At 44.2% G+C, this 123,189-nt stretch overlaps 7 protein-coding genes and 1 long non-coding RNA gene across 11 annotated transcripts in view; 7 read left to right on the top strand and 1 right to left on the bottom strand.

The window, feature by feature from the left end:
• The window catches only part of LOC135260397 (procathepsin L-like), a 22,515-nt gene extending 17,347 nt beyond the window's left edge, over nucleotides 1-5,168 (top strand). Inside the window, exons 6-9 of the mRNA XM_064345610.1 lie at nucleotides 1,194-1,418; nucleotides 1,933-2,095; nucleotides 3,623-3,728; nucleotides 4,521-5,168. Of these exons, the coding sequence (XP_064201680.1) occupies nucleotides 1,194-1,418; nucleotides 1,933-2,095; nucleotides 3,623-3,728; nucleotides 4,521-4,620 (594 nt within the window). The 3' untranslated portion in view covers nucleotides 4,621-5,168. The remainder of the gene's footprint in view (nucleotides 1-1,193; nucleotides 1,419-1,932; nucleotides 2,096-3,622; nucleotides 3,729-4,520) is intronic.
• A 6,258-nt stretch (nucleotides 5,169-11,426) lies between these two features.
• On the top strand, nucleotides 11,427-22,811 carry LOC135260396 (cathepsin K-like). The gene is made up of 7 exons (XM_064345609.1): nucleotides 11,427-11,456; nucleotides 12,776-12,898; nucleotides 19,388-19,540; nucleotides 20,564-20,779; nucleotides 21,469-21,634; nucleotides 22,073-22,181; nucleotides 22,622-22,811. Exons 1-7 carry the CDS (start codon nucleotides 11,427-11,429, stop codon nucleotides 22,740-22,742), a joined length of 918 nt encoding a protein of 305 aa, XP_064201679.1. The 3' UTR covers nucleotides 22,743-22,811.
• An 8,088-nt stretch (nucleotides 22,812-30,899) lies between these two features.
• On the top strand, nucleotides 30,900-32,051 carry LOC135260219 (uncharacterized). The gene is made up of 2 exons (XR_010331507.1): nucleotides 30,900-31,328; nucleotides 31,885-32,051. It is a non-coding gene; the product is annotated as an uncharacterized LOC135260219 (long non-coding RNA).
• A 4,248-nt stretch (nucleotides 32,052-36,299) lies between these two features.
• LOC135260203 (cathepsin K-like) lies at nucleotides 36,300-49,072 on the top strand. The gene is made up of 8 exons (XM_064345409.1): nucleotides 36,300-36,700; nucleotides 38,193-38,338; nucleotides 41,694-41,816; nucleotides 43,295-43,447; nucleotides 46,001-46,216; nucleotides 46,845-47,010; nucleotides 47,449-47,557; nucleotides 48,004-49,072. Exons 2-8 carry the CDS (start codon nucleotides 38,207-38,209, stop codon nucleotides 48,101-48,103), a joined length of 999 nt encoding a protein of 332 aa, XP_064201479.1. The 5' UTR covers nucleotides 36,300-36,700; nucleotides 38,193-38,206; the 3' UTR covers nucleotides 48,104-49,072.
• A 697-nt stretch (nucleotides 49,073-49,769) lies between these two features.
• Nucleotides 49,770-62,862, top strand: LOC135260204 (cathepsin K-like). Of its 4 annotated transcripts, none has more exons than XM_064345413.1 (8): nucleotides 49,770-50,374; nucleotides 53,521-53,659; nucleotides 56,927-57,049; nucleotides 58,496-58,648; nucleotides 59,747-59,962; nucleotides 60,600-60,765; nucleotides 61,204-61,312; nucleotides 61,781-62,862. In XM_064345413.1, the coding sequence occupies exons 2-8, from the start codon at nucleotides 53,528-53,530 to the stop codon at nucleotides 61,878-61,880; spliced, it is 999 nt and encodes a 332-aa protein (XP_064201483.1). In that variant the 5' UTR covers nucleotides 49,770-50,374; nucleotides 53,521-53,527; the 3' UTR covers nucleotides 61,881-62,862. The 4 variants fall into 4 exon arrangements, with proteins under 4 accessions (XP_064201483.1, XP_064201482.1, XP_064201480.1 ...); XM_064345412.1 differs by having other exon boundaries at nucleotides 49,771-50,374; nucleotides 53,518-53,659; XM_064345410.1 differs by having other exon boundaries at nucleotides 49,776-50,374; nucleotides 53,514-53,659.
• A 946-nt stretch (nucleotides 62,863-63,808) lies between these two features.
• Nucleotides 63,809-78,776, top strand: LOC135260394 (procathepsin L-like). The gene is made up of 8 exons (XM_064345608.1): nucleotides 63,809-64,108; nucleotides 69,423-69,568; nucleotides 71,807-71,929; nucleotides 73,599-73,772; nucleotides 74,411-74,764; nucleotides 75,222-75,360; nucleotides 77,185-77,290; nucleotides 78,096-78,776. The coding sequence occupies exons 2-8, from the start codon at nucleotides 69,437-69,439 to the stop codon at nucleotides 78,193-78,195; spliced, it is 1,128 nt and encodes a 375-aa protein (XP_064201678.1). The 5' UTR covers nucleotides 63,809-64,108; nucleotides 69,423-69,436; the 3' UTR covers nucleotides 78,196-78,776.
• A 4,636-nt stretch (nucleotides 78,777-83,412) lies between these two features.
• LOC135260202 (cathepsin S-like) lies at nucleotides 83,413-89,607 on the top strand. Its single transcript, XM_064345408.1, has 8 exons — nucleotides 83,413-83,572; nucleotides 84,652-84,798; nucleotides 85,298-85,420; nucleotides 86,174-86,326; nucleotides 87,219-87,443; nucleotides 87,980-88,145; nucleotides 88,394-88,496; nucleotides 89,287-89,607. Exons 2-8 carry the CDS (start codon nucleotides 84,667-84,669, stop codon nucleotides 89,384-89,386), a joined length of 1,002 nt encoding a protein of 333 aa, XP_064201478.1. The 5' UTR covers nucleotides 83,413-83,572; nucleotides 84,652-84,666; the 3' UTR covers nucleotides 89,387-89,607.
• A 5,062-nt stretch (nucleotides 89,608-94,669) lies between these two features.
• LOC135260198 (hepatocyte nuclear factor 6-like) lies at nucleotides 94,670-107,094 on the bottom strand. Its single transcript, XM_064345401.1, has 2 exons — nucleotides 104,458-107,094; nucleotides 94,670-95,693 (listed from the first exon to the last, which is right to left on the bottom strand). The coding sequence occupies exons 1-2, from the start codon at nucleotides 105,509-105,511 to the stop codon at nucleotides 95,392-95,394; spliced, it is 1,356 nt and encodes a 451-aa protein (XP_064201471.1). The 5' UTR covers nucleotides 105,512-107,094; the 3' UTR covers nucleotides 94,670-95,391.
• Nucleotides 107,095-123,189: the final 16,095 nt, after the last annotated feature.

The following is a 123,189-nucleotide window of genomic DNA, read 5'->3' as shown; positions in this document are numbered from 1 at the left end:
TCATGGCAACCTGACGTTCACCTTGCCAGCGACGGCAAGGTCCCCCTGCCCCGGTCGGTGGACTGGAGGAGCAAAGGCATGGTCAGCCCAGTCCGAGACCAGGTGAGCTCTTCTATTGGTTACAGAGGGTGGGGGAAAGGAGAGGCACAAAGCAATTAAATACTGATGGGAGAGACTGAACGTGCATGAACATAGGCTTCTATTACCCTCCCCCCCAGGCCCGATCCGAGGATTTAGGTGGCCCTAAGCAAATCTGTCCAAGCGGGGGGGATTGTGGTTTGCTGGATTCTGTCGGGGGGGGGTTGGGTGCTTCTGCTGCTGGATTCTGTGAAGCGGGGGGGGGGGGGCTAGCTTGGTAAAATCCTTATTACATTACGTTGTTATGAAATGTTCTGTTATCATTCCATTTTTAATTTATATCGCAAGTTCCGCAATAGGGAATGAATAACGTTATTACAAAAATATTAACATTGGATTGTGTGGCTCCCGCTTGTGGTTCGTGTGGCCCACCCTAGCGGTTGTGGCCCTAAACAACCCCATAGAGCGTTTATGCCACGGGCCGCCCCTGCTCCCTCCCTCTTTTTTTTTGGAGAGGCCACTTTTGGAGAAGGGACTTGTAACCCAGTGCGTATCATACTGTACACAAACAGCTTACCCACTCTCACCTAACATTGAATTTTTTATCCAGAGAAATAGGCAAAGGAAAATACATTCTGTGAACTTAAAGAATCTGATCATATCTGTATACAGTAACAACCTTGCACAACTGTAAACAAATTACACCATAACATTAGCCTAACATTGGTCTAGCATTAGCTAAGTATTCGCCTGGCAGTAATATACCATCAGCTTAACATTGTCTTGGCATTCGGCGGTAACATAGCATTACCATAGCATTTGCCTGGAATTTGCTTAGCAGTAGCCTAACATTAGCCTGGTGGTAAAATAGCAGTAACCTAGCATTTTCTTAGCATTAGCCTAGTAGAAAAATATCAGTAATCTAGAATTTGCTTAGCATTAACCTAGCATTAGCCTGGTGGTAACACAGCATTAGCCTAGAATTTGCTTAACAGTGGCCTTGCCTTATCCTGGTGGTAACATAGCATTAGCCCAGAATTCACTTAGCCTGGCAGTTACATAGCGTTAGCGTAGCCTGGTAGGCAGTCTCACAGCCAATCGTGCGTCTCCCTCAGGGACGCTGCGGGTCTTGCTGGGCATTCAGTGTTTCGGGGGCCATGGAGGGACTGATGAAGAGGCAGACGGGCAAGCTGGTCCCCCTCAGCCCCCAGAATCTGCTGGACTGCAGCAGCAGCTATGGCAACCTGGGCTGCAACGGTGGCTACCTCTCCAAGACCTTCCGTTACATCATCGAGAACAAGGGCATCGACTCTGACAGCTCCTACCCCTACGAGTCCAGGGTAAGGACAGGGAGAAGGGGAGGAGAGGAAGAACTGCCTCAAAGCATCATGGGAGCGGGTGGAAGAGGAGACTTGGGGCTCTTTCCTGATTGCATATTTTTATCCGTTCTTGTCTCCTCGAAGCAGTCTGGCTTCCTAATCATTCTTTGAAACATGAATTATTTTGAAATATTTATGGCAGTGAGAGGGTAAACCATCCCTCATTAAATTAATATAAGTATTACTTTATAAACTATTTATATAACAGTGAATAGCCTCTTTGTACTTCAGACATGGCAGTTAAGGATGGAACAAAGGCCAGTGTGTGTGAGTGCCCCAGAACTGAGGTAGAGAAGCACTACATCGGTGAATGAGTAATGGCGGTAATGATGTGGAGAAGCATTACATCAGCGAATGAGTAATGGCGGTAATGATGTGGAGAAGCGCTACATCGGCGAATGAGTAATGGCGGTAATGATGTGGAGAAGCGCGTAATGAATGCGTAATGGTGGTAACGGCTCTCTCTTCATCCCAGGAGGGGAAGTGCCGTTACTCGGTACGAGGCAGAGCTGGGTACTGCTGGGGGTTCCAGATCCTCCGGCGGGGCGACGAGAGGGCACTGCAGGTGGCGGTTGCCAACGTGGGACCCGTTTCTGTGAGCATCAATGCCCTGCCATCCTTCCAAAGCTACAGAGGAGGTGAAAGGCCCCCCCCGCATTACATTTGCTCTCCACTCTACTGCACTCACATAGGAAAATAACATGTTTGATGCAGAAAAAACACCACAAAACCAAGATATGATGAATTACTATTTGTGTGTGTGTGTGTGTGTGAGTTGGGGGAGGGCGGGGGTATTTGGGGCTGAGGCAGATTTTTGGCAGAATTTTCAGGCAGTACCTTAAATGAGCAATGCTCTTACTCATAATTGAATATAATCAAATGGGATAGAATACCATGGAATTAGAAGTAGAATAGAATTGAAGAATAGACTATTCTGTTCTTGTCATACTGGCACTAACACTGTATAGAGTAACTCTGTATACAGTAACACTGTATAGAGTAACCCTGTATAGAGTAACTCTGTATAGAGTAACACTGTATAGAGTATCTTTGTATAGAGTAACTCTGTATAGAGTAACACTGTATCGAGTAACTCTATATAGAGTAATACTGTATAGAGTAACTCTGTATAGAGTAACACTGTATCGAGTAACTCTGTATAGAGTAACACTGTATAGAGTATCTCTGTATAGAGTAACACTGTATAGAGTAACTCTGTATGGAGTAATCAAGGAAAATTACACATGCATACGAAAGGAACAGCAGGTTCTGCTGCTGTTTTTGCAGCATTTTTTAATCCGTAATGTGAAAAGAAGTTCTAAATAAATCTCTTGACGAAAGCCAAATCATTTTAGACTTCGGACAAAACCTCGCCTTCACCTTATTTTGACCAGGTAGCCATGTAGAATCAACGTTGGAGTGTTCCGCACCACACCGGAGTGTTGTATCCCTGTCAGAATGGTCGGAGGATCGTAGGTAGGTAACACGATTAATAAATCGCATCAAAATTAATCAGATCAAAACTCATTAGAAACACGTACAAAATCTAAATATCAAATTAAATAATATTAGTTTCACAAGTAGATATTGAGCGATACTGACTAGCCCCAATGCCAGTAGCTGGAACAGTAGAAACAGTTTACCTGGTAACTTGTTCCCACAAGCGGGTAACTTTGTGTTAACTATTTAAACAGCTGAGGTTACATTTTTCTGGAAAATGCATTGAAAGATCCATGAATGCAAGAGTCCTGGACTTGGCTTCAGCACCCTCTGGTGTAAAGGTCCATCGCTCTGACCACTGCACCACACCCTCTGGTGTGAAGGTCCATCGCTCTGACCGCTGCACCACACCCTCTGGTGTAAAGGTCCGTCGCTCTGACCACTGCACCACACACTCTGGTGTAAAGGTCCATCGCTCTGACCACTGCACCACACCCTCTGGTGTAAAGGTCCCTCGCTCTGACCACTGCACCACACCCTCTGGTGTGAAGGTCCATCGCTCTGACCGCTGCACCACACCCTCTGGTGTAAAGGTCTGTCGCTCTGACCACTGCACCACACCCTCTGGTGTAAAGGGCCATCGCTCTGACCGCTGCACTACACCTTCTGGTGTAAAGGTCCGTCACTCTGACCGCTGCACCACACCCCACTGTGTCTCTCGGCAGGCGTGTACGATGACCCCTCGTGCAGCTCAGCGGAGACCAATCACGCAGTGCTTGTGGTTGGGTATGGGACGGACAGGGGGAAGGACTTCTGGCTGGTGAAGAACAGGTAAACATCTCATCCCGTTCCTCTTTATAATGCATCCGGGTGAGTCTCCTACAGGATCATGCTCAAAGTTGAAAATATAGAATGAACTGGGCTTTGGTAATTGTTGCATTGAAATATTTTGTCACAGGCTCTTATTAATAAATAAGTCATATGCAATGTATAGACGCATGGAAAATTCCATGTAAGATGTAATACTACATATATAAAAAAACAAAACCAGTGACATAGAGGCACACAGCATTTGGAAAGGAATCCCATGATTTTGGAACAAAAGGAGGAGAGGTGTGGAGAAGGGAGGGGAGGGGGATTACTGGTTCTCAGCTGAAAATCAGTCACAAGAAGCACGTGTCAGTTAGAGAAGAAAAAAGAATCCTCACAACAGGATGAACGGATGCAGCGCCTTCCTCACTATAAATGTTGTCATCTAGTGTCCATTTACTGACATTACATCATCCATGGCTTTTTTTTGCCAACAGCTGTTAAATGCTAGTCCAATTGTCTGATTTCATTAGCCTGAAAATCACAGAAAAATTACATTATTGCTAGATTTCCTCTTTGTCTTTGTTTTATAAAATGCTTAAGCACTGAACAATGAAAATTGTTATTTGTGCGGTTTAGTTTTGTTCAGATTCTCCGGGTATTGAATTGTACTGGGGTCTATTCCTGCCTCTCACTCAATGCATGCTGGGATAGGCTACAACACCCCCCTACGACCCTGACCAGGAGTAAGCGGGTTAGATAATGGATGGATGTATTGAATAATGACTTCTCACGTGTTTGCTTGTTTTCTAGCTGGGGAACAGATTGGGGTGAAAGCGGATTCGTCCGAATGGCCAGGAACAGGAATAACCAGTGTGGAATTGCTAATAGGCCCATGTATCCCACCATGTGAAACCATCAGTGTACCAGACTACGCTAAAGCTAATCTCAGGCTGTTAATCACCTCTTAATCTTAATTTAGACAACAGAAAGCAAACTGCATGAAATATGCATATATCTACATCAGATGGGGGCAATTCTGGTTATGGAGGGCCGGTGTGTCTGTGCAGGTCTTTGTTTCCACCAGTTACCCTGCTTAAATGAGCCAACTGGCTGTATGCGCCAACACTGGTTTCATGTGTAGATTAGATCACAGCGAAAAGTTTTGTGCAGGGACACAAGAACAGACTTAGGTTGTCATTCGTGCATGTATCAAGAAGCGCAGCTAAAATGTTAAATTGGGGTAAATATTAGAGCTGATTAAGTCATTAAGGCCAGAAGCACAGAAACCGATACGGCCCTCATTGCCCACCTCTGATCTGCATGCTAATCGCGATCTTTATTGAAATGTATTCATATCTGCACTTTTTGGAATTGTTTTAAAGAACTCCGTACTTACAGGTCAAGGTTTTTTAAATGCATACAAATAAACATTGCTTTTGCAAAATGTTCATTGTAAAATGCTGTAGGTGTTACTTTGTGTACTTTGTTGTGTGTGCGTGTGTGTGTGTATATGTGTGTTTGTGTGTGTGAGAGCATGTGTGTGTGTGCGCGTGTATGTGTACATGCGTGCGCACGCGTGTGTGAGAGAGTGTGTGTGTATGCGTGTGTGCGCGTATGCGTGTGTGTGCGTGTGCATTTGTGTGTGTGTGTGGGTGAGAGAGTGTGTGTGTGCGTATGGGTGTGTGTGTGTGCGTGTGTGTGCGGGCGTGATGCAATTGTAAGATGGTACTTTGGACAGTATCTGACGGGGAAACATTACACATTGAGGATTATGTAGACAACAGAATCGCTTAAAGTTGCTTAAAGGTTTAATTCCCAACAGGACACTAAAGTTGTGCTGTTGAACAAGGTGGTCATAAATGATATATTGGGATGCCAAGTTACGCCTTGGCGGGGGCATGCCCCATACCTATACAGCAACGAGAGTTTGGCACTTTTCAGGGTTCCCCACAGAAATAACCACAACAGCCACAGACACTCAGCTTAAACATTAATCTGTACATTTTGACCCCATTTCAACAGGAAGATTTCATACAACTTCACATGTCCACACAATAAAGCCCAAACTAGGTTTCTAGTTTTCTCCTTCTCTATTTCCTGCGCACTAACCAAGTCACAGACATGTTCGACACCTAGTCCAAATTATCCCTACCGACCCAATCAAAACCCCTACACCAAAATATCCACCTTTTTACTCTGAATTTCATTAAAACAGCTACCTGCCTGTGGCTAGTGGGCAAGGTTATTCTTGGGTAAATAAGTTGAGGTTCACCACTGGACATGTATCTTAACCTCTTTACTCTTGGGTAATAATTATCACTACTTTCTCAATGTATTGCTTTTGCCCTATCTACCCACACATTCACCAAACGTATTGAACTGCATTATGACATTACATCTGCCATTCAGTTATTAACTGGCTAAATTGCAAAGCCATATGGATTCAACGGGAGCTCTTCTGTGCTTACTGGCCTGTGTTCTTCTTTAAAACCACGGACAGGTTTACTAATGATATTTCACGCATTGCATAGCTATGTCACGGTGCTGCACTAACAAAGTCACAGACTGGTAAACCTCTGGTTGAAGGACTGAATCCTGCCTCGCCCTCAGGCAGACAGTTTCCTCTTTTACACTAATGTTTTCTTACGCTTATATTTGCTTTACCAAAACTCACTCGCGGCCACCCATATGCATTTCATGCGGCAAATGTATTCCTTTTATTAAAAAGTTACACCAGTTCACCACTGTGCCATTTATACTAACTATATTTCTTCACTTGGCTACCGAACAAAACCTTCTTATCAGCAAACGCCACGTTTCTACATCCATGTTACCTCGCCCTGTTCTCTATCTAGCCACATACAAACAATTACTACGTATGTACGTTCTGCAACTCCGCATTAAAACATTACATTTAAAATCATGACTCACTCATAATTACAACTACTACTGAACATGACAAAAGCACATTAGCGCAATAGATTACACGTTACTTAACCCTCCGCTTCAACGACTGACATTTCATACAGACTGTTACATATACCGTTCGATAAGGAAACGAAGCTCGCTCATGGCCACTTCATTTACTTCGCACTATAGTCTGTGATCATGTCAACCTTCACCTACATTCCCATTCTGCTAAAAACATATTGTTTCAACTACGCAATTTCATCATTTCTCCTAATTTATCTCACATTGTTGTTATTTTCTCATATGCAAAGCCTGCTGTGACATATGCGTCTGCTCCTATTCTCCACTATCAAGTTTTTGGGTTCTAGCTTAGCAAAACAGTGAAGAGGATTCCTACCTGCAGATAAGCCTATCAAAATGCCTTATGAACCTTACAAACACTAAAAGTGCATCTCCACGAAATAACAGACAACGGAGCAGGACAGAAGGCTACACAAGTTGCGACCTAGGGAGCTATAATTTTATGGGCTTGCTGATTCTTTTGTCAATCAAGGCTCGTTGGATGGCTGTCAAATTCGAGAGTAGCCTACATACGCTGGCCATATTTCACCTGCGTTTCTCATGCATTTACGCTTACGCCACCGCACCCTTTGTCACAGCCACTGTTTTACATATATAGCAAACCGAAACTGCTAAACGGTACACGCTCATCAGACTGTACAACTTCACACAAGGATAGCCATAATCCACAACCGTTTCTTACAGGGTCACTTCACATTTCTCACTCTCATAATAAAATGTTTTTCAAAAAGAAATTATATCTCATAAAAAAAACGTTTTCAACGTACAAAAATGCCAAGTGACTCACACATACAAGACATACACCGTCTCACTCATTCAGACTGCCAAAATCCAGGCCTGCGATTAAAAGTATTGATATCCAAATGACGCCAAGTTATGGTACTACAAACAATATAGGCTATCTTGCGTCACCAAAATTAAATAAGATGTATTCCAAAGCAATGCAACCCAATATTTCCTCAATTCATTCAAGTCACTTGGCCCTGTGTTTTGTAATCTTACCATTTTACAATGTCATGCACACTTTGTGTCAGACCAAAGTGTCGAATATTTCGAATTGCCTCATGGAACACATTGAAATTCATGTAGAAAACTGCTGGTCAGTAACTACAGGAAGCATATTTCTCCGGAAAACGTATGTTTACACTTGCTTCTGAACTGAACTTCAGTAAATGTACAAGTGATTGTATATTTGCTACGTACAATACATACTGCATGTAAAATACATATTGTACATACATACATAGAGAACTTCTTTATCCCCATGGGGACATTTCCCTCGCAGCATGTTACATTCTGTCACGGTTTCTGTGCAGGGTAGATAATTTTTCCGTGCCTGCACCGGCTCAGTGGTTAGCATTCAGATTAGCCACTCAGCTAATCGTTATTTTGGTGTTTGGGGACGATTAGTTTCGAGCTTGCAGATTAGCCACTCGGCTAATCGTTATTTTTGGTTCCTGTGGGATGATTGTTCCCGCTCTAACATTCCTTGCATTCCTGCAGGATTACCACTGATCTGTTTCATCTGTTGGTTGCTCACCTCTTCCGCTGATTACCAGCCACACCTGTGGCTGGGTATTTAAAGCTTCAGTAGGCAGTGGAACGGTGCTTGAGTATAACGTGTTTCACTCTAGCCAGTTCCCTGTCGCTTTTTTGAGCAAGGTATAAGTATTTTAGGAACCAAGGAATTACAGCGAATTCAAACTTCAGTTTGTTTTTTGGGAAAAAGGTATTAGGACGGTATTTGTCCAGATTCTGAGGTTGGCGGTTTTTAGGGGTTATTGTGTCACCTTCGGGGCACAAATCTTTCCGCCCCTTACTAACCAGTTTTCCCCCTGGTTTTAGTTGGTCTCAGAACGTCTTCTGTTTGTTTGTGAAAAGACATTTTCTTTTTCTCAGCTTCGGTTTGAAGCAGAGACTGTAAAAAATATGGACAAAGCTACTGTGATGTCACCCATTGACTCTCCGTGGGTCTCTAAAACACGTTTTGAAGCTCAATGGCGGGTGCGGCCATGTTGTCGATTTGGAGCCAAAACCATAGAGTTACGCGGTTCTGTGATTTTTACAATGTGATTGACAGTCCGGTGCGGAAAAGCCCATCAACCTGAACGAACAATTGCAGAACGAACTTGAGGCTAGCTGACTGTCTGCCATTATGTTTTAAAATATATTATCAAATGTTTACGGAGTTTAATTTCCATCCGTGACTGTACTGTGTCATGTAATCACGTTATATGTATGACATTAATAATACAATTATGTTCAGTTATCTTCAATTTATGTTTCTCAGCAAAATGAATATGCTTAGCTAGCATATCAGCTTGCCAGTGAGCTAGGTAGGCTATCCGTGGTTAGCTCACGCATTAGCAATATGACTCACAGGGGAAGAACATTGACTACACTGGTCAATCAATCAGAGATGTGTAGGCTACTGGTGATTTGACTAGGCTAATTTTCGTATAACTGTCTGGTAGACCTGCTGTTAACCGAGCAAGTTATCGTCGTAGGTTTTCGCCACAGTCAGTTAATGAGCCAGTAACTGCTAGCTACTCCATCGCCGTTTGTGGTGTTCACTTGCTGGGTGACGCTAGCTGACCGATCGTTCGCAAGTCACTTTCTACCGAATAAAAATTAACAGTCAGCGGTGATTAACAAATCTACCAAGTATTTTAATAACTGATCTGCAGGCGTGTAAATATGACAACGCACTTTGTACAGCAAGTTTTCCACCTGGGGCATGAAGACAAAAATAATGTACATTGAATTTCTAATTATTATTAGGCAACTATTTTTTTCTTGTAAATCATCAAAACCAATAGAGAAAAGCCAATATATGCAAGGGGCCCCCAGGACCGATTCTGAGAACCACTGTCTTAAATGCCCTTGTCGGTCTCTTAAATGCTAAAAACGTTCCTTTCTAAATGCCAGTCTTACAAAGATGGTTAATTTCGTTAAATTCCGTGTGTGATTTCATTGTGTGTTGTATGTTATCCAGCAAATAAACCTTAAGACTCTTAATTCGCACTGAAAATTTTGCAGTGTTTATCCTAAAATCGGGATTATATTAGCTTTGTCACATGCGTGAAGCATGGCCCAGGTAGACATTTATGGAATGTACACGACTGACAAGCCGTCAAACACGTCTGACAGATCGAATATTTGCCGGTTAGGGTTAGCCAGCTAGTCAAATGGCTTGGTAGCCGAAGTTGCGAACTGTTTTAGCATGGGCTACTGGACTACCAAATATAGCAAGCTGATTACGCTTTCTGCCGATTAATTATTTGGTTAAGTAGGCTAAAGGAAATAGTGAAAATGACTCGGCTACCGAAAATCTTCAGAGGATGATTATTTTATGGTCGTCTAGTGCAGCTGTAAATAGCACACGCCATAATGAAATCACTACGAAATGGGATGCCTGCATTTTATGACTTCGCACAGGTGGACCGTGGTCGGAGCCGCAATGTCAAGGCCAAGAGGCGCCACCTCCCATCCCAGTGACCATAGACTGTAGCCCCTACTGTAGCTTAGTCCTCCGCAGTAATCAGGAAGTGACGCAAACTGTACCTCATTGGTCCACAACAAATATTATAACAGTGCCCAAATGACACAATAAATCATGAAATCGACCCATGGACGATCATAAGACAAATAAAATACACATGTTGTGACTATTTGTTCTCATGAGAAAAAATTATTGACTTTGTATTTTGACCTTATTTGTAACGGATACGAAAACACCTATACTGGAGCCAACCGTAGTGGCGCTAGTGAGCAACCAGGAACAACAAGACCAGGAAATGAGCTTCAAAAACGAAGTCTGGTTTTGGCCGCTTGGTTTGAAGTTGTTTATTGTTCTTTATTTCTCGTTTCCCTGTTCCTTTATTTTTTTTATATACTCCTTCTTCCTCAGTTAACCGTTTAGGGGTTTATTATTCTTTATTTGGGATACGTCCCTTAGGAGTATAGCACCCCCTTCTTATTTCGTCTCTCACGAGACTTAGTGGTTACTAGATCCCCTGTTTGGTCGCGTCTGGTCTTCACACTTCCCCTCCCTCACACATTCACATTTACGAACAGACATTTATAGCAAGAAACATTCACGCAACAGAAAGGCTGGCCATCGAAATACATACATACCAACACAAATTGGACATATAGATGCCTATTCAATCAATCTTGACTTTGAGAAAGCCATCCACACATGTTTGGATTGTCCATGTACTGCATGCTTATACACACAGGGCCAAGTGACTTTAAAGAATTGAGGAAATATTGGGTAGCATTGCTTTGGAATACATCTTATTTAATTTCGGTGAGGCAAGATAGCCTATATTGTTTGTAGTACCGTAACTTGGCGTCATTTGGATATCAATACTTTTAATGACAGGCCTGGATTTTGGCAGTCTGAATGAATGAGACAGTGTATGTCTTGTATGTGTGAGTAACTTGGCATTTTTGTACGTTGAAAACGTGTTTTTTTATGAGATATGTATATACAGTGAGATACATATATTATTCTTTGATTTGGCTCTGTACTCTGCATTTTAGATTTGTAATCTGACAATTCACATGTGGTTAAAGCACATATTCTCTGTTTTTTTCAAGGGTATTGTTAAACATCTTGGTTTCGCCATGTAGAAATTCCAGAACTTTTTTTTAATTTATATTTTTACATAACCCTCCCCCCCACCCCCCTGAGTTAGGGCACCACAATGTTTGGGACAAATGGTTTCACGGGTGTTTCTGACGAGTCTGGTGTGCTCAATAACTTCCTTAGTGCAGGTATAAGATAAGTTTCAGTATCTAGTCTTGCTTCTAGGTTTTCAATTGCCTTTGGAGTCATCGTTATTGGTGACAGCACTGTGGTACGCCTATTATATCTAGCATCGGGTTGAATGGCCTAAATTCCTATTGACTCGGATTCGACCAGTTGCTGGAAACATTCCTTTGGGATTTTGGTGGAGGCTGACTCGATAGCATCACACAGTTCCTGCAGATTTCGTGCTGAGAACCTCTCATTCCACCTCATCCCAGAGGTGCTCTATTGGATTGAGATCTGGGGACTGTGCAGGCCATTGGAGTGAACAGCATTTAGTTTTGATTCTAGGCTTTTGATTGCTATGGGTTCTGTTATTGGTGTATTCAGCATAAGGACCAGAGCTGTGCCAAGAAACCCATTATGAGCCTGAGAATTATGAAGAAGAAAACAACAGTCAGAGACATAGGCTAAACCTTAGGCTTACCAAAATGAACTGTTTGGAACATTGTTGAGAAGAAAGAGAGCACTGGTAAGCTAAGTAATCCCAAATGGTCGAGTAGGCCAAGGAAGTGGTGGGTGTGGGAGTGCTGTGGTTTGGGTATGCATGGCTGCCACAGGCACTGGCTCACCAGGGGTCCAATCAAAAAGTGCCAGAGTGGCCACAGATTTTGCTTTAGCCCAGTACTAAATCACCTGATTCTACTTTAGGTCTTGATTGAAGACCATGATTTGTTGAGTTGCATCAGGTGTCGTAAAGCTGGGCTAAAACAAAAACCTGCGTCCGCATTGGCCCTTTTCAGATGAGACTGGACAGCCGTGCTATAGACTGACCAGATTTTCAACTCTGCAATCTAAACACTGAAAGCGACGTCTCCATTGACGGCTAATATTACAATTTGATATAACTTATGAAAACGTACCATGCAGATTCAAAGTGTATGTTAGAATCCTCAGACACTTCTGTTACTTAACTACAAAGCATTCTGTAGTTAAGGAAAAGTAAGACCAAAAGAACGTGAAATCCGGTTAGTGGTTTGTCTGTGATAGCATCAGTTATATCTCGTCAGGGTGTAGCACAGGGGACTGTAACCTGGGCCCTAGAGATGCACAGGCTCTGCTGGTTTTCATTGTTGCTCTTCACTTAATTAATTAGAGCATTTAAATATGCAGTTATCTCATGCTCTTGGGTCTGAACTGAGTGCTGATTTTAAGTTGAAAACAAAAACCAGCACATCTTGTGGCTCTCCAGGACCAGGGTCGCAGATCCCTGGCGTAGAGTATCATTAACAGAACACAGTCACCTTTGAACCTGTAGGAGGAGGAGGAGCAGCGCAGGTCAATCTGGGAGAAGAACACACTGCTGATCGAGGCCCACAACCTGGAGTATGAGCAGGGCATGCACTCCTATCAGCCGGGCATGAACCACCTGGGAGACATGGCGAGTACCCAACCTGCACCGCCCAACCTGCACCCCACAACCTGCACCCCATAACCTGCACCCTACAACCTGCACAACCAACCTGCACCCCACAACCTGCACCATCCAACCTACACCCCATAACCTGCACCACCCAACCTGCACCCCACAACCCACACCATCCAACCTGCACCATCCAACCTTACACCTCCTAATATGCACCACCCAACCTGCACCCCACAACCCACACCATCCAACATGCACCATCCAACCTACACCTCCCAATATGCACCTCCCAACATGCACCACACAACCTGCACCCCACAACCCACACCACCCAAACTGCATCCCACAACCTGCACCACCCAACCTGCACCATCCAACCTACACCTCCCAATATGCACCTCCCAACATGCACCACACAACCTGCACCCCACAACCCACACCACCCAAACTGCATCCCACAACCCACACCACCCAACCTGCATCCCACAACCTGCACCACCCAACCTACACCTCCCAACATGCACCGCTCAACATGCCCACCCAACCTGCACCCCGGAACTCACAGCATTCAACATGCACCACCGAAACCGCACCGCCCAACCAGCATCATCCAACCTGCACCGCCCAACCTGCACCACCCAACCTGCACCCCAGTACTCACACCATTCAACTTAAACCCCACAACTCACACCATCCAACCTGAACCGCCCAACCTGCATCGGCCAACCTGCACCTCCAAACCCCATAACCTGCGCCTCCCCACCTGCACCCCACAACCCACACCATCCAACCTGCACCACCAAACCGGCACCCCACAGCTCACACCATCCAACCTGCACCGCCCAACCTGCACCCCACAACCCACCCCACCCAACCTGCACCCCACAACTCACACCATCCAACCTACACCGCCAAACCTGCACCTCCCAACATGCACCACGCAACATGCACTGCCCGACGTGCCCACCCAACCTGCACCCTGGAACTCACACCATTCAACCTGCACCACTCAAACATAACCGCCCAACCTGCACCATCCAACCTGCACCGCCCAACCTGCACCTCACAACCCACACCATCCAACCTACACCCCACAACCTACATCACCCAACATGCACTACCAAACCTGCACCCCACAACTCACACCATCTAACCTGCACCCCAGCCTGCATCCCAGTACCCACACCATCCAATCTGCACCATCCAAAGCCGCGTTTCCACCAAAAGTACCCTTTTAGTCCCAGGAACTACTTTTCAAGGAACTAAAAGGTTCCTTCAGCCCACGGTTGTCTGCGTTTCCACCGCGGTCTAAAGTCCTGCGAAGATTAGGCAAATTAGCCCACTGACGTATGAAAAAGCGACGTTGTCGTCGGTCCATCTGTCCTATGATTTCTTCTGTAACCCCATACTACCACCGAAGTAGCCTACATTATTTTCTAATAACCGGGACAGCCGGAGGGGTTTATTCCACTTATATAGACGGTTTCAACGGTAACAACATAAACAAACGTTACTGCGCATGTGCGTTGTTCTGGCCCTAACTTGACTTCCGGCAGACTTCCGCAAACAATCAATAACAACAGAGTCCCTCTAGACTATTTCTGTTAACAAGCAAAGTAAATAACAAGTAAATTACGTTAGCTAGCTAGTTAAAACTATGTCTAGCCCGTATTATTTGGGGTTACCAGTCGAAGAAAAGAACCGTTACTTGGCCAAACTGAAATGCGATAATGTTACATTACCAGAAAATCAAGTGACAGATAACTGTTCACAGTATTGCACCTTGCTGAGCATCATACATTCCTTACATAATCCATAACTGTTCTGGGTTACATGCACATTCATTCCTGTATAAAAAGTGCACTCTTTCTATGATGTTGCTTAAAAATGATGATTAGAAGCACAAACTGGGGCTAGTGGGCAGCATGTGTAGCCAATGCAATTACTGTAGGTTATTTATTTAACCTAGATGTTTTATGGGAAAACATCGTGGCTCTTATAGTTTGGGTCATCTTGCTAGGTTACCACAACAAAAATGATCAGGCAATGTAACGCTGTCAAGTCATTGGAAACAGGTATCATAACGTTAGTAAAAAACGTAGCTAAAGCGTATGAACTACTAGCATTGAGCTAACGTTACTGTGCATAATTTATAAAATGGTAGCTACGTTTAGCTAGCTAGCTAGTTGGCTAGCTAACTAGAATGAATTAATTAAGCTACAATCAATTTAGTTAGCTAATTCATAACTATTTCAGGCGTGTTACTGGTCAGCTTAGTTATCGCTTATTATGAGTTTGTTACCTGAAACAAAGTGCTAGAGTGAGAGCACCTATTCGACCACCTTCGTTCGACAGACAGGAAAGTGTAAACTGATTCGCAACTATATATGAAATAGGCGAAATATCGGTAACAACCTGTACCTAGTTATGTAGGAAAAATATCCTTGTTATCCTCCTGTGGTTATTTTTTCAGTACTTTCACGTTTTTTGTGTGCCAGCAAATAAGTCAGACGTGGTCCAGCGCTAGCATTTGGTTGCTAAGGGGACGTGTATCGACCACCCCATATAAATGAATGGAAATTTGCTAGTATCCTGTCTTGCATATTGGAGGTTAATATGAGAAAGGGTGGTCTCTCATCAGCACGTCTAGGAATCCGTACATATTCACTGTTGTAACCTAAGTCGCAGGACGCAAAATAGCCGTTAGGAAAGCAGTTTGAAATTATGAAGCAAAGTCTTGTCTTAAGTTGATATAGTAAATAAGGCTGTATTAGTATTACTAAATGTGTACGTATGAAGTTGATTTTTTAAAATACAGTTTATTATGTGTATTTTTACAGGACTTACATTTTAATAGGTAACGATGTCCAGTTATTTCTCAAAAATACGAAGTAACAACGGGCAAGCACCAGCTATGATAATCGCAGGGATTCATCAATTCGTTTCACAATTTCCTAGTGAGGTTACAAAGTTAAATTATGTATTTTTACTAATTTTCGAAATATAGTTTGTTCCTGAGGCCAGGTTGCACCCCACAGCACAACAACCTGAGCCCAACATCAGTCTGTTCATCAGTTTAACTTTCACTCCATTTGTAATCGGTGCCATATTAGCCAGTAAACACAAACCCAATAATAAACAAACACAGACCGGAAGTTAACTTAGGGCCAGGCGCACAACCTTGGCAACGCGCGTGCCACTGATGAAAGCGTCTATACAATGGGTTACCAATGATTATATATGGTTACTTTTGTATTTATTTTTTTAATCGATTTAATCACCTGGAATTGAAATATTCTTCTACAGCCGTTTGGGCATATTTTACCGTTGTCAAGCAAAACTGTCGTTGGTAGTTGATCTTGGACCGTTGTTATGCAACAAATAGGATATAACAGGCTAATAGTCAGATTGTAACTGTTTTATATATCCTCTCAAACACATTCATTATGTTTTTATGCGAACATTCGCTTTCATGTCTTGACATCCAAAGCGACAGAATGCATTCACATTTATATGTATAACTGGCAACAACAGCAGAAAACATGCACACGTTGTAAACAATTTGCTGTTTGATTACTTTCTCATCGTCAATTCCATATAGGCTAATCGCAAAATGACAAGAATAGAACGAAAACTCGGACTTGCGTGAAAATTTAAATTAGTAGTGGTAGCCTACAGCCACCGTTTGCTTTCCTTCAAAGTTACTGCTAGCCGAGCAGCGAAGTGTGCCCTCTAGATGCGAACCATGCACCATAAATTAGTCCATAGTCTTCCAGGTCTTTTTGTGGAATTTAAGAATGGCAGAGTAAAATTACGGCAGTCTGAAAAAGCTAAAAGGACGATTACTAGAATTAACCTGTTATTTTACCCTGACAAAAAGTGCGGAAGGTGATTTCTTGTTTGCTTTTACTGTATCATCAATGTGAATTACGCAGAACTACGGCATACCTCACATAACTGTATCAAACGTTTTGAGTCAATTACAACGGGCTAACAAAGAAAATCCGGAAGAAATTATTCAGCAACCGAATTAATCCGTTTGAATGTTTTGGTACGTAACAGGCTATGCTGTCCCAGCACGAATGCTTTTTATAAAAAAAAATATAAAACGAATACTAAAGCAAGAAAAGAACAGAAGAGCACACGTTATAATTCCAAGACGTTGGCAGGCTATAACCAAAACTAGGCTACTGCGCCGCATACCATCAAGTTTGATTTGAAGTTATTATGAAAATAAACTGGTTTGCGGCTGCATATTTTTAAACATGGCGGCTGAAAATAAACACAAAAAAATGCTGCGAGTACTCGACCAATCAGAAATGTTCAGGGCTGCAAGCTCCACCCAAAAGGTTCCTGTACTTTCGGAAAGTACTACCCCTCTTAACTTTTTGGGGGGTAAAATAAAGCCCCCAGAACTAAATTTAGACCCTAGTTCCTGCAGTGGAAACGCGGCTGAACACACACCGCCAAACCTGCACCCCACAACCCACACCATCAACCTGCACCCCACAACCCACACCACCCAACCTGCACCACCAAATCTGCACCAACACAACCCACACCATCCAACCTGCACCGCCCAACCTGCACCCCACAACTCACACCATCCAAACTGCACCACCCAACCCTGCACCCCACTACCCACACCATCCAACCTGCGCCGCCCAACCTGCACCCCACAACCCACACCATCCAACCTGCACCACCCAACCCTGCACCCCACTACCCACACCATCCAACCTGCGCCGCCCAACCTGCACCCCACAACCCACACCATCCAACCTGCACCACCCAACCCTGCACCCCACTACCCACACCATCGAACCTGCGCCGCCCAACCTGCACCCCACAACCCACACCATCCAACCAGCACCACCCAACCCACACCACCCAAAATGCACCACCCAACCTGCACCCGACAACTCACACCATCCAACCTCCACCATCCAAATTGCACCATCCAACTTGCTCGGCCCAACCTTCACCATCCAACCTGCACCGCCCTACCCACACCACCCAACCCATACCATCCAAACTGCACCGCCCAACCCCCACCAACTGACCCACACCACCCAAAATGCACCACCCAACCTGCACACAACAACTCACACCATCCAACCTCCACCATCCAATCTACACCTCTCAACTCACACAATACAAATTGCACCATCCAACCTGCATCGCCCAACCAGGCAATCCAACCTGCACCCCACAACTCATATCATCCAACCTTGCACCATCCAACTTGCACCGCCCAACCTGCACCATCCAACCTGCACCGCCCTACCCACACCACGCAACCCCCACCATCCAAACTTCACTGCCCAACCCACAACACACCATCCAACCTGCACCACCCAACCCGTACCACTTGACCTGCACCCCACAACTCACACCACCCAAACTGCACTGCCCAATCCACACCATCCAACCTGTACTGCAAAACCTGTACCATCTAATCTGCACTGCCCGACCTGCACCACACAATTCACACCACCCAACCTGCATCGCCCAATCCACACCATCCAACCTGCACCGCCCGTCCCACGCCACCCAACCCATACCACTGATCCTGCACCACCCAACCTGTACCCCACAACTCACACCATCCAACCTGCACTGCCCAATCCACACCATCCAACCTGTACCGCCAAACCTGCACCATCCATCCTGCACCATCTGACCTGCACCCCACAATTCACACCACACAACCTGCACGGCTTAATCCAGACCACCTAACCCACACCACCCAACCTGCACTGCCCAACCTGCACCCCACAACTCACACCATGCAAGCTGAATTGCCTAAACTGCAGCACCTAACCCACATCACTCAACCTACACCACATAACTTGCACCGCCCAATCTGCACCCCACAACTCACACACCGTCCGACCTGCACCAGCCAGCCCACACCACCCAACACACACCACTTATTCTGCACCCCCCAACCTGCACCCACAACTCACACCCTCCGACCTGCACCACCCAACCCACACCATCAAAGTGGAGGCTTTTGTACAACAACACCCACAAATCACTTACTAAAAAAAGATCAATGCAATGCAATGTAGTGGCTTGGCTCTATAACTGGGCTTATGTAACTCAAAGCTTATGGGTCCTTCAGCACAATCCTTTCCTTGAACTGCCTCAGTAAACTTCCAGTGGTAGAAAACAGTTTGCAATGAGGACGTACGCTGTGTTAGTTACTCTGGATAAGGAATAGTTAACTTCACATGAATGAAAACATCTCAACAAACGGATTTGATAGTGACAGCTTTCTGCTGGACCACACTTGGCACAGTAGAGAGCTAGTTACCTGGGAGACGAGTTCCTCCGGGGCCAGTACTGAGAACTCTGCACTGCTATTTCACATGGTGGGGGTGGAGGGGAATCACAGACAGAACAGCTCGCACTACCAAGTCAAACTTACAGAGGAATAGATACCCTGCACCTCATCTTCTCCTCCTGAACCATGTCTTCTCTCCCCCCCCCCCACCCCAGACCGCTGAGGAAGTGGCTGAGAAGATGACCGGTCTGGTGGTTTCTCAGGCCAGAGAGACTAACAACACCTTCGCTCTCGATGACATTGCCACAAAACTGCCCAATGCCATCGATTACCGCCTACTCGGCTACGTCACGCCGGTCATAAATCAGGTCAGTGTGTTAATAAAGAGACGAGGAACCAGGAACCGAGATCCAGGAACCAAGAACCGGGCCATTTTTAAACATTTCTAACGGAGGCCACGATTGGAAGTGAACTTATCTCCATGCTTCATGACCAGAGAGACAGGGATTAGTGGTACATTTAAATGATTTATCTAAATTAACATTAGGTCAAATTAGATTAGTGTTCAGTCTGTTAAACCACCGAAAGCATAGGGCAGCAAGTTCAGGCGGTTCCTGGGATCATGCATTGAGGCACAAGGAGCAATACCTGCCCTCTGGTGGCAGCAGGGGAAAACTACTAGCTCTGTCACTTTTGGGGACATCTTTTCCTGGATGGAAAGTAGTAGCTGACGCTGTACATTACTCTCTAAACAAAATCTGTTTAATAATCTGAGTACCCAAAAAAATGTTATGTTTGGTTTCCTCCTTTCAGTCTGAACAATCATGGCAGACTTGTCAATAGATAGCTCTTAGTGACGTTCTGTACACCTGTGTCAGATAACTTGGATTATTTAGTGTATTTAGAGACAGAACGCTCTGAGTGTGCTGAAACTAGCGATGGGAGAGTGACACTTCACGAACCCCGTAATTGGCGAAGCAACAATAAGTTGTCAATCGTTGCTTTGTTCAAACCACTGAAAATTTGTAAGGCTAAGGGTGAAGCCACACATCCTCCGATAAGGAGCTACTCTAATCGTCTCAGTCCATTTCAATGGGAGGTGATTTTTCACGTCCGCGAAGGATCAACCCATCAGATTAAAGATCCGTCATGTTCACATGATCTGATGTGAAAAGTCAATGTAGGATAAAAATACATTTGACGAACGCTGTTTAAAAAACAGGAAACGCCCACATGCTCCAAAGATATTTGGAGAGGCGAGAGTGAAGCCAGCTGATCACGTCAGAGGATGTGTGGCTTTACCCTCGCTCTCCCACCAAAAACCGCGATGAGGAGTAACGCTCCCCTCTGGTGGACACGGGTAGAATGACAGTGCCACGGTTCCTCCCCAGGGCTCCTGCCGGTCCTGTTGGCCCATCAGCGCCGCGGGGGCTCTGGAGGGTCAGCTAATGAAGAGCCGGAGGAAGCTGGTGCCCCTCAGCCCCCAGAACCTGGTGGACTGTGTCAGGAGCGACTACGGCTGCACGGGCGGCTACATGACCAACGCCTACAAGTACGCAGTGAAGAAAGGCATCAGCTCTGAGAGGAAATATCCCTACATGGGCGTGGTACATAAACCCCCACTTCCTCATAAAACATACTCACAGGGCACTGTACCCAAACAGCTTCTTTTTTGTAATTTTTTTTTTTTTTTTTAAGAAATACGAACCTCAGCCGTACTGCCCTGTACCCTTATTGAGTTAAACTGCTGTAGCTAAGTGGGTATTGGCTTGTTTTGTACTTGGATGGGAGATCTCTAGTAGAAAATACCTTAAAACCTTGGGGCTGAGTTTAGTGCTGGGTGGGCAGTTCTGGGCCTGGAGAGCCGGTCTATATGTAGGTTTCTGTTTCCACTCTGGCTAAATTAGATAAATGGCTGCATACACCAACACTGGTTCTCTTGTAAATTAGATCACAGCAAATGTTTCACTTAGTGACACAAAAACAGTAATTTACACGCCACATTTCAACAAATGTAGCTAATGTCAGGGCTGATTGAATAATTTAGGCCAGAACCTGCAAGAAAACCAGAAACAGATACGGCTCCCATTGCAGACCTGTGGTCTTATGTGTGTGTGTGTGTGTGTGTGTGTGCGTGTGCCTGTTTATGTGTGTGTGTATGTGTGTATGTATGTGAGTGTGTGTGTGCCTGTGTGTGTACGTGTGTTTGCATATGTGCCTGTTTATGGGTGTGTGTGGGTGTATGTGCCTGTGTGTGTTTGTGTGTTTATGTGTGTGTTTGTGTATGCCTCCTCAGGACCAGAAGTTTGCCTTTGACAGATCAGACAGGGTGGCCCAGATCTGGGACTCTAAGGAGCTCCCTGAGGCGAACGAGCGGGTCTTGCGGGCAGTCGTGGCCGTGCATGGGCCCGTTTCCGTGGGGATCAACTCCAGATCCAGAAGCTTTGTCTTCTACAAGAGCGGTAAGGCCAGAGCCTTCTGATGGGAGGGAACCATGGGGACGCACTGACCCGTTGACCTGGAAGTATATTGTCTCCCTGCAAGTGATTGGCTGAACTGTAGAGCCAGTCGGGCAGTTGAAGGTTTCACTGGCACAGTGTGAGATCTCGGCGGTTCTTATTGGCTGACCTCTTTCTGACCCCCCGCACAATTGGATGAAATCTTTCAATCTCTGAAACTAAAACAAACTCTCTGGTGTAATGCAGAGGTGGAAAGTCCATGGGTCAGAAAGTAAAAGTGACATTGTGGGTAATGACAGAAAAGTGGCATTGTGGATAATGACAGAAAAGTGCCATTGTGGGTAATGATGCAAAAGTGGCGTTGTGGGTAAGGACACAACAGTGTAGTGGCAGTTTACCACAGGTAAGAGCAGCTCACCTGTCCCGCCGTCTCCTCTGCAGGCGTTTACCACGACCCCAAGTTTAGCCGGGACGACCTGAACCATGCGGTGCTGGTGGTCGGCTATGGCGTCACTCCCACCTGCAAGAAGTTCTGGATCGTTAAGAACAGGTGACCCCTTGACACGCCCTGGTCCGGAAAGAGTACGCAGCTGACAGACAATGTGTTTTACAAGGAGCTCGACACTCGGAGCGTATCTCCAAGCGCTCTGCCGCGGAGCTGGGAGGCAGTTACGCTTCAAATCAGTCAGCTCAGCCAATGAAACGCAGCCGTGAATCAACCCCACCCACATAACACTGCGACGCTGCTTTTAGATCAGGTGACGCGCAGGCCTACAGTTCAGCAAGGGCTAACCTGAAAAGGGGCATCAAGAGGGCCAAGCACAGCCACAAGCTAAGGAGTGAGGAGCACTTCACTTGCATCTCCAACCCCCGACGCATGTGGCAGGGCATCCAGGCCATCACGGACTACAAACCCACCTACACCTCCCCCCCAACCAGCGACACCTCCCTCCCTGATGAGCTTAATAACTTCTACGCTTGCTTTAACAGGGACATCCAGGAGGCGACCATCAAGGCTGTACTCCCTACAGACCACCAGCCCCTTACACTCGCCCCCATCAACGTGTGCTGCACTGAGCAGGATCAATGCACGCAAGCCTGCTGGCCCTGATGGCATCCCCGGACGCGTGCTCAGGGCCTGCGCTGGGCAGCTGACTGAGGTCCTGACTGACATCTTCAAAAAGATTCTGTACAATTTGCTGGAGTCAATATGTTGGCAATGCCTTGGAAATTTTGTGACTTCTTTTTGTACTGGATGTATGTCTGTTTTTTTAAATCTTTTGTTTGCCTTGAACTCACTTCCCCCCTCCCCCACCAACCTACTCCCTTCTTCAGAAAGTAGCGTTAGGATGCATGTCCTGAAGAACTTCTTTCTATTGGTCCTCGGGATCATTAGCCACGCCTCCTCCCATCTCAACCTGACTCTGAATGGTCAGTGGAAGGACTGGAAGGACCTGAGGAGTTTTCCTGCGGACACAGTGTTCACATGTCTTTATTTTTTCATCTACGTCTGCAGACATTCTTGGCCAATAAAATCCGGATCTTGTAAGGTCGAGAGTTCGTTCCACACCTAAGTGGCCCAAGTCATCATGTAAACTTTTCAGCACAGTAGCTCTTAGATCTGTGGGGAGCGCCAGTTGATATGTTAGGTCCCCTCTGTCTTGTCTTCTTCTATATAGTACTCCATCTCTCAACCAACCGGTTCCATTCTCGCAACCACAAGCCTATGTCAGGGAGTTCTTTTCTTAGGGTATGTTATGTCCCTCTATTTTGTATTAGCACTGCTTCCTTTTTCCTTTTGGTTTTGCATGCTGCCGTGCCTCTTTGTGTGTCCCCTTTAAGTGGAGATGACGTCACGGCCCTGCTGGAGCGAGACACGTGGTTTCCAGGGGAACCCTGCTGTCTACGTGACGCGATGAGGACATCGCTAGGCAACGTCACTGGGGAGACACATGTTTACAGATTCTGACTACCGTCGCCGAGGAGAAGCTTTTAGGAGATGCCGGACTATATATAGCTGTTGCCATCTGAATGCCATCAGTTCTCTTTACGACATTGTTAATTACAGCTTTGTTAATGCGCTACTTTGTTTGACCGCCTAGTTGTTAATGAACTATTATAATTAATTATTATTATTACTAATCGTAATTAATTTGGGAACTCCGAGGAGAAGACCTCCCCTGTCATCTTCGAGGGTCTGGAACTGCTAGCTGGCTGCCCGGTGAGACCTCGCAGCCTACTACTGTCTTTTAAAGGACTTTAGTTATAGATAGAGAGAACTAATCATTAAATGTGTACATATTAATAAATATACACTTAATCATTTCTATAATACTGCTTCACTGGTACTCCTTTCGGGTTGTGGTTGTTGATTAAGTGGCTTAGTGTTACGTCTGATATTGTACGCCTGGTTATCGCACAGCAGGTATATTTCATTCCGTAACAGATGGGGGCTCGTCCTATTTGAACCATAGATCGCAGATTTCGCTCTGTTTTCATTCATGCTGTTAGGCTACTTTGGGAATTAGCAGTGTTACTTTGCTTGGTACGATTTTTCGTCCCGCGGGGATTACAGTAGTACCAGTTTTGGATTTTAGTAACAGTGTTATTTTGCTTTTTGCAACATTGTGTCCCGGCTGTAGTAAATAGTTTTGATATATCTTTTGATTACACTATTTTCTTGGTAGCGTTTGTATTGCCATTTACCACATACCCGTACCAGTTTATTTTCGGTATTTTGTTGCCGCTACATGAAAGCTGACCTTCTGTTGATTGCGGAGCATTTTAAAATCGAAGTGCTCCACTCTGATACCAAACTGGCCCTCAGAGCTAAGATTACGACCGGTTTACTTGAGAGTAAGGTACTGTCTGAGGAGGACGCTGTCCCTGGAGTATCCAGCGTTAAGGTCGAGAGCCCTGACATTACTAAAAACCAGCAATACGCTCTGGAGGTGAAACGGCTAGAGCTGAGGGTGAAAGAACTAGAGTCGAGAGGTAGAGAGTTGGAGGCTCAGGTGCGTTTGAAGGAGTTAGAGGTGGAAGCTATTCGGGTTGGTAGCAGGGCACAACCAGCTGAGTTTAGTTTCAGCAGGAACGCTAGCTTGGTTCCTCCCTTTCGTGAGGCTGACGTGGATAGTTATTTCCCCATGTTTGAACGCGCTGCCATCTTGTTGAATTGGCCCAGGGAAGCCTGGCCACTGATGCTACAGGGCGTGCTGGTGGGTAAGGCTCAGGCTGCTTTGTCGTCGTTGTCGTTGGAGCAGTCTCTCGATTACGACACGGTGAAAGCTGCAGTCTTCAGGGCTTACGAGTTGGTTCCGGAAGCTTATTGTCAAAAGTTTAGGCAGTATCGTAAAACCGACCGTCAGACTTCTGTTGAGTTCGCCCGTGAGAAGGAGAACTTATTTGATCGCTGGTGTACTGCACAGGGAGTTGAGACGTTTGGGCAAATGCGTGATTTGATTATCATGGAGGAGTTTAGGGATTGTGTGCCTGAACGTGTTGCCCTCTATCTGAGCGAACAAAGAGTTACTCAGATCGCTCAGGGTGCGATACTGGCGGATGAGTTTACCATTACACGTAGGGGCGTGTTTTCGGAGAAATCTCCACCGCGTAATAATTACGTCACTTCTCGGAGGGATTCCTCAAATGGCTTTGCCGGTCCGTCTAAACCCCGTTCTCCCGTTTCTGGAAAGCTGGAGGATTCGGAGGCGGAACCGAAGCTTGTGTGCAATTTTTGCAAGAAGCCAGGTCACATCGTGGCTGATTGTTATGCCCTGAGGAGGAAGAACGAATCTTCGAAAGGGGTTGCTCTTGTCAATACGTCTTTGCCTAAGTTTGAACTTAGCGGTATGTTACCCCATAAAAGGGATAGTGCTCTTAAGGATTTTGCACCGTTCATTATGGACGGTTTTGTGTCATTAGCTGATGAGCCTGGGGTTTCTAAACCAGTTAGGATACTGAGAGACACAGGTGCGGCAGTCTTTTATTTTGGAGGATATTTTGCCCCTGTATGAGAGGTCCTCCATTGGCACGAGTGTCCTTGTACAGGGTCTTGAAATGGGCTACCTTAACGTGCCGTTACATGGTATTCTGTTAGAATCGGATCTCGTGACTGGTCGCGTTGCGGTGGGTGTGAGACCCAGTCTTCCTGTGGAAGGAGTGTCCTTCATTTTGGGGAATGATTTAGCAGGAGGCAGAGTTTTGGCTAGTCCTGAGGTAACACCCGTTCCTCTTGTCAATGATCCTGACGAACTTGCGCAGAAATTTCCTGACGTTTTCCCCTCTTGTGCTGTCACCCGTGCTATGACTAAGCGATCTGAGAATGACGATGACAAGTCTAGTGATGTTCCTGTGTTAGAGGACGTTTATGACTTAAGTGACTCGTTCTTTGGGAAGCTGGAGCATGGAGTGCAGTCACCCCCTACTGGGGTAGACGGGGATGACAAAGCATTTGCAGTTGTGTACACAAAGGTTGATTGTGTCGACGCGCTCGAGAAGCTGTCTCTGGTGCAAGATCAGTTGATCGTAGAGCAGAAGAGAGACACAGATATATCTGCTCTCTTTGAGACAGCAATTTCCGAGGTGGAAATTGAATCAGTGGCCTCTGGTTACTTTGTCAGGGGCGGAGTACTGATGCGTAAATGGACACCAGTTGACGCTTCAGTTCTGGACGACTGGCGCACTGTCCATCAGATTGTGGTTCCGTCTGCTTATCGCAAGGAGATACTTGGCCTTGCTCACGATAGCTGCCTTGCTGGACATTTAGGCGTGAATAAGACATATGACCGTGTGCTGAAGCACTTCTTTTGGCCTGGGTTGAAGAAGGACGTTGCCAGATATTGTCAGACCTGTCCGGTGTGCCAGGTTACGGGGAAACCGAATCAGAAAATTCCCCCAGCCCCGTTGTACCCCATTCCGGCAATCGGAGAACCGTTTGAAAGGGTACTTATCGATTGCGTTGGTCCATTACCACGGACTAAGACGGGTAACCAATATCTCCTCACTGTAATGTGCGCGTCTACCCGTTTACCCGAGGCGATTTCATTGCGGAAAATAACGGCGCCAGTTGTCGTTAAAGCACTCGTTAAGTTCTTTTCATTGTTTGGCCTTCCTAAGACTATTCAGTCTGATCAGGGATCAAACTTCATGTCTAAGGTCTTTGCTCAAGTTCTTGAGCAGCTTGCGATTAAGCATTGTACTTCGAGTGCTTATCATCCCGAGTCACAGGGTGCACTTGAGCGTTTTCACCAGACACTCAAGAACATGTTGCGTACGTACTGCCTGGAGTTTGAAAAGGACTGGGACGAAGGCGTTCATTTAATGCTTTTTGCAGTGCGGGAGGTTGTTCAGGAATCCCTTGGCTTCAGCCCTGCTGAATTAGTTTTCGGACACACGGTACGCGGTCTTTTGAAGCTACTTAAGGAAAAGTGGTTAGCTGACGGAAGTGCCACGATTCTGCTAGATTATGTGTGCAATTTCCGTTTTAAACTGCATCGGGCGGGTGAGCTTGCTAGGGCAAATCTCGAGTCCTCACAAAGGAAGATGAAATTATGGTTTGATCGGCGCGCCACACTGCGTACTTTCTCGCCAGGTGATAAAGTGTTGGTGTTATTGCCCGTCCCGGGGTCCGCGTTACAGGCTCGCTATACGAGACCATACATAATAGAACGCCGGGTGGGTGACCGTGACTACCTCATTACCACTCCTGATCGCAGGAAGAGGAACCGTCTTTGTCACGTTAACATGCTTAAGTTTTACTGGGACCGTCAGGTCGATGAAACGCATGAGGTGAGGGGCGTGGTGTTGTCTTGCGTTCCTGCATCTCCCTCCGATGAACATGAGGGAGACGGGGATGTGGTTATGCCCCCAAAGAGTTTAACAGAAGGGAGGCTGCGGAATTCGGAGTTTCTGGAAAATTTGGAGGTGCATTTGTCTCATTTGTCGGAATCTGAAAGAGCCGACATTACTAAACTTATTCTTGCGCACATGTCCCTGTTCTCTGATGTGCCCAGTCGCACTCACCTGATAGAACACGACATTGACGTGGGTGTTTATCTTCCAATTAAGCAACACCCTTATCGCGTGAACCCAGAGAAACGTGCACAGTTGAAGAAGGAGGTAGCTTACATGTTGCAGAATAACATTGCTGAACCCAGTTCGAGCGATTGGAGTTCTCCCTGTCTGTTAGTTAACAAACCTGAAGGAACTTTTCGTTTTTGCACGAACTATAGGAAGGTTAACACAGTCACAAAGCCTGACTGTTATCCTCTCCCGAGAATGGACGACTGTGTGGATCGTGTGGGTTCTGCTGCCTTTGTTAGCAAATTCGACCTGCTTAAGGGTTATTGGCAAGTTCCCCTATCTGAGCGTGCTAAGGAAATCTCTGCGTTTGTGACACCGGATGACTTCCTGCAGTACATCGTTATGCCATTCGGGATGAGAAACGCCCCTGCCACTTTCCAGAGGTTGTTAAATCCCGTGGTGTCTGGGTTGCCAGGTTGTGAGGCTTACCTAGATGATCTTGTGATTTACAGTGAGTTTCAGGACTGTTGACTGTAACTTTCTGAGGAGCCGCCTTCATAACAGCAACTTGGGCTTGGATCTCTGTGACCTGTCTCTTCAGTGCATTGATCTCAGTCGCATCGTGGTGTTTGGTCTTAGTCTTTGGTTAAAGCGGTGTTTGCATTGCGGTAACTTGAGCTTGCAGTTCTGCGACTTGCCCCTCTAGGGTGTCAGTTTCAGCATCTGCGGCATCGGAAGCATCACAGGAGTGGGCTGTTTGGCGGTGTGCTGCAGTTCGTAGCTTGGGAGCAATGGGAACTTGCTTGTATAGGCCATCCTGATGAGGAACACCAATTCAGCAAAGGAAGGTAGTTGTGTTTTTTTCCGTTCCAGTTGTAGGTCTGTGATCAGCTCATGGTTCCAACAGCCTCGGCAGCGACTTCGCTCAGAAACAGCGACTTCGCTCCTCCTCTGCAATGCCACCTCTTCTGATGGCTGTACTCAGGATAACTTGCAATCTGTGCAGGTAGCTTTAGGGCTTCTCACCCTCATTCTGCAAGGTGCCCATGAACTTGGCAACCAAATCATCTCCATCTTCTACTGAGCCATAGACTGAATCTAGGAGCTCAAGATACACTATGGGTAAGGCTCGAGGACTCACCTGCTTGATAACGTCTGTGGCAGGAGGCAGTAAACTGTCTATGATTTTCTGTGTTCTATGCAGGTCAGAAATGGATGGATCAGTCATCAGGAATTCAACACTCGCACGCCAGGTGTCGTAGTCTGGTTCGCCATTAGGGCGGGGGCTCTTCCCAGAGTAGACTCGAAGACGAAACGAGACCTGGTGGGAGACGGCAGCTTCGTTCTTCACAATGTGTTCTATTACCATCTTTTGTACACTAGGAGGGTTAACTGTGTTCATGGGGAGGGCTGGGTGGATTATCACGGGGGCGTCGACACCATCTGTTCCTGTTGGGAACGTGGCTTCAGGGTCACGGGGGCTCTTGTAAACCAGGGGCAGTCGGGGCCTTAATGTCTGCATGGCAGAGCTGCCATCAAACTCAATAATTACATAACGGTGGTATTCTGAGTTTGGGTCATCAATTAGCAAGTGGCGATTAATAGGGCCATGGATCACTAAACTTTCCTCAAGCTCTGTGTCTAGGCTAGTTTGGGTAATGCCACTAACAATTACAGAGTTAGGGATGTCTACTTTTTCCAATTTTCAGCATATCCATTGTGAAAGTCTTTTAAATGGCTTTTATCTACTTTTGGCATTTTTTTGGTGGGATCACTCTTGGTGCAAACACAATTGCTGTGTCCCAAACGGCATACTTCCATGCTCCGAGTGCGCATAGCGAGCATGCCTCCATCTTGGAGTGCGAGTCCAAACCGAAGTTCGGTAGTGCGGAGCACGGATAAAGTACCCGGATGCGCACTCCATTTGATCAAAATTTGAAGTGTGCATCCGTGCATGCTCCGACTGGGAAAAATACCATAATTCCTTTCGCGAAAACGGTCAAAAACAACGGTAATGGCGGATGACATTCTAGTGTAGGCTACTCTCTCGGATTGGAAACTGAAATCATGTCATAGGGAAATGGTACACAGGAGTTGGTATATAAAGTGGTACAGTGTTAATGAATAACGCAATATGTAAAGTATCAGTTGTTTTTTTAGTTTAAAGATATGTACTTTTAACGAGTGTAACGAGCTATATTGAATACATCGGTGCTAATCGTCGGGTCCCGTTTTGAATTATAAACTGCCGTTTTATCCTTGCCACTGCCCATCTTTTCATTTAATTTGAAATACACCCCTTGCCTATGGAGTAGCCACCACAAACATGACCGGCTCCATAAATGTTGCCTAACTGAGTACCCAGCGCGAAAGTATACAGCGCGAAAATAATGAAAAAACAGACAAGACTGTTTACAATGAAATGGCAACTTTATTATGGGGTTGACAGTACACTGAAAGCTATCCAAACTGCAATTAATATTTTCCAAGCTATCGTTGCCTTCCACTGCTCTTCTGACAGCAAAAAGAAGAATTCAATTGAAGTGGCTAGCTCGCAAAAAGTTGCTGATATTAGCCTACTGGTTAGTCTAGATCATAATATTTCAGTAGCCTACTACTTTAGTGTGAGCATCTATCGACCGGGTTCGTTAGGTAGACAGAAAAACATCAGATTTTCAACTGTAGTCTATATAAAATAGGCAAAATATAACTAACAACCTGTACCTAGTTATGTAGAAAAAAACGTCCTTGTTATCCTCCGGAGGTAATTTTTTCAGTACTTTCGCAATTTTTTTCTGTGCCGGGAAATATGTCAGAGGTCGCCCAGTGCTAGCTTTAGTTGCTACGGGGACGTGTATCTGCCACTGCATAGAGATTAATGGAACTTGTCTTTACTTGAGATCATATTGTAGAAGTGTCCCGTCTTGTGTATTTCAGGTTAATATGAAAAAGGCTGGTCCCTACTAGCATTTCTAGCAATCCGTTACATATTCAGTTGTAACCCAAGTAGCAGGAAGCAAAATAGCCATTAAGAAGAAGCGACATTTGCACTACTTAATGTTCGCGATTATGGAATTAATTAGTATATCAATATAACTAAAATGTATATGTATTAAGTTGGATTTTTTCCCATTTAGACAGTTATGTGTAATTTTTACAAGACTTGCATTTAAATAGGTAACGGAGTCCGGTCCGCTTGATTAAATATGAAATAAATGCGGTACCATTTCACATGGTCGATAATATGTCCTCTCACTCTCACGTTATTCCCCTCAGGTTTATTACCGGAATTTTACCGATAGTTACGGCAAAGGTTAAAGGTTATGGGTCAGATGTCGTCACGAAGTGCATCCCACTCATTTAACTGTTTCTCCATGCTACTGCACTTCCATGGTTTGGAGTGCGTAGTCCCAAGCATTGCCTGGAGTGCGTATTCCGGAGCACGGTAGTGTGGAGCATGGAAGTTTGCGGTTTGGGACACAGCCAATCGCTCTCCTGGCTGGCTCGCCAAATGATTTCCTCTGTAACAAGTGTTTCAATGCTAACACCGTTACTAGAATGGATAAAATCAGGTAAGTATGGACCAGATCAGAAGACAACAGATTCGACTCGAGAGAGAGGCGGTTTGCACATCAAGAATGAAGCACGCGGAAGCAGGATCTATATGTCAAAGGTAAGAAAATTATTTTTTAAAATTAAATTTTCCCTATTTGGTTCTCTGTACCTTGTTTTTGTTACAAAGTAGAAAGCATTAAACAACAACAGTACAAAATGGGAAAAGAAAAAAAAATACAAGTTGGTCCCAAGACCTTTTACTTTGTGTCTGTATTTATATTTTCTCTGGTTCCACTAATTTTTGACTATTTTTCCCATTTTTATACCTTAACCATACTTTTAGTATTTCTTTGATGTGTTTCGGTCTAACCCATATTTTTAGTTATTTGGTTCTAGTATAATTTGTCACTAATTTGACTTTAGGACTTTTATTTGGGAACCAGGACTTTTATTTTGAAACCAAAACCCTTATGTAGTACTATTGAAAGTACCTATGTAAAGGAAACTTATCACACTATAACACCAAAACACTTTTCTAAAATACTAACTGCAAATCAGTCCGTGTGGTTGTTGGACCACTTTTTGTTGAGTTACAGTTTGTAAAATTTAAACACTTGTCCTACCACCGGTGTAGAAGGCACAATTGAACTCTTTCCTTCTCTTTAAAATTGCAGGTCAATCACATGGGTGGCTCGTCAGTCCGCACGCCGCTGTAGCTCTCCAGGGAAGGCAAGCAGGGGCAGAGGAATCCAGGATCCAGCACAGCAGTTCAAATCGAACAACAAAAAACCAACACACACAAAAAAAAACCCGGCCTTGCAACACAAAGGCAGAAGACTCATCAGTAGTCTGTACATTCAGATATTAAGACATAGTATCACTGTGAACATCTAAATGTACACTTGCACTTCCCATTTACTCTGTTAAATAAACTTGGTGAAAGCCCATATCAATGTCAATCTGTTCTCATTCTGTCAGCATATCTGATCCGATTACACGGAAGTAGAATTAGCCCACCATTAGCTCACTCAATCACTACTCATATCTTGCAGTGCTTTCCAAGCTCACCCACTGACGTTCCTCGCAGCACTAGCTAGCTAGCTAGTTAGTTACGTTAGCTTTCTAACAACGGTACCACGACATACACTCGTTTTAAGTAACGTTAAACAAGAGTCACGCGATGTGGCTAGATATGCGATTACACAGGAGATACACTTTCAGAACACAACCGGAGAATTCTCAGATGCCCTATTCTAGCTACGTTAGCTAGATAGCCTGCAGATTAGCGTTATATCACATTGTCCCCGCTCAATATATTTTCAGCTTGCTATGTGGCGAACTGCCTGGTCGTCTCCACCACCGTACCAAAGCAGAAACAGCACCTCGCTGTTAGCCCGGCCCCACCCCCCACACTCACACATCATACACATTGCTGTTAGCCGCGAGTTGCTATAGCTACCCAATTAGCTAGCTACTACTACCAGAGTTTAAATCACATGAAGCTAGCTACTAGCGACCTTCCCATTTCGGTTTTTGTATTACGACTACTTTAACGTTATCGTTTCTGAACACACCCAACTAACTGATACTACGGCAGTGAAAAAGATAGATAGTCTTAGAATGGGACTCACCAAGGAATATGTCCAAAGTTGTTCAAGTCAGTTTCAACGTCTTATGGCGAAGCAGAAATTCTCTTTCACGCGATGTTGCCCAGGGCGATAGAAAACGTTGCAAACCTTCGTTATTTTTTATAAATCTCTGTTCTTTCAAGTTACTGTCACTCTCAAAAAATATCTGCAATTGTATCATAAATTCACTTGTAATTCACTCGAATTAGCTTAATCTGTTCAGAGAAATTTTGCAGTCCTGTCACTCAGCCATCTTGACCACAGGAGTTAGGCGGGCTTGTCATTGACTGACCAATCACACAAACTTACAACAATCGTTATCCCATTGGTTGCTAATCTTCTACAACTTATCTTCTGCACTAAGAAAATGTATTTTCCTTATTAAAATCATTTTCTTTTGTCTCTATTGAATGATAATTTACTTAACTGCTACTGGTTATTTACAATTCCAACCTGAGCTGCACCGCCCGACCCACACTCCAGACCGCTGAGGAAGTGGCTGAGAAAATGACCGGTCTGGTGGTTTCTCAGGCCAGAGAGACCAACAACACCTCAAGAACCGGGCCATTTTTAAACATTTCTTACCGAGGCCACAATTAGAGGTGAACTTATCTCCATGCTTCATGACCAGAGAGACAGGGATTAGCGGTACATTTAAATTATTTATCTAAATGAACATTAGGTCAAATTAGATGGTGTTCAGTCTGTTAAACCACCGACAGCACAGGGCAGCAAGTTCAGGCGGTTCCCGGGATCATGCGTTGAGGCACAAGGAAACTACTAGCTCTGTCACTTTTGGGGACATCTTTTCCTGAATGGAAAGTAGTAGCTGACGCTGTACATTACTCTCTAAATTAAATCTGTTTAATAATCTGAGTACCCAAGAAAAATGTTATGTTTGGTTTCCTCCTTTCAGTCTGAACAATCACGGCAGACTTGTCAATAGATAGCTCCTAGTGACGTTCTGTACACCTGTGTCAGATAACTTGGATTATTTAGTGTATTTAGAGACAGAACGCTCTGAGAGTGCTGAAACTAGTGATGGGAGAGTGACACTTCACGAACCCTGTAATGGGCGTAGCAACAACGAGTTGACAATCGTTGCTTTGTTCAAAACACTGAAAATTTGTAAGGCTAAGGGTGAAGCCACACATCGTCTGATAAGGAGCTACTCTGTAATCGTCTCAGTCCATTTCAATGGGAGGTGATTTTTCACGTCCACGAGGGATCAACCCATCAGATTAAAGATCCGTCATGTTCACACGATCTGATGTGAAAAGTCAATGTAGGATAAAAATACATTTGACGAACGCTGTTTAAAAAACAGGAAACGCCCACATGCTCCAAAGATATTTGGAGAGGCGAGAGTGAAGCCAGCTGATCACGTCAGAGGATGCCTACAAGTACGCAATGAAGATAGGCATCAGCTCTGAGAGGAAATATCCCTACATGGGCATGGTACATAAACCCCCACTTCCTCATAAAACATACTCACAGGGCACTGTACCCAAACAGCTTTTTAAAAAAATTTTTTTTAAGAAATACAAACCTCAGCTGTACTGCCCTGTACCCTTACTGAGTCAAACTGCTGTAGCTAAGTGGGTATTGGCTTGTTTTGTACTTGGATGGGAGATCTCTAGTAGAAAATACCTTAAAACCTTGGGGCTGAGTTTCGTGCTGGGTGGGCAGTTCTGGGCCTGGAGAGCCGGTCTATATGTAGGTTTCTGTTTCCACTAATTACTCTGGCTAAATTAGATAAATGACTGCATACACCAACACTGGTTCTCTTGTAAATTAGATCACAGCAAATGTTTCACTTAGTGACACAAAAACAATAATTTATACGCTACATTTCAACAAATGGAGCTAATGTCAGGGCTGATTAAATAATTTAGGCCAGAACCTGCAAGAAAACCAGAAACAGATACGGCTTCCATTGCCCACCTGTGGTCTTATGTGTGTGTGTGTGTGTGTGTGTGTGTGTGTGTGTGTGTGTGTGTATGTATGTATGTGAGTGTGTGTGTGTGTGTGCCTGTGTGTTTATGTGTGTGTGTATATGTGTGCCTGTTTATGGGTGTGTGTGGGTGTGTCCCTGTGTGTGTCTGTGTATGCCTCCTCAGGAGCAGAAGTGTGCCTTTGACAGATCAGACAGGGTGGCCCAGATCTGGGACTCTAAGGAGCTCCCTGCGGGGAACGAGCGGGTCTTGCGGGCAGTCGTGGCCGTGCATGGGCCCGTTTCTGTAGGGATCAACGCCAGATCCACAAACTTTATCTTCTACAAGAGCGGTAAGGCCAGAGCCTTCTGCTGGGAGGGAACCATGGGGACACACTGACCCGTTGACCTGGAAGTATTTCGTATCCCTGCATGTGATTGGCTGAACTGCAGAGCCAGTCGGGCAGTTGAAGGTTTCACTGGCACAGTGTGAGCTCTCGGCGGGTCTTATTGGCTGACCTCTTTCTGACCTCCCGCACAATTGGATGAAATCTTAATTATAATGAGATAGGTATGAGTGTGTGAGTGAATGGTGTGTGTGCCCTGTGATGGACAGGTGAACTGTCCTGGGTGTATCCCTGTTAAAAACAATATTCTATCTAATACATAAATTAGGTCAACATCTGCATATCAATAAACTTTAAAAATAAATTCTTTGGGGTTTACTGGTCAGTCAATCACTCACTCACTCACTCACTCAATCAATCAATCAATCAATCAATCAATCATTCAATCAGTACAAGTGCAATTACGGTATGTGATTGAAAAAATAGCCAGGATACACTGATAAAACAATTTATATGGAATGACCACATTCATTAAAAGTTGGAAATGTACTACCTACTGACATTTAAAAATCATCCGCCATATTAAATAAACACTTCATGTCTTGTTTTTACGATAACCAATCCCTTGGAGGGAAATACATTAACTCTAGATAAGACCTGCCTTGTCTGTGTACGACAGAAATAGCCACAGCAAATTGGAAGTAGCGGTGCAAGGAGAATGTGAACGAGGGGTTGTTTTATAGTTTTAAAATCAGATTACCAGGATTGTTTGGATTGTAATGGCTCTGAGTGTCATTCAAACCATTATCCACGCCTCCCAGCAAGGTGTGTCTGTGTTTTGAACAAAATGTTTTCCGAAAACACCCGGGTAATGACCACATAGCGACATCTGCTGCAAAAAATAGAAAAGAAACTAAACTTGAAATTAAAATGAGTTTTTTTTAGTTTGTTTTTATCACTGAAGCTATAGTCAGTATAGGCCTATACTGCTTACCACTAGAGTAACGCTCAAAAAGCTGTGTTGGTCTGAAGTGTACTTGTCTTGTGTTTGTATTTAAAGCCAATTATCGCTTATTCAATATACTTTGAGGAATCAGAGTGTTACTTTAAAGTCTCGCAACTTGAATTGATTATGTACACGATCAGGGTGTTGAGGGGGATGCATGTTGATTAAGGGTCATTTAGGTGTAGCAGATAAAAATACTTTAATCGAACAGAATGAGGAAATAGAGACCAGTGTTCCGGCAGCCTCAAGCCTTTCCTGCGCGGTTATCGGCCCGAAATAACTTTCACATGACTGACAGTAAGAAGAAGTGAGAGAGCTGCATAAAGTGAAAGAGAGAGAGAAAGAGAGGGAGAGAGAGAAAGGGAGAGAGCGAAAGAGGGACAGACAGGGAAAGAAAAAAGAGAAAGAGGGAGAGAAAGAGCTCGTAGATTGTTGATCGCGACATCAAGGAGGGCAGACTTCGGGCCTCATCTTCTCCCGTTGCCAGGCGACCACGCGGAGACAGGTGCTCTTTTCGTCGGGACACGGTCCAGTGAGGAGTGTTGGGTGATCCTGGTCTCACCGTCAGACGCAGCGGTAAGAGCGCTCTCTGTCCCCGAGCCGTCAGAACGGGTCCTTTTGCGGAGTGAGTTTAAACGCTCAACCGGTGTCCTGCACTGAGTGATTTAACACAATGTTTATCCCTGGGCCGGTTTTGATCTGCTGTGCTCAGTATATGTAAATGGAGCAGCCCGTAAGGTAATGAAGAGTAACTACAGGGTTATTTCAAATGCATATATTTGAAACATATTTGCATGTATGGATTTCAAACATGGTATGTATTTTACTCTGTGGCTTACGCCTTTGTGTCACCTACAAAGCAGCCTACCGGCATCTGTGCAGTGATTGTAGTATAGAGCTACATTCATTATTTCTGAAGTATTCAACGTTTTTTTTTTTTACAGGAAAGACTTGAGCGTACTTTTGCCGGTTGCACCGCACTTCCTTGTTTTTCATTTGTAGTTATTCTTTGAGTAGAAAGAGGAAGTGAGCTTGAGAAACCTGGAGTCATGCAACAAGACCAAAGATAAAGCAATTATTTCAGGATAAACACCTTGTTCAGGGATAGACTGGCAGCGGGTCCGTGTGGATATGAAAGCCACTGTCCTCTGCTCTCTACCCCAATGCCTCAGCTGCAATATAAATCCCAGTTTCTGTATAAGTCTCTTTTTTGCCACTGTGATTATGATTACTTTCCTGGCATTTAGCATAACTGCTAACCCTGAGCTGGCCAGAGGATTGGTTTCGTCTCCACAGCTGAGTTGAACTTGAGATTTCTTCAAACCTGGAGGTTTTTATCCCCACTGGGGAGTTTTTTTTCTTACCAAACTTGCTGTTTTTTTAGGTGGGGGTGATCAGGCCTGGTCGTTCCTATATTCTATTACATTACATTACAAGAATTTAGCAGACACTCTTATCCAGAGCGACTTACACAACATTTTACACAGCATTTACATTGCATCCATTTATACAGCTGGATATATACTGAAGCAATGCTGTTCAAGTACCTTGCTTAAGGGTACAACTGCAGTGTCCTCCCTGCACACCTGGGAATCGAACCTGCAACCTTTAGAGTACTTCATACCCATTATACTACACTCCCGCCCCAGATATACTACACTATATCCTTCCTGGTGTCCCATAAAATGTCTTGGTGATGGTGTCTCGGTAGAAAAGATTCTATACAATTTGCTGGAGTCAATATGTTGCCATCAGTGGCGTAGGTTTCGTTTGAACATTGGGGGGGGCACATTAAGCGGGGGAAATTTTGAGTGCCAAATATTTAATTTCCTGCATTCTGGTGAATTTTTATGCACCAATTTGTGCCTTTTCTGTATCAATTTATGGTGGAAATGTCTTTATTTATGTAAAGGAAAACGCAAAATTCAGGGGGACAAATGCACGTGTTTTGTTGCCTTGGAAATTTTGTGACTTCTTCATGCACTGTATGTCTGTCTTTTTTTTCATTTTTTGTTTGCCTTGAACTCACTACCCCCCTCCCCCACCCACCTACTCCCTTCTTCTTCAGAAAGTATTGTTAGGATGCATGCCCTGCAGAACTTCTTTCTATTGGTCCTCGGGATCATTAGCCACGCCTCCTCCCATCTCAACCTGACTCTGAATGGTCAGTGGAAGGACTGGAAGGACCTTCACAATAAAGAGTATGGCAGCCAGGTAAGCGTGTCAAAGTCCACACGTCTTTTTTTCTAGGGCCTTGATTGGCTGCTGATTGAAAAGAGCCTACAAAAACCTGCAGACACAGAGGCCCAGACCTTAGAGTACAAACCTGCAAACACAGAGGCCCAGACCTTAGAGTAAAAACCTGCAGACACAGAGGCCCAGACCTTAGAGTACAAACCTGCAAACACAGAGGCCCAGACCTTAGAGTAAAAACCTGCAGACACAGAGGCCCAGACCTTAGAGTACAAACCTGCAAACACAGAGGCCCAGACCTTAGAGTAAAAACCTGCAGACACAGAGGCCCAGACCTTAGAGTAAAAACCTGCAGACACAGAGGCCCAGACCTTAGAGTAAAACCTCAGACACAGAGGCCAGACCTTAGAGTAAAAACTGCAGACACAGAGGCCCAGACCTTAGAGTAAAAACCTGCAGACACAGTGGCCCAGACTTAGAGTAAAATGCCAGTGGCAGACCTTAGAGAAAAATTAGGACAGCGATGCCGATAGAAGCCTGTGGAGCACGTGAACCAGGAAGTACCATTTTATATCATATCTTTGTCTGTGTGGTAGGAATAAAATATTTTACCTCGGAAATATAATGTGATTTTTCCTGCAAATATATATATATATATATATATATATATATATATATATATATATATATATATAATGCAAGCCGTTGACATCAATATTTGAGCGGAAGTATTTTATTTTTGCTGTCAAAAATGAATGGAGCCCAATTGGGAAACTTGCTTCTTGAGTGAAAACATAGATATCAACAGGGGGCGACATTACCTCCGGTGCTGAGGTTGAGAACCAAAAGCTGGCCCAGACACAGTGTGGCACCTAATAGTAGTACTAGTAGTAATTTATTTCGGTCCTTATTAACAATTTTCCAAAAAGAATGCACATAGAAATAGATAAATAACAATAAGGCATTAAATTAAATTAAAAGGAAAAAAATAAATATTGACCGAAAAGGTGTTGGCTGAAGCTTTAGCTTATTATACCTACCATTTTTACATAACATATTCTAATATGCATCCCTTTCACTACTAGATGTAGGCTATACAAAAACAAATCAGAACAGAAACAAAAACTAAAGTTCCAAATGTTTCATACACAATAATGATCATCGTTTTATATTTGTTTAACACATTATTTTTAAACATTTTTTTAAATTTGCAAAGTGAACTACACATTCTTAATTCCTTGTCACAACTATTCCACAAATTAACCCCTTTGACAGATATACTTCTCATCTTTATATTTGTCCTTACCCTTGATTTTTTAAACATACCTATTCCCCTAATTTCATACTGGCTCTCTCTAATTTCAAAAAACCTCTGAATACAGTTAGGAAGCAAATTATTTTGTGCTTTGTACATTATCTGTGCAGTTTTAAGATCAACTAGATCATAAAATTTTAAAGCATGTAAGTCAATAAATGCTTTGGTTGGTTCGTAATAATCCGTTCGATTTATAATTCTTATAGCTCTCTTCTGTAGGGTGAAAATTGGATAAGTGCTGGTTTTGTATGTATTTCCCCATACCTCCACACAGTAGGTAATGTATGGAACTATGAGAGAACAATACAGTATATATAGTGATTTCTGATTCAAGATATCTTTAGTTTTATATAATATTGTGATGGTTTTAGACATTTTTGTTTTCACATTATTTATGTGTGGTTTCCAACATATTTTATGGTCAATTATAACGCCCAGAAATTTATTTTCATACACTCTTTCTATTTCGACATCATTTATCAGAATTTTTACTTGATTATTGATTTGCCGATTACCAAATATTATAAACTTTGTTTTACTTACATTCAGTGACAACTTTTCAAACCATTTCTTTAAGACTTTCAATTCCCTTTCCACTGTATTCAGAAGCCCTTCCAAACATTTCCCGGAGCAATATAAATTAGTGTCATCAGCAAATAAAACAAATTTTAACAATTTAGACACTTTACAAATATAATTTATATACAATATAGACAGTTTAGGGCCTAGCACAGAACCTTGTGGAACCCCACAAGTAACCTTCAACAAATCAGATTCAACGTTATTTATTTGTACATATTGATGTCTATCATCGAGGTAACTACTTAGCCATGAGTGTGCTATTCCTCTAATACCATATCTCTCCAGTTTCTTCATTAATAAGCCAGGTCAATGGTATAGAGTGCTTTTTTTAGGTCTAGAAACACCCCCACAGTATATTTCTTGTTGTCCATTGCAGTAGAAATCTCTTCTACCAGTTCCATCACTGCCATTGAGGTGGACCTATTAGCTCGAAGGTCATACTGATGGTCACTCAATAAATTGTGTTTTTCTATGAAATTATCCAATCTTTGCACAAATATTTTTTCTAAAATTTTTGAGAACTGGGAAAGCAGAGAAATTGGTCTATAATTGGAGAATAGACGTCTATCTCCACTTTTATAAATAGGAATGACTTTTGCTGTTTTTATTTTGCTGGGAAATATACCTGTTTGGAAGGATTGATTGCAGATATGTGTCAATGGTTTCACTATACATTCTATAATATCTTTTACTAACGACATATTAATTTCAGTCCAATCAGTCGACTTTTTATTCTTACATTTTTTAACAATGTCAAGTATTTCCTTTTCAGCAGCACCTCTAATAAAGATGGAGAGTGTTTTTATGAACAATGCCTTCATCTACACCATCCATATTTCTCGGCTCCGCAATCGTGTTTGCTACATTGTATCCAACATTTACAAAATAATTGTTACATTTATTGTCGATTTCTTTTGTTTTATTTATAATTGTATTGTTATCTTTTACAAAGTAATTTGGTTTGTCTGCTTTTCCAGTACCCTTTTTAATTAGGCTGTTAAGCACTCTCCGTGTTCCTTGAGTGTTACTCCTATACTGCTCCAATAGTTTGTGATAATGCTCTTTCTTATTAGATCTCATAATACTTATTAATTTATTTTTATGTATCTTATATTTGTTTTCTGCTTCTATTGTTCTAAAAATCTCCTAAATAATACATTTTTCTTTTTACGTGCGTTCTTTATCCCCTTGGTAATTCATGGCTTGTCCACATATTTGTGCTTCCTTGTGAGTTTTCTTAACGGACAGTTTTTTTCATAAAGCACAATTAATGTGGACAAAAATTTCTCATAGGCTTTGTTAGGATCATCATTAGCATAAACCTCGTTCCAGTTTTGTTTCCTTAGGTCCACCTTGAGGGCAGCGATGGCTTCTGGTGTTCTCTCTCGAATCCATTTACAAGTGTTAGACCTATTTTCTTTTTTATCTTGATTATTGTAGAGTGTCCTTAACAGAACACAGTCACCTTTGAACCTGTAGGAGGAGGAGGAGCAGCGCAGGTCAGTCTGGGAGAAGAACACGCTGCTGATCGAGGCCCACAACCTGGAGTATGAGCAGGGCATGCACTCCTATCAGCTGGGCATGAACCACATGGGAGACATGGCGAGTACCCAACCTGCACCGCCCAACCTGCACCCCACAACCTGCACCGCCAACCTGCACCGCCAACCTGCGCCCCACAACCTGCAACATCCAATCTACACCCCATAACCTGCACCACCCAACCTGCACCCCACAACTCACACCATCCAACATGAACCGCCCAACCTGCACCAATTGACCCACACCCCACAACTCACACCACCCAACCTGCACAGCACAATCCACACCATCCAACCTGTACCACCAAACCTGCACCACCCATCCTGCACCATCCGACATGCACCCCACAATTCACACCACCCAACCTGCACTGCTTAAACCACACCACCCAACCCACACATCCAACCTGCACCACCAAACCCGCAGCACTTGACCTGCACCCCACAACTCACACCACCCAACCTGCACTGCCCAATCCACACCACTCAACCTGCACTGCCCAATCCACACCACTCATCCTGCACCATCCGAACTGCACCCCACAATTCACACCACCCAACCTGCATTGCTTAATCCACATCACCCGACCGGGACTGCCCAATCCACACCATCCAACCTGTACCGCAACACCTGCACCCCACAACTCACACCATCCAACTTGAACCGCCCAAACTGCAGCACCAAACCCACACCTCCCAACCTACACCACATAACTTGCGCCGCCCAATCTGCACCCCACAACTCACACCGTCCGACCTGCACCACCCAGCCTACACCACCCAACACACACCACCTATTCTGCACCACCCAACCTGCACCGCACAACTCACACCCTCCGACCTTCACCACCCAACCCACACCAGCCAACCTGCACCATCCGACCTGCACCGCCCAGCCCACACCACCCAACCTGCACCTCACAACTCACACCATCCAACCTGAGCTGCACCGCCCGACCCACACCCCAGCAGAAGCATTCCTCTGAAGGAGCATTAGCATAGCGCTATCACACTGGAAGTGGAGGCTTTTGCACAACAACACCAACAAATCACTTACTAAAAAAAGATCAATACAATGCAATGTAGTGGTTTGGCTCTATAACTGGGCTTATGTAACTCAAAGTTTTTGGGGCCTTCAGCACAATCCTTTCCTTGAACTGCCTCAGTAAACTTTCAGCGGTAGAAAACTGTTTTCAGTGAGGAAGTATGCTATGTAAGTTGCTCTGGATAAGGAATAGTTAACTTCACATGAATGAAAACATCTCAACAAACGGATTTGATAGTGACAGGTTTCTGCTGGGACAGACTTGGCACAGTAGAGAGCTAATTTCCTGGAAGATGAGTTCCTCCTGGGCCAGTACTGAGAACTCTGCATTGCTGTTTCACATGGTGTGGGTGGGGGTGGGGGTGGGGGTGGAGGGGAGGGGGGGAATCACAGACAGAACAGCTCGCATTACCAAGTCAAACTTACAGAGGAATCGTTACCCAGCACCTCATCTTCTCCTCCTGAACCATGTCTTCTCCCCCCCTCCACCCCAGACCGCTGAGGAAGTGGCTGAGAAGATGACCGGTCTGGTGGTTCCTCAGGCCAGGGAGACCAACAACACCTTCGCTCTCGATGACATCCCCACAAAACTGCCCAATGCCATCGATTACCGCATACTTGGCTTCGTCACGCCGGTCATAAATCAGGTCAGTGTGTTCATAAAGAGACGAGGACCCAGGAACCGAGATCCAGGAACCAAGAACCGGGCCATTTTTAAACATTTTTATTACATTATAGGCATTTAGCAGACGCTCTTATCCAGAGCGACGTACAACAAGTGCATAGGTTTCATGATGTAGAGACGCAAAAGAAACACTAGAGTGAAGTAAGGATCGTAGTGCCAGAAGTGACCACATCGATCAGGACTCCAACCCTGTAGAGTAAGCTTGTTCAGCAGCAAGAATCCTACCAAGTACAAAGTACAAACTAGCACTGGAATCACACCTAATCATACAAAAACAATCCTGCCAGATACACTAACATAATCAAATTATCCTAGCTAGGTACAATGAGCTGAACTATAGGCTAGGGAGGGGTGGGGAGAGGTGCAGCCTGAAGAGATGAGTCTTCAGTCTGCGTTTGAAAGTGGTGAGATTCTCTGCTGTTCTGACCATCACGGGGAGGTCATTCCACCAGCGAGGGGCCAGGACAGACAGCAGATGGGAGCGGGAAGTGCAGACGCGAAGAGGGGGAGGTGCCAAGCGTCCAGAGGTGGCAGAACGGAGAGGTCTGGCTGGTGTGTAGGGTCTGATGATCCTCTGAATGTACCCTGGTGCTGACCCCTTAGCTGCCTGGTATGCAAGCACCAAGGACTTAAATTTGATGCGAGCCATAACAGGCAGCCAGTGGAGGTCAGTGAGCAGGGGGGTGACATGGGAATGTCTGGGGAGGTTGTAGACCAGATGCGCTGCAGCATTCTGGATGAGCTGCAGGGGTCTGATGGCGGATGCTGGCAGACCAGCCAGTAGCGAGTTGCAGTAGTCCAAGCGGGACAGGACCATCGCTTGAACCAGGAGCTGGGTTGCGTAGGTGGTGAGGAAGGGGCGGATTCTCCGGATGTTGTACAGGAAGAACCTGCACGTTCGACTCACCGCCGTGATGTTCTGGGAGAGGGACAGTCTGTTGTCCATCACCACTCCAAGGTTCTTTGCGGTGGGTGATGATGACACCACAGTGTCCCCCAGGGAAATAGAAAAGTCAAGAAGGTTAGAGGATGGAGCAGGGATGAAGATCATCTCCGTCTTGCCTGGGTTCAGCTTAAGATGGTGGTTATCCATCCAGCTCTGGATGTCCCTCAGGCAGGCAGAGATGCGAGCAGAGACCTGAGTGTCAGAGGGCGGGAAGGAGAGAAAGAGTTGGGTGTCATCGGCATAACAATGATAGGACAACCCATGGGCAGAGATTACAGGACCAAGAGATTGGGTGTACAGGGAGAATAGGAGGGGACCAAGGACAGAGCCCTGGGGAACTCCTGTGGCAAGGGGGCGAGGTGCTGATACTGCACCAGCCCAGGCGACTTGGAAGGAGCGACCGGAGAGGTAGGACTCAATCCAGTCAAGTGCTGTGCCACAGATCCCCATAGCTGCCAGGGAGGACAGGAGGATGGGATGGTTGACGGTGTCAAAGGCAGCAGAAAGGTCTAGGAGGATCAGGACAGATGAATGGAGGACAGGACAGATTCTAACGGAGGCCACAATTAGAGGTGAACTCATCTCCATGCTTCATTACCAGAGAGACAGGGATTAGCGGTACATTTAAATGATTTATCTAAATGAACATTAGGTCAAATTAGATTAGTGTTCAGTCTGTTAAACCACCGAAAGCACAGGGCAGCAAATTCAGGCAGTTCCCGGGGTCATGCGTTGAGGCACAAGGAGCAATACTGCCCTCTGGTGGCAGCAGGGGAAAACTACTAGCTCTGTCACTTTTGGGGACATCTTTTCCTGGATGGAAAGTAGGAGCTGACTCTGTACATTACTCTCTAAATTAAATCTGTTCAATAATCTGAGTACCCAAGGAAAATGTTATGTTTGGTCTCCTCCTTTCAGTCTGAACAATCACGGCAGACTTGTCAATAGATAGCTCCTAGTGACGTTCTGTACACCTGTGTCAGATAACTTGGATTATTTAGTGTATTTAGAGACAGAACGCTCTGAGTGTGCTGAAACTAGCGATGGGAGAGTGACACTTCACGAACCCCGTAATGGGCGGAGCAACAACGAGTTGTCAATCGTTGCCTTGTTCAAACCACTGAAAATTTGTAAGGCTAAGGGTGATTCCACACATCCTGGGATAAGGAGCTACTCTAATCGTCTCAGTCCATTTCAATGGGAGGTGATTTTTCATGTCCGCGAAGGATCAACCAATCAGATTAAAGATCCGAGATGTTCACATGATCTGATATGAAAAGTCAATTTCTAATTTTAGTTCCCCAGTCCATGTAGTTCAGTTAAAGATGTCTTGTTAATTACAGCTCTATGGGGACTTCCAAAATGTAGGATAAAAATACGTTTGACAAACGCTGTTTAAAAATACGCCCATAAGCTCCAAAGATATTTGGAGAGGCGAGAGTGAAGCCAGGTGATCACGTCAGAGGATGTGTGGCTTTACCCTCACTCTCCCACCAAAAACCGCAATAAGGAGTAACGCTCCCCTATGGTGGACACGGGTGGAATGACAGCGCCACGGTTCCTCCCCAGGGCTCCTGCCTTTCCTGTTGGGCCATCAGCGCCGCGGGGGCTCTGGAGGGTCAGCTAATGAGGAGCCGGAGGAAGCTGGTGCCCCTCAGCCCCCAGAACCTGGTGGACTGCGTCAGGAGCAACTACGGCTGCAAGGGCGGCTACATGACCAATGCCTACAAGTATGCAATGAAGAAAGGCATCAGCTCTGAGAGGAAATATCCCTACATGGGCGTGGTACATGAACCCCCACTTCCTCATAAAACATACTCACAGGGCACTGTACCCAAACAACTTTTTTTATTTATTTATAGAAATACGAACCTCAGCTGTACTGCCCTGTACCCTTATTGAGTCAAACTGCTGTAGCTAAGTGGGTATTGGCTTGTTTTGTACTTGGATGGGAGATCTCTAATAGAAAATACCTTAAAACCTTGGGGCTGAGTTTACTGCTGGGTGGGCAGTTCTGGGCCTGGAGAGCCGGTCTATATGTAGGTTTCTATTTCCACTAATTACTCTGGCTAAATTAGATAAATGGCTGCATACACCAACACTGGTTCTCTTGTAAATTAGATCACAGCAAATGTTTCACTTAGTGACACAAAAACAGTAATTTACACGCTACATTTCAACAAATGGAGCTAATGTCAGGGCTGATTAAATAATTTAGGCCAGAACCTGCAAGAAAACCAGAAACAGATACGGCTTCCATTGCCCACCTGTGGTCTAATGTGTGTGTGTGTGTGTGTGTGCGTGTGTGTGTGCCTGTGTGTGTATGTGTGTGTGTATATGTGTGCCTGTTTATGGGTGTGTGTGGGTGTATGTGTGTGTGTGTGCCTGTGTGTGTTTGTGTGTGCCTCCTCAGGAGCAGAAGTGTGCCTATGACAGATCAAACAGGGTGGCCCAGATCTGGTACTTTATGGAGCTCCCTGCGGGGAACGAGCGGGTCTTGCAGGCAGTCGTGGCCGTGCATGGGCCCGTTTCCGTGGGGATCCAAGCCAGATCCCCAAGCTTTATCTTCTACAAGAGCGGTAAGGCCAGAGCCTTCTGCTGGGAGGGAACCATGGGGACGCACTGACCCATTGACCCAGAAGTACATTGTCTCCCTGCATGTGATTGGCTGAACTGTAGAGCCAGTCGGGCAGTTGAAGGTTTCGCTGGCACAGTGTGAGATCTCGGCGGTTCTTATTGGCTGACCTCTTTCTGACCCCCCGCACAATTGGATGAAATCTTTCAAGCTCTGAAACTAAAACAAACTCTCCGGTGTAATGCAGAGGTGGAAAGTCCATGGGTCAGAAAGTAAAAGTGGCATTGTGGGTAATGACACAAAAGTGGCATTGTGGATAATGACAGAAAAGTGCTATCGTGGGTAATGACGCAAAAGTGGCTTTGTGGGTAAGGACACAACAGTGTAGTGGCAGTTTACCACAGGTAAGAGCAGCTCACCTGTCCCGCCGTCTCCTCTGCAGGTGTTTACTATGACCCCAAGTGTAGCGGGGAGTACCTGAACCACGCCGTGCTGGTGGTCGGCTACGGCGTCACTCCCACCTGCAAGAAGTTCTGGATCGTTAAGAACAGGTGAGCTCCGCCGACCCCGCGACACGCCCTGGTCCGGAAAGAGTACGCAGCTGACAGACAGCGTGTTTTACAAGGAGCTCGACGCTCGGAGCGTGTCTCCAAGCGCTCTGCCGCGGAGCTGGGAGGCAGTTACGCTTCAAATCAGTCAGCTCAGCCAATGAAACGCAGCCTTGAATCAACCCCACCCACACCCACACAACCCACAATACCTTATATTCAGTGAAAAGGTATTCTTTTCATGCAGTATGCAGCTCTGGCCTACAGCTCTGGCAGTTGTGCATTATGTTTGGGTTGTGGAGTAGAATAACAACAGTAGTAGATACAAACTTTCACTTATGTGCAATGGAAAGTGTGTTCCAACAAGCAGTCAAGAAATGCTAACCTCTTGTCCTTGTCCCCAACTTTCACCCCCCCCCCACCCCACGCGCCCTCCCCGCCCCGAACAGCTGGGGGCAAACATGGGGCGATGGAGGTTATATTTTGATGGCCCGGAACAGCAGAAACCTCTGTGGAATCGCCAACCTGGCCAGCATCCCCATCATGTGACCACCAGGGGGTGCAAAGAGGCCGAAAAGTGGAAATATAGCTCTAATCTGAGCATGACCTGTGTGCCTGTGCCTGTGTGTGTGCATGTGTGTTTGTAAGTAGTTATGTGTGGGCGTGTGTGCGCCCTGTGCGCGCGTGTGTGTGTGTGTGTGACACGTTGTGTGGTTATGTGTGTACATGTGTATGTGTTTGTGCGTGTGTGTGTGTGTGTGTGCATTATGAGGGAAGATTATTAAGACTGTCCACAACTCTCTTTCAACTTTCCTCACATTAGCCAGCTAATATAACAGCATTTTCATCTTCTGGGGTTCATTTTTTTGTTTGTTGATCTTGGATCAGCGGTTGGGGGTAAAATAAAAGAGCCTAGTTTATCCAGTGCCACACCTCTTCTTTCATGCAATGGACAGTGAAAGTGATCATACCATCTCTGCAGCTGTCAAACACACAGATGGCAGTGAACACACACTTGTGGATTTACAAATCTTTTCAAAAAGGAAAGAAAATGTGAAGAAGAAAGTGTTGATTGATTCTGCTTGGAGTGCTGGGCAGGTTATTCAGTTACTGAGACACCTGAGCCAATCACAAAGCTTAGTTTCTGTACTGATGGCTGTCTTTGCCATCATTTGCATAGAAATGGGTGGAGCTTGTGTTTGTATGAGAAACAACACACTTGTATTGAAACTTGGTTTCATCTGACCTAACATGTACTCCTGTATTTAATCCTGTATTACTCTAGGCCAATGGCCAAGATGAAGTTGCATACAGAATTTCACTTTGCATTTTAAATTAAAATTAAAATTTTATATTTACAATCCTGAAAAGAGTCTAAATTGTCCTAGGTATGAGTGTGTGTGTGCCCTGTGATGGACAGACGAACTGTCCTGGGTGTATCCCTGTTATAAACAATATTCTATCTAATACATAAATTAGGTCAACATCTGCAAATCAATAAACTTTAAAAATAAATTATTTGGGGTTTACTGGTCAGTCACTCACTCACTCACTCACTCACTCACCCACTCACTCATCATCAATCAATCAATCAATCAATCAATCAATCAATCAATCAATCAATCAATCAATCAGTCCAAGTGTAATTACAGTATGTGATTGAAAAAATAGCCAGGATACACTGATAAAACAATTTATATGGAATGACCACATTCATTAAAAGTTGGAAATGTACTACCTACTGACATTTAAAAATCATCAGCCATATTAAAGAAACACTTCATGTCTTGTTTTTATGATAACCAATCCCTTGGAGGGAAATACATCAACTATAGATAAGACCTGCCTTGTCTCTGTACGACAGAAATAGCCACAGCAACTTGGAAGTAGCGGTGCAAGGAGAATGTGAACGAGGGGTTGTTTTATAGTTTTAAAATCGGATTACCAGGATTGTTTGGATTGTAATGGCTCTGAGTGTCAATCAAACCATTATCCACGCCTCCCAGAAAGGTGTGCCATTCCATTGTGTCTGTGTTTTGAACAAAATGTTTTCCGAAAACACCCGGGTAATGACCACATAGCGACATCTGCTGCAAAAAATTTGAAAAAAAAAACTAAACTTGAAATCAAAATTAGTTTTTTTGAGTTTGTTTTTATCCCTGAAGCTATAGTCAGTGTATACTGCTTACCACTAGAATAACGCTCAACAAGCTGTGTTGATCTGAAGTGTACATGTCTTGTGTTTGTATTTGAAGCCAATTATCCCTTATTCAATATACTTTGAGGAATCAGAGTGTTACCTTAAAGTCTCGCAACTTGAATTGATTCTGTACACGATCAGGGTGTTGAGGGGGATGCATGTTGATTAAGGGTCATTTAGGTGTAGCAGATAAAAATACTTTAATCGAACAGAATGAGGAAATAGAGACCAGTGTTCTGGCAGCCTCAAGCCTTTCCTGCGAGGTTATCGGCCCGAAATAACTTTCACATGACTGACAATAAGAGGAAATGAGACCGCTGCATAAAGTGAAAGAGAGAGAGAGAGAGAGGGAGAGAGAGAAAGGGGGAGAGCGAAAGAGGGACAGACAGGGAAAGAAAAAAGAGAAAGAGGGAGAGAAAGACATAAAAATAGTTTGCTCTCAGGAAATAAAACTTCCTCTTTGAGCTCGTAGATTGTTGATCGCGACATCAAGGAGGGCAGACTTCTGGCCTCATCTTCTCCCGTTGCCAGGCGACCGTGCGGAGACAGGTCCTCTTTTCGTCGGGACACGGTCCAGTGAGGAGTGTTGGGTGATCTTGGTCTCACCGTCAGACGCAGCGGTAAGAGCGCTCTCTGTCCCCGAGCTGTCAGAACGGGTCCTTTTGCGGAGAGAGTTTAAACGCTCAACCGGTGTCCTGCACTGAGTGATTTAACACATAATGTTTATCCCTGGGCCGGTTTTGATCGGCTGTGCTCAGTATATGTAAATGGGAGCAGCCCGTAAGGTAATGAAGAGTAACTACAGGGTTAAGCCGTATTTCAAATGCATATATTTGAAACATATTTGCATGTATGGATTTCAAACATGATATGTATTTTACTCTGTGGCTTACGCCTTTGTGTCACCAACAAAGCAGCCTACCGGCATCTGTGCAGTGATTGTAGTATAGAGCTACATTTATTATTTCTGAAGTTTTCAACGTTTTTTTTACAGGAAACACTTGAGCGTACTTTTGCCGGTTGCACCGCACTTCCTGGTTTTTCATTTGTAGTTATTCTTTGAGTAGAAAGAGGAAGTGAGCTTGAGTAACCTGGAGTCAGAGCGATGGTAAACACTGTCATACAACGAGACCAAAGATAAAGCATTTAATTCAAGATAAACACCTTGTTCAGGGATAGAATGGCAACGGGTCCTTGTGGATATTAAAGTTACAATCTCGAAGATTTCCGTTCCGTTCTCTTTGGCGGTACCAATGGCGAGAAGCGGTAATTGCAGGTGTGTTTTTGGACCTCACTTCCCATAGATCCAACCGGATCCTACCAGTGTCGCCTGTCTGACGTCAGTCAGTTGGCACCTGGGCCACGCCAACTATTACATTTATTATTTAATGAATAAAAAATGGTTGTTATACAAGTAACGTTACGCACATACTCATTCATTGTCTAACATTAGGCTAACTTAAGCTGTCTTTACACTGCCGAGCCGGGTTAAAATGCTGTAGCAGACCTGGGGTAGAATTAGTGATGATCAATTTCCACAAATGTTCTTTATCCACCTTTTGCTCGGTATCTTTACACTGCAGAGAAGAATTCGCGGGATTCGCTGTGGTTCGTGCAATTATGTGTCGTGCACAATTAACAGTCTTTTTTGTGAATGATTGTTGTGTGATATTTTTGAAATAACTGCCTTGTTTCTGGTTTTGCTAGCTAAACTGTTCGAGAATAAAGCTGAGCTGGGTGTTAAATTAGCAATCAGAACAAGAAGAATAAAACAAAAACAAAGGAGATTTCATCAAAAATGGGAATCAAGGCTGACGTAACATATGAGGAAGCGTAATAAAATAATAACAACGCTAATCCATACTGCCATGTTCTTTTATTTAGTTTTCTCAGGCTTGACATCTTTACACAGAAATCAGAACCGCTCTGCTCCACCTATACCCCGGCTTTATTCCGATCAATATATTGATGAACATGATGGCAATGTAAATAACGATAACGTTAAGGCCAGTTCAAATCAATGATTCGCAACGAGACGAAACGGTTTTAGAATGTTGCAGAGAAAATTGCAGCGGTGTGAACTGGTTAGTTGCAGAGCGTCTGAAGCCGTTGCCTGGGGTCTCAAAAGACCCACCTTGTCAAATCGCTAAGTGAAGTTTTAGAACGTTTACAATCAGACGTCTTGGAATTTTGCAGGTTGCATTCAGTCTCCTTGCGAATCATTGATCTGAACTGCCCTTTAGTTAGCTACATTGCAAGGTTGCAACAAGGTAGCATTGCATTCGATAGACGGTTTCCCCCCCCCCGTTATTGTCGAGTTCAAGGGCGAGCCTTGTTGCGTTAGCTCCGCCTACCCTCTCTGTGGGCCGCTTGTGATTTTTCCCCGGGAATGTCGCCACAGACACCCAGTTCTTTAATCATAATTTTTTATAATAATAATAATATAAATTAATATAACAATTGGCTCAATCACAATTGTGTTACCTAATTCAGCGATAGATAGTGACTTAACAGAGATTTATTTTAATGAAAATCTTCGAGATTATTACTTTAAAGCCACTGTCCTCTGATCTCAAACCCAATGGCTCAGCTGCAATACAAATCCCAGTTTCTGTATAAGCCTCTTTTTTTCCCACTGTGATTATGATTCCTTGCCTGGAAGATTTACCAGTATCTCCCTGCTAGCATTTAGCACATAGCTGCTAACACTGAGCTGGCCAGGGGAGGCTTGGCTTCCACTCCACAGCTGAGTTGAACTTGAGATTTCTTCAACCTGGGAGTTTTTTCCCCCCACTGGGGAGTTTTTTTTCCTTACCAAACTTGCTGGTTTTCAGGCCTGGTCTTTCCTATATTCCATTACATTACATTACAAGAATTTAGCAGACACTCTTATCCAGAGCGACTTACACAACATTTTAAACATCATTTACATTGCATCTATTTATACAGTTGGATATATACTGAAGCAGTGCTGTTTAACCCTCCTGTTCTGTTCATTTTTTAGGTACAGCAAAATGTTCCCGGGTGATATAAACATACAGGGGGGGTTTGCAAATACATGAAATGAACCATTTTAATTTAGAATGTTGATTACACTAATTAAGGCCAGTAGAAGAAGTTTCATACTGAAAAAATAATTTTAAGTATTTTTCCTAGATTTTCAAACTTTAAAAAGGGTCAATTTGACGCACAACATAACAGGAGGGTTAAGTACCTTGCTTAAGGGTACAACTGCAGTGTCCTACCGGGACACCTGGGAATCGAACCTGCAACCTTTAGGGTACTTACCCATTATACTACACTCCCGCCCCAGATATACTACACTATATCCTTCCTGGTTTCCCACAAAATGTCTTGGTGATGGTGTCTCGGTAGAAAAGATTCTATACAATTTGCTGGAGTCAATATGTTGCCATCAGTGGCATAGATTTCGTTTGAACATTGGGGGGGTGAAATTTTGAGCGCCAAATACTTAATTTCCTGCATTCTCGTGAATTTATATGCACCAATTTGTGCCTTTTCTGTATCAATTTATGGTGGAAATGTCTTCATTTATGTAAAGGAAAACGCAAAATTCAGGGGGACAAATGCACGTGTTCCAAATATTGAGGGGGACGCATCCCCGAAATCTACGCCTTTTGTTGCCTTGGAAATTTTGTGACTTCTTCATGCACTGTATGTATGTCTGTTTTTTTCATTTTTTGTTTGTCTTGAACTCACTACCCTCCTCCCCCACCCACCTACTCCCTTTTTCTTCAGAAAGTAGTGTTAGGATGTATGCCCTGCAGAACTTCTTTCTATTGGTCCTCGGGATCATTAGCCACGCCTCCTCCCATCTCAACCTGACTCTGAATGGTCAGTGGAAGGACTGGAAGGACCTTCACAATAAAGAGTATGGCAGCCAGGTAAGCGTGTCAAAGTCCACACGCCTTGTTTCCAGGGCCTTGATTGGCTGCTGATTGAAAAGAGCCCACAAACCAGACACGCGGTCCAGACCAGAGTGAGACCCAGACCTTAGAGTAAAACCTGCAGACACAGAGGCCCAGACCTTAGAGAAAAACCTGCAGACACAGAGGCCCAGACCTTAGAGTAAAAACCTGCAGACACAGAGGCCCAGACCTTAGAGTAAAAACCTGCAGACACAGAGGCCCAGACCTTAGAGTAAAAACCTGCAGACACAGAGGCCCAGACCTTAGAGTAAAAAACTGCAGACACAGAGGCCCAGACCTTAGAGTAAAAACCTGCAGACACAGTGGCCCAGACCTTAGAGTAAAAACCTGCAGACACAGTGGCCAAGACCTTAGAGTAAAAATATGTAGGGACAGCGATGCCGATAGAAGCCTGTGGGGAGCACGTCAGAACCAGGAAGTACCATTTTATATCATATCTTTGTCTGTGTGGTAGGAATAAAATATTTTACCTCGGAAATATAATGTGATTTTTCTTCCAAATATATATATATATATATATATATATATATATATATATATATATATAATGCAAGCCGTTGACATCAATATTTGAGCGGAAGTATTTTATTTTTGCTTTCAAGAATGAATGGAGCCCAATTGGGAAACTTGCTTCTTGAGTGAAAACATAGATATCAACAGGGGGCGACATTACCTCCGGTGCTGAGGTTGAGAACCAAAAGCTGGCCCAGACACAGTGTGGCACCTAATAGTAGTACTAGTAGTAATTTATTTCGGTCCTTATTAACAATTTTCCAAAAAGAATGCACATAGAAATAGATAAATAACAATAAGGCATTAAATTAAAAGGAAATCAAAAAATATTGACCGAAAAGGTGTTGGCTGAAGCTTTAGCTTATTATACCTACCCTTTTTACATAACATATTCTAATATGCATCCCTTTCACTACTAGATTTAGGCTATACAAAAACAAATCAGAACAGAAACAAAAACTAAAGTTCCAAATGTTTCATACACAATAATGATCATAACTCCGTTTTATATTTGTTTAACACATTATTTTTAAACATTTTTTTAAATTTGCAAAGTGAACTACACATTCTTAATTCCTTGTCACAACTATTCCACAAATTAACCCCTTTGACAGATATACTTCTCATCTTTATATTTGTCCTTACCCGTGATTTTTTAAACATACCTATTCCCCTAATTTCATACTGGCTCTCTCTAATTTCAAACAACCTCTGAATACAGTTAGGAAGCAAATTATTTTGTGCTTTGTACATTATCTGTGCAGTTTTAAGATCAACTAGATCATAAAATTTTAAAGCATGTAAGTCAATAAATGCTTTGGTTGGTTCGTAATAATCCGTTCGATTTATAATTCTTATAGCTCTCTTCTGTAGGGTGAAAATTGGATAAGTGCTGGTTTTGTATGTATTTCCCCATACCTCCACACAGTAGGTAATGTATGGAACTATGAGAGAACAATACAGTATATATAGTGATTTCTGATTCAAGATATCTTTAGTTTTATATAATATTGTGATGGTTTTAGACATTTTTGTTTTCACATTATTTATGTGTGGTTTCCAACATATTTTATGGTCAATTATAACGCCCAGAAATTTATTTTCATACACTCTTTCTATTTCGACATCATTTATCATACTTTTTACTTGATTATTGATTTGCCGATTACCAAATATTATAAACTTTGTTTTACTTACATTCAGTGACAACTTGTTAATTTCAAACCATTTCTTTAAGGCTTTCAATTCCCTTTCCACTGTATTCAGAAGCCCTTCCAAACTTTTCCTGGAGCAATATAAATTAGTGTCATCAGCAAATAAAACAAATTTTAACAATTTAGACACTTTACAAATATCATTTATATACAATATAAACAGTTTAGGGCCTAGCACAGAACCTTGTGGAACCCCACAAGTAACCTTCAACAAATCAGATTCAACGTTATTTATTTGTACATATTGATGTCTATCATCGAGGTAACTACTTAGCCATGAGTGTGCTATTCCTCTAATACCATATCTCTCCAGTTTCTTCATTAATAAGCCAGGTCAATGGTATAGAGTGCTTTTTTTAGGTCTAGAAACACCCCCACAGTATATTTCTTGTTGTCCATTGCAGTAGAAATCTCTTCTACCAGTTCCATCACTGCCATTGAGGTGGACCTATTAGCTCGAAGGTCATACTGATGGTCACTCAATAAATTGTGTTTTTCTATGAAATTATCTTTGCACAAATATTTTTTCTAAAATTTTTGAGAACTTGGAAAGCAGAGAAATTGGTCTATAATTGGAGAATAGACGTCTATCTCCACTATTATAAATAGGAATGACTTTTGCTGTTTTCATTTTTCTGTGAAATATACCTGTTTGGAAGGATTGATTGCAGATATGTGTCAATGGTTTCACTATACATTCTATAATATCTTTTACTAACGACATATTCATTTCAGTCCAATCAGTCGACTTTTTTAACAATGTCAAGTATTTCCTTTTCAGCAGCACGTCTAATAAAGATGGAGAGTGTTTTTATGAACAATGCCTTCATCTACACCATCCATATTTCTCGGCTCCGCAATCGTGTTTGCTACATTGTATCCAACATTTACAAAATAATTGTTACATTTATTGTCGATTTCTTTTGTTTTATTTATAATTGTATTGTTATCTTTTACAAAGTAATTTGGTTTGTCTGCTTTTCCAGTACCCTTTTTAATTAGGCTGTTAAGCACTCTCCGTGTTCCTTGAGTGTTACTCCTATACTGCTCCAATAGTTTGTGATAATGCTCTTTCTTATTAGATCGCATAATACTTATTAATTTATTTTTATGTATCTTATATTTGTTTTCTGCTTCTATTGTTCTATGTTTTAAAAATCTCCTAAATAATACATTTTTCTTTTTACGTGCGTTCTCTATCCCCTTGGTAATTCATGGCTTGTCCACATATTTGTGCTTCCTTGTGAGTTTTCTTAACGGACAGTTTTTTTCATAAAGCACAATTAATGTGGACAAAAACGCCTCATAGGCTTTGTTAGGATCATCATTAGCATAAACCTCGTTCCAGTTTTGTTTCCTTAGGTCCACCTTGAGGGCAGCGATGGACTTCTGGTGTTCTCTCTCGAATCCATTTACAAGTGTTAGACCTATTTTCTTTTTATCTTGATTATTGTAGAGTGTCCTTAACAGAACACAGTCACCTTTGAACCTGTAGGAGGAGGAGGAGCAGCGCAGGTCAGTCTGGGAGAAGAACACGCTGCTGATCGAGGCCCACAACCTGGAGTATGAGCAGGGCATGCACTCCTATCAGCTGGGCATGAACCACATGGGAGACATGGCGAGTACCCAACCTGCGCCTCCCAACCTGCACCCCACAACCTGCACCGCCAACCTGCGCCCCACAACCTGCAACATCCAATCTACACCCCATAACCTGCACCACCCAACCTGCACCCCACAACTCACATCATCCAACATGAACCGCCCAACCTGCACCAATTGACCCACACCCCACAACTCACACCACCCAACCTGCACAGCACAATCCACACCATCCAACCTGTACCACCAAACCTGCACCATCCATCCTGCACCATCCGACATGCACCCCACAATTCACACCACCCAACCTGCACTGCTTAAACCACACCACCCAACCCACACATCCAACCTGCACCACCAAACCCGCAGCACTTGACCTGCACCCCACAACTCAAACCACCCAACCTGCACTGCCCAATCCACACCACTCAACCTGCACTGCCCAATCCACACCACTCATCCTGCACCATCCGAACTGCACCCCACAATTCACACCACCCAACCTGCATTGCTTAATCCACATCACCCGACCGGCACTGCCCAATCCACACCATCCAACCTGTACCGCAACACCTGCACCCCATCCAACTTGAACCGCCCAAACTGCAGCACCAAACCCACACCTCCCAACCTACACCACATAACTTGCGCCGCCCAATCTGCACCCCACAACTCACACCGTCCGACCTGCACCACCCAGCCTACACCACCCAACACACACCACCTATTCTGCACCACCCAACCTGCACCGCACAACTCACACCCTCCGACCTTCACCACCCAACCCACACCAGCCAACCTGCACCATCCGACCTGCACCGCCCAGCCCACACCACCCAACCTGCACCTCACAACTCGCACCATCCAACCTGAGCTGCACCGCCCGACCCACACCCCAGCAGAAGCATTCCTCTGAAGGAGCATTAGCACAGCGCTATCACATTCGAAGTGGAGGCTTTTGCACAACAACACCAACAAATCACTTACTAAAAAAAGATCAATACAATGCAATGTAGTGGTTTGGCTCTATAACTGGGCTTATGTAACTCAAAGTTTTTGGGGCCTTCAGCACAATCCTTTCCTTGAACTGCCTCAGTAAACTTTCAGCGGTAGAAAACTGTTTTCAGTGAGGAAGTATGCTATGTAAGTTGCTCTAGATAAGGAATAGTTAACTTCACATGAATGAAAACATCTCAACAAACGGATTTGATAGTGACAGGTTCCTGCTGGGCCAGACTTGGCACAGTAGAGAGCTAATTTCCTGGAAGACGAGTTCCTCCTGGGCCAGTACTGAGAACTCTGCATTGCTGTTTCACATGGTGTGGGTGGGGGTGGGGGTGGAGGGGAGGGGGGAATCACAGACAGAACAGCTCGCATTACCAAGTCAGACTTACAGAGGAATCGTTACCCAGCACCTCATCTTCTCCTCCTGAACCATGTCTTCTCCCCCCCTCCACCCCAGACCGCTGAGGAAGTGGCTGAGAAGATGACCGGTCTGGTGGTTCCTCAGGCCAGGGAGACCAACAACACCTTCGCTCTCGATGACATCCCCACAAAACTGCCCAATACCATCGATTACCGCATACTTGGCTTCGTCACGCCGGTCATAAATCAGGTCAGTGTGTTCATAAAGAGACGAAGACCCAGGAACCGAGATCCAGGAACCAAGAACCGGGCCATTTTTAAACATTTCTAACGGAGGCCACAATTAGAGGTGAACTCATCTCCATGCTTCATTACCAGAGAGACAGGGATTAGCGGTACATTTAAATGATTTATCTAAATGAACATTAGGTCAAATTAGATTAGTGTTCAGTCTGTTAAACCACCGAAAGCACAGGGCAGCAAATTCAGGCAGTTCCCGGGATCATGCGTTGAGGCACAAGCAGCAATACTGCCCTCTGGTGGCAGCAGGGGAAAACTACTAGCTCTGTCACTTTTGGGGACATCTTTTCCTGGATGCAAAGTAGGAGCTGACTCTGTACATTACTCTCTAAATTAAATCTGTTCAATAATCTGAGTACCCAAGGAAAATGTTATGTTTGGTCTCCTCCTTTCAGTCTGAACAATCACAGCAGACTTGTCAATAGATAGCTCCTAGTGACGTTCTGTACACCTGTGTCAGATAACTTGGATTATTTAGTGTATTTAGAGACAGAACGCTCTGAGTGTGCTGAAACTAGCGATGGGAGAGTGACACTTCACGAACCCCCTAATGGGCGGAGCAACAACGAGTTGTCAATCATTGCCTTGTTCAAACCACTGAAAATGTGTAAGGCTAAGGGTGATTCCACACATCCTGGGATAAGGAGTGACTTCGTAATCGTCTCAGTCCATTTCAATGGGAGGTGATTTTTCATGTCCGCGAAGGATCAACCAATCAGATTAAAGATCCGAGATGTTCACATGATCTGATATGAAAAGTCAATTTCTAATTTTAGTTCCCCAGTCCATGTAGTTCAGTTAAAGATGTCTTGTTAATTACAGCTCTATGGGGACTTCCAAAATGTAGGATAAAAATACGTTTGACAAACGCTGTTTAAAAATACGCCCATAAGCTCCAAAGATATTTGGAGAGGCGAGAGTGAAGCCAGGTGATCACGTCAGAGGATGTGTGGCTTTACCCTCACTCTCCCACCAAAAACCGCGATAAGGAGTAACGCTCCCCTCTGGTGGACACGGGTGGAATGACAGCGCCACGGTTCCTCCCCAGGGCTCCTGCCTTTCCTGTTGGGCCATCAGCGCCGCGGGGGCTCTGGAGGGTCAGCTAATGAGGAGCCGGAGGAAGCTGGTGCCCCTCAGCCCCCAGAACCTGGTGGACTGCGTCAGGAGCAACTACGGCTGCAAGGGCGGCTACATGACCAATGCCTACAAGTACACATTGAAGAAAGGCATCAGCTCTGAGGGGAAATATCCCTACATGGGCGTGGTACATAAACCCCCACTTCCTCATAAAACATACTCACAGGGCACTGTACCCAAAGAGCTTTTTTAATTTATTTATAGAAATACGAACCTCAGCTGTACTGCCCTGTACCCTTATTGAGTCAAACTGCTGTAGCTAAGTGGGTATTGGCTTGTTTTGTACTTGGATGGGAGATCTCTAATAGAAAATACCTTAAAACCTTGGGGCTGAGTTTAGTGCTGGGTGGGCAGTTCTGGGCCTGGAGAGCCGGTCTATATGTAGGTTTCTGTTTCCACTAATTACTCTGGCTAAATTAGATAAATGGCTGCATACACCAACACTGGTTCTCTTGTAAATTAGATCACAGCAAATGTTTCACTTAGTGACACAAAAACAGTAATTTACACGCTACATTTCAACAAATGGAGCTAATGTCAGGGCTGATTGAATAATTTAGGCCAGAACCTGCAAGAAAACCAGAAACAGATACGGCTCCCATTGCCCATCTGTGGTCTAATGTGTGTGTGTGTGTGTGTGTGTGTGTGTGTGTGTGTGTGTGTGTGTATGTATGTATGTAGTGTGTTTGGTGTGCCTGTTTATGGGTGTGTGTGGGTGTTATGTGTGTGTGTGTGCCTGTGTGTGTCTGTGTGTGCCTCCTCAGGAGCAGAAGTGTACCTTTGACAGATCAGACAGGGTGGCCCAGATCTGGTACTTTATGGAGCTCCCTGCGGGGAACGAGCGTTTCTTGCAGGCAGTCGTGGCCGTGCGTGGGCCCGTTTCCGTGGGGATCCAAGCCAGATCCCCAAACTTTACCTTCTACAAGAGCGGTAAGGCCAGAGCCTTCTGCTGGGAGGGAACCATGGGGACGCACTGACCCATTGACCCAGAAGTACATTGTCTCCCTGCATGTGATTGGCTGAACTGTAGAGCCAGTCGGGCAGTTGAAGGTTTCGCTGGCACAGTGTGAGATCTCGGCGGTTCTTATTGGCTGACCTCTTTCTGACCCCCCGCACAATTGGATGAAATCTTTCAAGCTCTGAAACTAAAACAAACTCTCCAGTGTAATGCAGAGGTGGAAAGTCCATGGGTCAGAAAGTAAAAGTGGCATTGTGGGTAATGACACAAAAGTGGCATTGTGGATAATGACAGAAAAGTGCCATCGTGGGTAATGATGCAAAAGTGGCTTTGTGGGTAAGGACACAACAGTGTAGTGGCAGTTTACCACAGGTAAGAGCAGCTCACCTGTCCCGCCGTCTCCTCTGCAGGTGTTTACTACGACCCCGAGTGTAGCGGGGAGTACCTGAACCACGCCGTGCTGGTGGTCGGCTACGGCGTCACTCCCACCTGCAAGAAGTTCTGGATCGTTAAGAACAGGTGAGCTCCGCCGACCCCACGACACGCCCTGGTCTGGAAAGAGTACGCAGCTGACAGACAGCGTGTTTTACAAGGAGCTCGACGCTCAGAGCGTGTCTCCAAGTGCTCTGCCGCGGAGCTGGGAGGCAGTTACGCTTCAAATCAGGCAGCTCAGCCAATGAAACGCAGCCTTGAATCAACCCCATCAACATAACCCACAATACCTTATATTCAGTGAAAAAGGTATTCTTTTCATGCAGTATGCAGCTCTGGCCTACAGCTCTGGCAGTTGTGCATTATGTTTGGGTTGTGGAGTAGAATAACAACAGCAGTAGATACAAACTTTCACTTATGTGCAATGGAAAGTATGTTCCAACAAGCAGTCAAGAAATGTTAACCTCTTGTCCTCGTCCCCATCTGTGTTTTTCTCCCACTTTCACCAATCCCCCCCCCAACCCCACCCCCACGCGCCCTCCCCGCCCCGAACAGCTGGGGGCAAGCATGGGGCGATAGAGGTTATATTTTGATGGCCCGGAACAGCAGAAACCTCTGTGGAATCGCCAACCTGGCCAGCATCCCCATCATGTGACCAGCAGGGGGCGCAAAGAGTCCGAAAAGTGGAAATATAGCTCTAATCTGAGCATGACCTGTGTGCCTGTGCCTGTGTGTGTGTATGTGTGTTTGTATGTGGTTATGTGTGGGCGTGTGTGTGCCCCGTGCGCGTGTGTGCGCCCGCATGCCCGCGTGTGTGTGTGTGTGTGTGAGACGTTGTGTGGTTATGTGTGTACACGTGTCTGTGTGTGCATTATGAGGGAAGATTATTAAGACTGTCCACAACTCTCTTTCAACTTTCCTCACATTAGCCAGCTAATATAACAGCATTTTCATCTTCTGGGGTTCATTTTTTTGTTTGTTGATCTTGGATCAGCGGTTGGGGGTAAAATAAAAGAGCCTAGTTTATCCAGTGCCACACCTCTTCTTTCATGCAATGGACAGTGAAAGTGATCATACCATCTCTGCAGCTGTCAAACACACAGATGGCAGTGAACACACACTTGTGGATTTACAAATCTTTTCAAAAAGGAAAGAAAATGTGAAGAAGAAAGTGTTGATTGATTCTGCTTGGAGTGCTGGGCAGGTTATTCAGGTACTGAGACACCTGAGCCAATCACAAAGCTTAGTTTCTGTACTGATGGCTGCCTTTGCCAACATTTGCATAGAAATGGGTGGAGCTTGTGTTTGTATGAGAAACAACACACTTGTATTGAAACATGGTTTCATCTGACCTAACATGTATTACTCCTGTATTTAATCCTGTATTACTCTAGGCCAATGGCCAAGATGAAGTTGCCTACAGAATTTCACTTTGCATTTTAAATTAAAATTAAAATTTTATATTTACAATCCTGAAAAGAGTCTAAATTGTCCTAGGTATGAGTGTGTGAGTGAATGGTGTGTGTGCCCTGTGATGGACAGGCGAACTGTCCTGGGTGTATCCCTGTTATAAACAATATTCTATCTAATACATAAATTAGGTCAACATCTGCAAATCAATAAACTTTAAAAATAAATTATTTGGGGTTTACTGGTCAGTCAATCACTCACTCACTCACTCACTCACTCAATCAATCAATCAATCAGTCCAAGTGTAATTACAGTATGTGATTGAAAAAATAGCCAGGATACACTGATAAAACAATTTATATGGAATGACCACATTCATTAAAAGTTGGAAATGTACTACCTACTGACATTTAAAAATCATCAGCCATATTAAATAAACACTTCATGTCTTGTTTTTACGATAACCAATCCCTTGGAGGGAGATACATCAACTCTAGATAAGACCTGCCTTGTCTGTGTACGACAGAAATAGCCACAGCAACTTGGAAGTAGCGGTGCAAGGAGAATGTGAACGAGGGGTTGTTTTATAGTTTTAAAATCGGATTACCAGGATTGTTCGGATTGTAATGGCTCAATCAAACCATTATCCACGCCTCCCAGAAAGGTGTGCCATTCCATTGTGTCTGTGTTTTGAACAAAATGTTTTCCGAAAACACCCGGGTAATGACCACATAGCGACATCTGCTGCAAAAAATTAAAAAAAAAAAAACTAAACTTGAAATCAAAATTAGTTTTTTTGAGTTTGTTTTTATCCCTGAAGCTATAGTCAGTGTATACTGCTTACCACTAGAATAACGCTCAAAAAGCTGTGTTGATCTGAAGTGTACATGTCTTGTGTTTGTATTTGAAGCCAATTATCCCTTATTCAATATACTTTGAGGAATCAGTGTTACCTTAAAGTCTCGCAACTTGAATTGATTCTGTACATGATCAGGGTGTTGAGGGGGATGCATGTTGATTAAGGGTCATTTAGGTGTAGCAGATAAAAATACTTTAATCGAACAGAATGAGGAAATAGAGACCAGTGTTCTGGCAGCCTCAAGCCTTTCCTGCGAGGTTATCGGCCCGAAATAACTTTCACATGACTGACAATAAGAGGAAGTGAGACCGCTGCATAAAGTGAAAGAGAGAGAGAAAGAGAGGGAGAGAGAGAAAGGGGGAGAGCGAAAGAGGGACAGACAGGGAAAGAAAAAAGAGAAAGAGGGAGAGAAAGACATAAAAATAGTTTGCTCTCAGGAAATAAAACTTCCTCTTTGAGCTCGTAGATTGTTGATCGCGACATCAAGGAGGGCAGACTTCTGGCCTCATCTTCTCCCGTTGCTAGGCGACCGCGCGGAGACAGGTCCTCTTTTCGTCGGGACACGGTCCAGTGAGGAGTGTTGGGTGATCCTGGTCTCACCGTCAGACGCAGCGGTAAGAGCGCTCTCTGTCCCCGAGCTGTCAGAACGGGTCCTTTTGCGGAGAGAGTTTAAACGCTCAACTGGTGTCCTGCACTGAGTGATTTAACACATAATGTTTATCCCTGGGCCGGTTTTGATCGGCTGTGCTCAGTATATGTAAATGGGAGCAGCCCGTAAGGTAATGAAGAGTAACTACAGGGTTAAGCCGTATTTCAAATGCATATATTTGAAACATATTTGCATGTATGGATTTCAAACATGATATGTATTTTACTCTGTGGCTTACGCCTTTGTGTCACCAACAAAGCAGCCTACCGGCATCTGTGCAGTGATTGTAGTATAGAGCTACATTTATTATTTCTGAAGTTTTCAACGTTTTTTTACAGGAAACACTTGAGCGTACTTTTGCCGGTTGCACCGCACTTCCTTGTTTTTCATTTGTAGTTATTCTTTGAGTAGAAAGAGGAAGTGAGCTTGAGTAACCTGGAGTCAGAGCGATGGTAAACACTGTCATACAACGAGACCAAAGATAAAGCATTTAATTCAAGATAAACACCTTGTTCAGGGATAGAATGGCAACGGGTCCTTGTGGATATTAAAGTTACAATCTCGAAGATTTCCGTTCCGTTCTCTTTGGCGGTACCAATGGCGAGAAGCGGTAATTGCATGTGTGTTTTTGGACCTCACTTCCCATAGATCCAACCGGATCCTACCAGTGTCGCCTGTGTGACGTCAGTCAGTTGGCACCTGGGCCACGCCAACTATTACATTTATTATTTAATGAATAAAAAATGGTTGTTATACAAGTAACGTTACGCACATACTCATTCATTGTCTAACATTAGGCTAACTTAAGCTGTCTTTACACTGCCGAGCCGGGTTAAAATGCTGTAGCAGACCTGGGGTAGAATTAGTGATGATCAATTTCCACAAATGTTCTTTATCCACCTTTTGCTCGGTATCTTTACACTGCAGAGAAGAATTCGCGGGATTCGCTGTGGTTCGCGCAATTATGTGTCGTGCACAATTAACAGTCTTTTTTGTGAATGATTGTTGTGTGATATTTTTGAAATAACTGCCTTGTTTCTGGTTTTGCTATGTAAACTGTTCGAGAATAAAGCTGAGCTGGGTGTTAAATTAGCAATCAGAACAAGAAGAATAAAACAAAAACAAAGGAGATTTCATCAAAAATGGGAATCAAGGCTGACGTAACATATGAGGAAGCGTAATAAAATAATAACAACGCTAATCCATACTGCCATGTTCTTTTATTTAGTTTTCTCAGGCTTGACATCTTTACACAGAAATCAGAACCGCTCTGCTCCACCTATACCCCGGCTTTATTCCGATCAATATATTGATGAACATGATGGCAATGTAAATAACGATAACGTTAAGGCCAGTTCAAATCAATGATTCGCAACGAGACGAAACGGTTTTAGAATGTTGCAGAGAAAATTGCAGCGGTGTGAACTGGTTAGTTGCAGAGCGTCTGAAGCCGTTGCCTGGGGTCTCAAAAGACCCACCTTGTCAAATCGCTAAGTGAAGTTTTAGAACGTTTACAATCAGACGTCTTGGAATTTTGCAGGTTGCATTCAGTCTCCTTGCGAATCATTGATCTGAACTGCCCTTTAGTTAGCTACATTGCAAGGTTGCAACAAGGTAGCATTGCATTCGATAGACGGTTTCCCCCCGTTCACCCACCGCACGCGTCGCGTATGCGTCGCGTAAACAGCAGGGCGAAGCAGCACGGCGCGACGCGTAGGGTGTCTCCACTGGTTCCGTTTGTGTCGCGCAAAGGCTTGCGTAAAAACTATATAAGCCGGGCACCCACCGCACGCGTATCGGCCGCGAGCGCACTACGCGCGTATTACGCGCGTAACTGAAGCGTAGTTGAAGTACTGTTATTACAACGGCAGCGGGCGACGTCGTCTCCACCAGATGCGAACGCGTCGCGTACCGGCTGCGAAGCTCGCGCGACACAAGCGAACTGAAGCGTAGTTTTTCGCTTCAGTTCTATTTTTTCGGCTTGTCGCGCGTCACGATGGCCTGTTTATACACAGAAATATGCTCTAAAATGCCAGGTATACGTGCTCTGATTTATATTTCATCCTTATATTACTGGGGGTGTGTCCCTAGTTACCTCCCAGATATTTTATAAGCACCAAAAAAAAAAAATACAAGCCTTTTCGTTTTGTAAAAATAAATAAAGAAATAACTGGAACCTGGGGAAAAGGCAAACTTAGTTTCGCTGTCTTATTTTGCGGAGGGGGTGGGGTAAATTTGAAAATACACCACAGAAAGACGTAGCCTATCGCACTTGTACTTCAAAGCTTCCGGTGTTCATGGCGTTGTGGTGTTCATATCTCTTCAAGATTAAACTGTTACTGTCTTTTTCATGATTAGCTGATTTTACTAAATATGATCCTATAAATGTTTTGACGTGAATGACAAGACAACACGGGAATTCCCAATGGTTGATTACGGATTATTTATTATTATTATGATCATTACATATTCTTCATGAAATTGGCACGCTTGTTAACCAAGCAAATAAATTAATACAGTTTGAGATTGATTGTTATGCAGGCTACGTTGCGATTTAAGTTTATGGTAATTATTGAAAGCGTTTACTTTCTCACGTATTTACGAGTTAACGAAATATTACCAAATTAACAAACTGAAAAAGGTCTCTCACCAAAGTATTCACTTAACCCATAATCAAAAGTATTGAACAAACGTGAAATACACGATGTAATCCCACTGCAGTCTGCGAGAGCTATTAGGAATATATAGCTTTTACGCAAGCCTTTGCGCGACACAAACGGAACCAGTGGAGACACCCTACGCGTCGCGCCGTGCTGCTTCGCCCTGCTGTTTACGCGACGCATACGCGACGCGTGCGGTGGGTGCCCGGCGTATATTCCTAGTAGCTCTCGCAGTCTGCAGTGGGCTTACATCGTGTATTTCACGTTTGTTCAGGACTTTTGACTATGGGTAAGCGAATACTTGGTGAGAGACCTTTTTCAGTCCATTAATTTGGTAATATTTTTTAACACATGTAAATACGTGAGAAAGTAAACGCTTTCAACAATTACCATAAACTTAAATCGCAACGTAGCCTGCATAATAATCATGAAGAATATGTAATGATCATAATAATAATAAATAATCCGTAATCAACCATTGGGAATTCCCGTGTTGTCTTGTCATTCACGTGAAAACATTTATAGGATCAGATTTAGTAAAATCAGCTAATCATCAAAAAGATAACGTAACAGTTTAATCTTGAAGGGATATGAACACCACAACGCCATGAACACCGGAAGCTTTGAAGTACAAGTGCAATAAAGGCTTGCTTGCAACTTCATTTATAAAATAGGTGCATTTTCATCGGCAAGACCACTAAATAATCTGATTTTTTTAAAGCTCTGTGGATTATCTGATTTTTATTAACAAGCCCTTTTTGAAAGCACGGCGAACGAAGACATCGGAGAAGTAAAATAGTTTTTAACCAGCCATTGCTCAGCCTATCTTCCAATACTCGAGCTAACAAACCGCTGCTCGGTGCATTCCCTTCTACGTCATTCAATAGGCTACGTCTTTCTGTGGTGTATTTTCAAATTTACCCCACCCCCTCCGCAAAATAAGACAGCGAAACTAAGTTTGCCTTTTCCCCAGGTTCCAGTTATTTATTTATTTATTTTTACAAAACGAAAAGGCTTGTATTTTTTTTTTTTTTTTTTTTTTTGGTGCTTATAAAATATCTGGGAGGTAACTAGGGACACACCCCCAGTAATATAAGGATGAAATATAAATCAGAGCATGTATACCTAGCATTTTAGAGCATATTTCTGTGTATAAACAGGCCATCGTGACGCGCGACAAGCCGAAAAAATAGAACTGAAGCGAAAAACTACGCTTCAGTTCGCTTGTGTCGCGCGAGCTTCGCAGCCGGTACGCGACGCGTTCGCATCTGGTGGAGACGACGTCGCCCGCTGCCGTTGTAATAACAGTACTTCAACTACGCTTCAGTTACGCGCGTAATACGCGCGTAGTGCGCTCGCGGCCGATACGCGTGCGGTGGGTGCCCGGCTTTATTGTCGAGTTCAAGGGCGAGCCTTGTTGCGTTAGCTCCGCCTACCCTCTCTGTGGGCCGCTTGTGATTTTTCCCCGGGAATGTCGCCACAGACACCCAGTTCTTTAATCCTAATTTTTTATAATAATAATAATATAAATTAATATAATAATTGGCTCAATCACAATTGTGTTACCTAATTCAGCGATAGATAGTGACTTAACAGAGATTTATTTTAATGAAAATCTTTGAGATTATTACTTTAAAGCCACTGTCCTCTGATCTCAAACCCAATGGCTCAGCTGCAATACAAATCCCAGTTTCTGTATAAGCCTCTTTTTTCCCCCACTGTGATTATGATTCCTTTCCTGGAAGGTTTACCAGTATCTCCCTGCTAGCATTTAGCACATAGCTGCTAACACTGAGCTGGCCAGGGGAGGCTTGGCTTCCACTCCACAGCTGAGTTGAACTTGAGATTTCTTCAACCTGGGAGTTTTTTCCCCCCACTGGGGAGTTTTTTTTCCTTACCAAACTTGCTGGTTTTCAGGCCTGGTCTTTCCTATATTCCATTACATTACATTACAAGAATTTAGCAGACACTCTTATCCAGAGCGACTTACACAACATTTTAAACATCATTTACATTGCATCTATTTATACAGTTGGATATATACTGAAGCAGTGCTGTTTAAGTACCTTGCTTAAGGGTACAACTGCAGTGTCCTACCGGGACACCTGGGAATCGAACCTGCAACCTTTAGGGTACTTACCCATTATACTACACTCCCGCCCCAGATATACTACACTGTATCCTTCCTGGTTTTTCGTAAATTGTCTTGGTGATGGTGTCTCAGTAGAAAAGACTTTGTACAATTTGCTGGAGTCAATATGTTGCCATCAGTGGCGTAGGTTTCGTTTGAACATTGGGGGGGACACATTAAGCGGGGGGAAATTTTGAGCGCCAAATACTTAATTTCCTGCATTCTGGTGAATTTTTATGCACCAATTTATGGTGGAAATGTCTGTCTATTTGTGTAAAGGAAAACACAAAATTCATGGGGACAAATGCATGTGTTCTAAATATTGACGGGGACGTATCCCCTGCGTCCCCCCCGAAATCTACGCCTATGGTTGCCCTGGAAATTTTGTTAATTATTTTTGCACTGTATGTATGTCTGTTTTTTTCATTTCTTGTTTGCCTTGAACTCACTACCCCACTCCCCCAACCACCTACTCCCTTCTTCTTCAGAAAGTATCGTTAGGATGCATGCCCTGCAGAACTTCTTTCTATTGGTCCTCGGGATCATTAGCCATGCCTCCTCCCATCTCAACCTGACTCTGAATGGTCAGTGGAAGGACTGGAAGGACCATCACAATAAAGAGTATGGCAGCCAGGTAAGCGTGTCAAAGTCCACACGCCTTGTTTCCAGGGCCTTGATTGGCCGCTGATTGAAAAGAGCCCACAAAAACCTGCAGACACAGAGGCCCAGACTTTAGAGTAAAAACCTGCAGACACAGAGGCCCAGACCTTAGAGTAAAAACCTGCAGACACAGAGGCCCAGACCTTAGAGTAAAAACCTGCAGACACAGTGGCCCAGACCTTAGAGTAAAAACCTGCAGACACAGTGGCCCAGACCTTAGAGTACAAACCTGCAGACACAGAGGCCCAGACCTTAGAGTAAAAACCTGCAGACACAGTGGCCCAGACCTTAGAGTAAAAACCTGCAGACACAGTGGCCCAGACCTTAGAGTAAAAACCTGCAGACACAGTGACCCAGACCTTAGAGTAAAAACCTGCAGACACAGAGGCCCAGACCTTAGAGTAAAAACCTGCAGACACAGAGGCCCAGACCTTAGAGTAAAAACCTGCAGACACAGAGGCCCAGACCTTAGAGTAAAAACCTGCAGACACAGAGGCCCAGACCTTAGAGTAAAACCTGCAGACACAGAGGCCCAGACCTTAGAGTAAAAACCTGCAGACACAGAGCCCAGACCTTAGAGTAAAAACCTGCAGACACAGGGCCCAGACCTTAGAGTAAAAACCTGCAGACACAGAGGCCCAGACCTTAGAGTAAAAACCTGCAGACACAGAGGCCCAGACCTTAGAGTAAAAACCTGCAGACACAGAGGCCCAGACCTTAGAGTAAAAACCTGCAGACACAGAGGCCCAGACCTTAGAGTAAAAACCTGCAGACACAGAGGCCCAGACCTTAGAGTAAAAATATGTAGGGACAGCGATGCCGATAGAAACCTATGGGGAGCACATCAGAACCAGGAAGTACCATTTTTTTTTGCTCAACAAACATGCTCAGTTGTGTCCCTAAATCACATGTACAACGAGGCTAGCGCAGACATTGGCTAAAATAAATAATAAATAAAATAATCATATCTTTGTCTGTGTGGTAGGAAAAAAATATTTTACCTCGGAGCCCAATTGGGAAACTTGCTTCTTGAGTGAAAACATAGATATCAACTGGGGACGACATTACATCCGGTGCTGAGGTTGAGAACCAAAAGGTGGCCCAGACACAGTGTGGCACCTCTGATGCAAATGGTGAACAAAGACTGAGAATATTCTGTTTTGATTTGAGGTTGTGGTTCACAACTGATTTCCTAGATGGAGCCCTTATCATAACTACATCTCACTTTGTTTTTTAAATTTCATTTTGTTGGTCTGTTTTGAATCAGCTCATTTCAGGACTGATTCAGTCTTTCGCCAGGGGAACAAATCCTTTGCGTAGCCAAACGTTAAGCCTCACAACCATACAAGCTTGTCTAGGGACCTATTTGTATGAAAATATTGGGGGTGAGGTGTCTCCCTATCTTCCCCAAAATCCTATGCATATTCTGGGGAATTGGTGGCAGCTGTAACACACAGTGCGTCATCCTGAAATGTCTACGTAAACATGTAGAAATGCCTCTGAAAGAGATATCTACAGCTGCACAAATGGGGGCTAAGCTAGCATCTGGCAGCTAGCATGATTTGTGTTGTTTTTCCCCCGAGTTTAAACACAATGGCTTAATTGCAGTGTGCTTAGCTGGAGTTTAAACCTGTAAACGACAGAACTGCATTACACCTGGAACAGCTAGTCCTTTTTTTATTGCTTTGGATAGATGCTCCAGTTGTAATGCACTTCTGTGGTCCGTAGGTTTAAAGTTAAAGCCGTTAAGGTGTATAGGCTGCGGTGTGAAACAGGGAAGCTCTATAGAAATGCAGAGTATTTGTGGTTTTCCGCTCTCACTGTGTTCCTCTTCCACTGCGTATTGCGAGGGTCACCTGACCTGTATGTGGTCGTTGTGTGTGTGTGTGTGTGTATGTATGCATTCATGCGTGTATGTGTAGATTGCGTGTAAACTGTGTTTGTGTCTGTATGTCTCTGTGGTGTGTTTGCCTGTGTGTGTGTGTGTGTGTGTGAGAGAGAGAGAGAGAGAGAGAAAGAGAGAGAGAAAGTATGAGTGAATGTGAATGTGTGTGTATGTGTGGATTGCATGTAAATTGTGTTTGTGTCTGTATGTCTCTGTGGTGTGTGTGTGTGTGTGTGTGTGCATGTACATGCGTTTACGCAAACGTGTGCTCATGTAAGTGTGTGCATGCATGTAAGTGATTAATTGTCTGTTTAAAATATTGATCAGGGGGAGGAGTCACAGAGGAGGCAGATCTGGGAGAAGAACCTGAGGATGGTGGAGAAACACAACATGGAGGCTTCGTATGGCCTGCACTCCTTCACCATGGGCCTCAACCACCTCTCAGACATGGTACAGTCTACTAACAGATCCCCCTAAAGTGGTACAGTTCTGCAACAGATTCCCCCCTAAAGTGGTACAGATCTCTAACAGACCCCCCCCCCCCAAAGTGGTACAGTCGTGTAACAGATTACCCCCTAAAGTTGTACAGTCTTATAACAGATTCCACCTAAAATGGTACAGACCTCTAACAGATTCATCCACACAGTGGTACAGTCCTCCAACAGATTTCCCCTAAAGTGGTACAGTCCTCTAACAGATTCACCCACATAGTGGTATAGTCCTTTAGATCCTTCCATTGAGTAGTATAGTCCTCTGGTCGATTCACCCATATAGTGGTACAATCCTTTAACAGATTCATTTATACAGTGGTACAGTCCTCTAACATAGTCATCCCTAAAGTCCTCTAATAGATTCATCCACATAGTGTTATTGTCCTCTAACATATTCCCCTACCTAAAGTTCTCTAACAGATTCATTTATACAGTGGCACAGTCCTCTAACATATTCCCCCCTAAAGTCTCATATAGAGGTACATCCAGTGCCTGCCTCTATGATACATCCAGTGACTTGCCTCATATAGAGGTACAGTCCTCACAGTGACTTGCCTCATATAGAGGTACAGTCCTCACAGTGACTTGCCTCATATAGAGGTACAGTCCTCACGGTGACTTGCCTCATATAGAGGTACAGTCCTCACGGTGACTTGCCTCATATAGAGGTACAGTCCTCATGGTGACTTGCCTCATATAGAGGTACAGTCCTCATGGTGACTTGCCTCATATAGAGGTACAGTTCCATCTCAGTGTGTTGATTATATCCCGTGTACTGCCATCCTTTATTGATTCTGATGCCAGATAGAAAGACTTGATGACTCCAGTGATGTTTAAACAGACAACATGCATCTGTTCATGTATGTGACAGTCCTACCCTGAGCAACATCAGTAAAACTTTTCAGGTATTTCAGGCTAATCTGGCAACTTTTTGTACTGAAGTTTTGACACTATTTATTTTTCTACAACATTATCCAACTGAATTATTTGTGCTTGGCAAAAGGTTCAATTTTAAATCAACTGTCCAAAAATGAATTCAACCCTAAAGTAATTTATATTACATAGTCAAGCTGGGATAAAATCTACCCTTCTATGAGAATCTGAACATTTTGTGCTTTCACAGTGACCTTCTTATAATTACTGGTAACAAGATAAAATTAAACTTTAATGTGAAGAAGGCTGTTTAAAAAGGGGCTGGTCATGTGAGACCCCGATGAACTCCTCGGTGTTCAGAAGTTCTGTGAGGTTGTTTGTCGCTAGGTAACGGGCATGCTGCCGTTATGTTGCCACGCGGCAAATCACTTTCGACGAGTGAGCTGGTTAGCCACGCCCATGTTTCAGCACCACAGAGAAACAGAGTAACAGAGCGCGGTTTTACCGCGTGATTAAGAGTCAGTGTTTTATATTTCGGGTCAAACTCGATGACTGCAGGGGGCCTGTTGGAGAACTGCAGCTCTGTCTGGGGCCTCACGCTTGCAGGGCCACATGTGGTGGGATGACACTGGCCTGATCTAATGACCCGCCCGTCAAACGGGTTGCCATGACAACGAGGGGAAAACTCTTCCTGAGTGTGCTCCTTTACGTCCAACCCACCCCACCACTCCCCCCCCAAACTGTGACCTGTTCAGATGGCAGAGGAGGTCAACGCTGTCCTCAACGGGCTGAGGGACGAGGAAGAGGGGGCGGAGGAGCTCCATCGTCACGGCAACCTGACGTTCACCTTGCCAGACGACGGCAAGGTCCCCCTGCCCCCGTCGGTGGACTGGAGGAGGAAAGGCATGGTCAGCCCAGTCCGAAACCAGGTGAGCTCTTCTATTGGTTACGGGGGGTGAGGGGGGTGATGGGGCGAAGGGAGAGGCACAAAGCAATTTATGCGTATCATACTGTACATAAACAGCTTACCCACTCTCAGCTGACATTGAATTTTTTATCCGGAGAAATAGGCAAAGGAAAATACATTCTGTGAACTTAAAGAATCTGATCATATCTGTATACAGTAACAACCTTGCACAATTGTAAACAAATTACACCATAACATTAGCCTAACATTGGTCTAGCATTAGCCTAGTATTTGCCTGGCAGTATTATATCATCAGCTTAGCATTGTCTTAGCATTCAGTGGTAACATAGCATTACCATAGCATTAGCCTGGAATTTGCTTAGCAGTAGCCTAACATTAGCCTGGTGGTAAAATAGCAGTAACCTATAATTTGCTTAGCATCAGCCTAGCAATCGCCTAGTGGTAAAATATCAGTAATCTAGAATTTGCTTAGCATTAGCCTGGTGGTAACATAGTATTAGCCTAGAATTTGCTTAACAGTGGCCTTGCCTTATCCTGGTGGTAATATAGCATTAGCCCAGAATTCACGTAGCCTGGCAGTTACATAGCGTTAGCATAGCCTGGTAGGCAGTCTCACAGCCGATTGTGCGTCTCCCTCAGGGACTCTGCGGGTCTTGCTGGGCATTCAGTGTTTCGGGGGCCATGGAGGGACTGATGAAGAGGCAGACGGGCAAGCTGGTCCCCCTCAGCCCCCAGAATCTACTGGACTGCAGCAGCAGCTATGGCAACATGGGCTGCAGGGGTGGCTACCTCTCCAAGACCTTCCGTTACATCATCGAGAACAAGGGCATCGACTCTGACAGCTCCTACCCCTACGAGTCCAGGGTAAGGACAGGGAGAAGGGGAGGAGAGGAAGAACTGCCTCAAAACATCATGGGAGCAGTGGAAGAGGAGACTTGGGGCTCTTTCCTGATTGCACGTTTTTATCCGTTCTTGTCTCCTCGTAGCAGTCTGGCTTCCTAATCATTCTTTGAAACATGAATTATTTTGAAATATTTATGGCAGTGAGAGGGTAAACCATCCCTCATTAAATTAATATAAGTATTACTTTATAAACTATTTATATAACAGTGAATAGCCTCTTTGTACTTCAGACATGGCAGTTAAGGATGGAACAAAGGCCAGTGTGTGTGAGTGCCCCAGAACTGAGGTAGAGAAGCGCTACATCGGCGAATGCGTAATGGCGGTAATGATGTGGAGAAGCGTACATCCAAGTGTAGCGGATGCTGAGACGGTGTAATGATGCATGGTGTAATGATGTGAGAGCCGTAATGAATGGTAATGGCGGTAATGATGTGAGAAGCGCAATGAATGCTAATGGTGGAATTTATCAGAGGGAAGTGCGTATGCGGTAATGATGGGAGAGCCGGTAATGAATGGTAATGGTGGTAACAGGCTCTCTTCATCCCAGAGGGAGGCCGTTACTCGGGACGGGCAAGCCGGTACTGCTGGGTCCAATCCTCCAGCTGACAGAGGGGACTGCAGTGCGGTTGCCAACGGGCCCTCTGTGGGCATCAAGCCTCTGCCATCCTTCCACAGCTACAGAGGAGGTGAAGCCCTCCACATGCTCTCACTCATGACATGAAAATAACATGTTTGATGCAGAAAAAACACCATAAAACCAAGATATGATTAATTACTATTTGTGTGTGTCTGTGTGTTGGGGGAGGGGAGGGGGGGTTTGGGGCTGAGGCAGATTTTTGACAGAATTTTCAGGCAGTACCTTAAATGAGCAATGCTGTTACTCATAATTAAATATAATCAAACGGGATAGAATAAAATGGAATTTGGAGTAGAATAGAATTGAAGAATAGACTATTCTGTTCTTGTCATGCTGGCACTAACACTGTATAGAGTACCTCTGTATCGAGTAAGTCTGTATAGAGTATCTCTGTATAGAGTAACACTGTATAGAGTATCTCTTTATAGAGTATCTCTGTATTGAGTAACTCTATACAGAGTAACACTGTATAGAGTAACTCTGTATAGAGTAACACTGTATAGAGTATCTCTGTATAGAGTAACACTGTTTAGAGTAACACTGTATTGAGTAACTCTATACAGAGTAACACTGTATAGAGTAACTCTGTATAGAGTAACCCTGTATAGAGTAGCTCTATATTGAGTAACACTGTATAGAGTAACTCTGTATAGAGTAACCCTTTATAGAGTAACACTGTATAGAGTAACTCTGTATGGAGTAATCAAGGAAAATTACACATGCATACGAATGGAACAGCAGGTTCTGCTGCTGTTTTTGCAGAATGTTTTTGTCCGTAATGTGAAAAGAAGTTCTAAATAAATCTCTTGACGAAGGCCAAATCACTTTAGACTTCGGACAAAACCTCTCCTTCACCTTATTTTGACCAGGTAGCCATGTAGAATCAATGTTGGAGTGTTCCGCACCACACCGGAGTGTTTTATACCCCTGGTAATGAAATGAGTTTGTGCAGGCATGCGTACAGGAGGTAAACGTAGGTTAAGTAACATCGCATCAAAATTAACATCAGATCAAAATTCTCATTAGCGGACAACCGACGTACAAAATCCCTAAATATATATAATTAAATAACTATTATGTTTCACAAGCTAGATATTGAGCTGTATTACTGACTAGCCCCAGCCAGCTAGCTGGACAGTAGAACAGTTGTACCTGGCTAACTTTTCCAAACGGGCTGTTAACTATTTAAACAGCTGAGGTTACATTTTTCTGGAAAATGCATTGAAAGATCCATGAATGCAAGAGTCCTGGACTTGGCTTCAGCACCCTCTGGTGTAAAGGTCCATCGCTCTGACCACTGCACCACACCCTCTGGTGTAAAGGTCCATCGCTCTGACCACTGCACCACACCCTCTAGTGTAAAGGTCCGTCGCTCTGACCGCTGCACCACACCCTCTGGTGTAAAGGTCCGTCGCTCTGACCACTGCACCACACCCTCTGGTGTGAAGGTCCATCGCTCTGACCGCTGCCCCACACCCTCTGGTGTAAAGGTCCGTCGCTCTGACCACTGCACCACACACTCTGGTGTAAAGTTCCATCACTCTGACCACTGCACCACACCCTCTAGTGTAAAGGTCCATCGCTCTGACCACTGCACCACACCCTCTAGTGTAAAGGTCCGTCGCTCTGACCGCTGCACCACACCCTCTGGTGTAAAGGTCCATCGCTCGACCACTGCACCACACCCTCAGCTGTAAAGGTCCATCACTCTGACCACTGCACCACACCCTCTGGTGTAAAGGTCCATCGCTCTGACCACTGCACCACACCCTCTAGTGTAAAGGTCCGTCGCTCTGACCACTGCACCACACCCTCTGGTGTAAAGGTCCATCGCTCTGACCGCTGCACCACACCCCACTGTGTCTCTCGGCAGGCCTGTACGATGACCCCTCGTGCAGCTCGGCGAAGACCAATCACGCGGTGCTCGTGGTTGGGTATGGGACAGACAGCGGGAAGGACTTCTGGCTGGTGAAGAACAGGTAAACATCTTTCCCCCGTTCCTCTTTATAATGCATCCGGGTGAGTCTCCTACAGGATCATGCTCAAAGTTGAAAATATAGAATGAACTGGGCTTTGGTAATTGTTGCACTGAAATATTTTGTCACAGGCTCTTATTAATAAGTAAGTCATATACAATGTACGGACGCATGGAAAATTCCATGTAGGATGTAATACTACATATATAAACAAACAAAACCAGTGACATAGAGGTACACAGCATTTGGACAGATATCCCATGATTTCGGAAGTTAAAGAGGAGAGATGTGGAGAAGGGAGGAGAGGGGAGGGGGATTACAGGTTTTCAGCCGAAAAGCAGTCACAAGAAGCACGTGTCAGTTAGAGAAGAAAAAAGAACCCTCACAACAGGCTGAACAGAAGCAGCGCCTTCCTCGCTATAAATGTTGTGCTGGCGACATCCAGTGTCAATTTACGGACATTACATCATCCATGGCTTTTTTAACCTACAACTGTTAAATGCTAGTTTGCTTTTCTGATTTAATTAGCCTGGAAATCACAGAAAAATTACATTATTGCTAGATTTCCTCTTAATCTTTGTTTTATAAAATTCTGAAGCACTGAACAATGAAAATTGTTATTTGTGCAGTTTAGTTTTGTTCAGATTCTCAAGGTATTGAATTGTACTGGGATCTATTCCTGCCTCTCACTCAATGCATGCTGGGATAGGCTACAACACCCCCCTACGACCCTGACCAGGAGTAAGCGGGTTAGATAATGGATGAATGTATTGAATAATGACTTCTCACGTGTTTGCTTGTTTTCTAGCTGGGGAACAGCTTGGGGTGAAAGCGGATTCATCCGAATGGCCAGGAACAGGAATAACCAGTGTGGAATTGCTAACTTCCCCATATATCCCACCATGTGAAACCATCAGTGTACCAGGTTACGCTAAAGCAGATCTCAGGCTGTTAATCGCCTCTTAATCTTCACTTAGACAACAGAAAACAAACTGCATGAAATATGCATATATCTACATCAGATGTGGGCAATTCTGGTTATGGAGGGCCGGTGTGTGCGTGCAGGTCTTTGTTTCCACCAGTTACCCTGCTTAAATGAGCTAACTGGCTGTATACGCCAACACTGGTTTCATGTGTAGATTAGATCACAGCGAAAAAATTATGTAGAAACACAAGAACAGACTTAGGTTGTCATTCATGCACTTATCAAGAAGCACAGCTAAAATGTTAAATTGGGGTAAATATTAGAGCTGATTAAGTCATTAAGGCCAGAAGCACAGAAACCGATACGGCCCTCATTGCCCACCTCTGATCTGCATGCTAATCGCGATCTTTATTGAAATATATTTATATTTGTAATGATTGCGATTTTAAAGGGGTAACAGGTTGAACAGGTTTAACCTGCACGTTTTGGAATTGTTTTAAAGAACTCCGTACTTACAGGTCAAGGTTTTTTAAATGCATACAAATAAACATTGCTTTTGCAAAATGTTCCTTGTAAAATGCTGTAGGTGTTACTCTGTGTACTTTGTCGTGAGTGTGTGTGTGTGTGTGCGTGTGCGTGTGTGTGTATATGTGTGTTTGTGTGTGTGTGCGTGTATGTGTGTGAGAGCATGTGTGTGTGTGTGAGAGTGTGTGTGTGTGTGTGTGTGCGTATGCGTATGCGTGTGTGTGTGTGCATATGCGTGTGTGTGTGTGTGCGCGTATGCGTGTGTGTGGGTGAGAGAGTGTGTACGTATACATGTGTGTGTGCCGGCGTGATGCAGTTGTAAGATGGTACTTTGGACAGTATCTGACGGGGAAACATTACACATTGAGGATTATGTAGACAACAGAACCGCTTAAAGTTGCTTAAAGGTTTAATTCCCAACAGGACACTGAAGTTGTGCTGTTGAACAAGGTGGTCATAAATGATATATATGTATATACAGTGAGCTACATATTTTATTCTTTGATTTGGCTCTGTACTCTGCATTTTAGATTTGTCATCGGACAATTCACATGTGGTTAAAGCACATATTCTCTGTTTTTTTAAAGGGTATTGTTAAACATCTTGGTTTCGCCATGTAGAAATTACAGAACTTTTTTTTTACATAGACCCTCCCCCCTGATTTTGGGCACCACAATGGGCTTCACGGGTGTTTCTGATTAGTCTGGTGTGCTCAATTACTTCCTTAGTGCAGGGATAAGATAAGTTTCAGTATCTAATCTTGCTTCTAGGTTTTCAATTGCCTTTGGAGTCATCGTTATTGGTGACAGCACTGTGGTTCACCTACTGTATCTAGCATCGGGTTGAACGGCCTAAATTCCTATTGACTCGGATTCGACCAGTTGCTGGAAACATTCCTTTGGGATTTTGGTGGAGGCTGACTCGATAGCATCACACAGTTCCTGCAGATTTCATGCTGAAAACCTCTCATTCCACCTCATCCCAAAGGTGCTCTATTGGATTGAGATCTGGGGACTGTGCAGGCCATTGGAGTGAACAGCATTTAGTTTTGATTCTAGGCTTTTGATTGATTTGGGTTCTGTTACTGATGTTTTCAGCATAAGGACCAGAGCTGTGCCAAGAAACCCATTAAGAGCCTGAGAATTATGAAGAAGAAAACAACAGTCAGAGACTTAGGCTAAACCTTAGGCTTACCAAAATGTACTGTTTGGAACATCGTTGAGAAGAAAGAGAACACTGGTAAGCTTAGTAATCATAAATGGTCGAGTAGGCCAAGGAAGTGGTGGGTGTGGGAGTGCTGTGGTTTGGGTATGCATGGCTGCCACAGGCACTGGCTCACTTGTCTTCACCGTTGATGTAAATGCTGACAGCCGCAGCAGAATGAATTCTGGCGCATGCAGGAGCATCTGATCTGCTCAAGTTTAAGCAAATGCCTTCAAACTCAATGGATGGCATTTGATCCTGCAGCAAGATAATGATCTCAAATATGCTGCTAAAGCAACAAAGGAATTTCCCAACAAAGGATGATGATACTGGGATGATGTTAATGTTTCCCAGACATTATGGTGCCCTGAAATGGGAGGACTATGTACATAATGTGCAGTCATTTCCACAAGGTGAAACCAAAATGTATAAAAAATACCCTTTAACAAAAGCTGAGAATGTGCATATGTAAACACACACAAACACACATACCTGTTATACCTGAAATGATAGGTGAGGTGTGACAGGCATGTTAATGTGTGTTTATATTTGTGTATTGTGCTACGTGGCACATAAGGCACACACACGCATACACACACACACACTCGCACAAACACGCATACACACACACACGCACCCACAAACATACACACACACACATATATGCACCCACAGAAATACACACACACACACACACACACTTGCACACACACACACACTCACACACGCACGCACGCACGCACGCACACTCACACACACACACACACTCACGCACGCACGCACACTCACGCACACATGCACACAAACATACATTTATGTAATAATTTGACAAGATGGGCACATTTAAACCCATCCTGCTATTCTCAGAATGGACCTGAAATTAACTTTGGCTTAAACGTTTTGCATGGGTCTTCAGTTCCGTCAGAAGAACAGTTTGTACCCTTAAATAAAACCGACACATAAAGTGATCTTGTCGATGCTGCGTTTTTCTCTGGCTGTAGAGGCTGTTCCCATGACGGGTATGTGCCAAGCGCGTTTCCATGACACGCGATGTGTGGGTTGATGCGTAATAGCGTGAGCATTGAGCTTGTGCACGTTCAACTTCCCTGCGTGGAATTTAGAAAGTTGACAAGGCCCCGATGTCACACAAGAGCTACACCTCTACACTGCAGACCAGGGGTGTACAACCAGGGCCCATTCATTTCAGGATTTTGAGCCAACTTCTGTTCTTAATTATTTAATTAGCTCAATTATATCTGACATTTGTTCAAACACCAGCTACAACCACAGAGTGCAAGTGCGTCCTCTAGACTTTACGGTGCTGACGAGCAGGAGTAAAGCGGCGTGGTTCATAGAGCTGTCAGAAAACTACGGTAACTGGTTGGAAAAATAATCTCTACTCGAGGCCTTTCTTCTGCATGAGCATGAACTAATGATACGGTGACACACAGCTGGCCAAGACACAGCGGAGTGGCTAACTGTCCCGTTATTTTTGTTCCTCTAAAATGGGGGAAATACGTGTAAAACGGGCTGTAATTCCTACACGGATCACCTGATGTGGATGCAAATACCCTCAAATAAAAAAAATGTCAGTCTGCACTTTACCCTCTACCATTGCAATCATTGTGTCATTTCAAATCCAATGTGCTGGATTATAGAGCCAAAAACACCCAAAAGTGTGTCACTGTCCAAATACGTATGGACAGCACGGTGGTACACCTATCTAGTACCAGGTTGGACGGCCGGAATTCTTCAACAAGATTCAACAAGGTGCCGGAAACATTCCTTTGGGATTTTGGTAGAGGCTGACTCGATAGCATCGCACAGTTCCTGCAGAGTTTGTGCTGCAAACCTTCCTTTCCGCCACATACCAAAGGCGGTCTATTGTGCAGGCTATTGGAGTGAACGGAAGTCACTGTCACTGTTTATGGAACCAGCCTGAGACCACACATTCTTTGTGAATGGCACATTATCCTACTGCAAGTATCCGTTTTGAAAAGGTAGGCCGTGGTGATGAAGAGATTGCACATTATCAGCAGCAATGCTTAGGTATGCTGTGGGATTGAAATGATGCTCCCTTGGTACTGCTATGTGTGCTAAGAATGCATTCCCCACACCATTACACACCATTACACCGCAACCAGGAGCCCGCACCTTTGACACAAGGCAGAATGCATCCATGGATTCTTGGAAACTACACGAGCACGTTTACGCCAAGTTCTGACCCTACCACCTGCATGTCGCTGCAGCCTTTGAGATCTGTCCATCCAGGTGACATTTTTCCAATCTTCAGCCCTCCAGTTTTGGTGACCGCCTTCCCACTGCATCCTCATCCCCCTGCTCTTAGTTGACAGGAGTGGAACCCTGGTGGCCTGGTCTTCGGCTGTTGTAGCCCATCCAGTTCAAGGTTTGATGCGTTGTGCGTTCAGAGATGCCCTTCTGTACTCTACTGGTGTAAGCAGCTGTTAGTTGAGCATTTGTGGCCTTTCCGTTAGCTTGAACGAGTGTGCCCATTAGCTTCTGACCTCACTCATTAACATGTGGTTTTTGCCCACAGAACTGCCACTCACTGGATGTGTCTTGTTTATGGCACCATTCCCTGTAAACTCTAGAGACAGTAGTGCGTGAAAATCCCAGGAGGGCAGCTGTTTTTGAGATGCTGGAACCACCACGTCTGACACCAACAATCATACCACGGTCCCTTCGATCACACATCTTGCCCATTTATAATATCTGGCTGAACAACAACTAAATCTCTTCACCGTGTCTGCGTACTTTATATATAGAGTTGCAGCCACAAGACTTGCTGTTTGGAATAGCAGGAGCATTAACTTTCAGAAGTAGTGAACTTTCTTTCTGTATCGTGATTAGTTTGATGTGGGAACCAGATGTCATTTGGCCTCTTTGATGTGACTTGGGCTTGACATTTGGAAATCTTCATCATCTCAATGCCATCTATTTTAGAAAAAGCCAGAGGAGAACATGTTGGTTTCAAACATCAAACTGCTTACTAAGGTAACTTGGTGAAGTCTCTAGAATAAACAGGCCTCCATTTAGTTATATGAACTTTAAAGAATAGTCTAATAAAAAATAGTCAAAAAAGTGAAAGTTGCTTTTCAGCACCACAATCCAATGTGAAATTTGTCACAATTCAGTCAGTTCACTACATATTTCGATTTGAACTTCCTTGTCTTGTGATACATGACTCATGAGATTTTGCGGATTCGAATGACCTGATTGTGGCTTTGACAAGCGTCAACCGGATCATCGTACCATAACTATTGTGTCATTTTTGTCTCATGATTTGAAACCACTTGTGAAATTAAAAGTCAGCAATTATTTGTTTAATTTCCATTACAATAGTATATTAATCGAATTTGCGTTAAAAATCCAACGGCGAGCAGATAGAATGTTTTTTTGAGGGGCGTGAAATTGTCAGGTGTACGGAAATTCAAGGTGCACAGTGCACTTGCCGGTCGAGCGCAGCAACAGGGTAACAACAGCGAGTGGGAATTTCCGAAGACACGCTCACGTGACTTTCTGACTATAAAATACAGGAAGGCCAACTTTGTTGAAAACGTCCACTCGCTATTGGGACCGCGAACATCCTGCTCCTCATACACGGTCGAAAGGTAAGCTTTCTTAGTTTTGAAGCACCTATCCTGTCCCAAACCCGTTACTTTTGGGGGGCAGCAGGTATTTTGTGGGGGTGGTATGTCATTGATTTTAATATTTTGGTATACTTTCGGCTTGTTTGCTGTTTTATTTGTGTTTCTCGGTGAAACGTTTACCTTGTGTAGTTTGAATATTGGGTTAACGCTGACTAATGGTAAATGGACTGCATTGTCCAATTTAAAAGTAGAACTTCCATTGAGCTAATTAAGGACTAAAACGATCTCCTTAATTTGATGTAATCGACCATCTAGATTGCCCATCTTCTTGCTTGAATCGGAAGTGGGTTTCTCAATGCATGTCAGTTGACAACGGGGAAATGCACTTCTTTGTTAAGTTCCACCAAAATAGTTTCACTACCGTTAAATGCGGTGTCTTGTGACTGTTGGCATTGCTTGCATATTTAATTTGAGTGTCTTGCATGTTCTATTAATTTGTCCTTGGTTCACACTCGAAAGCGCTACCCTTCACGGTTCGCGTGCTACTCCGATGCAGCAACATTTTCATTCTTGCGTGTTTTAAGGAAATTCCTAAACCGATTGCCATGTCCGAAATCGGACCAATGACATCAACGGAGTCATCTGTTGCTGGGAGACATGCTGATTTGGCCGGCGTGTATCCTGAAATTTTACTTGGAAATGTTCAGATCTTTAGAAAACAACCATTGTGTTCTTTGGCCGTATTCACTAGTATCATGTCATTATATAAGGAATCGAAACCTGATGCGATATCTTACTGTATAAAGCTGTCCTACTGCTGAGTCATGGAGAATTTAGGTTTCACGAACGTTCATGGCTTGTGCTCAAATTCTGACTGACTGGCTGGCGACTGTAGGCGGAACAACAGATGGTCGATCTGTTGCCATAATTGATTAAGATTAAAACCGACGCACATCGAAATTACTGGCGCTTCCAGAACAAGGCTGGTGGTCTGCAACTAACTAAGAGCGCTGTACAAATACTAGTCTGATTGCGCTGTGGCGCGTGTCTTGCGCTGTGATTCAGTTTCAGCGCTCAGTTGTTCTCCGGTTACGTTTCAGATTCTGCTCGAGACGATGTTCGGGAGACTGCTGGTGGCAGCGGCGCTGCTCGGGGCGACTGCAGCGGCCCTGATCGACGTCGACCCGGAGCTGGACACGCACTGGCACATGTGGATGGCCAAACACAGCAAGGCCTACAAGCACCAGGTGAGACGCCCACTTCCACTGGTGATTGGGTGAGGGCCTGTGGGGTCCAATTTAGTCTTGTCGTGGCGACTCACTGATTCAGTGCAGTCTTTGAGCTTTGCGATAAAGCTCATTTTGTTTATTTGCGCTCTAGCTGCGGCTGAATTTCTCATTCAATTGAGACATAGGACCCTTGAAATAAACCCATTATAATAAAAATGGCTCTTCTGAGCTCCCATCATTAAGCCACCAGTGTCAATGCAGAAATGTCTAAGAATTCTGTTTTTTAAAAGGAGAAGCGGTGAATTTTATGAAGCTAGGTGATTTTATCAGCATCAAGGATCCCTCCCAGCCCCCTTTTTTCTTTTCTTTTTTCTTGACCTTTGCTGTGGTGACATGACATTTTAGATTGCCTGTATGCCATTGGTGGACCGTAGGTGGCCTGGCTAGTTGCGTAGCGTAGCGTAGCGTAGCTGTGTCACTAGGCTGACTGGGGACTGAGTCTCTCTGTTTGGGGCAGGCAGAGGAGTACGGGCGGCGGCGGATCTGGGAGAAGAACCTGCGGATGATCACCCTGCACAACCTGGAGATGTCCCTGGGCCTGCACAGCTACGACCTGGCCATGAACCACCTGGGAGACCTGGTGAGCACCCGCCAACGTCAAACCCAATCCCAATCCCAAGGGGGCTGTGGTTTCTGCCTGGTTTTGTGATTTCCCTTCAATCGGCTGCCAATTAACGCCTTGAGAACAAAGTGTGTGGACTCTTTAGCCAATCAATGACTTGACTGAAACGCTTGTGCTGAGAACACCACAAAAACGGACACTGCGGCCCTCCAGGACTGGGCTTTGTGCGTGTGTTTGCATGCTTGAATTTATCCCTGTCGTGTCGCAAACCTCCACTCCTTTGCACCCGTGCCAAAATGTGAATGCCTGCTGTAGAATGACTCTAAGGTGTTGTGAGTTTTGCTGTATAAATTCAAACATGACTGTAGTTTGTCCTTTACCCACAATTCCTCACAACCTTCAAAGGCGAGCCTTGGGTACCCATGGCAGTGATTAGACCCCCGCCCCCAGGGCTGGGCTTCCTAACCCTGTTCCTGGAGATCTACCATCCTCTAGGTTCTCGCTGTAACTTTAACAAAAGCACTCCTTATTCAAGTGCTAGATATCTTGTCGAACTACCAATTGGTAGAATCAGGTATGCCAAATTAGGGTAGAAGTGTAATTTATTAGGGTTGAATGAGGTTGATCCCCCGGAACAGGGTTGGGCAGCCCTGCCCTAGGGGGCAGTTGTGGAGGTAATGCATTTAACTGAACAGGCCTGAATGAAGAACCATAGGGTTCAGTCTGAGGGCTGTCTCCTGCTTAACCTCCTCCTCTCTCTCTCCACACCAGACGGCTGAAGAAGTAATGCAGACCCTGACTGGGGTTCAGGTTCCCTCGGACCTGGAGAGGGGCCCCTCCACCTTCGTAGGGGCCTTCGGGGCCTCCCTGCCTGACTCCGTCGACTGGAGGGACAAGGGCTATGTCACCAATGTGAAGATGCAGGTACGGCACGGCCATAGGGGGGCGCTGGTGTGCCTGTCATCTCAGTGCGAGCCTGGTTTTTAGTGATCTGTTCCACTATGGTTCTAGAGCCACAAAGTACTTTTTCCCTCTCGCTGCCCCCCCCCCCCCCCCCTTTCTCCTCAAAATTTGAAACCCTAGGTACCAGTTGAGGTGAGGTAACCGATCAACTGTTTTAAGAGTGGAGTAATAAAGAGAATAGGCAATCAGGGGCGCCTTGTTCTTTTTTTTTTTTTTTTTTTTTTTTTTTTTTTGCGAGGCAATGTTGCACCATTCAGCCTCCCACCACTTCCTCTTTGCAACATCCCCAAAGATGGTGTTTCAGTCTGACTCTCATTGCATTGTGGGAGATCACGAGTCTGCTAACGTGGGAAGCCATTAAATTGTCGACGTGGGAAAACTCCGTAGGGGCTGATCTGCTCTGTCAGCGGAGAGTGACTAATTTCCAAAATGGAACCAATGCTTCAGCATGAGTGTTTTTTTTTTTTTTTTTTTTTTTTTTTTCTAGTTCTAGCACATTTTCTTCAGGTGGAAACCTAGTATGCTGACAATGACCTTTTGAGGCCCCTTCGTGCAAGTAGATTGTCTGCTTAATAGTAGGCAAGTAAGCTGATTCAGATATGGCCAAGGCGTTAGGGAGTTAAAGCTGCCATTTTTAACCAAAGGACACTTGCTTCTAAAGGGGAAATGAGTATGCTGATTTAAGACTTGAGGCCTCTTGGTGGATGATGCCAGATAAGTACAAGGTTGCAATGTCCAAATCTATTTACTTGCCTATGATTTGAGTATACATACATACAACTTGCTTACTCAATAGTAGGCTAATTCGGACATTCGGCGGCTGCTGTTTTTAACAGAGGGGCTGTTCTTTCAGGGGTCGTGCGGGTCCTGTTGGGCCTTCAGCGCAGCGGGGGCTCTGGAGGGCCAGCTGATGAGGACCCATGGGAAGCTGGAGTCCCTCAGCCCCCAGAACCTGGTGGACTGCTCCTCGAAGTACGGCAACAAGGGCTGCAACGGCGGGCTCATGCACCATGCCTTCCAGTACGTCATCGACAACGGCGGCATCGACTCGGACAGCGCCTACCCCTACGACGGCACGGTAAGTCCCCCCCCCCCGCGTGGCTGTTTGGGTGCCGCGTTCACAACTATAAAACGGGATGTTACGATCCTGGATGCTGATTGGCTGAGACGCCGTTCTACAGTGATTTGTAAATCCGATACCGTAACGGTTAATCAAATGACCTGTTTGAAAACGGTATCACTCTCGCTCAAACTGTTACTTGCCAATAATTTTACTAAATGAATAATATTGGCAATTGTTTCTATACATTTTCACAAAGTGGCTGGGGAGGGGGGATTTCGCAAAGCAGGATTACTGAGTTAGCTGGGTAACTGCGCTGAGTAAAACCCGGAACGGCTCCTTTTACTTCAGTCCATGTTCCTGATTTGGGAGGGTTCCGGGTTTTACTCGGTGCCATTATTTACCTAATACAGTAAACCTGCTTTGTGAAACGGGGCCCAGCTAACTCGGTAATACCTTTTTTGATAGGAAGACAAGTTCCAGCCTTACAAGTACACAGCTTGCTGTGGAGTCTGTGGCCTGCCTTGACGGTGTGACCTTTGACCTTTCTGTAGCAGGAGAATTGCAGGTACAACCCGGCGACCCGCGCGGCCAACTGCTCCAGCTACACTTTCGTGCACGAGAATGACGAGGGGGCCCTCCAGGCCGCCGTGGCCAGCGTGGGACCCGTTTCGGTGGCCATCGACGCCACCAGGCCCACCTTCGCCTTCTACCGCAGCGGTGAGCGCGTTTTACTGTCCCAAAACAAATCCTCTGCAAAACCCCACTGTGTGTGTGTGTGTGTGTGAGATAATTACATGTCTGTGATCATAATGTACGTGTGTTAATAGGGTGTGTGATAATAGTGTGCATGTGTGTGTGTGTAAATATAAAATGTAAACCCAGCTGCGTGATTTCCGTCGTCGAGGAGTTCAGTTTAGGACTGGCGCTCACGCGCTGGTTTTGCTGTTCCTTAACGGTTCGTTTAGGTGTGTACGACGACTCCGGCTGCGGCCCGACCGTGAACCACGGCGTCCTGGCGGTGGGCTACGGCACTTTGGACGGGAAGGACTTCTGGCTGGTGAAGAACAGGTAGGGCATCGCGCGTCCGACGCGAGGGCGTCTGGGTGTTCAATGCCCGCGCGAAGGAAGTCTGTGAAATTGGTGCATAACGCTGCTTGCTGAAGATGTGGAGTGATTTATGGTTGGAACTGGTCTTCATTTTGGTCCCCTGCTGGTGTTCTTTGAGAAAACAAGACCACCAATGTACAGACAGAAGAACATGGGTGCTTGCATTGTGGAGCTAAACAAATTATTAATTGATTTATTTAAAAGCGAACAAAAATATTTGATTACAATTTAAAATCCAGTGATGTTTGAAACCGTTTTTGCTTGCAGCCAATTGATGGGTTTATTTATTTTTTTGTTGAGCCAATCCAGGCTGTTTCCAGAGTGCCTAGTTTTCCTAGATTTGTCCTAGTTTTGCACTGCAGTCAGACGCTGCTAATGTATGCCAGGATCTTTAAATTTATCCGTAATGAATGCTGGAACACTAAGTGGCATCGTACCGCATAAACACCCTTTAAGGTGTGAGGTCACAAAGGTGATTCAGACTTAACTGAACATTCTGATGCTGATGTAACGATCCCTACTGGTGATTGTAAGCAGTGGAGTTTTAGAACACTGACTTAGAATTTTGAAAACATTCTGAAAAATGGGGTAAACCTACTCAAGTCGCCTCTAGTGATTTCTGGGGTCCGAGTTTTCGGCTGATTTTTAAGGTGACAAACTGAAATGGGCCGACTCTGTGGTTCTGTGGGGCTGGGCTGGCTACCCAATATGCTTAAGTTCTAATCCCCCGCCCTCCCCTTCTCTATTTCAGCTGGGGTGTGCAATTTGGTGACCAAGGCTACATCCGAATGGCACGGAACAAAGGGAACCAATGCGGAATCGCCACATACGCCTGCTACCCGGTCATGTGATTTCCCGGCCAGGATGAGCTTCCAGACTCAATTAATTTTGTTTAACTACAGTGGAAATCTTACTTTATCATCGCACTTTCTCTATCGTGTCATTTTCAGTGTTTTTAGTTTTAATGCAATTCACTTGTGTAGTAACTTTTGAAATCAATGTTTTAATTGTTTAAAAGGAAACCTGCTGTATTTTTTAAAAAAACGATGTAATAAAATGTGTTTTAAAACAATTTTTTTTTTGCCTTTTATCTGGAGCAGTAGTTTTAATTTTATCGGTGTGTGAAGAGACTTGTGTGTACTGGGGTTTTTTTTTTTTTGGTTCCAGCCACAACTGGAACTCCTGGATGCCAACCGTGTGAGGGGAAAAGCAGTTGAAAGCAAAGTGAACTACAAAAGAAATCCAATTTTAAATAAAATATTTGGGAAGAATTTAAGCATGCAAACTGGCTTTGACAAGATTGCTTGCTAGTTTTTATGAAGGTGTAGCAAGAATGAATAAAACAAACATTGGAAGCCATCAACTCGTCAAACTGCATCTGTACACAATCTCTCCAGAAGCAAGGTCATTCTCTGTCAACCAGAACAAGGTGATCTTTGTGTGGAACATGGCTGCACTAAAAATCGGGTCCATCACTAGACTAAGTGAACAGAACTGTTCTGACCCAAATTCGGTGTGTGTGGGTTGTTTATAAAAAAAAAAAAAAAAGTTTAAATGCATAACCAGAAAGGAGGAGGTAAGGAACAAACTGCAAAATTTACAGGTCAGTTTTAATAGTTTAGTGCAACATCACAACATCACATGAGGTAATAGGAGAGTTCTTTTACTTTTGTTGGTACAAAAACGTCCCACAATTAGATTTAAACTTCAAAGTGTTATAAGCCTTTGGTAACAGCAATATTAATTCTGATTTCAAGGTTTGGGGGGAGGGAGGAGGGGGGAAGGGTGGGTGGTCATTTTGCAAGTAACTTTACAATTCCACACTTTAAAAGGGACAATATACTTGGGCAGACACAAACGCTTCTCACTCGTGCGTACACACACACACGCGCACACACGGTTGGAAAGGAAAACCAAAGCCACATTAAAAAAAAAAAAACACATGACCCTGGATCAACTTGGATTGGGTTAAATGTAAAAAAATAAAATAAAAAAAAACAAGAACTCTACACTCATCCATAGAAAAGAACCAATCGTTTCTGTTCTATGGAAGGCCACAACACAGCAGCAGCAGTCACCGTCTTTCTGCTGTGACCTCAACATCCGGTTCACCGACTACTTTACTGTCCTATTTGTCTTTCAGTTCACGTTTCCTGTTCCTCTTTGGTTACATTGGCCTGTTCAGATCACAGGTATAAAAAAAACCCACTTACAAACAAGAACTCCCTTTCTCAGATTGTCACGTATATTATTTGGTCTTCATATGATTCTTTGTTTAAAGCAAATATTAAAAACCCAGGGTTAAAGCTTCAGTAACCAAACCAAACAAAGTTATTGTAGAACTGAACTGGGCAGTGGCATTCACTGTCTAGCAAGCTATTTACATTTTTGAGCACATATAAATACACAGTGGTATCTTGTGTGATCCGGCAGGAGGTGTATCGGAGGAGGAATATCGCCAAACAAAGTGTGTTTGCTAAGCTTATTACTCACAGCATGGAGTAAAATGGCACCCCACCCCCCACCCAGTACCATCAACGAGTTCTGAGATCTGAAGTTTTGAGATGTAAAGTTTTAATATCAAAGCCAGATAAGGCTTTTGACAGTTCGCAAGACATGATTAATCGCTCGCGCTTGGGGACAAAATGTTTTTATTTTCTGTACAAGGGTCTGCGGTATTCCCCCTGTATTCCCGAAAAGACCTGGGGCTCGTTCCAATCCCTTATTTTATTCGTCCTTTCTTCCTTTCTCTGCATCCTTTCCTAGTATTAAATGCCAAACAGGTAAAGAAAAGTACATGAACGTGAGGTTTGGAATACCGAGTTGTCAACACGAGTACAGCATGCTGACAATGCTGCGTGATTCCAGGCATCAATTTCAAGCATTTTTGACCTGTTTGGCCTTCCATACTAGGAAAGGACACAAGGAAAGGAAGCAAGGACAGAAAAAATGAAGGATTGGAATGAGCCCCTGGTCTCCTTCTCCGTGGGCCAGGAAGGATTGTGGGACTGGAAGCTTCCGGCTGATCTGTGTGCGCGAGCGGGGAGCAGCATCATGGCCCGGCAGCCATCAGACGTATCGATTCGCCATGTTTCTTATTAACACACTGATTATGAAGAGAGGGGAGAGAAACAGAAGGTGAGGTTCTCTCTCTGCCTCTCTCATTCCCCCTGTCTCTGTCTCTCTGTCCCTGTCTCTCTCATTCCCCCTCGCTCTCTCTCTCTCTCTGTCTCTCTCTCTCTCACACTCTTTTTACCGCTCTCTCTGTCTCTCTCTCGGACGCTTCACGTCACAAGCGTCCTCTTCTTTGTCCCTACCCCCAGGAGATTATGGGATAGCGCGTAGCCCGCGTCAGGTGGCGGCGGCGGCGGCGGCGGCGGTTCGATGCCCCGCCCGTTCCCCGCGCGGCCCGGACGCGCCCGTAACTCAGCCGCCGGGCAGACCGGCGGAGGGGGCCCGACGCGGAGACTCCCGCCGAAGCCGTAAAGAGGAGCGCGGAGGAAATATTTAGCGCCTCCGACACGGCGGGGTATTGATTTTCGCCGCGCCGAGCGTTCCGTTGACCTTGCCAGACATGACGTATTTTTACTTTTTTTTTTTTTTTTTAAACTTATACCCACCCGGTCTGGTTTGGAGGTGGGGGGGGGGGGGGGTTGGAGGGGGAGGGAGGCAGGAGAAAAAAGAGAAAGAGGATTTCACTTTGCAGCCGAGCGTGCTAACGATGGCAGAGGTCCAGATGGACGGCACCCGATACTGCGAGGTGACATTTGAAGGCGTGACACAGCCGCACAAAGGCCAATTTGCTTCCGCACGCACGAGGTTCGACTGTTTAACCCCCCCCCGCTTGGCCCCCCCCTCCCCCGCTTGTCCCCCATTAAATTTTCAGCAGGCCCCCCTTCTCCCCCCCCCACCACCCTCCGTTCTTTACTTCCACTGTCCCTCTGATCCCCTCCTCTTTCAATGCCTCCAGGCCACCCCAGCCCCCCCACCCCGGCCCCCCCAGCGTGGAGTGGGCCTCGGTCCAGAATCAGCCCGAGGGGCTGGGGGGGGGGGAGCTGGACAGAAATAAATGGGGGGGGGAAGCAAACTCCCGTGTCCTCCGCTGTCTTTGAAGTCTTACAAAGGTCGACGAGCCCTTTCATGACTCCGTATTTCAACTGTGCAGCGGTGAGGTCGCGGGGGGGGGGGGAGGGGGGCGGGGTCGCACCACACACCCAACTGCAGCAAAAGGCAGAAGGGCTGAGGGTGGGGGGGGGGCGGGGGGGGGGGTACCCAAATCCTCCTGGTGTGACAGTGGGACAGCTCATCTGTTGTTTAGAAAAAAAAACGGTCAGAGCGGAGGGGGGGCACGATAAAGAGACATGCACGGAGACAGAGAGAGCGAGCGACAGAACGACAGGGATGACGCTGACCGTAAAACGACCGCAAAATCAGATTGGCAAGGTCCCAGAATCAGACCGGCGAGTTCCCGGGGCCCCGGGTTCAAAGGCAGAGCCTTGAGCAAGGTACTGAGCCTGCATTGCTTCAGCGTATATCCAGCTGTACGAATGGACGCAATTTGTAAAAAGTTGTGTAAGTTGCTCTGGATAAGAGCGTCTGCTAAATACCTGTAATGTAATGTAATGTATGTAATGTCCACCATTTTATGGGCAACTTATGCCTATGAACAGCAGGGCCTGACGTGAAACACAGGTGGAAACAGCAAAGAACACGGCTTGAATACCAATGAAGCCCTGCACACTCTGGGCTGACTGATTCCCTGCACACTCTGAGGCTGTCTGAGACCCTGCACACTCTGAGGCTGTCTGAGGCCCTGCACACTCTGGGCTGACTGAGGCCCTGCACACTCTGGGCTGTCTGAGGCCCTGCACACTCTGGGCTGTCTGAGGCCCTGCACACTCTGTAGCTGACTGAGGCCCTGCACACTCTGTAGCTGACTGAGGCCCTGCACACTCTGAGGCTGACTGAGGCCCTGCACACTCTGGGCTGACTGAGGCCCTGCACACTCTGTAGCTGTCTGAGGCCCTGCACACTCTGGGCTGACTGAGACCCTGCACACTCTGGGCTGACTGAGGCCCTGCACACTCTGAGGCTGACTGAGGCCCTGCACACTCTGAGGCTGTCTGAGGCCAGGGTAGGCCGCCCCTTGCGTAACACCATCAAGATGAGGTGATGATGAGGCTGAGCGGAGGTCAAAGGTCAGAGGGCGAAGATGGACACGGAGGCTTTGAGGAACAACACCCATCTACATCTTTGGTATAACGACGGGATTCTACGGCTAAATCCTCCCGTCGGGGGAGAAAGAAACGTAGATAATCTGATTTCACTTCGCACATAAAGCATCGTAAAATAAATAATCACATAGATTGACAAGTTAATAAATAGAGGGAAGGGGTGAAAAAGGACAAATAAATTAGTAATAAATACATAAATACTCACATACATACATACATAAATACCATAATAAATATTGATCATCTTTACAATTCCATAAAGCGTCTTTTCTTTTGAAAATGTCTCAGAGGACACACGTTGAAAAACTTGCTCATTTGTACCAAAAGACCAGTGACTTCAGTCTGGAATATCGCTGTTTTGTTTCTTTTTTTCCCCTCATACAAAACAAAACTATTTTCTAACGGGTGTGCTTGAAAGTTCTAAGCCAGAGAGCTAGGGGGCGCCCTTCATCTATGATTAAAACTGCTCATCAGTAACACCCTGCAGAAGAGGGAAAAAACTGCCTGATGCCCTCACTGCCTCAGTGTTTTCCCCATGGCTACTAGTTGAGCCAAGATGGCTGGCCAAACCTTCCTCTTTATCAAGCCTTGACATTTCCCCCCCCAAAAGCTGCTTGTTGAGCCAAGATGGCGCCCACAAGCAGCATCAGTGACTTTGTAAAAAAATTTTTTTTAACACAACCTTCACTGGGCATGATCCCCCAGATCGCCCTCCTCTCATAATTTAGAATGACGACAGAGTTCCTGTTGCTGCTTGTATATCAGAGCCTGGCCATCGAGGGATTTGGGTTTGGGGGGGGGGGGGTCTTTCAGCACTGAGGCCAGTGACCCCAAGGGCGCCCAGGGGAACCCCCAAAGCCTTGGAGCACTTCACTTCACGAGTCAGAAGAAGATGGGGGGGGGGCCTTGGCTCCTCAGGACCTGGCTGGACATCACAAGTCCGCAGCTCCATCTCTCTATCTCTCTGACACAGTTGCTCTCTCTCTTTCTCTCTCGCTCTGCTCCTCTTTGCCCTCGAGGCAGAGCTGTCCAGCCCTGTCAGCGGACGCCCTCCGGGTATGACATCAGTGCCTGCCCCCCTCCCTCAGATCTCGTGGGCTGCGTGTCCCGTCCAAGCGGCCCCCGCCGAAGACTCGAAGACTTCCCGCGGCCTCCCCAACAGCGTTCCTCCCCCCGCCCGGGGAGATGTGCGGCAGCGGGTTAGGTCAGTTCATCGCTCGATTCGCAGAGGAAAAAAGAAGTTTCCAACAAACTTTTTGCCCGCCCACACCCCCCGCCTCCCCCTTCCTTAAAAAAAATCCCAGTATTAACAAAGACCGGCTCTTAAAACAGTGTACTCTGAGGTCAGGAACAGTCCAATGCAGGGGAAGGGGGGGGGTGGGGTTGTCGATCAGGGTTGGAGGTCTTTTTGGTTGAAATGTGCTACGAGGACGACCCTCTAAATAAAACAGGTGAAATTTGGGATGGAGCCCCCCCCCCACCAAAGCCTCAAAACTTTTTTTTATCAACCCTGGGGAGGGAAAGGACAGGATTGGGGGTTGGGGGGGTAGAGGGCAAGGGGGGGCTTCCCTTTTACACCCACCCTGCCCTCCGCCAGCACCGGACCTCCGCGCGGCGTCCCATCAGGCCGTGCTGCAGGAGAGAGCGGAGGCGGAGCCGCTGGAGCCGGTGGAGGACGGCCGACGCTCGTCGCCCCACTTGTCCAGGTTCCGGCGGCGGGCGTTCATGAAGAAGTTGCTGACGGTGGAGAGCTCCAGGCCCAGCTGCTGGGAGATGGTCACCTGCAGGTCCTTGGTGGGCCGGTGGTTCTCGCGGAAGATGGCCAGCAGGGTGCGCCGCTGCAGGTCCGTGAACACCAGGCGGGTCCGCTTGGGGCCCTGGATCCGCTCCAGCTTCCCCTGCTCCAGCTCCTTCCTCTTGCAGGCTGGACCAATCACAGCAGAGAAAGAGCAAACGAACATGATTTCCTCTTTGTTAAATAGGTCAATCATGACACAAAAATACACAGCCATGAACAACGAGCACAACGCTTTGTTACATGGGTGTGTGGTCATGTGTTTCAAGTGTTTTTTTTTTTTAATCATTTAATTTCCAAAACTGAAATAATGGTGCGTTTGGCCGGTCCTCGTCAACTCGCAAAGTTTCCCAAGTATACCACCAAGAAGTCGCATTCAACTGCAGACTTAGTCGGAAATGCCAGCGGAAAACTCGGGTAAAGTTTGGGACAAAGATGTAACACTAACCTCACCCTCCTGTTAACAAATCCTGTGGACAATAAAAACCATGTAATGGTAAAATATATCCCCATAACTTTCATTTATTTATCATAATGGGTCAATTGCAATATGCTTAGCTGGAGTTTACCTGAAGACCACAGAACTGCAGTGCATAAGGATTAGCTGTGTCAGTAGTAATTCCATTCTGTGGCTCAGAGGTCCAAACCTGAAGTTTAAACTCCGGCAAAGCACAATGCAATCGGCCCCAGGGTGTTTAAACACTTTAGGGTCAATTGCATTGTGCTTTGCTGGGGTTTAAACTTTAGGTTTAAAACCACAGGTTTTATAGGTTCTGAACCACAGAATGGAATTACTACTGACACAGCTAATGCTTACCACTGGTCGGTATTTACAAAGACTTAATAATTCCGGTAATTATTATCAATAATAAATCATCACCACTTAAAAGAATATCACTTAACAGTTGGCCACAGTGAGCGACTTTGAACCGCAGTACAAAAATGATTACTGCAATTAAGATGGATGTTATCACTACACTTTAATCGGCAAAATTTGTATCATTTGAGCCACACTTTTTTGCAGATATGAAAATACTGTGATGACAATGATAAGGGTACTTTGAAAAGGCATGAGGCGGCAATAAAACCGGGTCTACGAGTTTACGAGAACGACCGAATGCTGCATATGTGTTTATCAAATCCGTGTGCAGGGTGTCTTCCAGTCAACGGATCGACTGGAATGTTGCCAGATGAGGCTGTGAGCCTCTTTAAGACTGGCTGTACTGATTTGATCTCTATCTTGTTTTTTTGTAAGTAAAGCGTATTACTTTCGTAGGCTATATTTGAGATTTGGTCATCGTTAAACCCTTATTTAGTCCGAGGAATTGGACGACTTTGTGACAACAACGAACGCCATTCCTCTGACAGTCTGTCAATCGCAACAGAGAAACGCAACCTAACGGTACTCCTCTGGCAATTAATTTCAACCTGGCGAAAATATTGGCGGTCTTATAACAGTTTCATAGCAAGAAAATAGATATACAGATGTCTAGAACTCCTATGTACAATGTAAGGAAATCGTGAGGCCGAAAACCGAAATATTGCGACACCTGAGATTGGAATCTCTGGCGGAAATTCAGCGGCCTTTGAAAAGATGTGTGCGGAGATCACTAGGGGGCGCTGCGATATTTCAAACGCTCAAGCGGCCAATTTTTCCCAGCTGGAGAAAGGTTGAGGTTTCAGTGGCGTCCGCAGGCAACCGTCTAAATTCAGCGTGTTTCATGTTGGTTTATACATTAGGCTGATAGTTAACTATGAAGAAGCGGGGGCACGTCTAGCTTCATACAGCGGCGGGGAAGTTTTCGTAACAGACGGAACACGACAAATTAGCAGGCTGGTATTATAAAATGACGAGCCACGAAGACTACTGTTCTATATCGACACATGCAGCAGGCAACTCATGATAATAATGCTGTGTTCAAAGGCGAATTAGAAATGTAACGTATTGCCTTTTGCCCATAAATAAAGCCCGTTAAAGTATTCCTTGGTGATTATAGACTATTTAAAAATACATTTTTAGACACTTGAATAGTTAAACTACTTCTGCAAGCTCACGGATGTGAAAAAATTGGCGTTTGGATAATCTGTACTAATGCAATCGGATCAATTGGTGTCTTCTCGTTAAGTGTACAGCGGGGCTGTGTTGGCTGTTCATTAAGACCTTTTAATTAGGTAAAGAGTCGTAATTGACCGATGAAGGGAGAGCAAATGAAATGGTGTTTAAGGATTCTGCCGTATCTTTCTCGGGAAAAGACGAGTAATTACCCGAAAGGCAGGGAAAACATGCACTGCACCCCCCCCCTCCAGGAGTCCACGAAATACCATCAACTATAAAAAAGGAATCGCATAATAAATTCAACAAATTCGGAAAAAAACTATCTTGCTGTATTATCTAATTAACATTAAATTATTGCTTCAACAGTCAATTTAGAATTAGTTTAGTTTACATTAGATTTATTACTGCACATTACCCACAAATATACATAGATGCAAACATACACCATAGCAATAATAATAATAATAATATAATAATAATAGTAATAATAATAATAATATTAATAATAATAATATATAACAACAATAAATCACTAAAAATATATATGGTACTGGTAGAATATTTCTTTCGTCATTCTGAGTAATTATGTGACTGAAACAATCCATTTGTCCTTTCCTCTATCTGTCCATCCCCCTCTCTCTCCCTCTTTTTTCATCTCTATCTCTCTTTCTTCCTCTCCCCATTTCTGTCTCTCTGTCCCTCTTTCTCTTCCACTCTCCCTCTTTCTGTGTCAGTTCAATTCAAGTGAGCTTTATTGGTATGACATACATATTGTTGGTATATATTGCCAAAGTGTGAAACAATAAAACATAAGAGAAGATGTATAAACAGAACAGAAACAAACATGTCTCTTTCTCCACATTTTTCTCGCTCTCTGTCTCTTTCTTCCTCTCTCTGTCCCCCTTTCCCTCCCTTAAAATTTCAAATCACTTTAATGGCATGATGTATACAAGCATTTATGTCGCCAAAGCAAGTTACATAATAAAACTATGTACAATATGGATGGCAGATTAATAAAAGGGAAAAAAAGCAATCCTACAAAAAAAAATGACCATATGTGATGTTAAGTGTGTGTGTGTGTGTGTCTCTCTCTCTCTTTCTCTCTCTCTCTCTGTGATCATAACAGCAGCCATTAAGTAAATGCTTCCTTGTGCTGTAATCATCTGTAAAAGGGCTGTGATTACCATGCTATAAATCCCTGTGCCCCCCCCCCCCCCCCATAGAGCGCTCATCGTCGTGGGAAACGGTGTGTAATCAAGATGTACGCCTCTCTCCGCTGTTCCTCAAAACATGGCCGAAAAAAGCCCTTTCCCCTACCCCTCCTGAACAACCCCACACCCCCACCCCCCTCCCCGAGTGTGTACCAACTCCCGCCCCATCACCCCCCCCCCTCCTGCCCCACCCCCTCAGTGTACCGGGCCACGGCCTGATAGAAATTATTGATTAAATCTGTGCAGCTCAGTCTTGGAGCTCTGCCAATGTGGTTTAACCCTTTGGCTGCCACAGACCGCCCTTCACTCCCGAAAGATGCTATCGTGGCGCGTCCGGTGGAAGAGTCCCGTTCCCCTTGAGTGTCGCCTCCCGTTTGATTGCTTATCGTTTTAATTTGCTTTAATTTAACCCTTTGAAGTGTAGGTTTCATTTTTGGAATGTTTCTTCAAAATTCTAAGTCAACGTTCTAGAACTCCTTTCTTTTCAATCACCAGTGGTGATTGCGACATCAGCATTAGAATGTTTGATTAGGAGCATTCTAATCACATATTTGTGATCTTGCAACCTTTAAGGGTTTAAATGCAAATGTGTTATGAATCGAGGACTTGGAGAGGCAAACTGAACTGAAGCGTGGTGTTTTTGTATGATTTGCTAGTAAAACAATATTAACAAGGGACTTGAGCTATGAATGTCCTTTGCAGTGGATAACAAAATTTTGGCTTTCACGATCAGGGGGCGCGTACATACCACATACTCTCTTGGTCAGTTTCAACCCTTACGTCCAAAAAATGTAATTGGCTGAGGGCGCTGGTCTAGGATCAGTTTTTGCTTTTAGCTCATAATGGATGAGGTTAGGACATGGACAGGAGAAACCTGACCCTGGATCTGTGACCTCTCTCCCTTTACAGTGGGAGGAAGCCCAGGCCGGTCTCATTCCCAAGCCTGCCCTGCCCTCCACAGCACACGTGGGGTTTTGCTGGTCCCTGTTCCCTTCTCCAAATGGACCTGGCTGAGGTCAGCCTTCCAGTCCAACAGGGTACACTTCGTAGAAAAGAGGAGAGTTCGTGGAATTGGGCCATTTAACCCTTTGAGGCACGAGATCACAAATATGTGATTAGAACGTTCTTAACTGAACATTCTAATGCTGATGTAACAATCACTACTGGCAACTGAAAGAAGCAGTAGAGTTCTAGAACACTGAATATAAAAAACATTCCAAAAACTTACTCTTCAAAAGGTCAACTGAGTTTGGTCCTCATCCTGCTGTGGCGGTCATGTGACCTGCCCCGAGGTCATGTGAGCTGCACCCTAGGATGGAAGGCTGAGACAGCAAGAATAGGTACGTGGACAAGCGGACATCAGCCACGCGGTAAGTCTGTCTTTAGAATCTTGGGCACTGGCGGTGACAAGCTCAGCTATCTAGATGATGAGGGGAGGGTTCAGGTGTGGGGATGGGGAAGAAGTGTGTGTGTGTGTGTTTGTGTGTGTGTGTGTCTGTGTGTCTGTGTGTGTGTATTGCATCCTAATCCTTCCCCTCTATAACAGAGCAAAGTCTGAGTGTTAGCTTTCCCAGGGAAATCAATACCTCCTGGTAATTAAGCAAAGGGGGGCTCGACAAAAAAAAAAAAAAAAAAAACTCAAAAGCTTTCCCTGCCAAACAGCAAGGCTGTCCCAGACCAGGGATACCACGCGCGGGCTGTCCAATCCGGTCACAGCGAGAGAGCCAACTCAGAACAGCACAAATGATGTATTATTGTACAAAAGCGATCTGTTAGCCTGGTCAGAGAAACTAAACTGAAGTGTGTGTGAAAGTAAACGGGCTCCATCTGATTCCAGTTCAGACCAGCGAACGCCTAATCGGTGTGCTGATGTCATTTAGTGTCCACAGTAAAATGTTCAGTGTTAAATCCACACTTATAGAGTACATATTGTCCGTATTGGACTCATATGTGCTCTGCTAGAGTTTAAGTAACACTTGACCTTTTTCTGCGTGCAAGGACAACATGCAATATTAAAAGTGCTACAGAATCTTCGCTGTTCATTCAACGCAAAAATGGTTCGCATGAGTCCGCCCTGCATAAAAGACATTCTGTCAGTGTAAAATGTACTCTTTCAGAGTTGATTATGCTCTGAGCATTTAGTAATAATAATATTATTAATAATAATAATAATAATAATAATAATAATAATAATAATACATTTATTTTATATAGCGCTTTTCATGAACTCAAAGACGCTTGTCTTTATATTTAGCTTTATATTTAGCTTCATATTATGCCCAGGTAAGCAACTCTTCATCAGATACTTGGCACGGAAACATATTAAGCCAATTAAAGTGCCAGTAAGTATGGGCTGTATGTGATGTCCCATCGATGGCAGCTAATTGCGACTCAGGAAACTGCTATAATAGAATACAGTAGGAACACATTACTGTACTCAAGGCAGAGAATCACATTATCACTTCAGCCACGCACAACCCAGAGACTGAAGTACAGGTGTGTTTCTGTGTATAAATCGTAACACGTAAGGACAAGTGGGGGCAAGATGTTTTTTTGTCTCTATGATGGACCTCGAATAAGTGGGCTGAATCGGTCTCACTGCTGTGCACTTCACCTTTAACTCTTTGAAAAGTCAGGTTTTTGGAATTTTTTTTATTTTTTTTTCAAAATTCCAAGTCAGCGATCTTGAACTCCACTGCTTTCAGTCACCAGCAGTGATCGTTTCATCAGTATTAGAATGTTTTCAGCACAGAACATTCTAATCACACATTGTACGCCATTAAAGGGGTAATGTCGTTTCTCGCTTGTAGTTGCTGAGGGGGGAATGCTCCCTTTTGTTTAAATATCCCGTCCTGGGATGATTAAAACACCTGGTCCTCTGCATCTCTGTTTTCCTTCCCCCATGGCCAGTTTGCAGGGGGTGATCCCAAAAAAACCTGGTGCCCCCCTACCTCAGCTGGGCTAGATAGGCGCTACAGTGGGAAAGGAAAGTGAAGGATGGATAGCAGTGTAGTATAATGTTTAAGGAACTGGGTTTGTCACCTTAAGGTTGCAGGTTTGATTCCCAGTTAGAACACTGCCGTTTCCACCCGTGAGCAAGAATTGCTCAGAATGTCCAGAACCAGAAGCACTTCAGTACATATCCGGCTATACTATACAAATGCCTATATATAATATATAAACTATTTAAGTTGCTCTGGAGAAGAGTGTCTCCCAAACATAATGCAATATAAAAGCATGTAACCAGCAAGTGGGGGTCTTGTTGCTGGCACAGCCAGCGCTGCTCAGCCATCTCCTATTACAGTTTTTAAGGGTTTCCCTCCTCTCCTGGGATACGCATCAAGGACTGTGTACTTCCCACCCCCGACCCAACACACGAACACACACACACACACACACACACACAAATCAATGGAGGCCAACTGTAGAGGCCAGTGCACTGCAAATTTGGTGCAATGCAACAGAAAAGAGCAATGAGGAGAAAGGTGGCTTATTGAAGATTCAGCTGAGAATTTGCTCCAGAAAGCAACATGCTACAAAAAACCTGAATTAAAGGAAAATTTAAAGCCAAAATTGAAACATGTTTCAGTTCCATCCAGTAATATTCACATGGTCATATTCCATTTTAGTCAGCACCAGACGGATAATTGAATGGTGGAAAATTGTGGGATGCGATGACTTTCAGGCACATCAAAAATTATGTAGAGATTTCATTTAAGCAGCAAATTTGAACCCTTTCAAATTCAAGTAAGTTTAAAAAAAAATGTTTTTTCAAAATTCTAAATCAGTGTTCTAGAATTGGCTCTCACCTGTAGTGATGTTACATCACATTAAGAACATTCTAATCACCATTTTGATCTCAAACCTAAGGGTACGAGCTGATTCCTGCCATGGTACCTCATCTGCTTCACGCTGAATAAGCAAATATGAAGAGATGGCTATCCTCCCTTAAAATATATATAAATTGTGTTTGTCAAGAACCCACAAGATAGTTGTGTTGTAGTGTTATATAGTTACTAGCTTCTCCTGTAGTACTGGATGGACTGTAGGGTGTTAAATAGTCACTGGCTCTTCTGTAGCACTGTGTGTGGCTTGTAGAGTGGCCTATCGTCACTGACTTTCCTGTAGTACTGTGTGGACTGTCGGGCGTAAAATAGTCACTGGCTCTCCTGTAGTACTGAGTGTGGCCTGTAGGCTTTATGCATGATCTTAACTCAGATTCAATTAGTTATCAAACATGCAATCGATTATTTGGGGTTGTATGATTATAATTGGTGTACTACCTCTCATCAGAAAAAATGTATGAGCCATATGGCTGTTGGAATATTATTGGGCATCCATTTTAATAGATATTTTGTACAAACAGAAAAAATCTATTTGTGGCAACATGCCAACATGGCTATTATTGTTATTGTTAGAACTGTTTCAAGTAATATCTAAATTATTGCTGCATATATATATATATATATATATATATATATATATATATATATATATATAACATTGCTGGAAACTGTGCTAACAGTAATATATACACCGATCAGTCACAACATTAAAACCACCTACCTAATATTGTGTAGGTCCCCCTCGTGCTGCCAAAACAGCTCTGACCCGTTGAGGCATGGACTCCACCTCTGAAGGTGTCCTCTGGTATATTTGGATTTCTGTATATATTTGTATCTACTATATATTTCTATCTGATATTTTGTATCTACTGTAAATTTGTATCTGATTGTGTTACTTTGTTGTCTTTGATGTTGCAACAGTGCAAATTCCCCCCGGGGATCAATAAAGTACACTACTATTACTACTACTACTACTTCTACTACTTATTACATTATTAGTTTTTATTACATAAAAAAACTGAAATGGATTACATTATTGGGAGTTATTACACTATTGGTAGTTTATTACATTATTTTGTTGCTACAGGGCTATAAAAAGCTAAGATATTGTTAGAGGGTGAATTATTTCCACATAATTTTAAAAACTCTCGACGGGTCAGAGCTGTTTTGGCGGCACGAGGGGGACCTACACAATATTAGGCAGGTGGTTTTAATGTTGTGGCTGATCGATGTGAATGTAAAGCAATAAAAAAAAGGTTTTGTTAAAGCAAGTTACGCAAATTTTATAGATTCCAGCAATTAAACTTATGATCTGTCATATTAATATGTAATATTCATAGTAATAAGTAATAGGCCAATAAACATTTCAAAACGACAGCATATTTCCCTTTTCCACGGGCAAAAAAGCGAAGGCGCAAGACGGGTCAAAAATAAATATCTCCACATGTATTCCAGAAATAGTCTAAATGTATGCACACTTTAAGAATGTTCATCAAGAGCGGCATACCCTTAATCGTTTTTTTGTAAGTATATAACAGAATACTTATACGAAAAATAGCCTTTTAGCTATTTTTAGGATAAACAGAACTTTGAATTAAATCGACGTGCAGAATAAGTACGGCAGGATGAAGCGCGAAAAAAAACATTTTATATAACGTTTATATAGTCGGCCACGTGAGCAATCGACAAAATAGATACATTTAAAAAAACAGTCCTCCTTTAATATTTAATTGCAAGTCGACGCGGTGGTCATAGGACTGAGCCGTTTTCGCCGAGCTTACCTTCTAGCCGCAGCGATGACATCCTTTGGAATTCGGGCTCCTGAAGCCATCTGGACATCCTCTTGAAGGTCTCGCGCCCGGACTTGAGCTTCCCCCACGGTTTGGGGTTCCGCAGTAGGTCGGACAGGGTGCCCTGCGACCGGCACAGAATTCGCTCGGCGAATATAGCCTGGGGGATGCTGTACCGCTTCAGCTCCGTGATGACTCGCTGTGCAACCTCCTTGGTGTTGATCTCCTCCCCGCCCCCGCCCTGCGCTCCGGGAGACAAGGCGTCGCCTGGTGGAGCGACGGAGGACCGCTGCTGTCCGGGGTGGTGGTGGTTGTGGTGGTGCTGAAACGGGTGGTGGCCGTACACGTGCGCGTGGTGGCCGTGCTCGTGCTGGGGTCCGTCCATCTTGCCGGGCTGGTGACCCACTCCCGAATCGCCACCGGGCGGTGGCGGTGGCTGCGGGGACATCTCACGGGCGAAATCTGGCGTCCTGCCGAACAGATTCCCGCCTCCCCCGCCTCCGATGTGGACCTCGTAGCCGGAGAGCATCTGTCCTCCGTTGCTCGCGGTGCCGTTGCCCAGGCCGCTGTAACCGTGCATGACTGTCCCAAGGCCTGACCCTGCGGGAGGAGGGGGGGACAGGCCCTGGGGCATCCCCAGCTCTTTGGCATAAGGGTTGTAAAAGTTGCCCGCCAGGCTGCGGTCCTCGCGCATGAGCGTGAAGCTGCCGATGACGTTGCTGACAGGCAGGCAGGGATGGTGGTGATGGTGATGGTGGTGGTGGTGATGAAATTTGTCTTCCAGCGGCTGGAGCGGAGTCAGGGTCGTGTACGTGCTCCCGCTGCTGGTCGGAGAGTCCCCCCCGTAGCCCAGCGCCGAGAGGGAGTGCTCCAGCCCCGGCGGCCGGTGCTCTGGGCCCTCCAGGGCCATGGAGGACTCGACCATGGGAGGCCTGGGAAAAACGGCGGAGAGGTCCCTGGAATGCAGCATCGTCCGTCCGTCCTGAGCGTGATGCATGAGGTTTCCGTGGCCGTGGACAGACATCTCCCCCAAATTTACATCCATTGTTTTATTATTATTATTATTATTATTATTATTATTATTATTATTATTGTTGTTGTTGTTGTTGTTGTTGTTGTTGTTGTTGTTGTTGTTATTATTATTGTTATTATTTTCGGCTCAAATCGATTTCTCACTCAGGATTTTTTCGTCTGCTTGTCCGTTAAAGACGCTCTTGTCTCTCCCTCGCTCTCCTCCTCAACTAAAATATGGATTTATTGATTATTCATTAGACGGGTTTTCAGCCCTGTGAACTGATAAATTAATGATTGACTGGAGTGTCAGTATTCTCCGGTAAGTCCATCACGCCGGTTTCTTGAGCTGTAATCAAACTCAAATGCTCACTGGGTTCAGTGGAGTCAATGCCCGTAGTATTTAAGTATTCACTTGACGACGCTCGAATCTCGCGTAGCGGGTGCTCCTCATTTCTTTCTTGGCAGTTGCACGGCCTCTTGTTTTGGCAGCCTGCGCGGGCGACAAAAGTTTACTTGCTTCTATGCAAATTAGGACGTATTCATGAACCGTCCCCCTCGACGTAGCTATTGGACACAGAATATTACACGTGCAACCTTTATTGCACGCGACTGCGAGCCGCTCTCCCCTTTGTCCGTAGTTCTACTGCACATTTGGCTAAAAAAAATGAAAATAAAAATGAAGGCATCAATTGTGGTGCACGAGGAAAAATACAGTGCTGTCCACAACGGAGGCGTCCGCGTTCTATATTAAACAATGGCTATAAAGGGTGGATTTGAAAACAGATAATAAAGTTTCCTTCCTTTTCCCTCTCTCGGTTCTGGGAATATTCAACGAGTCTGGTCAGTCACGAGCGTTGGAGCATCAGCCCCGTTTGGATATCTTACCTCATAACACATCAGCGACGAACGGCGTGGATGTTGTTCAAAGTCCACGGCGTCGCGTGGGTTACTGAATGTGGACGAACCGAACACCGAACGACAACAACCCGGCAGTCAGAAATTGCAGACAATTCCCCCATTTATCTCCGTTGGGAGAATGGAGGGGAGCAGCAGATATCCTCGGTATCTTTTCTCGGGTCGCTGTTTAATCTGAGTTAGCTCCTCTCTACCCCCTACGGCCAGTTCGTCCGCCGAGCGCCACACAATTGGTCAGCCCTCCCTTTTGAAGAGCAGGCGATATGAGCTGGAACGAGAGGCCAAGCAGTCGACTGCGAACCCCGCGCTCTTCTCTCCGACCCCTCGGTTATTCTTTGCCCTTTTTTGCGTAAACCGATAGCCTCACTTTCCTGTTTCCCTCAGCTCTTTTTCTCTCTTTCTATTCCTCTGTCCTTCGTGTGATTTTTTTAAACCTCCGTTTCTCTCAGACTGTCACCTCATCGATTTCCCCTCCAACTCTCTCTCTCTCTCTCTCTCTCTCTCTCTCTCAGTCTGTCTGTTTCTCTCTCCCCCTCCCTTTCGCTCTCTCGCTCCCTCGGTTAAGCGCGTCACCGGGTTAAAAAATCTGACAGATGTGGAATGAAATTCCAACTCAAATTAACCCTTTCGTCTCGGCTGACGAGACTCGGGTTGGGGGCTGGGCGGGCGGCCGAAGCGAAGACAGGTCGCCCGTTGCCTCCCTCTCTCCCCTGTTGCCTTTTCAATGCGCAGCAACGCCAATGCATACCTGTAATATGCGCCACGCGTCAAATCGCGCAGACACAACAGTAAAAACCGACTTAACCCTTGCGCTCGTGCACCGTTATTGGTACACATGGATGAGAAACCGAAGCCGAGACTCATAGTATGAAAACAAACACAGCAATCGGTTTCATCCCCATCTTCCCCCTCTTCCCACTCATCACCATGGTCATCGTCACAACTTTCATGAAACTGTTACAATCATTTTAATTGATATAATAATTAGTCCGTTGTCGATATATTTCACAGTGTGATAAGTGACCCTTGATCGCTGTTATAAAACTTAGAAATGCATCATTGTGCATATTCAACTCGCAGAGAAATTACGTTTTATTCGGACGAATAAATGATCGGTCTGAATGACTGACAGATATCGGGCTGAATGTATGGCGACAGTATGGGTTGGAGCATTATGACCTCAGCGCCGTTCCACCTTTGTCTTAACAACCAGACGTCTTTTGGGCGAACAAAGGGAAGCCCAAGTGTGCCGACGCACCTGCAAAGCCTGCAGATTTGAGCTCGGCGTTTTTTTAAACAGCATGCTACGCGACAATACGCCCGGATCTGTGCCTCTGTGAAAGGAGAAAGCATCGAAATTGTTCAGTGATCATCTATTGCGCGGCAAGACTCTCCGCGTCCTTCCTGTAGAGTTAAAATAGAATTTTAAATTGTGGAAATAGATCATCAATTTATATCAGAAATTAATTTCTGAATGTAACACAACATGCTGGTGATAAAACACAACGTGTCCAGGTGATAAAAATTGATTAAACTCGATTGGTGCTGATACAAAAAGGGTCACCAGGCAACTATGCGTGTGTATATCTATTATTTACTATTCTGAAAAATGCATACTAACTATTAACTGCATACTTTAGTCTTCTGCACAGTATTAACCACACAGTTAACGCAGCAGACGTTTCCGGCTATGGGAATGTGTGTTGAGTCGGTTTGGGGGGTGGAGGTGGGGGGGTTGTTGATACGTGGCATACTAATCATATCTAACTGTCAGTTTAATTTTAAGAGATGAGCAATTCAGCCGTTTGAAAAATTCCAAGTGTAGCCTCGTGCGGTGTGGGACTGCGGCCCTTTCTCTAGCAGATGCTGCCGTATCGATCTGTGGCAGGAATGGGCGCGCGGAGAGAGGGAGATGTATGGATAGGCGGAATAGCTGGAGGTAAAAATGGTCAGTCGGTCTTTTTTTTTCCACGACGAATATAAAAGAGGTCGGGGTGAAAGTTCACCTTCTGCTGCGGTAAAAAGCCGAACAGACAGACTAGCACCCGATCCATACTGCATTGCGCGAGGACACAGAACGAAGCTTTGAAGCGGCTAATACAGTCCGCCTCCACAACCCATGGAATCAGTTACACTGTCAGTAAAACAATAATTATTTAAATTCTATTTTTGTTATGTAAAAACTAAGTATATGTCCACTTATCCAGCCCACATTTGATTGAACAAAATCTGTCAACATCTCTTTTTTTTCTTCATCTCTCAGTTTCGGGAGAACTGCAACTTGGGCTAGTTGAAATTGTGTTCTGCCACTTCATTGCTGAAACTCTTGCTAATATTCCAGCTCATTTTCTCGGAGCTCTTCTGAACATATAAAACTAAATTTTTATGTCACTTAGCTGTTTAAATTGCAGCAAGTTCTCGTTCGCTATTCAAATCTATCCAATCCGAATGAAGCGAAGAGCGTTTTTCAATGGCTAACCAAATAGTGAAATACTATTCTATTACTAATAGTATTTCTCATCCAGTGGTAACAGTCGTAAAACAACAAAAACTGCCACTGAATTAAAATGCATGCATTACGTTTACAATAATATTATTAATACGATTAATCCAATCTGTTAACAACAAAGTAGTAGGCCTGTTTAAAAAAGAATACTGCAAAAGGTATTGATGTACTACAGCCGATTGAAAACAAGCACATAATTTGGATCCAAGCATGGCTTCGTCCTCTCCAATCAGAATTTAGTACAAAACATATATAAATAAATAAATAAATAAATAAATAAATGTGAAGTGCTCGCGCAAGCTTTCGTACTCACGAGCAAAAATGTCCGTTGTCCGGCAGTGGCTGAAATACAGCTGTCGCCTTTAACCTTCTCTATGAAGGAGCAGGAGGACAGCAGGCCGCGAGCTCAACTCACTGACCGCGCAGATGGAGGCAAAAAAAGGCCACTCGCAAAGGATGGGCACTAGAATGAGAACAACAAAACTATACATATAATAATAATAATAATAATAATAACTGCCGCACAAACTTAATTCTAACAGAATATACATGCTGTGTTTTTAGTACTACTTTCTTATGAAAGTCAAAGAATAGCACATTCTACAGTCTGTCTGCCCCTTGCAGTAACTTCTGTTTAAGATTCATATTAATAATACTATTATTATTAATATTATTAATACTACGACTAATAATAATAGCCTAATTCATTGTTATTATTAAACGGTTTAGTATTTGTGCAGTGATAATAATAATAATAAGAACTTTGTTACACAATGTAACTATCGAATGGTGAATGCTAAATCACACATATATACAGAAGGACATTTTTCCGACCCCAAAAATGCCTCACGAGTCACGATAGTATGCACAAGGAGCCGGGTGTAGAATTGACATTGGCGATTTCAGCACCGGAGCGACTGAACAGTTCCCGGTCCCTCGCTGAACTTCTCTAACGGTTAACTGGCTTAGACGTTACATGGCTAAATAAACACATATAGTAAAATCATTCTATATTTATCTGCAAAAACACGGAGCATGCGTTAGGTTTGAAACCTGGTTTCATGAGAATCTGATTTTATAATAATCAGTCACAATTTTTTTGTTTGTTCACAATAGAGAGTCATTGACTCACATGGCTATTTAACTGTAGCGCATAGCCTGTACCGCATCATTTGTTGGTTTTAACTTTCAATGTCTCTCTTATTTTAAAACGACCATCCGCCCTGGTCCTGGTATTCCCTTGTGGTGATATCAAATGTCTTAAGTAGGCCTTAAATATGTGATGCATTGTCACGGGCAGACTTCTAGGATGTGCAGATACATTTCCAGTGTACTACACATTCTATGTCGCGAGCATCAAATAAAATACACCCAAGGTAATATTCCTCGTGAAAAAGTTGGTGAACTTTTCAAATTTAATCAACGGAATGCAAAGAATTATCAGAGGTTTTTTTAAACTGGAAAAACAACAATTAATTGACACTAGTTAAACTTTGGAGCTTGGTGATACTGAAACCTAAACGTGTCAAAAGGACATTTTTATTATGGCTACTTTAGTCTGGCATGATTTGCTTTCCCAGAATGGTGCGGACTGACCCACTCTGGTCACGACATATTTCAGCGCGCGGACCGTACAATGTCGAATGTGACTCCCGAAACCCGATACTTGTCCTCGCGGCCTATTTGCCCCTCTCTTTTGGTGTCTGTAAAAATGACAGGCCCCCCTCCTGTCCCAGAGGACACTTCACGCGCCCCCGTGTCGTCCGAATGTCTCTTTTGGGGGTGGGGTGAAGGGTGGTAGGGTACGTCTTAAATGGTCACTTCCTTCTTTAAAATGCGCAATCTGTCGTTGCCTTCAGATGCCTCTATGTTAAAACTGGACATGCTACAGGCTGACCCCGTACCCTGTGCTGTCCGCACGGAAACCACACAATTAACAAATAAGCCAAGTTTCCAGTTCATATGGTCGAACTACTTGCGGCCATCTGTCATTTTCATTTTGTTTATTAGTTATTTTTTATGTAGCCGTTTTTTAAAAATATTTATCACGAGCAGTGTACAATTATAAGGATACATGGCAACCGTGTGATGCATTCTTCCCAAATTAGCTGCATTGGATTGGTAGTCGTAACATATACGGTATTACAGAAAACAGTATACAAAACACAAGACGTTGCATACTAATATCAGCACATTATAGATTCATTACCGCCAAATTCATTGATACTACGAATAATATGAATGTGTGATGCTTTGAATATGAAATTGAGATACTAAAACACAAAGAAACGGTATTTTGTCAGTATAGCAGACAAAAAAGTTTCATGTAGAAACATTCCCACAGACCAGTGCAGAGAATCTTCTTTATGGAGGAATCGCAATTAAAATCTCCGTGTTAGGTTCTGCTTTCGAATTCTCAAATTGTGTAGGTTCCCAGGTAGGCCAAATTTGTAGCCCGTAGTCAATGACGACCGAAAAAACCCCGATCCATTCTTTTCATTTGTTTTCCTTGTTTTGGTGCATCGACTTCCGATTTAATTTGCAATTCATGTATTTTCTGAAGAAATGTCTCGGCACCTGATATCTAATCCATCAAAGTGTTTATTTAAAACACAGTAATAAGCAAACTTGGACAAGTTTTCAATAATCCTGAATATCCGGTAAATACACAATTAGATTCGATCATCGTGTGTTTTAATTTGAATGTTATTATGCTGATAAACTGTCATCTGATCTGATTATACCAAAATATAATCATCAAAATGTCGTAGTGTATGGCATTTCCAGACAAGGTTCCCTCCCCCCCCCCGCCCCACATGTTTCAATTGCCGTGATTAGTAAAACATTTTTTTTGGTAAATAAAATTAACCTCAAAGGCGCGTGCATGAAGGAAACTCACTTCTGTGCTTCCGGAGTGAAGAGGATTTCTGGGCCAGTCCGGGGGACCACAGAAATTCACCTGACTCCTCACGCTTGGAAAAAGTTCGGTCACTGCATATTACGATCATCGTAACAACCTGATCACATTAAAACATTTTGTGAATGTTTACAAACAGAATGTGCAATAAATACATTAAAGTACAAACCACCAACTAGGTTGTTACGCTGATAGTCACACGTTACTAATGTTTTTGTATATTTTTGACAATCTCTTTTGATACAAAATATTCAATACGTAGGTAAAGTAAGGTGAAGTAGGTGAAGGTAAAGTTTACTTATATTTAAATCTTCAGAAATGATAGCCTTATATACTCATAGGAAAGCCGCTATATACGTAGAACATAGAGCTTAGTTGGTATAGCTCTCGTGGCAGGAATGGGAAACGCTGTAGCATCTATAAATATGAAACATTAAAATAAATCTTTAAAAAATAAAACATTTAACATGCACAACATTATTTAATACATTCTCATGTTCTGAGAAATATTTATATCCTAATAAATCTAATATTTTGTATTATTTTTATTGCAATTTAATTATTGAAATGAAAGACAGTGTGTATGTGTATGTGTGTGTATGCATGTATATATGAGTGTGTGTGTGTGTGTGTGTGTGTGTGTTTTATGTGTGTTTTACGTGTGCGTGCATACAGTCCATTTGTTCACTAAATAAGCTTGATTAGGCTTTGCTTTGTCCAGAGGTGCCATACAATTTGTACCATATTTTAACACATTAATAAAAAATCATTTAAAAATATTGTTGGATAGGTCATGAAATCAAACCACAATATAGTAAATAATAAATATAAAAGGTCATTTTAGACAAATATAGTACTGATTGCCAAATTAAATTAAGCCAGTGCACTGTTAACTACCAATCGCAAAAATTCGCAAACCAATTTCCCTGAAAATAAATAAATAAATGCTTATTAACGCGCGTGCATTATCTGAGGGATGCAATACTGGTCCAACAAAAGAATACTCGCCCCTATACAAATCAATATAATCAATACTTCCCATAGGCGTCTCATATAGGGGTCACGGAATAAAGGACAAACGCAGATCGTGTCACTGAAACGCATGCACACAACATTATAATAATTCAAACAGAGTTAGATGCTTTATCTTAAAAGAAATGATATGATGTAATCTCTCGTAGCAAAACTTTGTTAATTCGTACATGCAAGTAAGAATGACAAACATTGTATTCCTCCATTTACTCTTTAACCCTTGGATAAGCCTATTTAAAATAATATATGCCAAAGAAAAATGTTTGTTAAGTCCAATGTTTTTTACACAGGTTGCTACGTTGCCTATTTTATTAACGTCGAAATTATTGTAAATATTTTTTGCTATAAAATTATTGAATAGTTCATTAATTAAATGTTTAAAACGTAAAACGTCTATACGTAAAATAAGTTGTTGTATCAATAAAAAAGGTGTTTTATATTTATTTTGTTCTACGTAAAATGTTCTTCATTTCATAACGTTTAATAAACGGGCAGAGCTTTAATGATAATGACATTGAAATACACTTCGCCTGTCAGCAGGGAGACCTGGCTTTTAATTAAGATGCCTTCTTTCCAGAAGAAATAACGGCAATGTATTTTCAACATAAACTCATTTTTATGGAGAATTACGAGTCTGGACAACTCAGGCCTTCGCGGCTGTTTTTTCGCTCTTAAGTTGATCTTCTTGTGTTTGTACTTTTTACCGAGTGAACATAACCCACAGAAGTTGTAAAGGATGCTCAGAACTTAAAATGGTTGATGACGTACGCGCGGTGGCCATGCCGCTTGATACCTATACTATACAGTTTTAGTTCTAAGACCGTTGCAGTTGGGGCATGACACCAATGATCATTTTTAACGCGAGCCATATTCCAGTAACGCATAGAAAATACCCTTAGAGAGAAGGTTTCCAGATGGGAATCACGTAATTTTCACAAACATGCTAAGTATCTTTCTATTAACCATTTAGGCTGATTTTTATGTTGGATAAATAATTTTTTATTTTTTTACAAATTCGGACTCCCTCCTCTCTACACACAACCAGGAGCTCTCACCCAGCGAGGAGTGCTCAGAACTGATGACAAGATCGGATTATTATAATTATAATTATTATTATTATTATTATTATTGATACTACTACTATTAATAATAATAATAGAAGAATAGAATAGAAGAAGAAGAAGAATAATAACACTGAATGTTACAATAGAACTATAAAAAAATATTAAAACTTCCTCACTTGTCTCGAATCCCCGTGCTATTATGTATTTATTTATTTCTTTATTTATTAATAATTTTTTTGGTCTTGTTGTTGATGAAGATAGTAGTAGCAGCAGTTACCAACAGCTTAACTTTGTTACCAACAGCCTGCATCAAAGCGAGGTGTGTGTGTCAGTGTTTAATTAATTTTTTTAAATTATTTTTTAAAGGTGGGTGTGTGTGTGTGTGTGTGGGGGGGGGGGGGGGGGTTGTTTTACTTGGTGGGCTTTCAGCTCAATATAGAGAATTTTTATTTGAGCACGGACGCAAACTAACTTTGTTTAGGTCTCAACGGTCTCATTTCATCACACATGGTTAATATCCCATATAGACTGTGTAACGTTTATATTCAATGCTGAGCGCATACTGAGTAATGGAGTATCATTAACAGCGGTGGAACATTAGGCTAAATCAATGTCTGCAAGGGACTGCTATACTCTTAATATATGACAAAACTTTAAAACGTATATGACAAATCTCTCTCTCTCTCTCTCTCTCTCTCTCTCTCTGCCCACTTATTTTCTTGATCCACAGAATTCTTTAAATGAATACCTTCGCGTTAGAAAATGTGTCGGCAGGGAGACGTTAAAGGAAAAAATAAATTTTTACCAACAAAAAAAGAAAAATAAATTATAATATAAGAAATTATATTTTGTATTGTTGTACAGTACCACAAAAGAGGTCACTGGAGACGAAGAAACTAAAGCAAAGTAGTTTTAATTTAAAAACATACAAAATTATGCAGAAGCCGCCATTTTTCAACATTCGTGGGGTAAAGCTGTATCATGGCTACTGTGGTAGCACTTGCATCTCCACACACTCTTCCTTTCTAAATTCTTATTTACAGTTCTGGTTTTGCCTGCTCTCTCATGATCATTGGAAATTAAGACTTCATAGATGCGCAAATATCTGTTCTAGGGACATATCTCAAAACCAAAAGTGAACACTTGTTATATGATGTTTATCTTTTAAGACAGGCGGAAAAAACTTGAACACGAATTAACTTAATTATTTCACTTGAAAGTCCATCATTCAATCAGCGCGTCAGCGTGGTCACGAGGCCTTAACCCGGGCCTTGGCTCCCGCTTACTCACCACACAATGTCGGAGCTTACGTGCTGTAACAGAATATGTTATGGAAGAAAAGGCTGGGTCCTTTTGTTTTCCCGCAATCTACATCTGTGTGCCAGCAATAAGCGACGTTTGACCTGCTTTTATACAGTCATTATTAGTGAACCTGCTCGTTCGATGCGGTTTCAGCTGGGTCGGTGGAGGGAGGCAACGGTGGTATTTAATTTTAAAATGCGCTCCTTTACATTTCTGTCTTTTTAAACGGAACCACAGACAGCAGAGGAGAAGGGATGCCAGAGAACCCGAAGTGAACTCCGTTAGAAGGGAGGAGAGGTGGACAAATGCGCTTAAGAACCTTCCCCCTTTTCCCTCGATTATTGTCTTATTAGCTTCCCCAGACTCCGGTCGACATGGGCGCCCAGATTCGAAATTAACGGCGCAAGTGATTAGTGGATGTGTTTTTAAGGTCGGCTAGCCCTACCGTGTTCCGCGTTTTAAACCCGCACTACATCCGAACATTGGTCTCTGTTATGACATAAATTTAAGGGTCGAATTATGTAATATACGTCATGGCGACATGTATCATCTAACCTATGCAGGCCTATTATTTTACGCGCATTAAATACATTTCAATGACAGAGAAAAATCGATCGCTACGAACGTTTTACAGACGTCACCCTGCTTGGTTTATTAAAACAAGTTGAAGCTTATAACAGGAACATATCGCTGTATGAAATGACACCTAGCGCTTAATCCGGTGTAACAGGCATGTGGCGCCTAGTAGGCCTACTTCACTTAAAGTGCTTTTGACTTTTGAAGTGTGGGTATAATCAAGTAAACACTCTGAGGATTCCCTTTCAGCTTCCTGCTGCGTGGACACAAAGCTTAACGTTAATTTACAACTCAAATTAGATGAGAAACAACCAAAATACTTCTAACCACTTACAGCTTTCCAGAGATCAATTTAAGGTGTCTTAACAGGCAAAGAGGCTAATGGGTATGAAGTAGGCTGAGAGCAACATCATTCAACATTTTAGAGCAGGAATATGTTTATATCTAAATTCTAAGTCAGCATTTTAGAACTCCACTGCTTTCAGTGATTGTGACATCAGCATTAGAATGTTTAGTTAAGAACGTTCTAATTGCATATTTGTGATCTTACACCTGGAAGGCTTAAAGGTGTGAAAGTGGAACAGGCAGGGGAGTGGGCCTCATTTAAATAGACATGTGGGTAGGGCCCATGTGTTTTGTAGTTAGATAGGGCTGAACCCCCCCCCCCCCCCAAAGTCACATGGGAGATAAAAGACGTTACCCCAAAGGTTAGCAGGGACTAGTCTCTCCCCCTACCCTCCCCAATACACTACACTCTTGTCTTATGAGGGCTCTTGTTGGGAAGAAGCAGGGACAGAGCTTGAGCCTGGAACTCTGTGGTTTTGATCCCCATGTCAAAATGATATCACCGTGTTGTGGGAGAGTCTCTCAAAGGACACCCCCGGGACTGCTGCTCCTGGATTCCCAGACCACCCCCCCCCCCCAACGATTAAATAATTTAACATCTTTACCCACCCCAAGACTCCCATTCATTTTCCAGCTCCTCCCAGAACAGTCGATAGGAAACTCAAGCTCGGCCACTCTTGCATTCATGCATTCAGCAAATAAGTTCTCTTTTTCAGAGCCATTTACACAGCTTTCTTTAGTCATATTATTTAATTTATTTACTTATTATGTTTTTGTACTATTTGTTTGTACAGCTGCATGTTTGCCAAAGTTATTCAGGTGAAGTGCCTCGCTTAAGGGTACAATGCCACTACCCCATCTTGGAATCAAACCTGCAACCTCCGAGGTGCAAGCGTGGTTAAGCTTTCCTACCACATGCCTTTTTGTGCGATAAGTCTGTTGAGCATGCTAAACATGACACACTTGTTAGTGTGTCCGCCTGAATGAGATTCTTGAACTCTCTGCCCGGCCAACAATGCACTTTCCCTGAGTGTCCTTCTGGAACAGGGCCCTCACTGGATGGGAGTACGCTTTGTTGCCTTCTAAAATTTAAGGGGTTCTGGTCTCCTTGTTTTCTCTGTCCCTGAATACTGTCAAACATACTTATTTATGGTTGTCTCCTGGTGGATAAGGGGAATATACACAGCATCAGGTTTAAATGATACTTAATTTCCACATGCATCTGCATTTTTACTCAGTAATTTAATCATTTGAAGAGTAGGACTTTTTGGGATGGTTTTAATATTTCAGTGTTCTAGAACTCCACTGCTTTCAATTACCAATAGTGATTGTTACATCAGCATTCGAATGTTCAGTTAACATTCTAATTAAATATTTATGATCTTACATTATGTAAAGTTTTGTGAATATGTGGCAGTGGTCCATACCTAGACTGGGATGTGAACCTGCAACCACCTAGACACAAATCCAGGAACTGAGCAACCCCACCATACTGCCATCCCCACATTATATTCCAGCTGGAGTCTTTGGCATTCTGTATGTTGAATATTTGTGAAAGGGCCAAACTGGGTTTGAACCCATGACCATCTGATGACTGCTTCAGCACATTCACACTGTGAATCCCCATGTTTCCTTTTTGTGAATGACAACAGACTTCTGCATATCTCCAAAGCCACCCTAAATAAATACACAAATACATGTAAACGAGAAGATTCCCATAAGGGATTTAGATATACAACCAGAAGCTGGGTTAAGTCCTAAACTGTGAGCAGCAGTGTTTCCCTTTTTCTTCTGAGGTACAGTACTTAATAAGAACTGCTCTCATCTTCCACTCATATAATGACATTTAAAAAAATAAATTTTAGAAATATATTTATATCTGATAACCTGTTTTATTTTTTTACTCATGTGAGTCCCTGGCTGTGCGAGCAGATTCTGTGTGCAAGCGAGAGAGGCCACTGGTAAATGCTAACTGTTAACGGCTCTACCACAGCTATCAGGACGGGGAGGTTTCTGAAGAGAGGCGGCCATTTTTGTAGTTTACACCCCATCTCAGACTCAAATGTCCTGATTTGAGCATGAACAGGGTTTATTTATTTATTTATTTATTTATTCATTTATTTATTAACTTATTTATTTCATCTTCTCATATTCTGAGCCATTCATTTGCTGAGCCTCTCTATTACGTATGCGGATGACATCACTTCCAGGTGTTATTTCTTTCACTCCCACCTGAAGTGACCCAGGAACAGAGTGGAAAAAGCTGCTCAGGTAAATCTCATGTAAGTCTCAGATAAATATCAAGTAAATCTCAGGCAAATCTTGGATAAATCTCAGGTAAATCTCAAGTAAATCTCAGGTAAATCTTGGATAAATCTCAGGTAAATCTCAGATACATGTCTAGAAAGGCTGAGGTAATCGCTACTTGAGATATATAACTGCATAACTATATATACGTATGTCGTTTCAGAAATTATATATAAATACACATAGATAGACCAACTGAAAGTGACATCTTTATAAAACTCCAAATGAACAATTTACAATGTTAGCAGCCAGAAAAAAGGACACAATATTAGATGTAAGTGATCAATGACTGTGTTCTTCAAACATTATTTTAAACACAGGAGGCCTAATTTCCTCCCTCCCCAAAGCCAGCCTACCTCTCCACTCCTCTCCTCTCCTCTCTTCTCTTCTCTCAATATCTCTCCATCGCACCGTCTCCACATCCCATCGCTGTGCGCTGGGGGGGGGGATAGACCACCCCCCTCCTCTTCCCAGCCCTCGTTTCCCAGCGTTGTCTTGCATGTGACGCTGCCGTTCGTCTCCAAGGAAGCAAAAAAAGGGCGGAGAGGAGACGGAGTCAGCCGTCCCCCCCGCCCCCCCCCCACTCGTGGGTTTGAGTTCAGGAGGAGGAAGGCGAGCGGTAATGTTCAGTTGTGTACGTTGGAAGGAAGGAATTTAAAAAAGGAAGAACATTTTTTAAAAAGAAGCATAGCGATGGCGAGGCGTTCTGCAGAGCCGCATTAACATTCCCGTGTTCCAGGCCGAGCCCCGCCAGCCCCCCCCCCCCGCCCATGCTCTGCGTTCTCCCGGTTGACGATGTGTTTCCGGACTCCTCTCTCTCTCCCTCTCTCTCTCTCTCTCTCCCTCACTCTCTCCACCGGACGAGGACTGAGGCATCTTCTGTCGGCCTCCGTCTCCCTCCCTGCCCCCCTCTACCGCTCCGACCGCCGTTGTCTTGCGGGTGCCTGTCCTGCCGGGACAATCCTCTCGGCAACCCCCCCCACCCACCCCCCGCTCCCCTCCTCTCCCTTCCTCCCTCATCCTTTTCTCCTCTCCTTTCTCCTCTGTCCGTCATCTTTCCGGCGTCTTCCTTCCTCTCTGTCCTGGTGCCGTTCCTCCTTCGCCTCTTCCTCCAGCTGTGTTTGCGCAGAGAACGAGAGAAAGGAAGAGAGGGAGAGAGAGAGAGAGGGGGAGAGAGAGAGAGCCTCGCCTTCTGTTTCTCTCCCCTCTTTTTAATCAGCATGTTAATAAGAAAGGTAACTAATCAATACATTCAATGGCCAGGCCTCAGCAATTGATACCATCTCACCCGACCCTCCCCTTTCGACAGCACACGCACACACACACACACTCACACACACATTCACACACACACACACACACACACACACACACACACACACACTGTGCACTTTTGGCTCCCGAGGCCTTCGGTGCTAATCAAAATAAATGATCATTTTCCTAACGCGAGGGGCAAATTTGGCACATCAATCCAATTACTGAGCACCACACCGGCCTCTCCTCTGTTTGCTTGCTTGCTCTTTTTTTCTTTCTCTCTCTCTCTCCTTTCACTCTCAAATTTTGTCCTTAATGTTTTTTTGCTGTCTTATTGGACAGCAGACTTGTGTGGAAGCTCAGTGCCAAACCCGCCATCTCTGTCAGTCTGCACGGTTTCTCCGTTATATTTTTAATGTTTGTACATACTCAGCCCCTTCAGACGCAGCAGAGAGAAAGAGCGCTGGAAATGAACCTCCCCCTGGGTTAAGAAAAAGATGCATGGCCAAATGTTTAAAGATAAATCTCATCACACACAAAATATAGCTCATGTAAATTCCCTGTATTTATATATTGGATAATACCATACACAGACATAATTTATAATGCGCAGATGTAGCAGTCACTCGTGCCTGTTATTTTCATGCCCTGGTTAGGTTCATGATGTCACAATGGAAATGTGAACATTCTGAAAGGAGCGATTCGTATGTTCCTTTCCATTCCAGAATTTAGCTTCTATGCGTATGGTCCTGAACTCTTCTGTTTTGAATGTCGGGGCTTATGAAATTTGGATGCGTGAGATGTGTGGTGACATCACTTTTCAGGAGCTGCACCAATCAGGCGGCACCTTGGTAGAAAAACATGGAATGACCCCTGGCAGTGATTGGCGGATGCTTTCTAGCTATACTTCCAGGAGACATTTTTCGATGAATGTTCTATAGCCGGAAGTATCTGGCTTGGCTGTATTTGTTGTTGCCAATGTACTCTGTGATTGGGGCAGAGGCCCTTTCTGGTTTCTGCTAGAAGTGTGTTGACACTGGAATTCCATCCCAGAAGACTGCCTGTGACATCACAATGGGAAGCTGCAGATGTACCATGGACCTTGATACCAGGTCCACTATTCCATCTTTTTTACATTCACATCCATAGTCTTAAAATTCTTGTTTTACTTTTTTCCTGTGATATGAAGCTATTGCTTTTGCTCTTTGAACTTTTGGTTATACATAACGTCTTGTCAAAAAGTAAGCTGTGTGTCTCTTAAAATTTAATATACAACATTTTCCATGCTTTATTTGTTTGTTGCTTTAAAATACGAATACAAATACAGACCTACAATAAATTATGGAACTTGTTTTTCGGATGATTCAGACAAATAGGTCCGTGAGCCGAGCATTTGTTCTCATTTTATTATGATTTATGTTTTGTTTTCTGCTTTTGACCTTTTTGTTCTGTGAGAATTTAAAAGTGAGAAAGCTCAACTCCGGCAGGTTACTGCTCCCAGGCAACCCCCCATAGCAACAATGCCTTGTGGGATTTTCAGGGTTTATAAATAATAATAATTTGACCAAGTAAAAGGTGATAGAAACAAAGAAGCATTTGTTCGGCTGCTTGACAGGTTCACTTCTTTTAATTCAGGCAAACGGCCCATCCATCGAAAAACTATTGACTCAACAGAGAGAGCAATTTCGTTGATCATTAGAAGGCAGTGGACAGTGAGTGCAATTGTTACAAGTACAGACACGTACAGGCAAAGGACAAGGAGCATATTTTCTCTGGAAAGAGAAGAGAGACCTTTTTGGGCCACCAGCTGAATGTCGGTGGTCGGGGGGGATTTTGAGGGACGACGCAGCGGTGTGAACTCATGGAGGTCCGAGCAGAAGGTAGACGAGGAGTTTGGAATTCTGGAAGGGCTTTTTAAAAAAATATAAAAATAAGTAAAAGTTTATTCCAGAGGGCTTGGGTTTGAAAACAGCGGCACGCCCATAAATATTGTAAGACGTACAGACGCAGGGAGTTTCACAGGGAAGGGCAGCCTGGTAGGGGAGAAACCGCTCTGTGGAAGAAAAGTCTTTAGAAGTTTTGAACTTCATCAGTCAAGTTATCCCTCTCTCTCTCTTTCTCTCTCTCTCTCTCTCTCTCTCTCTCTGGTTTCCTCTCAAAGTTTATGCTGCACATAAAAATGCTGCAGTGAAAGCTGTTAACTTTTGGGAAAGGGGGAAAAATGCTAAATAACTCATATTTCCCCCCTTGTACCCTTACCTCCATCTCTTCAGAAAACCTGATTCTGAGGAGGGGGTGGGGGGACTGGGGGTTGGGTGCTTCAGACTGACCACTTGCCTTGGTGACCTCTGACCCCTGAAGGCTGTTGCCCTTCATCACCCAGGCCTCCATCTTGGATGTTGTGGTCTCCTAGCAACTGTAGGCAGGGCGGCTGCTGGGAGACCGGGGGCTATCGATCCCAGGGATAATAAATGGACTGCAGCCGAAGTCAGCTCATCCCCTCCCCGAGCGTTCGCGACCGTGGCCTAGCAACTCTTTATCTCTCTTTCTCTCTCTCATGCTCTCTATCCATCTTTCTCTCTCCCTCTGCCTCTCTCTGTCTCCATCTCGCTCTTTCTTCGTCTCTTTCTCTTTCCTCATTTCTCTCAGAATTCATTTTTGAAAACGGAGAACCTATTCCAGGGACATTGGGCCCCCCAAAAAAGCACCCCCTTCAGCCATGCCTTTCAGATCAATGCCCCTCAAAGTGCACCCTCCTCCCCCCACCCCGTGATAATGGATGGAGCTGAAGATAGATCAACAATGAGATGAAGAGTGAGAGAGGTCTGTCTCTGCTGAAGTACTGTCAGACATGGGCCCTGGCAGGAGACTCAGTGTATTTCTGTATGCCATTTTACTCTATGCAGCATGACCAAATTTGACAAATATGACAAATTGACAAATAAGTGTACAGGAAAATATCCAAATCATCTCTTGCAAAAATGAAATAAATTGAAATAAAATATGTTATCAAGCTCAGAACAGATATTTAAACACTTTGTAATGTAAGGGAAACTACACAAATTATTGCTATATTCAGATATTGCAGAATGTTTTTTTTAAATGAAGGATTACTGTGAAAGAAGTTATACTTTCAGTGTATACATATTTCTGTGGGGGCTAAATAGTTTCAACTACAAGGGCAAAAGGTGACTTTTTACACTCTCTGGAAGTCAGTTTCAGAAAAATATAAGGTTTCTCCAATAAATCAAGCCTGTTTGGACTTAGGCCACCCACAACAGAATCTTAAACACGGTTTTGAAATGCGACCCAGCCCATAAAGAACGGTGTGGACACAGGACCCCACAGAGAAGCACGATGCGCAAAGCTCGGCTGTCATCTCTGTCCGCGGCGGACCTGTCGGTGGAATCAGGCAGCGGGTAAGCCACCTTTGATCTCGTGAGCCTAAGCCGAGGAGGCGGAGCCAATACGATTACCTTAAACAGTTCAGG

The sequence above is a fragment of the Anguilla rostrata genome, chromosome 8 (genome assembly GCF_018555375.3).
Source record: "Anguilla rostrata isolate EN2019 chromosome 8, ASM1855537v3, whole genome shotgun sequence".
Taxonomy (NCBI): Eukaryota; Metazoa; Chordata; class Actinopteri; order Anguilliformes; family Anguillidae; genus Anguilla; species Anguilla rostrata.
The sequence above is the reverse complement of the archived record's forward strand: the minus strand, read 5'-3'. Positions and strand labels throughout refer to the sequence as shown.

Bases quoted from the DNA above. Each gene is read 5' to 3' on its own strand.
- LOC135260396 (XM_064345609.1), top strand. From the start codon at position 11,427: ATGGTTTCACGGGTGTTTCTGACGAGTCTG. The intron at 21,635-22,072 runs GTAAGGCCAGAG...TCTCCTCTGCAG, and splicing joins CTTTGTCTTCTACAAGAGCG to GCGTTTACCACGACCCCAAG. The intron at 22,182-22,621 runs GTGACCCCTTGA...TTGCTTTAACAG, and splicing joins TTCTGGATCGTTAAGAACAG to GGACATCCAGGAGGCGACCA.
- LOC135260203 (XM_064345409.1), top strand. From the start codon at position 38,207: ATGCATGCCCTGCAGAACTTCTTTCTATTGGTCCTCGGGATCATTAGC. The intron at 38,339-41,693 runs GTAAGCGTGTCA...TTGAACCTGTAG, and splicing joins ATAAAGAGTATGGCAGCCAG to GAGGAGGAGGAGCAGCGCAG. The intron at 47,011-47,448 runs GTAAGGCCAGAG...TCTCCTCTGCAG, and splicing joins CTTTATCTTCTACAAGAGCG to GTGTTTACTATGACCCCAAG.
- LOC135260204 (XM_064345413.1), top strand. From the start codon at position 53,528: ATGTATGCCCTGCAGAACTTCTTTCTATTGGTCCTCGGGATCATTAGC. The intron at 58,649-59,746 runs GTCAGTGTGTTC...GTTCCTCCCCAG, and splicing joins TCACGCCGGTCATAAATCAG to GGCTCCTGCCTTTCCTGTTG. The intron at 61,313-61,780 runs GTGAGCTCCGCC...CGCCCCGAACAG, and splicing joins TTCTGGATCGTTAAGAACAG to CTGGGGGCAAGCATGGGGCG.
- LOC135260394 (XM_064345608.1), top strand. From the start codon at position 69,437: ATGCATGCCCTGCAGAACTTCTTTCTATTGGTCCTCGGGATCATTAGC. The intron at 73,773-74,410 runs GTGAGCTCTTCT...CGTCTCCCTCAG, and splicing joins TCAGCCCAGTCCGAAACCAG to GGACTCTGCGGGTCTTGCTG. The intron at 77,291-78,095 runs GTAAACATCTTT...CTTGTTTTCTAG, and splicing joins TTCTGGCTGGTGAAGAACAG to CTGGGGAACAGCTTGGGGTG.
- LOC135260202 (XM_064345408.1), top strand. From the start codon at position 84,667: ATGTTCGGGAGACTGCTGGTGGCAGCGGCGCTGCTCGGGGCGACTGCA. The intron at 86,327-87,218 runs GTACGGCACGGC...CTGTTCTTTCAG, and splicing joins TCACCAATGTGAAGATGCAG to GGGTCGTGCGGGTCCTGTTG. The intron at 88,497-89,286 runs GTAGGGCATCGC...TCTCTATTTCAG, and splicing joins TTCTGGCTGGTGAAGAACAG to CTGGGGTGTGCAATTTGGTG.
- LOC135260198 (XM_064345401.1), bottom strand. From the start codon at position 105,511: ATGGATGTAAATTTGGGGGAGATGTCTGTCCACGGCCACGGAAACCTC. The intron at 95,694-104,457 runs GTAAGCTCGGCG...TGATTGGTCCAG, and splicing joins GTCATCGCTGCGGCTAGAAG to CCTGCAAGAGGAAGGAGCTG.